This window comes from Ascidiella aspersa, chromosome 3 (genome assembly GCF_963924565.1).
Source record: "Ascidiella aspersa chromosome 3, kaAscAspe10.2, whole genome shotgun sequence".
Classification (NCBI taxonomy): domain Eukaryota; kingdom Metazoa; phylum Chordata; class Ascidiacea; order Phlebobranchia; family Ascidiidae; genus Ascidiella; species Ascidiella aspersa.
The window spans coordinates 14,134,915-14,279,093 of NC_139449.1; the positions used below are offsets into that span (position 1 = coordinate 14,134,915).

The 144,179-nt window shown below is 34.7% G+C and overlaps 4 protein-coding genes across 8 annotated transcripts; 1 reads left to right on the forward strand and 3 right to left on the reverse strand.

Moving 5' to 3' along the window:
• Positions 1-4,559: 4,559 nt before the first annotated feature.
• LOC146160331 (prostaglandin G/H synthase 2-like) lies at positions 4,560-19,696 on the reverse strand. Of its 4 annotated transcripts, none has more exons than XM_083386086.1 (13): positions 19,572-19,696; positions 12,754-12,866; positions 11,967-12,083; positions 11,393-11,536; positions 11,127-11,270; positions 10,304-10,482; positions 10,009-10,247; positions 9,830-9,921; positions 8,397-8,683; positions 8,191-8,332; positions 6,288-6,437; positions 5,125-5,222; positions 4,560-4,916 (listed from the first exon to the last, which is right to left on the reverse strand). In XM_083386086.1, exons 1-13 carry the CDS (start codon positions 19,607-19,609, stop codon positions 4,683-4,685), a joined length of 1,977 nt encoding a protein of 658 aa, XP_083242212.1. In that variant the 5' UTR covers positions 19,610-19,696; the 3' UTR covers positions 4,560-4,682. The 4 variants fall into 4 exon arrangements, with proteins under 4 accessions (XP_083242212.1, XP_083242213.1, XP_083242216.1 ...); XM_083386087.1 differs by having other exon boundaries at positions 12,754-12,882; positions 19,572-19,673; XM_083386090.1 differs by lacking the exon at positions 19,572-19,696 and adding an exon at positions 19,118-19,286.
• Positions 19,697-30,546: 10,850 nt separating this feature from the next.
• LOC146160332 (periodic tryptophan protein 1 homolog) lies at positions 30,547-75,943 on the forward strand. Of its 2 annotated transcripts, none has more exons than XM_083383789.1 (14): positions 30,547-30,723; positions 35,617-35,668; positions 42,140-42,212; positions 45,571-45,662; positions 46,674-46,776; positions 50,778-50,900; positions 61,534-61,634; positions 65,875-65,957; positions 67,005-67,101; positions 67,870-67,931; positions 71,608-71,725; positions 71,946-72,152; positions 75,164-75,275; positions 75,666-75,943. In XM_083383789.1, exons 1-14 carry the CDS (start codon positions 30,587-30,589, stop codon positions 75,860-75,862), a joined length of 1,557 nt encoding a protein of 518 aa, XP_083239915.1. In that variant the 5' UTR covers positions 30,547-30,586; the 3' UTR covers positions 75,863-75,943. The 2 variants fall into 2 exon arrangements, with proteins under 2 accessions (XP_083239915.1, XP_083239916.1); XM_083383790.1 differs by having other exon boundaries at positions 75,164-75,269.
• A 5,691-nt stretch (positions 75,944-81,634) lies between these two features.
• LOC146160333 (uncharacterized protein C16C10.8-like) lies at positions 81,635-92,599 on the reverse strand. The gene is made up of 7 exons (XM_083384759.1): positions 92,460-92,599; positions 87,675-87,792; positions 87,503-87,610; positions 84,354-84,456; positions 83,503-83,622; positions 83,110-83,231; positions 81,635-83,045 (listed from the first exon to the last, which is right to left on the reverse strand). The coding sequence occupies exons 1-7, from the start codon at positions 92,579-92,581 to the stop codon at positions 82,914-82,916; spliced, it is 825 nt and encodes a 274-aa protein (XP_083240885.1). The 5' UTR covers positions 92,582-92,599; the 3' UTR covers positions 81,635-82,913.
• Positions 92,600-99,542: 6,943 nt separating this feature from the next.
• LOC146160334 (uncharacterized) lies at positions 99,543-125,937 on the reverse strand. The gene is given in 22 exon segments (XM_083384098.1): positions 99,543-99,798; positions 101,691-101,886; positions 104,224-104,342; positions 106,526-106,626; positions 109,023-109,101; positions 109,188-109,331; positions 109,647-109,759; positions 110,619-110,747; positions 110,935-111,103; positions 113,784-113,864; positions 114,397-114,575; positions 114,671-114,755; positions 115,515-115,639; positions 115,772-115,913; positions 116,006-116,130; positions 117,881-117,976; positions 121,039-121,097; positions 121,429-121,502; positions 121,967-122,088; positions 123,883-123,986; positions 124,121-124,256; positions 125,724-125,937. Coding segments are annotated over 22 exon segments (2,712 nt in total). The 5' UTR covers positions 125,872-125,937; the 3' UTR covers positions 99,543-99,612.
• Positions 125,938-144,179: the final 18,242 nt, after the last annotated feature.

Below are 144,179 nucleotides of genomic sequence, written 5' to 3' on the forward strand. Positions count from 1 at the left end.
ATAAGCTGCATAAACCGATGAATGTTGGCCTAAAAATGACCTTTTGAATAACACGGTAACGTAACTTAATTATGCGTTTTACGGTGAAATGTTTCTTTTGCAACTTAACGCCCTTAAAGGAAATTGCGAACCGTTGCACCTGGCAATAAACACTATAGTTGTTCGCCCAACAGCATTAGGCCTAATGATTAGGCGAAGGGTATCGCCAAGTAATAATTGGCCGCTCGAAAAAAACGCCCAGGGGGGGCGATGGCCACAATTTTTTCCCCCAGGGGGGCCGAGGGCCACGATTGAGAAACCCTGGTTTAAAAGAATATTTTAAAGTAAGCTAAAATGAAGGTTCAGAAACACACGTATTTACGACTTTTAACGATGACGTCATAAAAACGAAAAATGTGTAATAAAGTGTTTTCTTGGTATTTTTTTTATATAATTGAGCTATTTTAGGGTTGCCATATTTTGAAACACGAAATACCTTCAAATTTACCGTGGTTGCATTGGCAAAGTCATTCTGGCTGATCCGATTTCAACAAAACGGCCAGACATACCTTTTTTTCTTTACACATGTTTAACTATGTTTATCAATCATGGATATTTTACCTGTATTTAATTCGTGAATTTACATTTTCTATAAGAAATAAATTTAAGATCATCAAACTCAGCTGGAATCTTTAAAAGAAATAATGTTTATTATAGCAATTAGGCTAAGAAACAGCAGCTTGGCCAGATAAAAAAAAATTGTGTGTAGCCAAATAATTAAGCCTACACTTTAAATAACTTAAAATAAGTGTGTTTTCACAATAGGTTTAGCGGTAGGCAAATTATTTTTACCTGTAGCTCTATATTTTATGAATAATAATATACAGTCTTAATTGCTTGTTTAGGGTTTGCCATAATTTTTACCTTGCAGTACAAAAATAAACAAAATGATTAATCAGCCATAAACTTGGTAGTATGTAACGTAACAATGAACAGTATTTTCCCTCGCGACTCTCCTCTGTGAATATTTGAGCTATTTATTAAACCAGTGGTTCTTGAACATTTTTTAGCCGCGCCCCCTACGAAAAGCAATTCGTCTTTTTTCAATAAATATTGCTAAGACAACATGAAAATAGTGAAGTGTATTGTTGGCCGAAAAAAATTAAGTTTTATTTGGTTGAATAGGCTAAACTGTAATTCAGGAGGCTTTTCGCATTTGGTAGGCCTACACAAGAAATTGCACCTGCTCGACACGAGCTGATTTTGACAAACGTGTTGCGAGGGCATTGACTCCAAAGTTGTAAGGCTGTGATGTCGAGCGCAAAAATTAAACATTGCGTTATCGTGTTTCAAAAGATGGGACGACACACAAGACAACGGCAATATTGCAAAAAGATTATTCGTGCAATAAAGTTCGGACCAGTTGCTGGCCTGTTATCATAAATATAAAATATTTATAAAAAATATTTGGAAAGGGGGATACCTTTTATCGTTTAGCTATAATTTAGCAACTGTAATTTGAATAGGGCCGTTATACCTTTGATGACATGTGTATTACTAATAGACAGAAAATATACAATGGCACTCTAAGAGATTTTGTGCTAAAAAAAATTGACTGAAAGTAGGAAATAGAAGATTCGCGCGAAGCGTGAAAATTTTTTGCAGTTCGAATGTTAAAGTTGACAAAAAACAGAGTCTGTACAGCTGTAGGAGTGGTGCCCAACCCAAACGTAACCAAAAAGACACTTCCAAAGATTTAAATATTGATCTAGGGCTCAGTTGACTTGCTCTAATTATGACTTGACTAGGACTTGACTTGCGCAACTGATGACCTGGACTGGGACTTTACTATTTATTTATTTAAAAAGACTTGACTTGAACTTATTTTTTGGGGGCAAATGACTTGACTTGGACTTAAGTCATTTCAAAATGACTTGTTTATAACACTGCAACACGGTGATTTTCTCTTTTTTATCCATAAACAACGAACTGAGCCCTTATTTGTCGCGCGCCAAATTGAATCACAATTAAAAAATGTGATTGTTAAATCAAGGCATATATTATAGGTATTGGTTAAATCATAATTAGGCTAATTACTAGGGCCCGCAAAAGTCAATAAAGTTACATTTTTTTAAGGCCCTCCTCTGTCCACGAATCAAAGAATAAAGTTGTTTTCAGCACCTAGGGGACTGTTTCTAAGAAGTTTATAGGTTAAAAAAAAAGTTAAAATTTGTCAAATTATGGCTTTTGACAAAGTTTTTGTGTTTCTTGAGAGTAATTTTTGTAAAAATCTTCGTGGAAGCATTGTAAATCAGGAACTGCGACACAAATAAACCATATTTTAACCCATAAAAGCAAGAAAAATGTCACAATGCCCAATTGGATCAGTAGTAACTTTTTATGCAAATTGTCCAGTGTTTTATTTATTGTTACGTATTTAAATAATTTTTATAAAACACTTCATCTTCATAAATGTGGTCTTTTGGAAGATCAACAGTTTGGATTTTAGGAATAGCTAGCCTGCTGACATTCTGTAATACAAAAATGCTTAAGCAAGCTAAATCTATCGCCAAAAAAACTTTTTATAATCCATAAAACACCTTGACTTTTCGACAAAATATTACGTTTGGATCTAAAATCGACAAAATATTATGTTTGGCTAACTGGCATCAATTCAAGGAAGAACTGTGGCCTCTACAAACAAGCAATTTCGTTAGGTTAAAATAAAGTTAAAATGTGATAAAAATAATTTAGGTTAAAATAAAAATGGCCCTACTAATTACTAAAAATTTCTGTGAAATTATGAATTTGTTGTGCAAGAGTTGCTTAACAACAAATGATTTAACGTCATTCTTAAACAAATCTATACCCTTCCCCAAACAAAAATAGCTCCGTCCCGGGTCATTGCACAAACCATTTTACCTGCATACTATACAACAACACCGCCGGACCGCTGATTGTTCAATAAACCTAACAATTCGTTGATAGATGCCCTTATAACGAAGGAGCATGCGAATATTGTTAGTGTGCTCAATGTTTCACGTGACATCACTCACGCCCCTTCTTGAAACCCAAGCTTTAAAAAAAATTAAAAAATAAGTTTAGAACAGAGCCGAACACAACAGTGGAATGTTTGATAATAATTCGGGATCATAAAACCGAAATGCATTTTTTATGACATAAATTTTTAACACAATTGCAGTTTTTACACGATTTCTGTGCAGATACATGCAGCTGTGGGGTCAATAATGGCCCTCACAAATTGACAAAACCATGTTGATCAATGCAAATAAGCGAATAGTTCGTGATTCTTTAATTGTGCGCTATAAGGCATCACGCATCATATTTTTAAAAATTAGACATTTTGTCAATTTAACCCAAGTATTCGAATATTTTTTCGAGCGACCACTCTGTTGCCATATTCTTGAACATATTTAACTCAATTTCAGTTACATATACAAGCCTATATTGAGAATATTTGTTTCATGATGTTACGCATTGTGTTGTCATCTTTAAAATTTTCACGCCTCGCCCAAATACAAAAAACATTAATCTGCCGCGGGCCTAAGCCAACGCAGCCTTAAAATATTCTTGCGCACCACAAAAATATTTGCGCAGTAGAAAGTTTTCGTAGAGGGACTGCTGGGCGTCTAGTATTATTCTATCTAGCGCTTGCAAATCTTATGCTGGCTTTTATCAGCATATGTATGAATTACCGGACGTTGGCAATAAGTATAGCTGGTATAACGTGATGCTTCGTTTACATGGTTGAAGTTGACAAACAATAAAGTTTCATCATGGTGCTTAGATTTATTTATATGGCCGAACTCTCGTTCGAAACGTAAAAATGTATACATATTTGCTGGTATAATGTTTGACCACGGCATGGTAATACTAGAGCAGTGCTCTGCAACCGTTGTGCCACGACGTTCCCGAATAATTACTTGCGTTTTCAAGTGTAGGCTACTTTTTATTAATCAGTCAAATTAACGCGAAAAATTTATTACCGCATTAAGGCAGGTATTTTAACGATTAAAACTCCTGATACCTTCTATCGCCGGAAATTAAATATCAAAATATTTTTTTAACTGACTCCACTACCAGGAGTATAAGTATACCGGTACAACACTTATTTTCAAACATTACACCAAAGTGGAAAAAGAGATTAACCATACGTTTGGAATCCAATTGTAAATATAATATTGACAGCTGTTTCAAGAACTAAATTACGCAAAAAAAGCACCAATGTTAGGTTTCATTTTTCGAATCCTAAGCTATTGTAAGAGGGTACAATTTTCAGGACTTTACCAGTCTTTAGACATTTTGGGAAGTCTGCAAAACCGCCAAATCGAAAGATAAAGAATGTAATACGTAAAATTTTGGGCACGTTTCATCGCATTGCTCGATATGTAGCTGGTAATAACTTCCCTATATCTTTGCCAAATCCTTGTAAACTCGACAATTTGCTTTTTATAAACTTTCAATAATTTGCAAATGTTATAAACAAACGATTTATCACTCCAAAGTTCCGGACGAGGACCGCGGTCCGCCATTTGAGCAGCCGTTTTTAGCCTCAAAAATGTCATTCTAAATTTCACGTAATATTGTATTTATTTACATAAAGTTATATGCAATTTGAATATATTTGAAAACGTAAGTTTATTTTTCATATTGGAGAATTACGTTTTTTTAAGGTATACAGTTCATAATTCGTTTTTCGATCCTGTCGATAATATAGAGGCTTCTTGACGAGAACCGAAAATCTTGTGATGCTGGTCGAGAATGTTGTCATTAACCGTAATTCCAGCCTCAATCTTCATCATGATCTGCGATGTATTGTCAAAGGAAAGACCCGCCTGGCTTCCTAAATAGCTGATCTCTTGTGGAACCACAAAAGACGAGAGCGGACATCCAACAAGATTGCGACATATCAGGTTCTTTGACATATAGGAATACAGTATAATATATAACAAACAAAATGATAAAATCACATCAACGTAGAATATTTAAATATGTTTCTTGATTATAAAACAACTTTTCTGTTCTTAGTGGCGACAGGAAAAGGTAACGTTGTATTAACCCAGGTGATCTTATAAATAGCGCTAACGATAAATATCTTCGGTTTTATCTCACTAGTTTACCTACATTCAAAGTAGTAGTTTTGACGATGTTGAAACCTTTCTGTCCTCCAAACGTACTTGGTTTCCACCAGTCAGGTGAACCGATTGGGTTAGCCAAAAGACCTAAGTATTGTATTTTCAATTGTAAATAAGTTTTGGGGTGCACCTAAACTAGAAGTTAATAGAGGGCATGTTTTGGGTGCCAAATAGAGGTTAGAGGGCGTGGTTTGGGTGAGTTAATCAAGAGAGCGCAGAATGTTTTGCTCGAGTAAGTGCCTAGGGCTAGATTGTAAAATAGACGTCATTTATAGAATTTTTTAAGACGTGATCAATTCATTTTACCATTTTTCCCAATAAACTTTTTTTGTTACACCCAGTATATTCTCTAATAGGAGACCAATCGCGAGTGTTTAAGTTTAGATGAATTTTCATTTCTTATACCGAATATGGATAAAAGCATTATGACGTCTTTGATATTACATTTATTCGGAAAATTGCTAATTTCTGGCGTTAACTGGGGTGCACTGATAGACTAGAAAGGTTTAAAAATCAGGCACTCTTCGTCGAAAGATTTAATTATAATATTGTCAAGCTTTTACAAAGCGGTGTTTCATTAGATCAAAAGATATACTTTCATATAAAAAAGCAAAATAAAAATTCAGGAAAAAGCAATTAGATTTTATCTGTTACAGCAGAAGTGTTTAACATTCAAACATACAACTCTCCGTGCCACTAGCGCTAGCGTGTCGAAAATTTAAGGGTCAGTTTTAACGGTTGTAAAATGTCAGTATTAAAGTATATACATTCTTAACCTTAGTCAACATATAAGTTATTGCTACGAATTATGTATCCTAAAAATTATTTTTTGATATAGGTTGTGATCACAAGGTACAAACACGCCATAAAACAGAAAAAAGTACATTTTAATAAAAAAAACTAATTTTATACATTAACCCAGGATAAATGTATGGAAATTTTTAACTAAGTTAATTTTGGTTTATAGGTGTCACAAATTTACTTATTGCACAAATTTGGTGCCGTAATAAAGACGTAATTTAAAATGTTTATTAGAGGGAAGGACTTGTCAAATCGGCCTCCTGCCGACTCCTTTTTTTTCTGGAGATTTTTTATCGTTTATGTTTGACTTTCTGCAATAAAGTTTCAGGCTTTTACTTCGGAAAGCATTACCTTTCAAAGAGTAGGGGGCTCCGATCTCTGTTAGAGTTTGTCCAAATAACTGTCGGAATCTCTTCTTCTCTATAAAGAGGCCGATGTATAACTCCACCGCTTCGATATCACCGTATAGTTTTCTCAGCTTAGCAGACTTTACTGTTTCACCTTTTATTAAATAAACTTTTTTGACAAACATATAACGTATAGTACTGACGTGCCTAAATAAGACTACACAGAAACCACACCAAAAAAGTTTCTGGAAAGCGCAAAACATCAAAAATTGCGCTATTAAATTTTTTGAAACCACTTTATCCTTATATTTAGATACAGTGACCTAAGGCTGACAAAATAATTGCTGGACATAGGCTACTGTAAAATGTTGTCAGGGGGATTGCACGAGCCAAGTTATAAGCATGCGCCAGTCTGCATTTAATGGTACTTTTTGCCAAGATCTCGAGTGTGCAGCGTACAATTTTCAGCTGTGCACATGTACCTTGGAAGTTTTATTCACATTAAATTAGGGAATTCTACCACCGGTTAACCCTTTTCGCATTTAGGAGTGCGATTTACTAATTCTGCAAAACGTGGGTGCAAACAAATTGCTTAAAACAATGCAGAATGCAGAATGTGTAGCCTGGTTAAGCCCAGTGGTGAAAGTAAGCCGAACGGTGTTCCGGTAAAATAACTGCTTCTGAAACGGCGTTACTGTAAATTCATTTTTGCATGTACGCTGTACCAGTATGAAATGTTATTTTTTTACCAGGACATCCCTTCATCTCCTTGAATGCATTTAGGTCCTCCTAATTTTGGTGTACTATATACACATAACTATAAACCACAAGTGTATGCAATTTGGCAAAATGTTCACATTTGTAGACTGGTGGGTAAAAAAAAAATTGGTTACCCGAACATGCTTCGGTCATGTATTTAGAAAGGTAATGGTGATGTTTTACGACTGGTTCCCTTTAGCAAATGTTTAATTTAACACAATTGTTACAAGGGTGGTAGCTCGTTCTGTTCTACTGTTAATTTTGTTATTGTAGTATTTTCTTGTCAATCTGAGTTTAACATTGAACACGGCAACCCTCCAGACAACCTCTTGCAACCCCACGATTCGAAACCACTGGTATTGCCTGTGCTAAAAAGTGCCAATCTTAGCACTGGAGTTTTTTGTCTTTTTGTCATTGTAATGAAAATAAGTTGTGATTTTAACTAATTTGAATGCGAGTTAATTAAACGTAATTCTAGTTCGTATAACTTAATTAAACTGGGCACTGTTTTAGAGCTCGATGAGCACTGCTTTTGAGCAAACTTGGACAACTAGATTTATTATAGCTTTTTAAAATTAGAACAGAATTATAATTAGATCATTTCAGTTTTCCTAATTAGATTAGAATTTGATCATTTTATTTTTTTCAAATCAGATTAGAAATATAATTATCGAATTCTTAAAAAAACGAATTTCAAGTTTAATATATAAGATAGAATTACATTTGATTATTCACAATCGATTTATTTAAATCGCAAATTATTGTAATAAGAATGTAAATATTAATACATGTGTGCTAAATTTTATGCTATTTAGCGTGGATTATGCTTTTCAAACTGTAAAAATCACCCACAAGTCTTTTGATCAAAGAGTTTTAATCGAACATTTTTGTTATGATTTGAGACTAAAAATGACGTTGGACTAAGTAGCTACTATGTTTGGTAAAATCCGAATTAAATTAGAACTTGAATTAGTCGCCTTTTGCTTTAATTCATTAAATAAGAAAACTAAAAATATCTAGTAATCCAAGTCTGTTTTACAGCAACATTGCTAAAGTACCCACATAAAATTATTAACATTATGATTGTTTAGCTTTTTTCCAAAAATGAAAGAAAAAACAGTATATACCGAGAACTATACATTTGATACCTGTAAATTCTTCAAATGTCGTATATGGTTTCAAACCTAGTTTTCTACGATAATTATTGAATGACTGCAATCTTAATCGTCGACCATCTTCAATTGCATGTTCAGACACCTTTAAGGTTCCATGACCCTGACCAGATAAGACCTATAAAGATCACGGATTATTATTTATCGTTACTGTATTAATAAAAAAAAAAGTGAGTACCCACCTTAGCTGCAAACTGCTCTGAAGCGCTTTGCATAACTTGGGAAAGACCATCTTCCACATATGGCTTCGGGTTAAATATTAAATTTCGCAGCTTGTATGCTTTTGAGCCAATTTCTATAAAGTCCGGAACTAAAGGATGCCAATGGTAGAGCATATCAAACTCCGTATGGATTTCGTTCATATAGCTGATGTGTGCGTCAAATAGAAGTTCAGGATCGTAAAGTAGTTTGAATTGGAAACCACTCAAATGTTGCACATAATCCTCGATTACCACCTTAATAGTTTCACCTGTTGAAAATGATATGTTACGTAATGCTTAAATGAATTTGGCGGGAGCTACTCAATTTATAGCATCAAGGGCATGTGCTTTTACAAAAAAAATGTAGGTCGCAAAATTCACGTTTAAGGGCCTCAGTTGCAATGCCAAATAAAATGGGAATTTAGTAACATTGACCAGCCAGTTTCAAGGTCGACAGTAGATAAGGGAATGGTATATTTCGTAAAATATCAATGCTATTTATTTAGATTTTGATAGGCAAATTTATCGGTTTATACCAGTTTTTGTTAACCTTTTTGCGGCGAACCAAATACTAATAGCGTAAGTAAACAGTGAAGCTTTTGGCGAAGCAAATTCTTTGGTTTAATAGTTTGTTATGCTTTATGCCAGGGGTGGGCAACCCTTTTCTAGTCGCGGGCCGAGACCAACCTCAGAAAGGTCTCTGCGGGCCGTAATAAATTCTAACTGGCAATTATGCATTAAGATGCAATGACTTGACGAAACTTCCATTGTTAATAGTTCAAATCGAGGATAGACATTACGCATTTAGCCTGAACAGCTTTTGCATTTTCCTGGTTAAAAGTAGCCAACAAATATTAGAAATTGCCTTTTACCCATTTTATAAAGCAGTTTGCAGGCCGGATGATATTCATTGGCGGGCCAGATTTGGCCCGCGGGCCGTAGCCTACGTTGCCAATTCTGCTTTATGCCATGCCAATGTGACAAAAAGGGCGGCTTTCCCGAGATCAGACAAGCTGGATCTTTTTAAGTAGTTTCCTAATGTCAGAATCATTTCAGAAACCTTTTTTCAAGATTGGCTTTTTTTAGCTTCAAAATAAGTTTAGCAAAAGGCTAGATTATATGCATTTCAACACGTATATGTGCGCTTTATTGACTTGTAGCCTACTGCACTTTATATGCTATTTAGTATAAACTTGTTTGTACTAACAGGATATAGCAGGCAATGGGGCCTAAGTGTCTAATTCTAATTGGTAAAGCGCAAGCCCACGTATTGCCAAAGTAATGAGTTCAAACCTCCCGGGATTGCAAGTTTTGCTAGTCTGGCCTTGTTCGGCATCATTGCTTAACTAATTCACCTCTTTAAGGCTTTCGATTCACAAAACTAAAGGTATTCGTTTCATTTCGTTCAACCTTACCAATAAGTATGAGACGAGAAGTTTGAAACAATCTTTCGTCGTCCCAAGTTGGATTTTCTCTTTTTAAAACATCACAAACACGATTGTGCTCACTGTCAAAACTCAATTTGTTAGTTTGTTAAAAATAAACAACATGAAGTCAGTTTTTAAGTGGTATTAAAATACAAAAAACAGCATACCGTAACCAAATCGTCGAAAAAACAAGCAGAGGCGGCCACATTGTAAAGCTGGGATGACCAATGGCAAAACGATACTTGGCATTAACTTTTTCGATTCCCGTCATTTTAACTTTAGCCTCAGATACCAGGGGTGGATACATTTCGCCGTTAATTACACTATATTTCATTTTACCATCGGTATGAGATCTTAGCTCACTCTGCCGTTCCAAAGACTGCCCATAAACTTGAGACATATCAACCTAATAACGTTTTTATTTATTACTTATAATTTTATTTTCAAACAACAAACACATACAGCATGTTCTCCCCATTGGTAGGGCATTCCGTATTTCCAATCCGTTTTGAAAAACTGGTGTGTAAAATGTTGGGCGAAATATGGAAAAACGACGCTTGTTCTTTCGGGACAGGGCTCAAAGTTTTTTCGAAGAAAAAACATTTCGGTGAGTAATTTAGCATCTGGCAGAACCTTGGGCCCTGCAAGTGCAAAACCATCCATGTGTGAATTAGCATCTTGTGCATGTAACCACAATTTCTGGACGGTACGTGGTACATCTTTTTTGTTGTTTTAGCTTTTACTTTACTTATAATGGTATTTTAGAGGCATAGCAGCAGCTTTAAGTATAATATTTTATGAATCCTAAAAATATTAGTATTCGGAAATTTTGTTACAAAAAGTCAAAAAAGTTTTTTTTTGAAAAGTACAAACAATATATTAGGAGAAAAATAAATCATCTAGGGCAGTGGTTATTGGCCTTTTTTCCTTGCCGCAGTCCTTTCAAATCATTAAGCAGTTCTCGCACCACTTCTAGAATTGCTTAAATAACAAAACCATTGTAATTTTATTTTTATACAAGTAACTGATAACAGAATACCAAAATGTGAGTCAGTTTTAAAAAAACAAAGAAATAAATTACAGTAATACATTTCCTGTGTCTGATTCATCATCCTCACACCCCTTGGAACAGTTCTCGCAGCCCTTGGGGGTTGCGAGCACCCCTGGGGAATCCCTGATCTAGGGCAAAGCATGCTTGATGACCGTCCGCTTATTTAGCAAATTCAGAATGTCGTTACCCAGTGTGTTTAAAATACTTTTAAACTCAAACTATTTTCATATTTACCAACAGTGCCCATTGGTTTAGGGCATTTTTCTGGTATAGGTGGAAGAGTCCGAACATACATAGACTTGTTGGCATATCCTGTCCATGTGGGGTACGAATTGAAGCCACGGTATGGGGACGGGTCAGGAACAACACCAATCCTTTCTTGAGAAACAGCAAAATTATACCAAATTAAAGTTAACAATAGATACCACACAAGCAGGAATATTTTATTCTATTTGTCAAGCGCTTTTGAACAATATTAAAACCTTAAGGTTAATAATTACCTTTTAAAACAGTTTTCATAATGAACTTTCGTAAGAACGGTACGTTGTTGACAGCTGTCCAAAACCACCGAAAGTGTGTTACAATGTAGTGTATTGTAGGCTTGGATGGTTTTATCATCTTCTTGAAATATGTTAACAAGTATGCTGCAGAAAGTAATCAATCAAATCAATCAATCAATCAATCAATCAATCAATCAATCAATCAATCAATCAATCAATCAATCAATCAATCAATCAATCAATCAATCAATCAATCAATCAATCAATCAATCAATCAATCAATCAATCAATCAATCAATCAATCAATCAATCAATCAATCAATCAATCAATCAATCAATCAATCAATCAATCAATCAATCAATCAATCAATCAATCAATCAATCAATCAATCAATCAATCAATCAATCAATCAATCAATCAATCAATCAATCAATCAATCAATCAATCAATCAATCAATCAATCAATCAATCAATCAATCAATCAATCAATCAATCAATCAATCAATCAATCAATCAATCAATCAATCAATCAATCAATCAAATTAACTAAAACAAATGCCTCCGGGTAATTACGCGTTTCGCAGTTTCTGCCGTAATATCCAGTGTTTGTACAATCACACCAGTATTCAGAATTTTGTTTCCATAGGCAAATTCCAACATTTTGACACGGAAAAGAACAGCAAGGATCAACTAAAACAGAAAATCATATCTTTGTTAATTTCCGGCCTTCTATGTTATTTGCTACAATGTTTTGTTGTGGCACCAGCATAATAATAGCGGAAAAAAGTACATAACTTCTTTTGTATCTGGTAAAGTTATGTAAAAGTTAATAAAAAATTTGGCAAAATTGTATTTTGCATTTGTTGATAAACACAGTTCACAGCGCAGCACATCAAGTATCGCATTCGAATTCTTGCTAAGGTGTAACAAGTTTGACTGCAATCGCAGTGAAAGATAAAGCGAAAAAACGAGCGAGTTTAGGATGTGGTTTCCAAACACTTTTAGTGTGACCCAAATTTGTGTTTGTTAACAACTCACGAGACAAAACACAGCCAACTTGTATGTAATTAGCTAGTTTGAAATTTAGCCAATTCTGAGCAAACAGTTTAAAATGGTTATGCCGTATGACTCCACTTCCTTTTTTTCAGAGATGACGTTGCAATGTTAACTCATGCGCAAAATGTGCATACAATGTAATCTGGTCAAGAGAAAAAATTGCGCTTAAATAAAGCAAAGTGCAGACTGGACTAATCAGACTGTCCGAAAAGCAAAACAAACTCGACATGTTTAACACTTTACCAATCGAACACGCTAATGACATACACAATTTAAAAACATTCTTTCAATTAAATGAACTTACATTCTTCTAACTTGCCCAAAGAGAATGATGTCATCAGGATTAGGAAATATGCCAGCCACAACATAATCTTTACACCGAAGCTACTGTCTGAACGTACGTCGTACAGCTTCACACTAACAACAGCAGAGTCTATTAACAGCAGAAAAAAGCAACATGAAATATACATAAAACGGATGCAATAACAGTTTTAAAACATATCAATAAACAATATTTAGTTCGACAAACATTTTTTGAGATCTGGGGACCGTTAATTTTCTTTTTATAAGCGAACAAAATGTAGCAAAATCTTAATAAAAATGTCGTTTAATTAAAAAAATTAGATAAATTTGGTTTAGGGTTGGACTAATGTGGCCTGCGGGAAATCGTTTGGTAGCGCTGTTCAGTCGTTAATATTCCTTTAAATTGTGACGGCGTAGAACAGGGGTTCCCAACCTGTGTTACGCGTTCCACTAGTGGTACGCGAAGGTTTTACAGGTGGTTCGCGGGTGGCTTCCGTTTTCTTTAACAAAAACATGGATTCACAACTTTTATATTTTGAATCTTTCACAAAAAAAAACCCTGAAAGCCTATATTCATTGTTACGTTACTATCCAGTATCCACGTTGTTTCGTACCATTACGATCTTCAAAATACAGGTCATTTCAATTGTCAACAAGGAGCACAGTTGCTTTGAAAAGCCATACAACGCTGTGGACAGTGGGCGGTAATTATGTCAAATGATTGCTCTTTATAGATATCATCTAGCTTAATCTACAAATAGCATTGGATAATGCTAGCTCTACTCCAATATTTATTTTTTTTATAATGATTTTATCAGTTTTACGTTGCTTTAGTTATTAAATCTGCTTCTATGCTGCCCTATGCATAACATCAAAACTACACATATTTAGAAAAGTAACTTAGGAAAAGTGATTCATAATTTTGCAATTTGCGAACTTTTAAGCTACTTTTTACGACCAATTGGGGCTGTGTTTAGTCAGAACAGTATATAATTGAAGAAGATCTGAATTGTGCACCATGCCACCCTCTCTCCAAACTGTGTTTTCCCAATTTTAACAACAAAACTACGAAAAAGACTTGTGCTTCGCGCAAACTACGAAATACTATTTTTGCTCATCACTAATTGGGAACTCAGATTTTTCTGCGCTACTTTGTAATGTTATTTGCAGTAAATAGTCTTTGCATTGTGTGATATGCGCAAGGCACAGGTCAATTTCCGGTGGCGAGAAAGAAAAAATATTAAGAACAACTGTTAGGCTGAATCCACACCGGTTAGACAAAAACGCTTTAAAGCAGACTGATCGCGACAAATGAGATGGAACGCTATTTCTTTTGTTGTCGCGTCTCCACCGACCAGACTTGACGCAAATCTTACGCACAGCAGACAGACACGACTAAACGCGTTTTTAGCGAGATAGGGCGTGCACTACTTTTTTACCGTGTCTGAAGATGCTTTTTGATAGAAACCATTAGTTTTTTACGGGTTTTGTAGGTTTTATATTAGGAATGTTATTTTAAAAGGTTAAGCCGGTTATTTTTTTTAATTCCAATAAAACTATATTCCTGGAAAGGTCGAAAAGCCTTTTAATTCGTATCTTTCTTTTCCATGTATGATTTTACCAGCTTGACTAGTTCAAAAAACAATTTGAAGACACCCTTGCATACTTTTGAAACTTATCTTTATGTTTTAATAAAGTGTGAAAAAGTACATGGAAAGAAAACTCTCTATACCTTTTTTTAACAAACAAACCCACTATTTGTGTTGTCGCATAAACTGCTGGTTACGTTTCCAAATACACATTTCTTCCAAAATTTACACGTTATTTGCCTCCGCAATGATCACAACTGAATTATATAGCCTAGCTTTGACCAGTTCAAGTTTCGCGCGCTTTGTCGGTGGGGATTGGACACAGTCGCTTTCAGGCACGACGCGACAAGTCAACAGACAGACATGTTTCGTCGCGTCGTGTCTGAGGTCCGGTGGAGATCCAGCCTTAGAAAAGAAGTGGTACGCGTGACAGTACGAGCGCCCAAGTGTTATGAGATTGTAAAATGGTTGGGAACCCCTAGCGTATAAGTAGAAATGGATAACAACCTCGGCAACTTTTCCTATTAAATTATAACGACATTAAAATCGGAGTTTGACCATACTACAGAAGAATGATTTAGCAATGTTAGTATTAAAGTCAGACACAGAATAAATGGTATACACACACATATATATATATATATATATATATCATTAAAAATTGGAAAGTTTGACCACAGGATGACGCATGGCGGTCTCGATATGTTCGCCCGGTCGGTCGCTGCTATAGCAACGTCGTCGTCGCCTAACAAAAGCGACCCCCATTCTTTATGTGCGCGGGGCCAACATATCGGTATCGTAAAAATCCGTAACCGCACAAAACTTTATTTCAAGCGCAATTACCTGCGTGGACATAAAACAAATCAAATTAAGTATATTGGCCTAAAAAAATAAATTTTAATGTTTTCAACTTAAATGTTTGACGTGCTTAGCCGTTGGGTTCTTCCAGCTGTTTTAATAGTAACCTTTTAAACACGATGCAAATTTTTCGTACGTAGCACGCCATTTGATACCGGGGATTATGTGTTGGCTTGAATATCATACAAGTCAAATAAATACTGCTACAACACGGGTCGTATTACTAAACATACTTTGATTAAACATCAGGAAACCTACACGAATATCGTACAACAAACCTTCCCAACAATATTGTGATATTGACTGCGGCCAAAGCCTAATGGCTTCTTACAATATGTTTAATCACGCAATAATAAGTTCGCAAAATATTGCGTATATTGCATCAGTTTAACAGTAAGCATTTTTTTATATTCTTTATGGGGATTTTTTTCACGTTTGGCGCAGTTTAGCACCGGGATTACGAAAAAGTCTCAACAATCTACAACCTAAAGTTTAACGTCTGAGAGTTATTCTCAATTGACAAATGTCACGGGTTTGTGTTACTTAAAAGATGTATGACATGCTCAGCCAATTGTTGTGTGCTATAGTCGAATATTTAGTAGTGCCATTTTAAAAACATCACACAGCATTGCACTTTTGTTGCATGTTATGTCCAAGGGGCGAGCGTGCGAGCGTGCGACTTTTCGCAAAACCTCTTGAAGGGTAAAACGTTTCCAAACATTTATAGGGCAATGACCTGCATAACCGTAACAGTTAAGTCAAGTACATTTCCTTGGTAAAATAAAATTTCATGTGGCACAGTTTATACTTTTATGTTTAACAGATTTTAGCATTTTTTAACCACGTAGTCTAGGTTCGCAAAATAGTCCGTTTATTTAAGCATTTTCCTTAACATTTACACAGACAACGTACAGTAACCCTAACCGAGTATAAACTACGCAACATTTGGATAAGTTGTTTTTTAGCGAACTCGTGTGCAAACATGGAGCTCAAAAACAAACAAACATTTTTTGGTTAAATGGAATTTCTTTTGCGATTTTAAACAACAAGTGACATATTCGGCGCATTAAATGATTTGTGTATTGCTAAAAAAAAAACAGCATTTATATTTCAGTTTAGGCTAATGGAAATTGTTCACGAGTCACACAGCGCAACATGCCATAGTTACCATAGTAATTTTGTGCTGATTAGATTTGGGTAACACAGACACAGAAAACAATAATACCAGATTCAAGTTTGCGCGAAGAGCGATTTTTTTACACTCGTAATTAAAACAGACAAAATAAATAGTTTATTTAGGTGAAGAAGGCCTGGTACCTCCGTTCTTCTGTCTAATTATTCGGCCAAGTCACCAGCATTCTCCATTACTGCTAAAAACCTATAAGTAGGGATATTTTTTTTTACCTAAAAAATAAAAAATTTTGAACGACAATTTAAAAAAATTGATTATAGTTTTTTTTTTTTTTAATTTTGTAAACGATGTATGTGCATTTTTAATCGATTTTGACTTGAAAAAATTTTGACAAATTTGACCCAACGTGTAAATTTTGACAAGATTTTGACTTTTTTTGACAAGTCAAAAAATAATCGCCCTACCTTTAAGATGATTTTCTTGTATCATAGGAGTCTAATACGTGGTTGTAAAAGTCGACTGGGTTATACGCAGTTAATAATCCAATTTTTTTCATAATCTTGAAATTAAATAGTTAAAAGAAATGATTAGGCCAGGGTTATGAAAAATGCCGGCGCTATACCGTGTATGATTTGTTAAATTCGGTGCGCTTACTATAATCCTGTTTAAGCACAAAGCGGAACAAGCAAGTATGCCTTTGCTGCCTGCGAAACTCCTTATTTTGTTGATCATTTGCTAGGCTTTTTAATTCCTATAGTGCAAAAATAAGCATATTGTGAAGATAACGTTAAGGCGAGATTACAGCAAATCGAATGCAGAGATATTGGTATAAAATGAATATCAGTTTTTTCTCGTTAAATCAGATTGAGAATATTATAGGCCTACCTTAAAAACGATAGGAGTAAAGCGTCATTCATTGTCTGACCGATTTAAGACCGCGTGTTCTAACGCAGGTAGACAGTGCAAAAATCAAAACGCACCTTATATCTTTACCAAGTTTTTGTTATATGATAACCTAATGCGTTTGTTATCGGATCAAATGTACCGCACATCTATCGCAAAAATGCAGCAATTTCCGCTCTATGCCTGAGTGAGTTATTACTATGAAAAAGTTTGTTCGTGTCTGTCAATGACCTATTTTCTTTTCTGAAAACAAACGAGACACTTTTATTTACAGTTTATACAGATTCTGAAATAATATCATACAAATCTCACCTATGTTGGTTCGGTTATCCTATAGTTTAGTACAGTGGTTCCCAACCTTTTTGTTGTCGCGACCCCTTTTCCAGTTTTCGAAACTTACGCGACCCCTCAATTTTGAATTAATGATACATTGACCGAACTATTAGAGTCACATTTAAATTGGTAAATCGATCACATTTCTTGACCGATTGTTGTAAATTTGGTTAAACTCATAGTTGCCATTCTAGATTATTTTAATCTAGATTTAGATGTCTTGGTTTGAATCTAGATGTAAGATTATACAATCTAGATGTTAGATGTTTTTTTAGATTATTATAAAAAAATATTGTATAAACTAAATTAGTGACAGATTCGCTATTGACGATAAATATTTCAGTAATTTCAAAAGTTTTTTTTGGCAAATTGAAAAAAAAATGATGAGATATAAAATCGAAATTTCAGTAACTCGTCATGTTCAGTAAAATGTTTTATAAAGCAGAAATCTAAAGCATCAAGCAAGTCCCTTTATGCAACTTTATACGGCATTAAGCCAACGCCTCAGGCGTTGATTAGGCTTTTATGTTGATTTTTTGACCAAAAGTATTGAATATTTTCAAAAATCATCTTTAGATTAGTTTTTTAGATTTCTCCATAAAAATCTAGATGTTTTTAGATTAGTTTTTTGGTAAATCTAGATGATTACTGTGAGAAAAAAATGGCAACTATGGTTAAACTATACGAATTAACGAAAAAAGTATATGTACTAGCTTATAAAGTTACGGTTTAAGCCTGCAATCGCCGCATTAAGATTTGTTTCGATAACACTATTTGACTAAACTTAAGTTTAATCGTTAATGTGATGTAATAATCATTATTGTGATGTAATAAATATGGTTCTTGTCACAACGGTTAATAGATTTTTGCTTGTGATTTCTGTCTTTAATGAGTCTGAACTTAATTGTGTGCCTTTGATTGATACCATGAACTCAATAGCAAGCCTACATTGTTAAAATAAAATTCTATCTCGCAACTTTCTTTCTGGCAGCTCACTGTTTGAACATTTACTATCATTACAAGTTATTTTTTTAAGCAAATTAATTCGCATTCTAGCAATAGTGATTTTTATTTCTGATTGTCGTCTTCGCGACACCCAGAGAAAAGGCAAACGACCCCAAGGTTAAAAACCACTGGTTTAGTAGAACAAGGACCCAAGCAACTAAAAGAGCACTGATATTTAAGCTAGTATTAGAAACAGAAAACATACCGGTACATGTTTTGTTTTTAATTTCAGACATTTATTTCTACGACTGAAAAGCCTCACATCAATAAACTTTCTTTATATATAAAACAATTAACAGTTTATGTAAGAGCAAATTAAATAAAACTATTTTAAATAAATATCGTGTTCCAGAAACGTCAACAAGACCGAACTACGATATTATTTTTTAAACTAATATTTTATCATTAGATAACTGTCCCTAAAAACAATCCTGTAAAAAACAGTAAACGTTGCAATGTCCAGGTTCCTAGTAGACCTCTACTGTTTTTATCAAACATGAAAGTTCCAAAGGTATATTAGGTTACCCTAACGTGATACCAATCACCTGTTGTTAAACGTTTCACTAGTTTTTTGTAGCTGCTTTCGTTCAATCAGGACAGCTGAAATGCATTTGTCGTTGAGATTGCTTACTTAACAAATTACTTTGTTTAACATAAATGTGATGAAGTGACAAAACAATCGCCTCACAAAAAAGTTTTACGTTTAAATATTCATTTATGCAACAGTGAAGCCATAAAAGTGTTTCAACTCCTTGTACATCAATGAACCATGTCAGGCAATACAAAAACAAATACGATTTAAGTGTACTCTATTACCTTTTTACCTTGTGCCTACTTCAAGAGTAAACGCACAATTAATATTTCAGAAAAAACAAATAGCGTGTAACAGATCAGTTTTACGAAAATAATTAAAGCATTTTGTACATTTATGCAATCCAATATCTCATGGCAGGATATAAATATTTTCGTATCAAAAGACAATGCTAATATAATATGTACCTTTCACACAACTTGTTTCTTGCTGCAGGCACGTACATTTTCTCTACTCCACTCGATTACTAAACTGAGAGAAAATCCATTTGCGGACTAAATGGACCGAAAAGAACGTTTAAAAAAGAATCGTCTCACGTCACGTTAGTTTACCTGTCTGTCATTATATGGGCGTGGGGGTGCTTTAAGTCAAAAGTAGCACCCAATGGTTGCACTTAAGGATGGCCGCTTGTTGGGCCACGAACTGCACCGGTCTTAAAAAAATGCATTTCGTAATAAAATATTATTGTTATTGCGTTAAGGTAACCGAAGATCGAAAACCTGTGGCTCCGGAACCGCATGCGACTCTTTCATATCTCTGCTCAAAACTGCAGTAACTCAAATTCAATTAATGTTAACTGCTATTTTTTTTTAAATATTACTCTGGCTAACAGAGTTTTTTGTGCATAAACGTATAAAACTATTTTAAGGTAAGGGTGACGAGGTGATTTCAGATCTGTTGTTAGGTTTTCTCTATAAAATAATTTTTTTGTGCTATCCGTATACGCCATATTTGCAAAATGGTACCCAAGCTGACTTTGCTGGACTTCCAATATGAAGGAGTACGTCACCCCAAATATCGATTATGCATCTTTATTTTTTCACCCGGGCAGCGCTGGGTAGCACAACTAGAAGTAAATGTTTATTTATGGTTTGCAGGTTCTGTCTTATACATATATACAGTACTTGTTGCAATAAAAAATGACTATTTGTACCCCCATCGAACAGAAGGTAGTAAGAATAACCCTTAAACATTTTGCTGTATTTTGGCTTTTCACTCTAGCATAGTTGTTCTGAAACTTTTCGAAATAAATTGGCAGTCCCGTGACAACTTTTGCAATGTTTCGCGTTCCATTTTAAAATCAAGGACACACAACAGAACAATAGAGTTATTTTAAGGCAATTGTTTTCCCAAAAAATCAATACAGCAAGGTTTTTAATTAAATTCCTCAAATTGCCAACAGTCACAACGGTTTTTTTGGGAAAACGATCGAATTTTTTAAATTCCTGCAAAGAAGGAAATCACCGAGAAATAGTTTTTTTTTCTAAAACGAAATGTGACGGTTCGTCACTTTTCCCATTCAAAGCCATCTCACGTAAGAGTGCAACGAAACTAGTGTGATAAGTTTTTACCCACATTACTTGGTTTTAGTGCAGATATGTGTTCATATCTACACACGGAGCACAATCACACTGAGGCCAGAAATATCACAGTAAAACCAAATTGCAAATATATTTTCTTTTTCTTTTTATAGGCATTCTGAAACGATATTTTTATACAGTTACTATAGCAGTAATGTAAATTCAAAATGTAGCAAGTTTAATTACTGGTACAACTAAAAAATAAGTGTAGCATACAACAAAACTAGCACTTTGTTTCATTTATAGTTCTCATTCCCCCCCCCCCAATAAAGCCTAATAAATACGAACTTATCAGCGACTGAAAGAACAATAGACGTCCGTGAGCCATGGCGCAACTGTTTTCTGTTTTTTTTTTTATATATTCGACACTTGCTTTTGAGCCTGTGGCTGTATGGGATAGCCTATCTATTTCAGCTATCTCTTTGTTATATTTTTTGTATGGCAACTCTACCTACACAAATCATCAGGTATAGCATTTTTGTGATACTTTAAGTGTGGCGTCACAGAAATACGTCATACCGTGACATCACCAAACATGAAACTTCAAACAGAGCTTTTGTTGCCAAACAAATTCTCGGGCGAAAGCGCAATTAAAAATGGAACCAAATATAATCCGGTTGTTTACGACAAATTAAGAAGTCAGATAATTCGCGCGAGAATATTTGCCTTAATTATTTGTTTGGAAAAACAGCTTGTATGTCAGTTATCTTGACTAAATCTACAATGCAAAAATATTAAACGTTTGCTGAATAAAAAGTGAGACGTTGTGGTGATTAATCAGGACGTCAGGACAAAGCCCTAAAAATCAGGACTGTTCCGCTTCGGCACGTATGGTAAGCCAACGTAAGGTGCACATTCGTTGAAGTAGGAGCGTGTTTTTCATTTTATTGTTAGCATCAATAAGAGCATAGCTCTAAATTTCCTAGATGACCGCTACGTTTGCCTTCAAATTTGATGCAGTTTGCAAAACATTTCAAAAATAATTGTTTAGCAATGTACAACAATTGAAATATTTGGCGCCCAACACAACAACGGAAGTTTATTTCGTTTATACTTCGCGATATCTGTACCCTCACCATAAACCTTTGTTTACCATTGGGTTTTAAAATCCTTCCCCTAAAATACCCACTCTGTCATTGGGAGTAGTAATTTTTTCTTGCAAGTCTTTATTTAAGTTTAAATGATTCTCTCTAAAGCGTTGTGCATTTTGACCCACCAGATAAACACCAGAGGGGTAAGGTTCAAAATTGTTTTGCTTCAACCTGTGTCTGACATTGTAGCGCGTCGTTTATTTATTGTATTTGCGACACGCGACTTGCGTCTCGTTGTGCCTCGTTGTGTTGAATCAGGGTTGCCAGTTAGGATTTTTTAAAGCCAAATTTGAGAATTTAGGCTTTTTTTGAACCTCTTAGGATTTTATTTTTTCCAAAAAAAATCCAAATGAAATTTGGCTTTTTTAGGCTTTTTTCGTTTCATTCCAAAATGTCATGAGTGTAATGTTAAGAAGAGATCAAACTAACACAAAAAGAGAAAAATTGCTAAGAAAAATTTGCGAAAACAAAAAAAAATTGCCAAGAAAAATTCCAAAAAGAAAAAAAAATTCAAGAAAATTTGCCACAAAAAGAGAAATTCAATGTACCAGCATAACCATTTATTGCATTTTTTATTTGTTTAAGGATAAACATAGGCTTGTTAGAGTTTGTAGTAAATTTGGCTTTTTTTGGCCTTTTTTAGAGTAAGTTTGGCTTTTTTTATTTTTTTCATCTGGCAACCGTGTGTTGAATGTAAGGTCATTAGATTAAACTATACGCGCTGCTGAGGTTGTGATTTGTGCGCGCGAGGTTGTGATTTGTGCGCGCCTACAAATGGTAACTGCCGACTTGAACTAATCTTTTTATGACGGATTCTTATACAACGTTTAGCAATGGAAGAAGATAGCAAAACAGCAGTTGCAATAAAAATACCACCGTTTTAGCCACAAGATCCAGAGCTTTGGTTTAGACATGTCGAGGCGCAATTTAGCGTAAAAGGTGTCACGCAATCGCCTATAAAGTATAACTACTTGGTTGCTGCTATCTCACCCGACATCGCAACGGTTGTGAGCGACATTATAAAGCACCCATGTGATGAACCGTATGAAAGACTAAAAGAAGCACTCATCAGAAAAATTGGCATATCGCAGCACCAAAGACTTCAAAAGTTTTTGCGACATGAGGATCTCGGTGACCGCAAGCCGTCACAAATGTTACGTGACATGAAACATCTACTCGGTGACGTTAGGTATTTCTGCAAAAGTTTCCCGTTAATTTAAAATCTGTTCTGTCCACCCTGGATTTAGATTTAGAAGAGCTTGCTGAAAAAGCAGATAACATCATTAATTAATTAGATCCTCAACCAACGTTGGCAGTGGTATATCAAATGCAACACGACATTGCAGCCTTTAAAAGGAGTTCAACTTTCAATCGCCAGCAACCTTTTCTCGTCACATGGAGTTCTCTTGAAGTCCGAAAAATGGAGACCATGTGGTGAATATCGTAGACTAAACCAAGGTACTGTACCTGACCGCTATCCTATTTCTTTAATTCAGGATTCATCTGCCAATTTAAATGGAGCTAATATTTTTAACAAAATTGGTCTAACTAGAGCTTACCATCAAATTCTAGTTGCGGAAAAGGATATCCTCAAAACGGCAATAATCACACCGTTTGGTTTATTTAAATACACGCGAATGCCGCTTGGCCTTTGCAATGCTGCCCAAACTTTTTAACGATTTATGGAAGAGGTTTGTAGGCGATTTACTTTTACATTTGTTCTTGACGATATTTTAATTTTCATCACTTCCACAGCTGCCCACCGCAGACAGTTGCATCAACTTTACAGCGGTTACAAACGTATGATATCGTAGTAAATCTAGATAAATGTGAGTTTGGTCGTTCTTCTATAGATTTTTAGGCCATCACATTTCTACAATGGTATCTCGCCATTGTCAAGTGGGGTTAACGCCGTGGAAAAATTTCATCAGCCCTAATCTAAGAAAAACCTAAGAATATTTAGGACTCTTAAATTTTTATCACCACTTTTCCCAGAAGCTACTAAAATTTTACATCCATTGCATATAGCGCTAAAAGGGCCAGACAACAATTTTCAATGGACTGAAGATTGTTCAGTAGCGTTTTTAGCATGAAAACAAGCCCTTGCCAAAGCTGTAATGCTTGTACACCCTGAAGCAGATGCTTCTACAAGAATTACTACCGATACCTCCAGCATTGCAGTCGGAGCTTCTCTGGAGCAGGAGCAAAATGGCGAATGGAAGCCAATAGGTTTATTTTCAAAAACTTATGGCGGCGGAGTCACGGACAGTGCATTTCATTCCGCTTTACTTGCTATTTATTTATCAATCCGTCATTTTCGTTATATTTTCGAAGGAGGGAAATTCTTTATTTTGACAGATAATACGGCACTAACTTGTGTTTTTCAAAGATATTCAAACGCACTAATATCACCACGCACCCCATCTAAAATTCACCAGCATACTACTTCTACAGTACTTTTAGTTAGTTTCCGTTGCCAACTAGACGTTTTGCAGATATTCACGTGGTTTCACATGAACAATTATCATACCAGGGAAATATAGAAATAATAGAGTATTGAAGTAAAGAAGTAAAACAAACGCGGCAATATAAAAGAAAAAGGTTGACAGCGAAGAACTCTAAAAAGACGAGAAAAACTGAGAAAATTGGTGTGTGGTCTGGCGGATTTGTTTTTTTATAGAGTGTTACTTAAAATGATCTATTGCACTAACACTGTCTAAATACAATTTTGAAAAGTTTTGCGTTTTCCAGACTATGTGTAACACAATGTAGGCCTACATTAAAACAGGTAAGTAGCGGTAAGAACAGTTTTTTAAAAAAGAAGACCAATACAAATCGAAAGTCCAGCAGACAGTTTAATCAGGGCCGGATAAACATATTTGCAGATGAAGCAGCTGCTACGGGCCCCGCGCTTCACGAGGCCCCGCGCTTGGTGAACAAAACATTTTTTTGGGCAAAACAAAACATAGTTGGTAAGTTTTGGCTTGCAAACTGGAATGGCATAGGAGAATAATATAGTGATAAGATTAAATTACTAGTCCCAACGTCTTGTCCTTCCTAATAATTATTCTAAACTTTAAAAACAGTATTTTCAGCTGTAGGCAACTTCCTTGATCAAGTGCTGTCACAAACATAATAATGTGCCCACTACTTTGGAAATATTTCGGCGCTTTTCAGCCTGTATACCCAGAAGTGTTAACTATTAGTTTCGCTTTCAGCTTGGTTTCCCAGTCGCTCAAAATTTTTGGCGGAATGCGAAGCGAAAAACATCTTGCAGAGGTTTAACAACTGGTGCATGTGAACGACCTGTTTGTTTAAATCTGTTAAAAGTGGACTACATATAACTAATATCTATTGTTGGTATAGCAGTGTTGTAATGACTTAAGTCAATGAGTTGACTTAACTGCACTTAAGTCACTGTTTTTAAATGACTTGACTTGACTTGACTTGACTTAAGTCTTTTGGGCAAAATTACTTGACTTGACTTAAGTCTTTTTGGCAAATGACTTGACTTGACTTAAGTCATTTGGACAAATGACTTGGGTTAAAATAACTTGTTTTAATTGAGCAATTATTTATAAAATTGCGTTATTTATCCCGATCGTTGCACATAAAACAATTTGCTTGAAATGTGTTGCTTTTATGTTGGTTTTTACTTAAGTTGCTCATAATAATCGAAGGAGTTTGCCGGTTTTCATAATTTAAAGTTTTATTTTTTTGACAATGGTTGGACTTGAAGTTGACTTGCTCTAATTATGACTTGACTGGGACTTGACTTGGGCAACCGATGACTTGTACTGGGACTTGACTTGTTATTTATTCAAAAAGACTTGACTTGGACTTAAGTTATTTTGCGAATGACTTGACTGAGACTTAAGTCATTTCAAAACGACTTGTTTACAACACTGTGGTATAGCTCACAACTTGAATTACTAAACGCGAACTAAAATAATTACAACATCACGCCACTTTTGATGCAGTGTGACGTAATGCGAACGGTAAGAACTTTTGGTAAAATACGTCATTAGTAAACCGTTTTTAACCTAAAAATGTCAAGTTTTGTCCTAAAAAACATTTTTTTCTGACCAAATTTTTTACGTATTAGAAATACATTGATTTAAACAACATTTTGTTGTAAGAAGAACCACATTAGTGTCTCTCCGTCGTCAACGACTTATTTTCAATGTTTTACTGACGACCGGTGGAACACAAATCAGGTATTTTTCAGGTCTGGACGGATGGACGAGTACACGGATGAAGTGTCAATCAAGCGTTATTAGGCGAGCGACTAACGTGTAACGCCAGGTACAGAGTTCGCAATTCCCTTAACTGCGTTAAGTTGATTCTCTTTGTAAAAACGTGCTGCCCTTGAACAAAATGCGCTACAGGTTACCTAACTTTAGGCCAATATTCATGTTATGCACATGTATCGTATTAGTCAAGTAGGCTATTGGTTGTGGCAATAGTAACGTTGTATTGTTTGCAATATATTATTCAACTGCATAACAGATCACATGACACACCACATTGTTTTAAAAAAACAGGACCGAATTGTTGAAGAGTTTATTGTGTAGCGTTGCATTGTACTCACTATATTGGCGGAGTATTAAGTTTTGGCAACAACCTGGTCATGTACACAACTGCTTCAAATGACAGTTGTTAAGAATGTTAAATATTTGGAAGATTTTTTTATTACAATGTAGCCTACACATGTTAGCAAATTGTTTTGCGATTTATTGCTGTGACTGTGGGCCTTGTAAGGGTGTAAGTAAGGTGTATATTAAGATTAAACTCTCACTCAAACAAAATCGAGGTTAGATAACCTGAAGCGTCTGGGGTCATTTAAGATGTTTTATTGAGTATTTAAGACGTTTATTTGAGTTGTGTTCTTTTCACGTTTATTTGAGTTGTGTTCTTTTCAAAATGGATAGTCAAAAATGTTGCTACTTTTTCACGCCTTTACCAAACACTCGCTGTCACTCTGAGAACAAAGCATTTGGCTGTTTCACACATGAATAATGTTATATCGTGACACATATTTCCGTTATAGATAGAAGTATTTCACCTGTGTGAAAGCGTTGCTGTAACAGTTCCCGCTAGCCAGAAAGGCTGCGGGTTCTGAATCATTTCCGCTTTTCCGTATCGCCCCTTTTGTTGTTCATGCAAAATTCTCACTTATATAAGCAGCGCGTTATATCAATATAAACCAGTCTTGTCTAGTCAATACGCTGAGCGGGTGTGGCCGGCTTGCTGCCAGGCCAGCTCAACACCAACCAACAAAAACTGTGTGGATTTGCAATCAGACTACAGCAATATTTATTGAAGGAGTGAGGTTAATTCATCAGGCAAAGACACTAATGAGACTTGTAATTAACAAGCTTGCTTCAAATTTAATAAAAATATAGGTAGGCCTACTAGGATTCAATTTTCTGGATTCGTAATTCTAGATTCGAAATCTAAAGTTCTAGAATCCCCTGGGATTCTACTTTGAACATCCCTAGCTTGTTATTTGTCAAATACATCCTTGCTAAATATCGCAAATACATCCTTGCTAAATATCCTGCGTTTACGGTGGACCCTTGTACAAACAAGAGACAAAACACAGAGTTTTGCGTTTGATTTTAGTTTCGATAATGCGTGGCTGACCAATGATCAATTTAATAAAATAGGGTTCGCCAGTGCATGCTATATATTAGAATAATTGTCAGACAAATACGAAAATTGTATAAAATTTGGTATTATTTTGCCTTCAGCTATATTGCATACCTGTACAATCAACGACTAAGCTTAAGCTTACAGACGCAAAAAATATATTTGTTTTTGTTGTCATTCTTGCCTCGTTTGAACTAAAATATATACCTTGCATTAAGGGTAGTGCCCCTTCTACTAATATCGGTGATCGTAGTTGGAGGATCGCGAGTGATCATACTTTATGAAACAGAAAATATCCGATACCGTGGATTAAGATGATCTGGGATCGAATGATCGACCGTTTTATATAACTTTTTGCAATTCAACATTCAATCAAATATCTGCGATCACGCTTAATTTAAAGAGTTTTAATTCTTTGCTTGATTCCACCATAGAGCACTACATAGAGCACTATGATCCCACCCGTTATCCGACTTTATCAATACCACCCATGCTGTACAAGTGTACAGTTTTCAAAATATCATAACAGGGGAACTCCCGAAAATTCATCATTTTACTGCAAATTGTGAGCTTAAAAAGCGAAACTAAATACACAGTTTTTTTCTTATTAACTTGATTATTTTCATTCTCAAAGGATAGAAATATATAAATAATAACTTGACAAAAATAACGAATTTAATGAAATTGTCCTCAGTTGAAAATTTTAGGAAGAGACTATTTGCCCGGCAACTCGTTACCAAACTTCGAAGTAGCCTATTTTCTATTTCAAAATATACTAGCTCTGTGTTAAGTTTTCACCATTCTTGGCGCTGGTGTAAAATCCTACCACAATGAACATAATTGGGTTAGGGTGCGGGTTAGTTTGGGTAGGTTTAGCAAATATTATTTGGGTTGGGTAGGTTTAGCAATATTATTAGATAAAAATACTTGACCCATCCTCATACAAACACTAACCGACAACCTAACCCAAATTTATATAGGTTAAATTGGCCAAACTTTCAATTTATAATGTTACATGACACCTTGGCACAGATTCGTATTTAGCTTAAAATAACAGCATTTATGTTTCAGAGGACGTTCTCGCCGAACCCTTGAAAGAGATGTGTCGAACCCCAAGGGTTCCACACCAAAGGGAAGTTGGCAGCTCGAAATTCTTTGCGTAATAAATCAATATCTTGTTTACTTCCGGAGATATTACGCAAAGAATTTCGAGCTGCCAACTTCCCTTTGGTGGGTTCCACTGACCTAGACAGACTACTCTTAGACACTAATACAGTCGTTCAACAATTTGCGGGGGATAAGGCCTTACTTTCCAACCTGGACTAGCCATGCAACAGTAATATTTCCGGATTCAAAAATAAATCATGGAATCAGAGCAAAAAGTCAACTTATTAAATTGTCCCAAAATGGTAACCCACATTTACAATTTATACAGCCTGATTTGTACACTTTTTATTTTTGCAATAATCTTTAGTGCACCCAGTCACACTTTTGGCCAGAAACCTGCAAGATTCCTATGAGATAACCCAGAGCAATGGATGATAAGTAGGGCGATTATTTTTTGACCTAAAATAATAAATTTTGACCTAAAATTAAAATATTGACAAATTTCGACCTGTTAGGAATATATTGATTTAAACAACATATTATTGTATGAAACGTTAGTAGCGTCGTTTACCACTCGTTTTTGATGTTTTACTGACGACTGGTCAAACACAAATCAGTTTTATTCAAGTTTATTTTTTGTCATAATAAAAAGACAACAACTATAAAAATGCCAAAGAAAAACAAGACCCTGGTTATTTTAGAAAAATGTTGTGTAAACAGTTCAAATAAAAGGTAAAAATAATTGAAGAAAATGAAAAAGATCAGCATATGATCGAAATAGGAAATTGGATAATTGCAAAGTAGAAGGGAAAAAAAACAGAGCAAATACTGTTTAATACTAATTATCATACATCTATATTTGCAGCCTCTCACCATTTCGCTCGGATCATAAGCATTTTTTTCTTTTTAAGCAGGGCTGGGGAGCCACCGTAAAATAGCATTAGCTCCGGCTCCAGCTCCGGAGCCATCAGACAATTATTAAATGGCTCCGGCTCCAGCTCCGGAGTCGTAAAACTCAATCATTTGGCTCCGGCTCCAGCTCCGGAGCCATCAAACACACACCCAATGACTCCGGCTCCAGCTCCGGTGCCACCAGTCACTTATTCAATGGCAAGTTTTAAAAATTGCTTTTGGCTAAATAACGTTGGAGATGGAACAAAATATAATTTCTTAGCTTTAGCACCACAAATTGTAAAATGGCTTTAGCTCCACAAAAATAATAAAAATGGCTCCGGCTCCGGCTCCAGCTCCACAAAAATAATAAAAATGGCTCCGGCTCCGGCTCCAGCTCCACAAAAAAAAATAACAATGGCTCCGGCTCCGGCTCTGGCTCCAGAGAAAATGCTTAGCTCCGGGCTCCGGGCTCCAGCTCCGGCTCCGGCTCCCCAGCCCTGTTTTTAAGTGCCCCTTAAGGCCTCTAAACTTTATCCAAATGTAATTTTGACTCCAAAAATAGACTCCTTGACCCCAAAAATGGTAGAAAACATACTTTTACTTCCATTTTTACTTGAATTACAGTGTTTAAATGTACATTTAAATTTTTGGGGTGTCCGAAAACCCTCTCTAGTGGCCAAATTTCTAAGTGCCATAACTTCCTAACGGATTGGAATTTTTTCGAAATTTTTTTGGGAAACTTATTTTTTTGAGCTATATTTTGCACAACATAAATATCACGAAAATCTAAGACGGGTGGTTACAAAATTTTCATTTTTGTGATGATTTGATATGGAATACCCCAGATACACAATTTTATGATCTAACATGTAAATTTTAACAAGATTTTTCTGACATTTAAAAAAATAATTGCCCTTAATGATAACTAATGATGCACATCAGGGCGAGACCTTCTTCTTTAAAAACACAATTTAAAAAGTTAGACTAGCCTTGTTACTCCTTTTTGTATGGATTTTATTATTTTAAAATGCCAAACTGACAACCCTGATTACAGTGTTGCTTGTCTGTGACCTTAACTTGGTTAAAAATTGAGACTGTATGGAGATATGCAATAAAGAAAGTGCTGGTGAAAGCAGTCAGATAATATGTTTAACCTGGGTTAAACGCGAAGCTGCCAAGGCTGTCCCTGACAAAGTACAATTGACGAATGACGAATTAACAGAAGCACTTAACAAGTAAGTATTTTTAAGTTTTAGTTAGATATTTGTTTCCAGATTGAAATGTTGAAATGTTTCTAATAAAAGATGCTAAACAAGTTTTCTCCAACTGCTAAAAAAAATTCCCAAGAAAAAGATTTTATCGGTTCTAATTACCCAATACAAAGATAATAATGAATAGAAATCCAATTTTGATTTAAATCTTATGATTCAATATTGTACTATGATCATCCCTCCCTACTCATGACTTCAGCTATACTGGGATTGTGGCTCGAACAACACAAAGTCTCAGAGAGAAGCAGGTCAGGAATAGGGATGTTAAAAGTAGAATCCCAAGGTATTCTAGAATAATAGGTTTCGAATCTAGAATAATGAATCAAGTTTATCATATCCAATATTATTTTTATCATTTACCTTTATTTTTTTTGGTGGAATATTCTAGAGATCGACCGTTATCTCTTTTTTGACCGATACCAGATTTTTTACAATTTTGTCAACCGATTACCGATATCAATTTTTTTATAAACCTGGGACATGTTTGAAACTTGAATTAATTGAAAATAAAATCCAAATAACGTTTTAGTTTATAATATATATCGGCAAAAGTATCGGCTTACATTTACCGATACCGACATATCGGTAGAAGCCAAATATCGGCCGATATTATCGGCAAACCGATATATCGGTCTATCTCTAGAATATTCATAAAATATATAGCCTTTAGTGACAAAACGACATTTAATTGTAAAACTTTTTCTAACATATCTATACAGTAGTTAAAGTAGAAAATTATTTACATTCCAAACAACTACCATTTAAAGCGGTTGTAAAATATTTGTGCGCAACTAAAACAACATGCACCCGATCTGTTAGAAATTAGTGCATTTCTAAGCAAAAAGGTCTACGACAATTAGTGCATCCAAAGGATGAAAAAGTCTGACTTTTAGACTTTGAGGTCTTGGACAATGCACTAATTTGACTTAACAATGTGCTTCAAAAGATTAAGTTTAATAATACTTGACCTAACTAAACCCAAACACTAACCAGCACCCTAACCCAAATAATGTGTATTGAATTAATAATTACATAAACACTTAAGGTTCCAATACCTTAATTTGTGACATAACAATCCTATGGTACCATAGACGAGAAACCATCTTATGCCCACTGGAGTTTGGGCTTTTTCACCAGCATTCAAATAATTATTACATTAACGCACATTATTTGGGTTAGGGTTCGGGTTAGCGTTTGGGTTAGGGTGGGTCAAGTGTTTTTAATAGGGTTGGGCATTTGACCAGTCAAATAAAATCCAGTCAATTGACCGGTTAAATACTCGTCAAATAGGTCAAATATTGGTCAAATACTATAAACACTATCATAATGCAATTGAAGTTAAAAATATACCTTGATTTTAACTTGAAATAAATATATATGAACGTTTTGGCTCAGATACAATGGTTTGTAAAACAAAAACAATTTATTTTTGACTATCAATAAGAATTTTTACAAAACCATGCCCTTCTTATAGCAATACTGTAGCAGTTACTGTAGCAATTTTTACCACTACTACAACCACCAAGTTTATTAACGAAAGTTAACAACAAGTAAATGCATCAGGTAAAAAAGTATTTTACTCCTCGTCACAACTGTTGTCACTATCTGATTTTTCTAAATCATCACCAGGATTCACTAAAGACAAGGGATTTGGTTCTTCTAAATTTCTAAGTAGCCTAAGATTGTGGTATACCCCAACTAGTGTTTTCTTTTATGACAAACGCGATTCATCATATACGTGCATTTATTCTAAAGTTCTAAACAAAGTAAATCTACTTTACTTTTACAAACACTTTGTTATTACCACAAAACATGTGTTTGCATCAGGTAAACCCTACAATTTGATATTTGAATTCTTTAAAAAAGTTACAATCAAGATTATTAACAACTCAAATCACAAAACAACTCTTAAAAAATTTACACTATTTGAATCGAATATTAGTATTTGACCGGTTAAATGAACTTCGGTCAATTGACCGTATTTGATCGGTCAATTGACAGGCTTGCCAACCCTAGTTTTTAATGCCATCTCACACTTTTTGTAATCTTTTGTGAATGTTCAACGAATAGAGTCCGCAGCCCTGCTGTCAGTAATGCGTTACTATTACTTAAAAATTACTCTGCAAACATTTCGCTTACGAAAATTGCAAACCGCTACATTTGCATTGCATGTTAGTCGCTTGCCCAATAACACTTGACACATATTTATTAGGTGAAGATTATTGGCAAGTAACTGGTCGTTTACAACACTTACACTGCACTATTTGGCTAGATTTGAAACAAGCACTATATATGTGTCGCCAAAGGTCTTATCCGAACTTGCCACAGTCTTGCGTATGTACAATTAGGCGTAACCTTATGCCGCAAAACATTAAATTATATTAGTTCCAATTATCCAATATAAATGGTGGCAAAATTGGATACTAAACTAGTTTGGAACCTAAGGATCCAATATTCTAGTTTGAACATCCCTAGTAAAGAAACAACCATAGCACCATTGCCTGCTGCATTCTATTTAGACACACTTCTTCACATTGAAGGAGATCCACATTATGGTATTAAGTGACTGAAACTTACATACACAAGTGTGTGCAATTGCGCAGTACTTCAACATAAATCCTTAAATGATTAACTAATTTTGGTTAGCCCTGAAGACTTCCTTTTGTACCATTTCGTCAGATTTGCCCTTTTCCTCTTTGGCAAGTTTTTTTCAACATCTTCATTTTACATGAGTTGCATGATGTTGTAGTTCAGCTGAAGAAATTTTTTTGTTTCCATTATGGTTCCGAATCCCGTTAGTTGTTGGTATCGATTAGGGTTGTTCAAAGTAGAATATCGAATCCTAGGATTCAGTGGCGAATGACTTTTATATGTCTGTTTTGTTTACATTTTAATGCTGTCTTTTGAACAGCGCTGCTTTACCGTTGCGCCATGGAGGGCTGCCAGTGCGTCGCAGACAAATGGAAAACGTATTCAAAAATATTGGACATATTTTTTTATTTTTTAGTTTTGGCCATGTGATAAAACTTGCAATAAATTTAAAAGAAATGCCGTTATACCAAAAAAAAATTGCGCTCGCTTCCCTCGCCAGGTGTGCCCTATCTTAAAAAGGTTAACAACACTGATTTCAGAACTATTTAAGTGGTGTTTTTATCTAGTCTAATAACACCCAGGAAAACAATCTTCGTTTAGTATTGCAGGTGGCGAGAGACGTGCTTGTAATTTAGCGTAGTCCCGTACATGGATCTACCAAAATCAATCACACATATTTCACGGTCTTGTTTTCGATTTACTCCTGAAGTTAACGAGTGCACACTAAGCGGCATTATTTATGACGTTATCACAATCGCTATTTTATGACGTCATTAACGTCAGAAAAAAAGCGGGGAATTCCCCAAGTTGAAAATTCGGGACCCCCCCTTTTTAAATTATTGGATACGCCCTGCTTTGATTCGAATCCAAATGGGATTTGAATCCAATTCTGACGTTTATTTCGAATTTGTAACGATATAATTTAATGTTTTACCGCTGTTTTGTTTTTTTAAATGTTTCTACACATACTTAATCACATCTAATTTTGAAATGCAGAATATGTAGAAACATTATGCACTACAGTTGGCAGGAAATTATTTTGTTGTGCCATTCTTAAAAAGTTACAGAAGTTGGAAGCATGTTGTTTCAGTCGCCATTTTTGTTAAAAATTATGACAATCGCATGGGTACAACAAGGATGTACTAGGCCGTTCTGTTCCATCTAAGCCTTAAACTATATTTTTGACTATTTTAATTACGTAAACGCAAAAAAAACATTTCACGCTTCGCTCAAACTTTGCCCTTGTTTTGCTATGATTCTGTTTCTGTTTAAAGGAAATCTATTCAGCCCATAGCCACTAATCATACTTTGGCATGTTGCACTTGACTGTGTTCCTCTAACCTCGGTAAACAATTTCTATTAAATTTGATTATAAATATCACTATTTCAAGCAACATATATTAAAAATTTCTCGCAAAAAAAGAATTTCTTTAGCGTTTTTTAATCTGGTTTTGTGCTGCATGTTTGCACACAAATTCTCCCCAAAACAGCTTTTCTATGTAACAGTGTTAGAGTAAAAAAGCAGACATGTGCACCCTCAGGCCCAACTTTGTACTTTAGCATAAATTATGTCCCTTATGTACACATTTGTTTAAGCAACAAAAAATTGTTAACTAATTTACTTCTTAACAGCCTCGTTTATCACCTGAACATGGCAAAGTTGATACATTCTTTAGTCAAACACATCATTTAACTTTAGAGGCGCGACCAAAAAAACAAAGAATTTAGGGCAAAAATGCTTACCAGAATGCTAAAAAAATAAACGCAGACTCCAGTTTAAGAACCACTGCTTTAGTTGTATAACATCTTTGTCCACTTTTCATAGAAAAACTATACTTTTTATAAATATACTTTTTTATAAAAAAATAATTTAGGTTATTTATGCGACAATCTACATCAGAACCCTCAAAATAGGGAAGACTAGGAGTTTAGGGGTTTTAAGTTACATTAAACAGGAAAATATATTAAGTTTTCTTGGTAACTTTGGAGTGTCTGTGAAGCTCTTTTTTTATTTTTTGCTACACATAATAAGAAAGCAGGCAGAAACCTTCAATTTTTTCAAAAAATATTCAAATCTGAACATCCCTACTAGCTACTCTTGCTTAAAAATCCCTAATTAATTGACTGATTCAGTTAGTCTATTGAAAGCTTGCACCATGAATAAATACTATTGGTATAATCAATTAGTTTAGTTTGCTGTTGAGAATATTTAGTACAGAAATGCAGTAATCAAATGTAAATTTTATCATATTTTGTCATTTATAGAAAAAAGGAACATACTTCATTTGATTCAACTGATTACAAAAATGGACTTACAGTAAGTCGCGACAAGTATTTGTAGTTGTTAACCTTGTTTTTTTGTACCCTATGTACCCCGGTCAAATAAGTAAAAAACTCAAATACAATGAAATATGATTTTTATTTTTGTTGATCTAAAAATACAGACTTTCCTGCCTAATAGCTTGATTACTTAGTCAAGCTTTTTATGAGTTCACTAAGATTCATGATTTAAATATTAGCAATTTATCAAGAAAACACATTAGCCTGATATTTAACTGTTATGTGTTTAAAATCTTTAGACCTGCTATTGCAGTGGTTCCCAACAAGGGATCAAGTGGACCTAAATGTTTAAGTGTGTGGGATAACTTGTAGGTACTAAAATGAAATAGAGCTGTCATATGTAACTATTATTTGGTTAGAAGTTGTGTTTTTTTACATTTTGATGTTGTTTGTGACTGACGTTTACCAAAAGTCAGAGATTGAGATTACATATTAAACCATAGTATTTATTATATCACAATTGATCCTGTTTTAAAGGAAATCACTAGCAGCAAATCATACATTGACAAGAGTTATTGTCACAAGACATTAGCCTTTAGCAAACTAACCCTGCTGAAGTACTAAACAATTTTTGAATTAAGCCTGTGGTGAGGTTCAAACTCACAGCCTCAGCAATACCAGTACTTTGCCTATCCAATTGAGCTGCACAGGCACAGTAGTAGCTGGTTTAGAAACAACCATAGCCTGCTGCACTGTTTGTACCTACAATGTCAGGGGATTGGGGCGCTCTATTTTTGAGTGATTTTTTGATTTTCACATGGTGGTATCTAAATATCTATGATACCTATAAAATAAACTTAGGAAATATTAACGTTTATCCACTGTCCCGACACCTGACTATTCAGGGGTTTGAGAGATCATAAAATCTTTTGTAAATGGTATTTTAACTTTTTCAAATATAAACTTGTTTATTTAGCATTTTGATTTAATGTTGTTTTAAAATGTCCTGTTTCTGGGAAACTCATTTTTAGGACTCTTGCTGAATATATATTGTTTGTTTATGACAAAAAAAGAGTCTGGCTTTCCATAAAATCAGTACCATTAATCTAACGCATTCAAGGCAATTCTTAATCTCCAAATTGATCCTGGACGGCAATCGCAACAGTGGCATATCCAAGGGTTGTTTTGGGGGTTCACCCCCTCCCTTTTTTAAGTGATAGTATCATTTTTAGTCATTTTTGTCAGGTTTTAACTCACCGTCCAAAGCGGCAATGTTTTTAATGTAATTGGGTCAAAAATTCAAAACTAAAATCAAACGCAAAACTCAGTTTTTTGTTTCTTGCTTGTACAGGGTCCCCTGTAAACGCAGGATATTTTTCTCTTTCTTTATTCATTTAGGTTTGGCTGATTAGCAAGGGTGTATTTGACAAATGACAACTAGGGATGTTCAAAGTAGAATCCCAGGGGATTCTAGAACTTTAAGTTTCGAATCTAGAATAATGAATCCAGAATATTGAATCCTAGTGTATTTTTATTAAATTATTTAACTTCGATTTTGTTTGGGTGAGAATCTCAATATACCTTACACTCTTACAGGGCCCACAGTCACAGCGATAAATCGCAAAGTAATTTGCTAACATGTGTATATTGTAATAAAAAAATTTTCCAAAATTTTCAACATTCTTAACAACTGTCATTTGAAGCAGTTGTGAAACTTTAATACATGTCATGGTTTTTAAACCAAAACTTAAAATTTGGCCAATATAGTGAGTACAATGCAACACTACATAATGAACTCTTTAGAAATTTGGTCCTGCTTTTTAAAACATTGTTATGTGTCAGTTCTACTTTTTTGACTAATGTGATCTATTATGCAGTTTAATAATATATTGCAAAGAATACAACGTTACTACCGTTCAATACTTGACAATTAACCAGTACTTGACAATTACGCTATGCATACCTTAAATATTGGCCCAAAGTTGACCTTGCAACCTGTAGCATGTTTTTACGAGGGAATGACAATTAAGGGAATTGCGAGCTATGCACCTGGCGTTACATGTTTCCCTAATAATGCTTGATTGACACTTGATTGACAATAGGCGAAGGTTATCAGCAGTGCCGGTGAATTCAAAATATTTCGCCGTTATATAAATGAGCCCTACGAAAAAAATTTTTTTTGTCCGGTTTTGATTTTCTCAACCGATTCTAACTAATTTTGGGTTGGTGAATCCGAATATCAACTCTTTGCTCTATCATGTCAGGTTTTTTAGTAATGAACACTTTTAATTTTACAATCCTAAATTATGGTTTGACTACTTTAATAGGTTTGCGTATGTGTTAAAGCTCTCTAAATGCTTGTCATATTCGTTTTGAAAAAGAAATACAACGAAATTTAGCCAGATTAGAGCACTCCTACCATAAATTCCGAATCAGTTAGTGTTTTACTAGCATCATGTTACACGGTTTCTTGCATTCAAATTGAAGATGCTGGATTGAAGAAAACAGGGGCGCAGCTACCATTCAAAATACCCATGATACCTTGCGACCCATTGCTCATAGTGACCAAGTTCTTTTTCCTGTTTTTATTCATCTTCCACAAATTGATGAAAGAAATTTCACAACAACCTTATCAAATTTATCACAAGACGAACACAAAATGTAGACTTTCAAGCTTAAGGCATTAATTTGGACCCTTTGTTGTTTAATCAGCTTGAGTTAAATGAACTGTTGAGAGATCTGGATTTCTCTGAACAGTCTGCAGAATTGTTGCCTTAGAGATTACCAGAAAAACGTCTTTTGTATTCAGATAGGGCTACCAGCGTAACATTTTACAGGAAGAAAGAATAAATGTTTTTTTTTTAATTTTATTTCACAAGATGTTTTAATATATTGCAATGATACAATTCTGAGGAATGGATGTTTTTATTGACAGCTCACATTGCAGTTTTAAGTGTGTGTTACTTCACAACCAATTGGGCTCCATTCCTATTGCGCACTCAGTTACTCTAAAATGAAAAAAGTTGAAAACGTTAAGCTTGCTTTAAACAAATAAAAATATGAGCAATATGATTGACAAATCTGTATCGACATGAAAATGGCGACATTTTTAATTTGGCAGTATTCTGCATACATAAAGTATTTCTGTTTTTCTGCTATTGGGATTTTATTTTGCTATTAGGATCCAAACAGCAACATTGGACTTAAAATTTGTGTTCCTCTTGAAAGAGATAGTTTTACATCATCCATGAACAATAATGACAGCAGAAAAGAGCATTCTTCCGCAAATTGTCATATCAAACTTGGGCTCATGAAGCAATATGTTAAAGCTCTCAACTTTCATGGAGAATGCTGCAAATGTATATGCTCAAAACTTCCTGGGTTAACTCAAGAAAAACTAAAAGCAAATATTCATGGAATATTCCATGGGCCTCAAATTCGACAATTACTAATTGGCGTAAAATTAGTGCCATCTATGTCTTCCAAGGAAGCTAGAGCTTCAAAAGTTTTATTGAAGTTATACACAGATTTCTTGAAAACAAGAAAACAGACAATTACAAAGATCTGTTGCAAGATTTTCTCCAACTTTTAAGCTATGGGTTACTTTATTTCCCAAAAACTTTGACAGCATCAGTGAGGAGCAGGAGGAACGTTGTCACCAGGACATTAAAATAAATGGAAGAGCGGTGCCAAGGACGATACGACTGTCACATGATGGCAGAATATTGCTGGACAGTTTTAGATCAAAAAGTTAAATTTTTCTTTTAAGAAGGTGCAACATATCTTGAAATCCTGACGTGTTAGACAAAAAATAATTACAGATTTGAAATCAGCACCCCCAAGTTACTATAAATCAGTTTTCAAAGTCAAAACCGGAAATTTTGTGTTGACTAGTGCTTCGTTTTGAGGAAATATTTGCCATAGGTACCATCTAAACCCAGGGTCTCAAGCACGCGGCCCGCGAGAACATTTTGTGCGGCCCGTGTAAATATTTTGGATTTCCAAGTATTTAACAATATTTAAGTGCCACATATCTTTTTTTATCAGATTTGAAAGTTAAAATTCACTCTAAAGTTGCTTCAAAAAACTGAAACTATACTCACCAAACTTCACTGTCATATCACTTTCAAACGCTACCATTTATGCGGTAAAAGATCTACTATTACGTCACATTGCCTATTCAACTCTGTACAGTTGTTCATTGTCGCGTTGTAGGCTTTGATTGTTCTGGCCTAGTATTAAAATAAATTTCTATAGCTTAAAAAGCTAAATTACACTTGTCTTTTGCTTCAAAAATGAGAAAAATCACAGACGAAGGAAAAGTTTTTCAAGATAAGTGGGAGCAGTTATATTTTTTCACCGCGGTAAGAGGTACTAGTAATTGCCTTATTTGCCGGCAGAAGATCGTTGTTATGAAGAAGTATAACAAGGGTTTGCACTTCGAAACAATGCACCTCGATAAATAATATGCTTACCAGGGAGAAGTAAAAAAATAAAAAGTTAAACCAGCATTTTGCAAAAAAAGAAGTTTCTTTGCCAATATTAGGCAGTCCACATCTGCAGGCAACTCTAAGATTTGTTTCTGCTGACAATTTGAAGCCCAATATTGAGATCCTTGTCCTTGATAAACGCTGCCAGTAAAGTAGCCAGAACAACTAACTATAGCCTAAAATCAGCCTACACGTGTTTATATTTTATTGTGTTCTTATTTATTGTAAATTGCGGCCTTTGGGCATTTTACACGTCCTCATTTGGCCCTCAAAGCAATTTGAGTTTGAGACCCTTGATCTAAACCATATTACTACAAACCAGGGCTGTTGAGTCGGAATCATGACTCGTGGAGTCGGTTTATTTTGCTGGAGTCGGATCGGGACTCGAGTAAGACCCGTAAAACTCATGTATTGTTAGTGAATTAATTACACGACACCCCTATAAGTGGATTGCTGAACATCCACATTATTTTATTTACGTAAATTGGTGGAATACAGGATGTAGGGTCAGGGCTGGACTCGGGACTCGACAAATCGCACATTTGACCGGAGTTAGACTTGGGATTATTTTTTTGGCCGGAGTCGGACTCAGGTTATTTTTAACCGACTCCGCAGCCCTGCTACAAACAATAAAAGTTTTGCCTTACACCATAAACTAGATTGATAATTACTTTTATTTTGTTTTCCTAAAGAATTTTATTATACTTTTTATTGTGATTATGGATGATGCTGTGTGAATCTAAGTTTTACATGCAAATTTTGATTTTTTTATGTAAACTGTTTGAAAACTAACAAAATGGTCAGTTGAAATTTATGGTTCTTTGAGACTTTTTAGCATTGGACTGTGTCTCATGACAAGATAATGGCTACCGACCCTGGTTTAGACTTTCCTGCTAAAGAGAGTACAATTCTGTCACCCAATCCGTCAGAAATTAGTGCAGTCCTAAGCAAAAAGGTGTACAACAATTAAAGCATCCAAAAGAAAAAGTCTTAATTTTAGAGTTAGAGGTCTTGGATTTTTAGAGTTTGAGGTCTTTAATAGTACTTGACCCACCTGAACCCAAACACTAACCAGCACCATAACTCAAATATTGTGCGTTGATTGAATATTTACATAAACGCTTTAGGTCCCAATAGATCAATGTGTGACATAACAATCCTATATACCCCGACGATAAATCTCATACCCACCGTAGTTTGGGCTTATTCCCCCACCGCCTAAAAATTTGGTTAGGGCGAGGGTTAGCGTTTGGGTTCGGGTTCGGGTGGGTCAAGTATGATAAATTCTATCTCACAGTTGTTTTATATATTTTTTTAATTTGAGTCATTTTTTTATTTATCTATGTCAGAAGTTTACCTAAAGGTCCAATTAGTGCATTGTCATGATCTCAAGGTCTAAAAGTCAGTCTTTTCTGCCCCTCGATGCCCTAACTGTCGTAGACTTTTTGCTTAGAACTGCACTAATTTCTAATGGATCGGGAGATTCTATGCAGTAGAAATTCTATGCCAAATTTATTTGAAGCCATGAAAATATTTGTGGTTACGTTGTTAATGTTGATTATCTTTACATAGTCTTGTTAATCCTGATGATCGCACATGAATTTTATACAAAGATACACACCAGAATCTTCTCAGCTCACGTTTTAATGACTTATGTGAAAAGCTAAAAAGACTGATTACCATTCTTGGTTGGACGCCTACTATTTTAGAATAACTAGGTTTTCTATTTTAACCAATACCTACTGACTTGGAACTTTTTTCAATTTGCAAAAGTCACCGATCCAAATTGCATAAAAGTATGCAGTCAAACATAAAATGAATGCTTTCCATCTACGAAAACAGAAATTATTATGGTTTTTACTTATTGTTTTGTTGTGTAATATGCATTAAAATTTTTGGTTTGTAGAAAGTTTGTAAAGGAACAATTATGTACCAAAAGGAGACATATTGACATACTTACATGATTGTAACAACAACTTTATTCAAATAAATCAACTTTATTCAATTTCTTTCAACAGGTCAAAAAAAAACATGAAGACAATTTAGATGATTTAGAAGAATTTGATATGGACAATTATGACAATGAAGAAGGTAGTATCATTTTACAGCGTAGGGATTATGCACTTACTATGCTTTAAGGCATTTACTTTTTACTAAGCTATAGGGTGAGTACTACAGAAAAAAGCTTTTTAATTAACTTCTAAACCAGACCCTGGGCAGAATACCAGGTCTGGCCCACTGAGTAGTTTTATCCGGCCCGCGGCTTAATTCCTTTGGAAGTTTTAGGCAAGGCCGTATTTTTAGTTTGCGGCTACCAAATCGCTGTGTTTAAGGAATACAATATAAGTCGGCATTATCATGCGAAGCATCCAGAGGAATACAAAAACTTGAATGATGGTCAAATAGCTCAGACATTGCAAGCTTTGTTAGCTAAGCTTGAAAAGCAACAATGCTTTTTTACCAATCTTTATGCATCCTGGGATGCAGCACCCGAAACTAGCTTTGTGATACTTGCAGGGGGTGAGTTTATCAAAGAATGCCTTGTGGAATCAGCAGCATTAATATGCCCTGAAAAACAGCAATATTTGAAGAAGTTCCTTTGTTGAGGCGAACGGTTACTAGAAGGACAGAGGAAATTGCTGAGAACCTGATGCTAATACAGCAACATAAAGTGGAGAGTATTGACTGTTTCTAAATAGCTTTGGATGAGAGCTGTGATGTCTGCGACACTACACAACTAATTATATTTGTCTGTGGTATAACCGACTTCAAGATTACAGAAGAGTTGACAGCAGTATGGTCGATGAAAGGAACAAAGACAGGTGCTGATCTGAGGAGGTTAATGCGTGCCTGGACACACTGGGGTTAAAATAGGACAGACTGATTTGTGTCACAACAGTCGGTTGTCCAAATCTTACAGAAAAAAATTTGGGGCTTTTAAAAACGGATACAAAATAGAGTAAATGAAATTCACACAGATCACAAAGTAGCATTTCTACATTGTATTATACAACAACACATGTTATGCAAGTCAGTGCTAAAAATTAACCATGTTATTACTGTTGTTACAAAACTTGTAAACTTCATCAGGGCATGTGCATTAAATCACAGGCAGTTTGTGGGAATTTTAGAGGAGCAAGACATTAAGCATGTTTGCATTGGTTACCACACAGCTATCAGATGGCTTAGTCTGGGTAAAAGGGGTTTAGGACTTAAAGACGCCAATTCTAGAGTTCTGCAATAACGAAAGCAAACACATCCCAAAGCTGTGATAGCACTAAACACTAATCTGCCAGGCAAGAGCCTTTTTGTTCACGAAATGTTTGCCCTGGTAAAGACTTTCATGAGAAAAATGCAGTTTCTTTCAAATCAACTGGAAGGCAACTTTCTCACTGTTATACCAACACTGAAAGAAGTCTCACCATCATCTGATGATCTCTGCAGGTACTCATCCTTGTTGAAAGTGTTACATTTTCAAGGCGGTTTGAGATTTCAGAATAATTGAAGATGAAATGCATATGGTTTACTCTCCCTTTACCTGCAGCTTTATTAACACACCCAGGGATGTTCAGTTGGAACTTATTGACCTACAATCTTATATGTAGGCGCCGAACTGTGAAAATTCCAAGGCGTTCTTTTTAACCAGAACAAAAAGCTCTTGGAAAACCTTTTTTGCGCTTAGGCATATTATTATCAATGAAACAACGCGTTGCGTCTGCTGTAATTTCGCCAGAACAAATTGTCTAAACGAAATCGGTTCTGTCATTTCAGTTCTTTGGTTTATACATTTGGAGACACAGGATACTTTCGCAGATTTTACATCCACACTCCGTGAATCAGGAAAGTATCGCACAGTGTTAATGAACCTAAACTGTGTAACTGAGGGCGTATTTTGCTTTATCTTTATAGTTTTCTCGCATGTAACTTGGTTAAATTCTGAGACGTTATGATACCCTTCAAGAATTCCAAGGCATCAAAAAACGCTGTGCACACCCACGTTCGGCGCCTATGAGCTGATAACATACTAGCAGATCGATTTAAGTCAGAATCACTTCTAGATTTATACTCTTTTCTAAAGCTGGGGAACTTTCTGAACATGAGTACACATGTTAAAAAATCTTGTATCTTTTTGGCTCTAACTACATATGTGAAGAAATTTTTTCAGTAATGAAATTTACACAATCGAGGTACAGATCCCCTCTTACTGATAACTAGGGCGATTATTTTTTTACCTTAAAAATAAGAAATTTTGACCTAAAAATTTAAAATTTTGACAAATTTTGACCAAAAAATTTTTTTTTTTGACAAAATTTTGACCTGTTAGAATTACATTGATTTAAACAACATATTGTTATTTGAAGTACTGCATTAGTGTCTTGGCATCGTCAACCACACTTTTTTTTTATATATTACTGACTACAAGTCGAACACAATAATCAGTATTTTTTTTCAGGTTAATGCAAAATTCATGAAAATATTTTGTCATTTCAAAAAATGACAAACAACTATGAAAATGCGAAATTATAAAAATGTGGTGTAAACGTTTGGAAAGCAACCTAAAAATCATTGCAGAAAATTAACGAAGTCCAAGTTATCGAAATAGGAAATGCGATAATTGCAAATCACAAGTGAAAAAATACAGCAAATACTGTTCAATACATTTGTCCAAATCAAATAGGCCGGTGGGTAATTCTGCTCGCGTATACCGTAAGGACAAATTAAAAAAATAAACGACAATTTAAAAAAGATGACTATATATTTTTTCAATTTCGTAAACGATTTATGTGCATTTTATTGGATTCTGACTTAAAATAATTTTGACAAATTTTGACCTAACTTGTAAGTTTTGACAAAATTTTGATTTTTTGTGACAAGTCAAAAAATAATCGCCCTAATGATAACAATTTGTCAGCTGGCTTCGCATCTCCACCCCTGACTTTAAACCTGACATTGATGAACTCGTGATAGCCCATCAGAGACTAGATTTTTCTCACTGAGTGTACATAATTTAAGTGACTGCTTTTTTGGTGTTCAGTGACATTTCATTATAACGTATCTTGCATGTTTACTCTTTGGAATGCAAAACGTTAATGTAGTGCAAATCAAATAAATTACAAATTATTAAAAGGTCTTTGCCTTCACCATTATTTAGGAAAATTGCTTCAATAAGTTACATCTATTTGATAAAAAACACTTTTTTCAGCATACACAACCAATGCTATTTATGTCTTTATTTTTAATAAAAATTATAGCTTCTATAAAGTTTAGTTTAATCTAGCTTTTTGATCCGGCCCGCCAAGACATTTTCTGTTTTTCATGCGGCCTGCAATAAAAAATAATTGCCCACCCCTGTGCTAAACGAATACTAGCCCAAACTCTTTTAATAAAGCGCTAGCCATTTGTTATGCCTATAATAGTATTAGTGGTCAAATTTTGTTAATTGTTTTAGATACCAAAATTGATTCTTCTTTGTCAAATCTGTTTGTGTTCGCAAACAATCAAGATGATCCATACATAACTCACAAAGAAGAAACATTGCAGGTTATTTTTGTTTTTGTCATATATATCTGTTTAAAGTGGAATATTCAATCTTGTATATTAGAAATATGTTTTTAAATCACAACCTGTTGTTTATCCAGTAAAATTTAGAACCAACTAACACGATAATTGAACCAGGTAATTGGAAACAATAACTTTTTTTTTGAACTATCTTTGTATGTATACAACTGGCATTGTATGTATACAACTGGCGTTGGATAAATTTGTATCACGGCTTTACCTTGAAGGTTATAATTAAAATTAGGAATCAAAATGTTATAATTAATAAATAAAATCAAAAACCCTATTCCTTTAGACAAAAAAATTTTCCACCCCTGTTCAGTGTTCCTTTTTAACCATGTGCGCAGGTGCCCAAAATTTTGCGCAAGAGCTGCAAAATAAAATTTGCGCAAGACCTGAAGGTCCTGCAGAAGACCTTTTTTGGTCTTAATTTTATTTCAGTCTGCTACTGTCAATATTTGCTGTAGTTCACCTGAAGAAATGCAACAGATCACCTAATTATTACTTTATTACCATTAAACGAAGTCTTTCTTTTGACATCATGAGAAATATGGCAATTAACCTTACTTGTAAATTCCATAAAAGTTGTTGTCTTACGCCAAAAGTACAATAATTTTGTATAGATCTGTTTTTATTAATCCATGATTAGAAATACATTTTGGGTTTTTGATTTGTCCGCTGCACGGATGTTTTCATTGCAAAAAAGAGAAGGAGCAGGTGCACGGTAAGTGCGCTTCCTCAAGCTAGATGTGTAGCAATAATCTTAAATGAAAAGAAAGTTTTTTTTTCTAACAGAAAAGTGACTCCCTTAATAGTATGGCATTTCATAAGACGTGGCTTCCCCTGGTAATTTGCTTGGCTGGCCATTTTTTTGCTCCCTTGAAAAAAAGTACCCAAATTTTCAAAACCTAATATGCATTTACATTTTATGATTGTAACACTGCTTTCCACAGACTTATATATTTATATGGAAACAAATTCTTACATTTACAGTCCGATGATGAACAAGAAAAGTCGGATATTGTGTTAACCAAGGATGACAATCTACTTGTTTGTGGGCGATGTGAAAGAGACAGCAGTTCTCTGGAAATTCATGGTACTACAATTATTGTTGATGATTTTTTTAACCCAAGCCCTATCGAACACATTTGAAATTTCGATCTAAGATATTGCATTGCTCTTATCTTGTTATTTATTTTTTTTGCATTCTTGAAATAAGTTAACCTACATTCTATATAACTATAAACTGTGCATAAAACAGCTTTGTGTTGCTTGCGAACAAAATGTTGTTTATCTCCGCCAGGTTTGTTTGACATATGTTAAATAAAGAAATATTAAAGTAGACCCAACAATATATCAGGTGCCAAACACATCGATGAAGCACAATTTTATTGCAACTAGAATAATTTTTTTCTTTTTAGCATTTTGGTTTAGGCTTATTTTTTAGTTAGGCTTAAAATTTTCAGTGAACTTTTTTCAGAAATTTTTTTAAGGTGAAGTGCTCCCATTTTTAAAGCAAAATCTGTTAAATTTTCTTTGTTGACAAGCTTCCAAAAATCTTCTTTCTCTTATTTTTTTTGGATAGGAGAAAAATATTTGACTGAAAGTTTTTAAGTTTGTAATTTTTTTAGGAGTGGTTGGTAAACTGTGTACCATGGGCCAATTGTGGCCCTTTCATTAATTGTCAGTGGCCAGCAGGCTATTTACTAGTATTTCAGTTTTATCATGTATTGTGGGTTGTCGTATAGCCATATAACAATTTTACTTCATTTTAGGAGTTGGTGTGTATTATTGGGGCTCATTGTTACATCACAGTTTCAATGTTAATATCAATATCAGCATTTTTCCAATTTAAGTTTAAATTTGGTGAATGTCATGGCGTTGCCTTCAACAGAGGAATTTGCAAATATGTTTTTTATTTTTTTTCTATTTTAGTATTATTGTTTTATTAGTTTTAGCCCGAAATTTGCCTTTTGGTATTTTTATAATCTAAGTAAAGGACTGCAACTCTGTTCTGCTTCCACACAAACTTAGATAAGGCTAACATAACACCAGGATGGTCAGTTTGGTTGGCCTTCTTACTAAACCTGTTTTAGCTTTCCAAAAATAGTGTAGTGACTTAGAATATTTGTTTTGGCCTAAGAGTACTACAGCACTTGAGTTACTAAAAAGAGCATCCAAAGGCAGAAAAGTCTTACTTTTAGACCTTGGGGTCCTGGCAATGCACTAATTTTGGCCTTTAGGTAAACTCGCGACGTAGATAAATTAAAAATATTTGCTGAAAATTCACAAAAGATAACAAGACATGTGAGATAGAAATAATAACACTTTACCCAACCGAACCCAAATGCTAACCCGAATCCTAACCCAAATAGTGTGCATTAATTTAATAAACTCGGGTGGGCATAAGATAGTATTGAGGTATTGGAACGTAAAGGCTTTATAACACAGGCCAACAAAAAAATTTTTTTTTCAAAAGGCATGATATATTAGATCGATTTAGGGATATATCAGGGGCCCTGAGTCCGAAAATGCCATTACTTTTGCTGAGTTGGCTCTAGTTTTTGAGATATGTCTTTTTCCTATATACCATGAAAAATGTATGCTAGTGAACAACGAGTTAACAAAAGCTAAAGCCATGTGAAGCAGCTATTTAATTTTGCCTTAATGTTAAGATGTCTGGTACAAATGTCTCGCTTGGGAGGTAAAACAGGCCTTAGATTACTCTCTCTCTCCCATAAAGCAGTAACATACATAAGCCTAAGAATCGCCATGATGATTGATATTTTTGCATGAATGACATGTCAGGTTGGAACCGAAACAAGAAGAAGTCATGCCACTACCCCAACATTGACTCTGCTTTACGGCTAGTTGTACACTGCCTTGAAATTCCTGTTCCTGTTTTTATGTCCCTGCCAGATTTGATTTCGGATAAAGCTTTGATGTTGGATGTAGTGGAAGACGAAGATGGCAATATTAGCAACTGCAGTGGCACCGACTTTTCAACAACTTCATAAATGCAAAGTAAACCGAAGCCTTTTACTCAAGATTAGCTAAACGACCTAGTTCGTGATTTAGGTTTATCTAAAGAAGTGTCTGAAGTCCTGTCTTCTCGCCTTCGTAACATTCTTGATTCGGCAACAAACATGACGTTTTACCGGGTCAGAGGAGAAATGTTAATGCAGTTTTTATCCTAAGAAGATTTTTTCTGTATTGTAGTAACATCGAAGGACTTTCGTTTATCTATGGGTCTACTTGAATTTAAACCAAAAGAATGAAGGTGATTCATTGACAGCTCCAAAAAAGTTTGAAATGTGTGCTACTTCACAACGGAAATAAGTTTGCCTGTGTTCCAATTGGCCACTTAATCGTTTTAAAGGAGCACTATCAATCTATCAAAGTGTAAAGATGCTCCTGAAGAATTTCTTATAGTGAGCATAACTGGAAGATATGCGTAGATTTAAAAATGGTCAACTTTCGCTTAGGACATCAAGGCGGCTACACCAAGTATCCCTGCTTTATTTGTTACTGGGATAGTTGGGTCACTGTTCAACACTGGATTAAAAAGGAATGGCCTATATATGTGAATAGCTTGTGCATGGAGATATGTTCATTTCAACTGTTTTTTTTTCACAAATTGTCGTCTTTCTTGTGTAGGCTTAGGCATACTGGTGGTATAGGAAGATTAGTCTCACAAATTGCAATATGTTAGGAGAGAGTCTGATGAAAATACGAATAAATGGAGCCGTTTTTGTGTTCAATATGTGGAAAAGAATAGATATATGTAGCACTTCTTCATCTAGGTAACCAAATTGTGTATTTATCTTTCGCTCATTCTTGTGCCCCCCCCCTCCCCTATTTAAAGATATGAAAATACCTAAATTTGATCATATCTTAAAAGCTAGAGCCAATTGGCGAGCTCAGCGCCCCTGATATACTCAAAAATCGGTCTTACCTTCCATGCCAAAATGTTTTTGTTTGCCAGTGTAATTATTAAATTACCAGAGATTATTTGGGTTAGGGTGCTGGTTACTCTTTGGGTTTGGGTGGGTCAAGTATTGTTAAACTTAATCTTCTGATGCACTGGTCGCTGTGTGAGAACCTTGTATAAAAAATGAGGGCAATTTTTTTTTGACAGAAACTTTCAGATTGTATGATTTATAGTTTGTAACAAGTTATTTTGTTAAGGTCCACGCCTTTTAAATTATACATATCTTGTATTGGTAAACCTTATTAAATGAAGTGTCATTACAATAACCATTTCATGATTTTTCTTACTCAGTGAATATAAAAATATCCTGGTTTCACTTTCAGGGGCTATTTAAGGGTGGTCCAAGGTTAAAATCATGGCGGGCTGCAATATTTCTTGCCTATTTTTATAAGGGCCACATACAATATTCTACATGCTTGCCAGGGTCGGATTGACGATTTTTGTTTGGTCGGTGCATGAACTGTTTATAAACAACATTATAAGACATAATAAGCTCCAGAAACCTGCTGCTAATGTCAAACTTTGTGCAAATAAATTGGATTGTATATGAGAAAATAGTGCACTCAAAAAAACTTTTAATTTAAAAGGAGACGTCATATTGTTTCGCTAAAAAAATTAAACTAGACCAATTTGGCTGAAATTGCATATTGGAAAGGGTTAGAGTGTTGATATATAGTCACAAAGAAAACTTGTAGAAAGTACTTAGAACTAAGAAATGTAGTGGTAAACATAGTCAATTAAATAGGATCGTACTTTTTATGTCATATTCAATTTTAAAAGACAGAAAAAAATTGGACAATGCAGGAAAAATGCAAATATACATATAAGTTCGCAAAACAGCCTTTTAGGAAAGTTCCATATAGGATGCAATGTGCCTGCCCTTAAACCGGTCTCACACATACCAAAATTAGGCGTTCTTCCTCTTGAATCTGAACTTTGTTGGTGAAAGAAAACTGGTTTATTTTATAGTGTAACCGTAAAATGTAATCAAACAATTTGGACACGTTTGCTGTTCATTGGTCACTTATATTTCTATGACAAAATATAAATGTGTACTGCAGTTTTTTTGATTGATCCACTTTTATTGTACCTATTTTTTGTTTCAGTATATAATGACAAAACAAAAGATTTTTATGTTCATCATGACATCCCTTTGTCAAATACTCCTTTGTGCATGCAATGGATGGACTTTGATACTGGGAATGAATCAATAAAACACTGTGACAAGGGTGAGTTTTAATAATTTAATATGTATAGACAAACTATCCACCATTGCCTAGGTTAAGTAGTTTTTACCAGTTTAATAAGAGGACTAGTGGCGTTGTCCCGGTAAGTTAATCAAACAAGCTCGACAATTTGCGAAAAATCTACCTGAATTTTTTGTGTTTAATCAAGAATCCACACACTTTTCATCACTATTGTATATAACAGGGATGGCGAACCACTATCCCACGGGTGACGAAGTGACCCAACGCAAATTTTTAATTACCCACTTGTTCTCTAGATTAGAAATATAAAAATGTTAACCATTATTTTCAGGAATAGATAAATGTAAAATAAAAATTATTCGTTAGATAGCACTAAACTCTTTAAATCAGGGCTACTCAATCTGTGGGTCGTGCAAAAGTGTTTTAGGGGTGACGAGTAGGCCTACAATAACTGCACTTCAACAAATGAGTGCAGAAAAACAAACAAATAAAAGTGTTTTGTTTTTCTCTGTAAAACGAAAAGGGTGGCAAGCCTTTAAGGGAAAATAGAAGCTTCCAGACTAAAAATTATGAAACCCCGGGTAAACCATGCTGAAAAGCTTTTTACTGAACTCCTGTAATCCTATAAAAAATGCTGCAGCATTTTATAACTATATTTAGGTTCCTAATATTCGTGAGAATCCCAATTTAATAAACCTTCAAAAACCTTGAATTACCAACCCAGACAATAACACTTAAAACGACGCAGCAGCAAAGTTTCGCATAAAATAAAATCTATGACCCAATTGTGCATTTTGCAAAGATCAAGGTCGCGTTTGTGACCGCGCAATGAAAAGGTTCGCCATTCCTGGTATATAACATTGTAACATGTCCGTGTAAATTTGTTAGACTTGTGTTATAGTCAAAGATTAAAGTAAATACATGACAATTAACATGTAATCAAAAACTATGTCTGAATATCATAACTAGGGATGTTCAAAGTAGAATATCGGTTCCCCCACTTTGGATTCAAATCCAATTTTGCTTTTTGTATTGGGTAATTGGAAGCGATATAAATTTCATTCAAAAGTGCGATTTTTAGAAGGCCGTGTTATACGTATTTGGACTGACACGTGATTGTAATTTGGCCTCATGGTAGTCGTAAAATACGCTGACTTTTGCATGTTAACGTTTCACTTCACATTGGTGTTGCATAAATTTAATTCCTAAGTGCGCTTTACAGATGGCTGTGTGTGACGTATTTGGACTGACCGCGGTTGGACTTGTGGTAGTAGTAAAACACGCTGACTTTGTTTGTATGTTAACGTTTTGCGTTGGTGCTAAGGCATGTTTCACCATCTGTTGTCATTGCGCTTGAAAAGCACAGACATAGTTTGTTATGTGGCCCGAAAAAAAAAAATTTTTTTGGACACATGTTGTTTTTGTCCGAATTATTATGTGGCCCGAAAAAAAAATTTTTTTTTGGACGCATTTTGTTTTTGTCTGAATTATGTGGCCCGAAAAAAAAAATTTTTTTTTGGACACATGTTGTTTTTGTCCGAATTATTTTTTTTTTTTTTTTTTTTTTTTTTTTTTTTTCAGTCAATTTTTATGGCTCACTTTTGACAAGGAAAAAAACATAGTATTTTCACAACTGTTAAATACCCTCCCAAAGTTGTTTCTAATATAAAAAAAAATTGCCTAGGTTCTAAGGGGTGGTTTTTAGGGGGGTAAAACTGTCATTTTTTGTTAATTTTGGTTTTTGGCACTTTTCAGATATGAAAAAATGTAAAAAAAATCTGATATATTTATGGATGATGGATACATGACATATACAATGCTAAGTAACAAAATTTTAAACCTTACCCCTGAACTGTTTATCCGGGGGGTCGAAATGCACAACACTTTAGGAAATTTCAATGATATATTTACACTAGAAGGAAATGACATAAAACTCTGAAAATTTCACAAATGTTAGAGAATAATTTAAAGCTGATGTTAAAATAAACATTTTACCTCTGGAAAATAGGGGAGTATTTTAGGGGGGCAAAATTAAAATTCGGCCATTTTTGTGTTTAGAGGTGTCTAAAAAACTAAAGAAAACATTGTTAAATAGTTTTCAATTATAAAGACAAATTATAGGTTGCTTCACAGCAAAATTTTGACCTTCAACTCAAAATAATTACCCATGGGGGAAAATAATTAACCAAAAATATAGAAATTAAAGTGATTTTTTGATGGAAAAAAAATTGCAAACAAAGTGGTGTACACTGCCTGGCAGATTTTTATTTAGACTTGCGGCGTTAAATATGTTGTTTTGTAAGAGCAATAAGTTAATTCACTAAGACGAGACACTTTGCACAATGGATGTTGCACGCGCTGGACAAAAAAAGCACAGCAGGGAGCAAGCCGCTTCGCGGCCAGAATAAGGCAAGCGATATGAACAAATTCTGTATTGAAGGTTTTCTGCCGCTAGATTAGTAGATAGCTGTAAAGAACTAAATCGAACACATTACACTATTGATTTTTGTCCCCAATTTAAGGCGTATAGGGGTGCAAGAAAAAATTGTCAAATATTTTTCAATTATAAAGACAAGTTATAGGTTTGCTTCGCAGCCAAATTTATATTAAGACCACTGGCAATCAATCTTGTAAAAGTGCACCATGTCCAACCTATAACACGCAACTTCGGGCCACATCCGCTTTTGCCTGCTAAAGCACCGAAACTGGAAGCACAACATTGGGAGTATATGGACACTGACAAATAAGACTCGTTGAAAGAATATAGAATAACCAAGGAATAACACCCTGGTAAAGTATAGTGGAACTGCGCTATACCCCCCCTGGTATAATATAGTAGAATCGCGCTATAACCCCCTAGCAAAATATACAAAAACCGCACACCCTGTCTAGTTATTATTTTTTTTTTCAGTCAATTTTTTTGTGGCTCACTTTTGACAAGGAAAAAAACGTAGGTGTAACAAGAAAATTTCACAACTGTTAAATACCCTCCCAAAGTTGCTTCTAATATAAAAAAAAAAATTCCAGGTTCTAAGGGGTGGTTTTTAGGGGGGCAAAACTGTCATTTTTTGTTAATTTTGGTTTTAAGCAGTTTTCAGAGATAAAAAAATGTAAAATAATCTGATATATTTATGGATGATGGATAAACGACATATGCTAAGTAACAAAATTTTAAACCTTACCCCTGAACTGTTCATCCGGGGGGTCAAAATGCAAAACACTTTAGGAAATTTCAATGATATATTTACACTAGAAGGAAATGACATAAACATCTGAAAATTTCACAAATGTTAGAAAACCATTTAAAGCTGATGTTAAAATAAACATTTTACCTCTTCAAAAAGGGGAGTATTTTAGGGGGGTAAAATTAAAATTCGGCCGTTTTTGTGTTTGGAGTTATCTTAAAAACTAAAGAAAACATTGTTAAATAGTTTTCAATTATAAAGACAAATTATAGGTTGCTTCACAGCAAAATTTTGACCTTCAACTCAAAATAATTAACCCATGGGGGAAAATAATTAACCAAAAATATAGAAATTAAAGTGATTTTCTGATAAAATAAAAATTGCAGACAGATTCGTGTACACTGCCTGACAGATTTTTCATTTAAACTTGCGGCGGTAAAATATGTTGTTTTGTAAGAGCAATAAGTTAATTCACTAAAAGAAGCCTCTTTCTAAAAGGCAAGTCGCACGCGCTTAGTTTCACTGAGACGAGACACTTTGCACAATAAATGTTGCACGCGCTGGCCAAAAAAAGCACAGTAGGGAGCCGGCCGCTTCGCAGCCAGAATAAAGCAAGTGATATGAACAAATTGTGTATTCAAGATTTTCTGCCGCTAGATTGGAGTAGATAGCTGTAAAGAACTAAATCGAATACATCACACTATTGACTTTTGTCCCCAATTAAAGGCGTATAGGGGTGCAAGACAAAAATGTCAAATATTGTTTAATTATAAAGACAAGTTATAGGTTTGCTTCGCAGCAAAATTTATATTAAGACCACTGGCAATCAATCTTGTAAAAGTGCACCATGTCCAACCTATAACACGCAACTTCGGGCCACATCCGCTTTTGCCTGCTAAAGCACCGAAACTGGAAGCACAACATTGGGAGTATATGGACACTGACAAATAAGACCCGTTGAAAGAATATAGAATAACCAATGTATAACACCCTGGTAAAAGTATAGTGGAACTGCGCTATACCCCCCTGGTATAATATAGTAGAACCGCGCTATACACCCCTAGCAAAATATACAAAAACCGCACACCCTGTCTAGTTTTGTTTTGACTAAGTAGAAAGAAATGCCAAGGTCTTTAGGTGTTTGGGAACATTTTACTGCGCCAGACCAACAAAATGATGTCACATTTTGTTAATGATGTCACAAATTGTAGTGTTTAGCTTGCCTATTGCAATAGCACTGGTAGTTTATTGAAGCAATTGAAAAAAACATCCGCTGTTAATTTTGTTAAAGTGTAAGAAAATTATTGTTCTGACTTCAGGTCAGAAGAATCAAATCAAAACAAGCAGACAAACCAGGTTGACCCCATATGATCGCCCCAAAGTCACCCCTAACCAAAACTAATAACAAATGTTATTGTTGGAGATTTACGACCAATATACCTTGTAGCAGGGGAGCATTTTAAAATTTTGATAAAAGAGATGGCTCCTGGTTAAGAGTTGCCCAGTAGAGCCACTTTTACCAGAAAGATAACTGATATGTTTTTTTTCTTGTTTTTTTCAATAATATTCAATTATTTTAAATTAAATCTTGTCCTTTAAATTGTTGTGTTGTCATACAGATATTTAATATTCTGGATTCGTTATTCTAGATTCGAAGCGTACTATTCTAGAATACCTTGGGATTCTACTTTGAACATCCCTAATCATAACATCTTTGTCGAGGGCTAAATAATGCGAAAATATTGTTTAAAATGGCAATAACATTAGGTAATTAGAATATTCGAAACTAAATACTCCTTGATAATAAATTGCAAAGCCAAAAAGATCGACTAGATCGACATCATCTTGATAATTCAGTTAACTTAAATTAACATTAACTGAAGATGATACAAGGATGATCGCAATGTCTTAATTATCAAGATGATGTCGATCTACTCAACCTTTTTGGCTTTGCAATTTATTATCAAGCTACATTACAGATCCGTGCATAGTGTACCTAAATACTACTTTGGCACAATGTCCGCTAACCAATATCTATGGGGTTGAACAGAAGTGGGCAGTATAGAACTATTAAAAAACATATACACAAACTTCGGAGAATAATTGTTGTAGGCTGAAGTAAGACATAGTAAGAATACCGAAGCCCATAGAGGAGGAGGTAGATTGACAATTGTTTCGAATATCTCTTTATTCATTTTCAACATAGTGAGAAGGCTGTGATTCTAAGTATACATATAATGCTGAGGCAGACTGCAAAAAAGAAGGTGTAGCATCACAAGCAATAATTAATGTATAATCACATGTAATGGAATATTTATTGTACATGGACAACTTTTACCGTTCTACTGCCCTTGTCACGAAAAATCTAAACCTTTGGGTTTTTCCGTTTTCGCCTGAAAAATGAGCCACGGCATGGTTCACATAATGGATGTTTTGTTTTCGACATATATTTCCGCCATGACTCAACTGATATCCTTACCGTGTGGTGAGAATATCCTTGCCGTGTGGTGAGACAAACCTTTTAACGACATCGCTTACCAAAGCTTCCGGTTTCACCTGTGAACCAACCACCACAAACAGTTCACATGATAGATGTGCTGTTTTTGACATATACTGTAAACAAACGATATGAGTAATCGCCAGGTCAAACGTCCGCACCTTTTGAGAAGTAGGTCGCTGTATAATATTATATTTCTGTGTCGCCTTTTTTTTCATGCAAATTCTCAACTTGTATAAGTGATAGCGTTATATGAATATAGCCAGTCATGTCTAGCCAATAAAACAGAACGATTGTTGCTTGCCGGCTTGCATGCTGGCTTGCTTTACACCAGCCAACAAAAACTGTGCGGACTTGTAATCAGACTCTGCAATTTCCATTGGAGAAGTAGGTGATTCATCGAGACAAGACATTATTGAGAACTCATAATTCAACCCACTTCTACAAAGGAAACAAGGAGAAATACACCATCTAAACCCAGATCTACAACTACTTATGGATAATTACTATCCTTCATATTCCACACAGACAGGGCCAGGTATTTACACCTAAATCCAGGTCACATAAAAGATTTCAAAAACCCCAAGATCCTTGCGGCAAGTGGATGTTTGCGATGACTATTAAGAAAGAAAACTATTGAAATAACACATCACAATCCCAATATCAATGAAGACCGAGCCTCAATGTCACTATTTATTTTTAATATCTGTGTCGATGATCGAAACGTCTTAATTATCAAGATGATGTCGATCTACTCAACCTTTTTGGCTTTGCAATTTATTATCAAGCTACATTAAAGATCCGTGCATAGTGTACCTAAATACTACTTGGCAGGTGATGTTGAAGACCAAGCCTCAATGTCACTATTTATTTTTAATATCTGTGTCTTATAAGCATTATCTGTCATAGGCGACCTACATTCTTATCGCCGTACACTAACTACCCCCATTTAGACCTTGCTTCCTTCTTTTATGCAGTCTGTCTTAGCAGTATATATATACTTAAAATATGTGCCTTCTCAATTCTCACTATGATGAAAAATGAATAAAAATATATTTGAAATGTTCAAAATGCTACCTCCTTCTGTATTGGCTTTGATATTTTTACTGTGGCTATACACAAAGTTAAATGGTTGTATATCTTGTGTTATTATAACAGTTAGCTCTACTTTATCTTTTTGTATAGTGATTTTAATCATTCTAAGCTGTCCGCTTGTTGCTTAGTCTGTTTCCTATTCTTTGTCTGAAAAAAACGTCATGTGTAGTTAAGTAAATAAAAAAAGTGTTTATGACAGTGCTTTCCCTTTTCTCTGTGGTATACTTTTAACAACTTATCAATAACTTTAAACTTATAAATCAGGGTGGAGGACATGGAAAAAGTTTTAAACATGGCATGACAATTTTGCCCCATATCATAGTGCCATAGAACAAGTTAACTTAAAAACTTTCTATTCTCTCTTAAACTTGTTCAAAAATGTGCTACAGTAATTCAGTTAAAATTCCGAAAGCAAAAATATTGTAATAAGAATATCAAAGCCCATACAGAAGTAGGTATCATTTTGAACGTTTCGAATAAATCTTTATTCATTTTCAACATAGAGAGAAGTTACTGATGGTAAGTGTATATATAGTGCTAAGACAGACATCAGAAAGAAGGAAACGTGGATAGATACATAATCTAAACCGGGTGTGCGGCGATTAGAAGGTAGGTCGCCGATAGCAGATAAGGCCATCCACGTGATCAGATGTTGAAAAGATAGAGTGGTATAGAAGCTTGGTCTGCGTTAATTTCCGGGTTGTGCCGTGTTATTTCTACGGTTTCCTTAATCAAAAGACGACGCCAACACCGACTTGTCACAAGAATCTTGGGGTTTTTAAAATCGATTTTGTGACCAGGATTTTGATGCAAATGTCTTGCCACGTCTGTGTCCTGCGTGGACTGTGATGAAGGGTCGTGGTTGTCCATACGCACTTGTAGGTTACGCTTGGTTTGTCCAATATAAGTAGATCCGCACGAACATTGCACTTTGTATATAACTCCTGAACGACGTAACACATGCTGGTGGTCCTTGTGTATAAAAAACGAACTGATAGGTGTGGTTTCGTGGCTGAAAATAAATTTGACTTTATTTTCGGTGTTGCGCGCTACGAGGGTAGTAAGTTCTTTGCATATATTCATTGATGTTTTTCCAATAAACGGGAGCTTCATTGTGATGGTATACAACGTTTTGTTTTCTTCATGTTCAACCGTTTTGTTTTGCACGTCCTTGTGTTTTTGGTCAAGAAACCTGTAAATGGCAGTATCAATAAACTGCTTGGGGTAACCATTCATCATCAACATTTTAGAAATGTTGCGGAATTTGTGGTGCATTCCCATGTAAGTGTTACAAATACTGTAAGCCCGGTGTAATAGGCTATTTATCAGGTTGCGCTTGTATTTAAATGGAACAAAACTTGACCATCTTGTTAGGAGGCCTGTATGGGTAGGCTTGCAATATACGTGAGTGCTGTGTCCATTAGGCATTTTCTTAACCAGTACATCCAGAAAGGGCAGATTATTTTCCTTTTCCCATTCACAGGTAAACTGGATATTTGAATGGATGCCATTTAGAGTGCAGAGAAAAGCCTTAATTTCATCACTGTTGTAGAATACGGCAAAAATGTCATCTACATGGCGGCATAAAAGATGGGGTTGTGCTGGGTTTTCCGCGGTTTGATCAATTAACCAGTTCATGAAAACATCAGCAAGCAGAGGGGCGATCGGGGAACCCATTGCGACGCTGTCGATCTGTGTGTAAAATTTTTGCCTGAATTGAAATGTGATGTCATTGCAGGTCCAATTTAACATTTTCTTGAACTCAGATTTCTTAAGTCCATGAAACAGCTTAACACCTTCCTTGTATATGTTGTTGAGAATAAGGTTGGTGGTAAATTCAACTGGAATGTTAGTGAACAGGGCTTTGATATTCTTATTACGTCTTACTACAACCTCCAACCATTATGCTCCAAAAATATTGTGTTTATTAGATTTTAATTGTCAAATTGTTTATTTGAATCATGACATATTGATCATATAAGGAGATATCAGCAAACAACTTTTGAGTTATTCACCACACAGTTCTATGGATCCACAAAAATATTCTATGAGTTTGCTCTAAGCTTTTCTCTCATCGTATAAGTTTGCTCATTTAATGCAGTTTTTCTTTTAAAGATGTAGCATTGTTCTTTAAGATAAAACACTCAAATTCAGGTGAAAAGCACCGTAAAATTGCATTAACTAGATTAGGTGAAGATGATTTGCAGTTGTTCATCGCGTCTATTATTACATGTAGTGTGATAAGTTTTATTATATTTGTAAAAATTTAGGCAATCAACTTTATGTTGATATTTAAAAGTAATAAAACGTATCCTCAAAGTATTAAAGATGTTTTTTGGTCAATCTCTTGCAACACCTTGGAGGTTGCGACCCCCCAGTTGAGATCCACAGTGCAAGCCAAATATGAGTGTCATGAACAGTTTTTTTAAGGTGTTTTTGGGGACCGAAACGGTCCCCCAAATTTCTCCAGCGGCTTCCCTAAATTTGGACTTGCAACTACAGTAGAAAAGTAATGGTTGTTTCTCGCTATGTCTTGTCGATAATACGAATATAGCCTAAGATCAATAGTTCACGTCTGAAAAAAAGAATAAGTGGAGGTACAGCTAACAGCTGAATCAAAGAGTTATTCACAAAAGAAGTGCACCTTCGATACTCGTCAATGTTTATTTCTGATTTATGGCGCATAATGATCAGTTTTTACATGTGGAAACATAACAAGCAGAAGCCAACAAGCACACTTTGTGTGATTGTGCAGCAAACTTGTTTGGCGGTCGTGTTGGGCAGGCTGTTTGGTCGCTGTCACAATCATTTAAGCTGTACCTTGTCGAATAATTCATTTTATGTTGCGTTGATTGTATGTAGTTTAAATGCCTAGGTTTGTACCGCATCTTTAGAGATTAATGTTTGTCCTAAAGTACAAAGCTTGAAAGTACTAAATGACTATCAAACATTGAAAGATAGAATGACAATGCCAGAATTTGAGTTCTGCCAAGATCCCGGTGATGTCTGCAGCAAAATTGCTCGAGACAACATATTCCAGCATATGTTTCCAGAGCTGCATCAACTTTGCTGCATTGCATTGTCAATTCCTCTAGCAACCGCCTGGCCAGAGCGAGGATTTTCGACTCTATGTCGTGTTAAAACCAAGCAATGAAATAGGCTACTAGATATCACCCTGAATGCTCTAATCAACCTTTCGATGAACAGTCCGGACCAGCTCACTGACGAGGATGCACAAAAGATAGCTGAGAAGTGGCAAAACACAAAGGACCGACGAACAGTGACAGTGCGAGCATTGAAGGCGTTGGAATCTGCAAACAACGAAGAAATGAAAGCTGGCGGATGGGAACGGGATTGCGAATCTGTTTTGTTGCATGAGATAGAACCTGAAAAATTTGTTCTGTGATTGTGCACTGCCAGTAGCCTAATAAATAATTCGTTTAAGCAAATATGGCTATTTTTTGGTATTTAAATGAAACACTTGCGGTCTCTTAAAACTACTTAGCGGTTACCCAAACCAAACCTTAAAAAAAACCTGGTCATGAACATCCTGTGACCCAATTCTCAAACACTGAAAAAAGTATTTTTTGTTATACTCTAGCGTTTTTCAGATGTGTATGAAATAGATTAGACACAGACAACAAATTGGAGTACCGGTACATAATACTATGAAACAACGGTTTATGAAAAACGAATCCTGATTCAGTCTGATGAAACTGAAATTTCTCCCTTTATTATATCTTGAATATGTGGCTACATTTTGTTCATGTGATTAGTGTAACTAATGCATTTTTAGTTTGAACTACATAGTTTATGCTACTGTTTTCATTGGAAACTCCTATTTAGAAAAATGTCAACAAATGACCCATTTTTTTAGGAAATTTTGTTGCTGTTGGAAATATGAATTCTTTGATTGAAATTTGGGACCTGGATGTTCTTAACACTATCGAACCAGCTTTTGTTCTTGGCATTTCGGTGGTAACTACAAAACTTTAGATAAATATATTTTCTTATAAAAAAAATTTTATTAAAATAATCAAAAAAAAAAAAGTTTTTTTTTTTTTTTTTTTTTCAAAATTTATTTAAATAATCTTATAGTAAAAAGAGTAACAAAAAAATGTTGTATTTCCTATTGCTTTTTACCACTTGTGTAGGTGCTTCAAAACATGCAAATGTTGAAATTCAATTTAGACATTTGATTCCATTCAAAAACAAAGAAGTCTTTAAAATATTTAACATTGTTTAAAACTTGCTGCTGAAATATTTGTTACTTAGAAACTTTACTGAAAAAATAAGGTAATTTTTAGTTTATGTACAATGAAAGAAAAAACTATGTTGTCTCTAGGGATGTTCAAGTAGAATACCAAGGCATTCTAAAATAATAGGTTTGAGATCTAGAATAGCAAATCGAGAATTTTTAATTTTGAATCCTTGTATATTCTCAATTAACTATTTAACTTTTATTTTTGGTTGTGGATTAGTCATATTACACCCTTGAATGACCAAACAGCAATTATTGTCAAATCTATGAGATTTTCAATGTTCAAAATGCTACCTACTTCCGTATGTACTTTGATATACTTACTATGTCTAGCTACAACCTCCCAAACAATATGCTCCAAAATTGAAAAATTATTTGCGAACATATCTATATTATTATTTAAAAATTAAATTACAAATGATAAGAATCCTAAACAATTGCCATTTGAAGCAATACTTTAAATTGTGCATAAACACAAAAACCTTGCATAGGTACCCCCCCCCAAAAAAAAAATATATGATAGCAACATCAGGTTGTTGCTCAAACTTATTCTCATAACATGTGAAATTTTACCTTTTATTATTGTTTTTACTAACATTTACAAAAGTACTTGGGTACACTATGCACGGATCTGTAATGTAGCTTAATAAATTTCAAAGCCAAAAAGGTCGAGTAGATCGACATCATCTTGATTAAGACGTTTCGATACGAACTTGTATCATCTTTAGTTAGTGTGACTGAAAAGCATTTTGACCAATGGTTTGACCAATGTAGGAAGCACCACATGAACACGTTAATTTATACACGACACTAGATCGCTGCAAATGTTCCTGTCGATCCTTTATTCGAAACGATTTCGTCATTTTGGTTGTGTCGTGGATCAATCGCAATCCAACTTTGCCACCAGTAGCGCGAAGTACAAACCTGTGAATTTCACGGCGTATATGGTGTGAAACTGGGCCTATGTATGGTAGTCGCATCAATATATAAATTCCAAGCATTCGCTTGATCTTGCTTATGTCCACATGGATAACCTTGTAAGAGTTGGCGATCTTGTGAGCCCTCTGCAACAGGGAAAAAACAAATTACGTTTATACAGTCGAGGTGTAAAGCTACACCATTTAGTGTAGAGACCTGTGTGAGTATGTTTCCTGAATGTCGATGTTCGGGTTACTCCGGTTGTATTTAAGGTTTGATTTTTGAGGGGCTTCAGACGTATTTAGATTGCGGCTACTCGAGTCGCTATCTATTCAAGACTGCAGCCCTGAACTGAACGTTGACACCTTATCTACACCGCTCTACCTATTCAACACCTAAAGGCTCCAACTGTAAAAACTCTGATGATAACAATTGCGTTCTACCTTTTATAAGTGAAGCTTTGATTTGCTTTTCAGTCACACTAACTGAAGATTATACAAGTTCGTATCGAAACATCTTAATCAAGATGCTGTCGATCTACTTGACCTTTTTGGCTTTGAAATTTATTATTAATTTACAAAGTATATATTTAATGGTGAAAATAACGGCCCAAATAGATGTTAAAAGCGACATGCTTTATTTTCAAACGTTTTGTTTACAAAATAAAGCATGTCGCTTTTAACGTCTATTTGGGCCGTTATTTTCACCATTAAACTTATGAACAGATCCGTATATAGTGTTCCAAAGTATATATTGTTTTATTGTTTTACTTAAAATTATCAACCTTCCACATTAAAACATGCATTTGAATTAAATTTAGTGGTCAAAATTACTCTAGATATGTGGCAGATTAGGATTTATATACCCCTTAATTTAAAATTATTCACTCTATTATTACATTAAACAAAAATATTTGTGATATAAATACAGGTTTGTTTCAAAAACGGTAAACCTAAAAAAATACAAATTAAATAAAAAAATCCAAAGTATAATTATTCTAGTTAAAATATTCTATTTTGATTAATGAGAAGAACCTAGCCACAATCCTTTCTTATTTTCTCTATATCTATCAACTATCTCTTGGATTTGAAGCACAAGCCGCTTTACTGGCGACCCAGCTCTTTAAAAAAGTCAATTTAGGCACTGTGGGTTAAATAGAAGCTGAAAATGCCTTTTCCACTAGGCTTCCCACAATCCGGGCAACGCATTCAGGATTTTGACTACAACAGGTTAAAAATCAGTACAATGCAATCAAGTAACGCTTCTTTGGGCATCTCCACTTAAAAAACATCGCTAGTTGTTATTAGACAAACTGTTTCACGCGACATTAATTGCTCTAAATTGATTCAAATTCTGAAATCCTTGTTGCCTTTTTATGTCATCCGTTTCTTTTTGGGTGAAACTAGCTTGATTCTTAGCATAACTATAATCCCCCATAACATCACCTTCCACAACTGATGGAGAGCCACAAGAATTGTAAAGATGAACTGCACCTAACCAAGCTAATTCAATAAAGCATTTTGAATAAAGTTTTTACTCAAATCAGAATAATGGTAGCCTCTGTTTAAAAACACACACTATATGCTGTGGGTTATGTTCTCATAGAAACTATTACTGCAACACTAAACTGTAATATGCTTTAAATCACCATCTTGGTCTGCAAAGGGTTGCCAAAACAAATAAGCCAATGTCCATTTAATAAGGAGAATACAAAACGATTAATTAAAAAAACATCTAAATGTAAATGCCTGGCCACGTCGGTTTAAAATGTGACAAAGGGTTTTGTTTATTTATACTTAATTGTACAATATGTATTAAAACAAAAGGTCAATCTGATGACAATTTCCATGTCACTTAATTTTTACAAAATACGCATTTACATATAAATTCTGGTCACATAATAGACTTCAAAACTCTAAGACTCGTGCAACAAGTGTATGTTGGCATTGACTATTATTAAAAGAAACTAAAATATCCTGTCACAATTGCGAAATCAACGCAGACCAGTACCACTTTTTAATATCTGAATCACAGAGATTTATTATCGGCAACCTACATTATTAGCACTGTGCACTAACTACCCCGATTTAGATAGTGTGCTTTCTCTGTGTTTTCCTTTTCTTTTTTGCTGTCTGCCTCAGCAATATATATATACTTAGAATCAGTGCCTTCTCGCTATGTTAAAAATGAATCAAAAGATATTTAAAACAGTCAAATTGATACCTACTTCTGTATGGGCTTTGATATTCTTGCTATGTTATTCCATAAGAAATTTGTTTCTGCATAGTAATTGTTCCATTCCTGTAATTACAATTGCTATTGTTATGAGCATGTCTCAATGATTTGTATCTCTGTAAATGTTAGGATACCTTACATTTGTTGATTTACTATCAGCAGCAGCACCATTAACAATCTATCAGGACCTTTATATTCTGAAAATACTACACAGAGTGACGTTGTATTATAATATATCACCTCTCCCAGAATAAAAGATTTTGTAAAAATTGAGTGACATGGAAATTGTCATCAGATTGACCTTTTGTTTTAATAAACAGACAGAACACATAGGTCTAACCCAGTGGTTGTCAAACTTTTCTAAAATTTTTGCCTGGTGGACCCGTTTCAATTATTTTGATGTTTCGCGGCCCCATAAAAATGCAAATGCAAGGGTTAGTTTACCTAGGTTTCTTGTAGTACACTAATTCAGTGACGATTCTTTCTAGTGTAACAACTTTCTAACTACCTGATAGCAGATAGTACAGCTTCGCTCAGGTAGTACAGCATAACAGATGCTTTATGATGTCAAAAGAGACATTGTTAAACATGCTATATGATCAAATAATAAAGCATAACTAAAGACAATAATGATGACAGATAATGTTTAAAACATAGACTAATGTTTAAAAACATTCGCTAAAGCCTAATGTTGAAAAATATTAATTCTTCTTCCGGACCCTTAGAAAATGCTGTGTGGACCCCAGTTTTGAGAATCGGTCTTTGTCAGACATTTAAGCTATTACATTTTTTTTAAACTTTCAGGATAAACAAAAAGATGTAAGAAGCTTAAGTGGGCATTGTCACACAGATGCAGTTATGGATTTAGCTTGGAATTCACTTTCAAGGTAAGCTTGCCTAAACATTAGCACAAAGTGAACATTCCTCCTTTTCCTCTTACTGTTATACAGAAAACATCATATCTATGCCACCCATTATTTTAATTTGAAACTTGGAAAAAACACGCGTGATGCTCAATTCAATTTCCATCAACTGTACCATATTGTTCTGACTAAATATACCTAAAACCTGTCATAAAAATTAGCAAATATAGTCCAAAACTTATTAGGAGCCAAAAAGCTTGCAAATTGCAAAACCATGAATCATTTCTCCAGTTACTTAACTACACATGTGGAATTTTGATTCAAAGCATAGGAAAGTATAAAAGCAAAACTAACACCAAACAGAACATGGAAACTATAAAATCGCTATAACAAAGTTAATAGATAAATAATATTTAGATTAGAGCTCGCGCCCTCTTATGAATTGATATAGGTTTTGTGTGATACATGTTGGGACGCATGATAATGAATAGATATTTTTATTTTCTGGTTTACTTGGACATCACATCATGTTTAGCTCTGAAATTGAAAAGTGCTAAAATCTTGCTTCAATATTTGCAAAAATATTATCTAGAAAACTTATCAATCCAAGGTGCTTGATAAGCAACTGAAGGTTTTGGTAGTTTATAGCAGGGCTGCGGAGTCCGTTAAAAGTAACCAGAGTCGGACTCAGAACAAAAAATAAACCCGAGTCCGACTCCTGAGTCTCAAGTCTGACTCTGGTCAATGTGGGATTTCGTCGAGTCCAAACTCTGACCCTGACTCTACAACCTGTATTCCACTAATTTACAATAACATGGATATTCAGGAATCCACTTATAGGAGTGTAGTATGTTTCATTCACTCAAAATACATGGTTGGGAAATATTCCACCATATGCTATTCCACCTTTACAATTTCCAGTGGGGGCCATATCAGTTTTAAAATTTGGCACTGTGTATGTCGGACTTCGGAAGTTTTTCGTGGTCTTACTCGAAAAAAAATGTGCTGAGTTGTGTATTACCTCAGCCTTAAATAGCGGAAGGATGGTTCCACTACAACTAATCATTTCAGACACATCTTGGCAAGTTCATCTGCTGACTGTACAGTGGCGCTTTGGGACTTACGTCAGGGTTGTCAAAGTAACACTTTTCTAAGTCATAGAGAAAAGGTGAGTGACTGTGACATTCCGTAAATTAATTATTATACAAATACTTTTTTATTCTCACAAACATTTAGTGAATTTTTAGCACCCTAAATATAACACTATTGTAAAACCGCTCGGTCAACTTGAGTTCAATACTCAGCGAGGTTACGCACAGACTAATTGTTAAGTAATACTAGCGCATTACTGGCAACAATAGTTTTATATTTTTTGCAGCATATTATTTGACAGACTTAATAACAGATCATGTTTGTAGTAAACCAAAACTAAAACACAACAATACCATGTATATATTATTATGACCGTTTATACAAATTAATAAAATGGGAAATAATAATTAATTACAAATATATACCAGGATTCGATTTTCTGGATTCGTTATTTTAGATTCGAAACCTATTATTCTGGAATACCTTGGGATTCTACTTTGAACATCCCTAGTTATAATATATATCAGGGCTGCGGAGTCTGTGAAAAACATAAAAAAATAACATTGAAGTTTTTAAAATATGCAAAATTCATAGTTTAGCAACAAAGTCTGTTTCCTATGCACAACATAGGTCTCCATTAACTGTACCAGATTGTTCTAAACAAACATACGCTAAATAGGGCGTGAAAAGTAGGAAGACATTATTAGTAGCTGAAATACCAAAACACTGTTTTAAATTTTGCATGTTAACAATATTTAAAAGCACAAATGCTTTTTTTATAATGTTTCAAATCTGAACCAATTTTGTTATTTTTACATTATTGAAAATGTTACATTTTGACTAGGTACAAGCAATTGATTGGCGGCCAAATGATCCAAACTACCTCCTGAGTGGCGCATGTGATGGGTAAGGTGTGTTGTAAAGTATTTTAATGTGCCTTTACTTTTGGTCAGGACAGCCTGTCTGTAAAAGATTGTCATATACAATGCACAACACAATTTTTTTAATTTGTATATTACAATGTGCTAAATTGAGTATTAGAAAAAATTTATGTGATCCTTAATCCAAGCGATGTACAACTAACTATACAATTTAAAAATGTCTGCAACTTAAATGTTTTTTTTATGTTCAATTTGAAAAAAATGTTGAAAACACATTGCGACACAAACATCATTAAAATATAAGATTCAATAGATATTCAATCAAGTAACTTGAGTAATTACAGTAGTATGGTGACTACGTCTGCCGCAGTTGCGAGTTTTTACCAAACAGGGTTAATTATTTTTCACCCACACACTTGCTGATACAAGTGCTATAAAACATCAACAGATTGGCATGTAAGCAACGTATTTGTTTGTTCAATTAACTTATTTTGTAATATTTCTCAGATGAGAAAATATTAAAATATGTTTTCCCATTTTCCGGGGAAAATAGCCTAACAAAAAGTTACTTGGTTTGGTATATTCAGGTTAAGGGGACCGATTAAAGTGTATTAAAAGTTACTTGCACTGTTACAGGTAGTTGTTTTTATATGGTAAGCTTATCTGGTGGCAAGATGGACTTTAATTAACTGTCAATTTTTACCCCATCTTATTTTGTGGATTTAATTAGCATAGTAGAATATGACTTACTTACTGCAGTGTATCTCAAGAGGCACACTCCTATGCGAAGAGAGATCATTAAGTGTGCCAAGGATTTAATCATAATTCGAAAATAACTAACTTGTATTCTAATAGGCCAGCAAAGTAAGCGAGACACCACGTTTTTCCTTTGTAGGTGTAAAATTTTAATTATATTGGTTTGTTATACTATAATGTATTTTAAAATAACATGTCTGTCTTTTTATTATGTTGATTTATTGAATTAGTTCGATGATTCTCAAACTGTGTTTCGTGGAACTTTTTCATATTTGGGAAAATTACATTTGTATTACAAATATATGCATGTAGACAACCATGCAATACTTCAATGTACACTATCCATCAGTGTTGTAATGACTCAAGTCATTGACTTGACTTAAGTACACTTATGTCTCTGTTTTCAAATGACTTGACTTGACTTAAGTCTTTTGGACAAATTACTTGGCTTGGACTTAAGTCATTTTAGGATTAAATTAGGTGTTTTTCATTAAAATTTATATAAAGTTTTGCACATTAAACACTTTTAGTTCTGTATATTGCGTTAGTTTTTATAGTTAAATTGTTGCTTATAATCAATTTACCAATTTTAATAGTTTAACAGTTAACAGTTTACTTTTATGTCAATGACATGACTTGAAATTGACATGCCCTCATGACTTGACTTGGGAAAATGATGACTTGGACTGGGACTTATTATTTTTGCAAAAGACGTGACTTGGACTTAAAACTCATTTCAAAATGACTTGTTTACAACACTGCTGTATCCATTAAAATGATTAGATTAGTGCTCTTCAACCGGGTATACAACTAACATAAGGTATATGAAGGGCATTCAAATATGGTCAGTATTAGTATATTTCACAACTGTAAAGAAGGTCTGGTCATAGTGCCATGTCCCCCTAACCCAAATGGGCTATGCCTACTGTGGCACACTATAATGATAGTTTTTAAACTTACAAAATGTATTTTCTTTGTGCCTCGTGCGAGTGTTTCACGTCTTATAAATATCAACATAAAACAGTGAGACTTTTGAAGGTCTAATTTAAATAGCCGTTTTAACGTATTAGACTAAACCAGGGGTCGGCAACCTTTCGTATGCAGTATGCCAATTTATGAATAATGTCAAAGTATAAACAACTTGCGTGCCAAACATTTTTCTATGTTTGGTTTTGCACTAGCAACCAGGGCTGCGAAGTCGGTTAAAACAACCCAAGTCCGACTCCATCTAAATGTGCGATTTCGTGGAGTCCCAAGTCTGATTCTGACACTACATCCTGTATTTCAGCAACTTACGTAACTAAAATAAGATGGATATTCAGCAATCCACAAATAGGGCTCATGGAAAATATCCCACGATAAGCTATCCCACTTTAACAATTTACAGTTTGCTGCCTTGTTACTTTCGAAATTTGCATGCGCACACGTCGGACTCGGGTGGTTTTACTTAGTCTTACTTGAGTCCGACTCCGTAGCCCTGCTGTTATCTGCTAATTTACGAATGATCTGACATATAATTTGCGTTTCTTGGGAGACCCCATTAAACCAAATTTTTAAGTAAAATTCTGGGCGCTGATGGTCCAGAATCCTACCACATTGTGTCCGAGGGTTATATTGCTAACAATATTTGGGTTATGGTGAGAGTTAGCGTTTGGGTTTGGGTGAGTCCAGTATTATTATTATTATTATTATATTTATTCTTTCATATTTACGCCTTCCTTACAATTTTACCTTTGATACCTCGTTTCGTTGGTAATGCCCAAACCTTCTGAGATATTTTGGAATATATTTCGATTTTTAGTCAATACCTAGAAGTGTTAACTAGCAGTCACTCTTTTAGCTTTTTGCGCTTTTCACGCCACTTTTTAGGCATTGTGACGTAATGCGAACGGTTAGTCGTAAACAACAAGTTTAACGCCCACAAAAAATAATGTTAAATACAACAGTTAAGACACTAATTTGTCACACGAACACTGCAACTCGAAATTAGTGATGTAATAATAATGTTAATGATGTAGTAGTGATGTAATGGTTGCACTTTGTTCGTCTGCGTTAAATCATTTGGCGTGCCCTGAAAAATCATCTCGCGTGCCAGGGGTTGCCGACCCCTGGACTAAACAATGAATAAAATCATGACAGGGGGATGCAGTGCTTTTGTTTGAGGAAGTTAATTTTTGTTAGGAATGACGTCACAAAGTTATTTTCTAACGCGACGTAAAACAATTAATCTACAAAACACTTATTTTTAGCAAACTGGTACACAAACGTAACCTAAACCCGATCTAATCCCGCAAAGCGAAAAAAATGCGTTAATTTAGTATTTTAAAGTATTTTAAATTGGCTAAACTTTTAACGGCATGTGCCGTATTAATTAAGCAGATTAATGAAAATTGCATATTATTCGAAATAACTGGATTGCTAACTAGTTTAATTTGGCCTAATATAATTTTGAAAACGGCCAAAAATATTGGTATAAGTTAACGCGAAACACGAACATATTTTGAATTTTCATTGAAAATATGGCAAAACATGTAGTTTGGCCGAGCTATGGCCTGATGCCCCCCTCCAGCTCCAACTTGAAATTTCGCTTCTGATTCAGTGAACATGGCATTCATAGTGTTTACTTTAATAGAGCGGAATCGCAAAATTTCCAACAAACCTATGCTTGCACAAACATAACTGTTTACTTAATAAGTCACCGGCTTTCGGTGCGCGCAAGATGAACGTGTTGCAGATTGTCATGTTGACAGGTCGTTGTTCTAAACCAGGGCATCTCAACTGTAAATCAATCAACCCCTAAGGGTCCATAGTGATATTTTAAAGGGGTTGACAGACATATATTTTATAAAAAGTTGATTTTGGTGCATAGTTGCGATAAGAAGTCAAATTGTTACGTTAACGTAGTCCAAAACAGCAGTGTCATTTTAATTTTAACTTATTTGCAGTCGTATAATTATGTTTGACACGCGCTCAAGTGTACCCTCTTGCGACAATCTGAAATGGAAAATAAAGGGAGAAGTTGAACGTGTTGCGTGGAACACACTTGATAACAACTATTTTACAGTAAGTTGTTTACATTCTCATAAAATAGTGCAAACGCCAACTTTTGTGCGTTTCCTTGCTATACACATTTGTTTATTCAATTGTTGTTTTAATACTACTAACGTTACTCTTTTTTTAATAACTTATTAGTTTATGTAGTTTTCTGTAGTAGAATAATGATAAAGTTACCTTAAAAAAATAGTTTGTCAGTTTGACGGTTAAGCAAAACAATTAAACACAGGTTAGCACAGAAGCTGGTTCAATATTCTACTACGATATTCGTCAGTCTCGAAAGTCACTATACCATTGGAAGTCCCACGATCAAGCAGTTCCTTCCCTCCTCTTCACTTCCAATATTTTGTACAGTGCCTCGAGTGACGGTCTTTTAAAGGCGTGGGACATTGGACGAGAAAGTTCAGATCTGATTTTGGAAAAAGAATTAAAAATGGTATTAGCCATAGTTGACGCCTTTTTAAACTTCAGCGATAACCTATTCAAGGGCCTTCACATAGAATAATCCTTCCGACGCTAATAATTCATAAAGTTCATGTTATAAAAAGAACTGATATCACCGGCCACTAGCACTGTTCCCGCTAAGCGCATTTTTTTAATAAGTGCCGAAAAAAAATTAAAAAAAATAATATGTTTTTTCAAAAGTTAAACGTCAATCATTTCATGTAGCCCAAAACTTTATTAGTGAATACTATCATGCGCGTGGCATTTAACCCTCAAAACGAGCTTAAAGACACTACATTTAACCCTCAAAACGAGCTTAAAAGACACTAAGATTGTTGGTTAATTATGTAGGATTTTTTTAGCAAGGAAATAATCGAATATTTTACAAATATATTGTGAAATGACACAACTCAAACTCAATTCATCTGCAAATTAGCCTAAATCGAAGTCCAGTCGTTTTGAACAAACAGGGGAAGTCAAGTATACATTAAACCAAAATTTGATTTAAACTAAACCACGAATGTGGATATTTCATTTTTAATATTTCGTATCGATCTTACGCAATTAAAGCTCTTGGACCCTGGTTGGGATCCACTGGACTAGAGTATGATAGGATATACATTTCATGGATTGCATGTTATATCAAGACAACAAACCTCTTTTTTACTAAGTCCTATTTTAGCGTAATAAATTTTGACCGCTTTTGTGGTCTTGGATTAAATTACCACTTTTGTAAAATATTACTGATCACCTGGTAATTGAATAGGTCATTACTTAGCACCAGTTACTAGACCAACTCAAATACAAACGAATTTGTTTGCAATGTTTTTGCTTTGTGGCTACAGAAATTTTAGGCGCTACGGGCGTCAACAATTTGTAATTCAATAGAAAGAAAGAGAGGGTCATTGTAGATACAAGCAAAAAAAAATATTTTATGTTGAAAGTTTGCCATTTACAAAATTATAACGAAATAGCGCACAAAACAAAATACAAATACCATTTCTCTAAAAACGCACTTTTTATCCGCTAGGCCGCATAGCTCTCTTTTACAGAGCTGGGGTATTCCATGTCAATCAAGCCCTTGTAACCACCCGTCTCAGATTTTTATGATATTTACATTGTACAAAATATGGACCAAAAAAATGGGTTTGCAAAAAAAAATTGCAAAAATTCCAATCCGTTAAGAAATTACGGCATTTTGAAATTTGACCACTAGAGGGGGTTTTCGGACACCCGAAAAACACAAATGTACATTTAAACGCTATAATTTAAGTAAAAATGGAAGCTAAAGTATGTTTGCTACCTTTTTTTGGGTCAAGGAATCCATTTTTGAAGTCAAAAATGCATTAAGGTAAGGTTTAGAGGCCTTAAGGGGCACTTCAAAAGAAAAAAATGTCAATGTTCCGAGCGAAATGGTGAAAGACTGCAAATATTTAGAAACACAATTTTTAATTCGTTGATACTTTATAGCAAGATCTGTCAAATAAGCCTAAAATGAATCTTTAGACTTGTTAGAAAAAAGTTTTATACCCAAAATGAAACACATACTATTTTGGTTACAATTCCCCTAATAAATGTCTTGTCTGCGCTTTTACTTATAAAAGCCTTTACCTTCTTTGTATATTTTGTATTTTTTTTTAGAAAAAATTAACACAATATGGCTCTCTAGGAGACATTAAGATGACTTCAATTTGTTTAAGCAACATAATTCTGCTGGAAACTATTATTTTGGCCCACTTTGTTATAGCTAGGATTGGCAAGCCTGTCAATTGACCGTTCAAATACGGTCAAGGACCATATTTTATTTAACCGGTCAAATCATTTCGCAAGCAAATGTTGTAAATTTGATAGGCGGTTGTTTTATGATTTAAGTTTTTAATAATCTTAAAGTGTAACTTTTTTTAAGAATTAAAATATGAAATGGTAGTGTTTACAACATATGTGCTGTGGTAATAGATAAGTGTTTGTAATAGCAAAAGTAGATATATTTTGTTTAGTTTAGAATAAATTGATTTCATCTTTTTTAAGTCTCCCAGTCTGTTTTTCTACTTTATGAGTTGCACCACACAGTGTAAACTCACTGGCTTTCTTTTACTGTGACACCACAATGGTATATGCTGAATTCTGTTTGTCATGAAAGCAATGGAAGGAAAGTAATAGAATAATTGGTTTTGCAGTTCAGATTTGATTTAAACTCAGCTTTGCAGTGCAGTTGTCAGTAGCTTAGGGTGCAGGCCAATACAAAAACTACAAAAACTTTTTGAACCTTCGCCAACATAAGAAGGACTTTGGTTATGCTGCCTGTTGGTCATTTTTCGTTTTAGGAACACATTCATATCACAACTTTCAACCTGTATCCAGTTGGTCAATTGGATACAAACGGACAAGTAAGGATTCAACATTTGAAGCTGTACATCATTTCAAGCAGCCAGAAACAGACACTATAAAATTGAAGATTATGTCTTACATAGCATGTAAATATGACAATATGTGGTGGATTGGTGTTGTTAAGGACAAAGATGACAAAGACAAAAAAGCATTTGTTTCTTTCCTGCACCCAAGTGAATCAAAAAACTTGAAGTGGCCAGAAAAGACTTATGTTTGTTGGGTTTCATACCAAAATATTATACAAACGGTTGCAACCCTATCTACCATTAATGGAAGGATATACAACATTACAGAAAAGGAGTTTAATGACATAAATGCCAAAGCAGATAACTAATCTCTTGACCATTTTAATATTGCTTTTATCAAATTCTCTTCATTTCTAGTTCTTGGAAATAAATCTATTCAAATATATATTTGAAATTATTTACAAATTTCTGAATATCAGATTAAGTGTTAGTGCTTAAAATGTTCTGCTTTTGCGTAAAAAAACGATAAAAAACTTGTATTTTGATCGTTTGAAAGAATGTTTGGAAAAACTATTAACCTATAATTCACTTTCAATACCCGAGATCCAATTGTTCTGTGTTTTGTGCGCTATTTTGTTATTTGTTTTAGGGTATGATACACTGCTGTCATGTTAACCCCGACGTGCCAGGCTTGTTCGCGATTGGTGGAGAACGAGGAGGTATTCGACTCTGGAATTCCAAAACTTATTTTGAAGGTGAAAGTAAGTATTAAATAAAATCATTACTAGGTAAGTATCATGTTAAGGACCAAGCCGAATTCCGATTAACCCAGCCTTTAGTCAATTGGAGTAACGACTAAATTAGTAATTTATTTCACGTTTTAAGGTATACTCTTATGTTTATAGATCCTATATCAACACCGTCTTTTTGATATATTTAACTACAAATATCTCTTAGACGAGAATAATGACTTTAAATTCTAAAACGAACATTATAAGGTTCATATATAGGTCCATTGAGGTCTTTTAATCGACCTGTAGCTGACAAATGGTAGGTACTAAATCCTATATATCATATGTCGCCTGGTTAGTGGTTAGTTTACCTATGAAATTGCTTTATTGTATTTCCAATATTGTCTTCTTGTTGCCCAGCTTCTAACTATGCCAACGAAAACAATTTGAAGGAAAATATCAATAAGCGAAAACAAACCAGCAGCGAGTTTTCACATTTTGTGAACACAAAGATTCCGAAAACGAAGCGGTCTACCAAAAACAAATTAGGAAAAGTAAAGAAAGAAAGACATCGAAACAGACCTGATCGTGTAAAACTATTGGAACAATTGAAATAACACTTTTGTGTTTTATTTAGTGTTTCGTTCGAACATAAAACCCTTTTAAAATAAAATATGTTTTACAAATATAAGCAAAAGGTTTTACCGGTTCTTCAATCCTGAAAATTTTTAACTATTTTACTAAAAATAAGTCGAGGCCGTTGTCATAAAATATTTTGTGACTATTCTTGATTATAACGTTCTAACGAAGTCACTGCATGGATATGCGTTTCACATTGTAAGACAATAAATCAGGAGTTTTTTTCCAGAAAGTTGAAGGGGTCTTATAGGTGCTAAGACCATACCTGCAAGCCGACAAACCAAAATAGTTAAACATAATTTTTTTTAGGATTTGTAACTCTGCTATGAAGCATAAAACATATTATCTATGTATTATCTAAATAAGGTGTACTAATACTAATCAACCCACAAAAATCCGCACTTAGGCCTTATTCATTAAACGAAAACCGTACAAACAGGAGTATGATTTTAAAGTGGTGTGCAGACCAGGAAAAAATAATATTTCCGATGCAATGTCAAGGCTTAAAATTCAGCATGCTGTATTGACAACAGTGTTTCTGAAGACTTTATTGGTCAAGTTGTGTAATACGGTACACCTGTTCCTATGTCATAATAAGAAGTGTCCGAAAAAGATGGACTAAGAATGGTTAGACATTGTGTGAAAACAGGTGCTGTTTGGTTAAAATGTGCGAATCCAAGTTACCTACCTGTGAAAAATTAACTTAGTATAAACGAGTTCTACCTCCAAGTCAACCATAGCAGAATTGTGCAGCTGATATATTGGAATCGATACCAAGTGGAGACAACATAATTGCTTGTGGTGGATTATTATAGCAGGTTCTATAAGTAGTAACTAGGAGGTCAATAACAAATTCCTGTGCAACACAAGACAGTGTTTGCGCGATTCTGTATGCCTTACTTACTTCGGACTGATAATGGCCCACAGTTCATTTCGACAGAATTTCAAGAGTTTCTGAAAAAATGTTGTTAAACATGTTTATTGTTTATACAACTCCACTTTGGCCTCAGGCTTATGGAGAAGTGGGGGGGCAAAACAGAACTCTAATGAAGGCAATCCGTGTGGCTCATATGGAACACAAAGGTTGGAAGGCGGAGATTAACAATATTTTAATGGCGTACAGATCAACACCACAATTGACAACTGGAGCTTCTCCATATTACTTAATATTTGGTCGTGAAATGCGAACAAAGCTTCCGGAGCTTTGTTAAGAACCAAAGGTGACGGAAGAAGAGTTTCATGAGAGGGACTGGAGCATTAAGCTGAACGGAAAACTATACACTGACGAGAAAAGAAGAGCAATTGAAAGTCGTTAAGTCACAATTCAGAATAACAGGCAGTGAAAATGAAAAGAAATTCATCATTCCTGCAAAAGTATGTCAATGACGAAAGTAAATCAGAAGAGGTTCCGCATATACCACCATTGGTCGATGTGAAGCCTCATCCCACATTCTGATAGTCCAGATGAAACGCGAAGACGCTCTGCGCGACAAAATGTAACGCCAATGCGGTTTCGTGATTTTGTGTGACATTGTCATAGACATGTGTTTTACTTTCTTGTTGCGATGTTTAAAGTAAAATGGGAGGGTGGTAGTGTTTTATAATGTGCCAGTTACCATCTCGTGTCGTCTGTTACATACAGGGTTGCCAGTTTGGATTTTTTAAAGCCAAATTTAGTCTTTTTTAACCTCTCTGGATTTTGTTTATACAAAAAAAAAATCCAAATGAAATTTAGTAGAGGTGTGACTTTTTTGTTTTCCAAGTGCCTAACGTATTCGGTAATGTAGTAAATCGCTGACCAACTTGGTAGGTATTTGATGGCCTCACAACACTAACTAACATTTATGGCCCAAATGTTGACTGTCCAACATTCTTTAACAGCGTATTTTCCAACCTAATGACATCAATGGAGCCCTGACCTAATAATAGGTGGCGATTTTAACGTTATGTCAAATAAAAAATTAGAATGAAGTACAGGGCCACAGCACGCAAACCGCCACTCACGCTCTTCTACAGGAGTCGGCATACGGCCCGCGGGCGGCCCGCCAATGTGATTCATCCGGCCCGCCGCCTAAACTAGACACGAGTCTATATGCCTACTTTTTGACTGTTTTACCTAAGTTCGAAAAATTTTCGTGCTTCAAAAAAAAAATCGCACTCGCTTCGCTTGCCACGTACGCCCGGACACCCGGACACAAAAAGGTTAACAACACTGAACTATTAACTATTAAGGTTATCTCGTTTCTTCAAAGTACTTTTTTTACACTTTTCATTACGACGTGTGAAATCATTTTTTGTACCAAACAAACGCCTTTTTCGCGTTTGAGCCAACACTTTACTGCTTACTTAAGTGTAATTAAACACTTGGATTTTTAAGTGCAAAAAAAGACGAGGCCCACCTTAAAAGTTGTTCTAACATTTTAATAACGCATGTTTTAGTTACCATTTAGCGCGGCCCGCAGAGACCTTTCTAAATTTACTTTTGGCCCGCGACTAGAAAAAGGTTGCCGACTCCTGCTCTACAAACTATAAGAGCACATATGAACACGCTAAGCTTGTATGACGCGTTTCGTGTCTTGCATCAAACAACCCGAAAATATTCCAGGGTTCAAACGAAAACCAAGGTAGCAACTCGTATAGATGTTTTCAGGTAATCATTTATGTGTGATATGTTGACCATCGACATTGTCCAGGGAATCATGTCAGACCACAAAATCGTGACAATCTCTATTTATTGAGCTCAAAGTCTGCACGGAAGTCTCCGCCGCTGTTTTGGCACCGTATTTTAGTTCCTGTTTGGGGTTAGAAAATGGGTTATTTAGTGCTGAAATTATTGGGGAAGTTCCTACTTATAGGGGTGGTGTTTGGGGTTAGTTAAAGTGTTGTTTAGGCATGATTCTCAATTTTTAGGTCGTATTCCGACGGATTTAGACGGTACTAATACCATTAGCCTAGGTATTAGTCGTTATTTGGCCTTATTCCGAGTTGTGTTTTATTCTGACGTTGGCGTTGTTCTTATGTCGGTCTTATGGCCGAAGTCCGTACTCAGCTGAAAGATTCCCACTCAAATAAGGTGACTTGTAGTCTGAAAATAGTTTATTAAAGTAGGCTTAAACATAGCCTCCAAGAAAACGAAATAGGCCTAGCACTATGCTTAGCATTGTATCAATATAGAATTGAACACGTAATAAACAGCCCGTATAAGGCGTACATAAACTATACCTTATTTCTCATAGGCTCTCGAACTCGTTAGTATTAAAACAAATAGCAATATACAGGAGCTTGATAAAAGTCCGTTTTGCCTAAACCAGGGGTCGGCAACCTACGGCCCGCGGGCCGGACGGATGTAATTCATCCGGCCGCCGCCTCTGACGCCACTGTTCAACAAACGAATACTGACGCGGATAATTTTCGATTTCGAAAAAAGTAAGAGGTCCGTTTTGAATTGCTGTCCGCCACTTCATTCTCATCAGTGAAATGAATCTCGTTTTCCCGTTTCTTTATTAAACTAGTGACCTAATTGTGACCGGAACCTTTTTACATAGGCTTTACCTAGTAGCTACTCTGTACCGTTATGCCCGAACCACGCCAAGCCCAATCAAAAACTACTTTTTTGCCATCTCTTACTATTGGATATACAGTAAATGCAAAAAAATTTCGCGCTTTGCAGAGCAACTTCATACCTAATTAATAAATTATTTTATGTGCCTGTTGCGTGTTTAGCGCACAAGTTCGCCTAAGATCAGCAGGTGTTTCACAGATTTGTTAAGTTTTTTTTCACGTTATGCTCAGTGACGTCCTAGGTAAAATTATATGGGCTGAAAATTCATTTTCGTTAGAAATCTTGTTTTTCCGCTAAATTTTTTGGTTTGCTTTGGTATGTGTTTTAAAACGATTTTTGTCTTGAGCTATATAGGAAAAGACAACAAGAATGAAATAACAAACACAACGAAACATGCACAAAATGCAGAAATTATATTTATTCATGGCAGAATATCAATTTGGAAATTTCTTAGCACAATCAATGGTCAAATTAAACCAGGGAGTCGAACCGGAACCGAACCGGTTTTGGGTCAATTTTTTTCGAAGCGTAACCGAACCTGAACCGGTTTTTATGAGATTTTAAGGAGCCGAACCGGAACTGAACCGAATAATTTGAAAAAACCTTAACCGAACCGAAACCTGTAAACAAAAGCGGTTCGCTCCAGCATGACGTCACAACTTCTATTTTACAGAGTCAAGTTACGCCATGTTCGAAATTTTATGAAAAAAATATGAATATTGAATAAAAAAATCGTTTATTTTTATTTTTTAGATATTTCAATATTGAGTTGCTGTTTTTTTAATAAGTCACGGAACTTAGATTAAATGACTTACAATGCATAAAATTTTTAGGATACAACATGATACAGTACAGGAGAGCGCAGTAAATAATTCAATTTCAATGGAAAATAATGGACAAACCTAGAAGACGGCTTAAATGCTCAACTGCATGGTCACCATTGATGATTTTTTAACCTTTACGTGGTCTTGAGTCAAATTATTTTTGTAACGATGTGTTCCTATCGGAACTCCATAGGCTTTGGCTGCTTCCCGAAAACTCTTTTTTTTTAATAAAATATCACTGAGATCCCTATTAAGGTTTGACCTCAGTCAAGAAACAAATCAAGGGACCGATGGAACAACTGTTCCAAAGGTCCTCTCGTCGCCATTTCTAATCACTCATGCTCAGAATTAGGCTGAACCAAACGAATCAAACTAACTTTCAACATGTACCTGAATAACACCTCTCTACACATAAAAACATTCACTGCTTTACAATTACCTAAAGACTATCTAAATACCTTACGAGCTAAAAAGTACATTTTTCATCCCCCCAAAAAATTGTAATAAATTAACCACTTCCAAAAGCATGCTACAGAACTTTTAGGACAGAGATATGTACACAAAATCTCACTTCCACAACCAAAATTTTATTTAGTTTCGCCAACAAGTGGCGCAATATTGAGGTGTTTCATTGGTCCCCATGTTCCATGGATCCCGCACTTCCCCTAATAAAGTTTTACCCATTGTAGAACGCAGGAGCATTGCGAGAAGCTTCATTTATATCGAAAGTTTCCTTAAAAGTAAAGCTTTCAGGCGCCAAGTGTGAGTTTGTCACAGTCTTTGTGAAATAGGTTTTTGTTTGTTTTGAGGGGGCAAAATTAAACAATAACTTAATTTGCATAGTCTTTACCGAACTAATATATCAAGCAAATGTCTTTCTTGGCAAATTAAGCATTCCGTTTTGTACCTGCCCAGCGACACGTCCAAACCACCCACGAAACCTAACCCCTAAAAATATTCCTCCTGGCAAATATACAACCACCGCAAACCCGTCTTGTTTGCAAAATATGTTTTGTCTTAAAGTTGGAATTAAAATAGGCTGAAAACTTGACCAAAAAAATCATGCCTTGCTTTTTAACTCGGCTGTGCTTCGTCTACGACTTATCTCAATCGAATTTGTTAATGCGACATAACAAACAAATTAATGTATCTACTATGATGCTGGTTAACATATTGCCTAACGTTAAGCGAAAGAAACCCACAGATACCAAACACTACATAATTTACATTTAAGCACCACCAACTTGCACTGTTTGTGCGGTGTTTCTATTATTCTAAAATCATTGCCTGTAGGAAGAATATTTCTACTTTAAAAGTAATAGGAAAACTACATTAAATAAAACTTGTTTGAAAAGGAGGGCGAGTTTAGGTAAACTTTGTGAAGGACGCGACCTTAAAACAACATAAAAGAAACCCTGTTCTAAAAGTTGGTGTACAAATGAAAAACGTACTCCGTTATAGCTAAGAAGGTTTTGCAGTGAATGTCAATAGTTTAAACTATTGAAAATAAATGTTGCAGTAGAAAACGGTATTTGACAGCCAACCTGCGCACAATATAAGATTATCGTTGAGTAAACCTTGCAAACTGCCTTCGGGTTGGATGCAGCAACCTCAGTATTAAGCATCAACCAATGTTTATTTCTGCCCATTTTGCACAATATGAAACTGCTTGCATTTTTGAGTTTAGTGTCAAAAAACATGCTTGACCAAAACAATTCAGACGCAGAATAGTGTTTATAACTACGCTGACCATTAATTATAAACTATTGTGCTTCGCTTTGAAACAAAGGTGTTGAAATTTTTTAGTCCTATAAATCTAAACAAATCTCTATAAAAATAAGTATGTGTAACGGAATCTTTAAACACTATGTGTTTTACTTTATAAATCGATACAAATTAAAAAAAAAAAAATTACAGGTTGTTACTATAAACCAGTGGTTACCACTTATGGCAGGGGTTCTTAACCAGGGATACGTGTACCCCTTTGGGGTGGGTATGAAGCACCATAGCAGGGGGGTATGACATGCAGTGTGAAATTATGCGCTATTTAGGCATATTGTTGAAGAATGCGTAATTTACGAAGAGCAAAAACAAAAAAGCCATTCGTATATTGACTGATTCTTTGTGTATTGTAAATATTGTTGAACTTACAAGACTGTTTTGTTTTAATACTAATGGTCGAGGGTTCCAAGAGTTGGGAATCTTTAACAAATTTAAGTTTTGATCTATTATTAAACTTTTGATACAACTCCATGTGTAACATTAGAGTACCATAAATCAAATTCTATTTTCCAACATGTGTGTAGTATTATAAATCAAAAACAGCTCCTCTGGTAAAAAAAACAGCTCCTCAGTGTTTTTGATTTATATTACCATGCCTGGTAGCAACAGTTTATATATGTGTGTAGTATATTGTGTTGTTCCAATTCCGTTTGTAGGCAATACAGTTTCAAAACGCACTTCATATTTCTTACAATTTCATTTGTTTCTTTCTGAGGTGATAGACTATTTCTAAACAAAGGTAATGTTTCAATATCGAGAAAGAATGGTTTTACGGCAAACCATTCTACGAAAACTCTAGTAGGGATGCCGCCATCAATATACTTTTTCTTCGATGTTGAGGTAAGAATCAAAGTTGGACTGCTATAAACGAACGCGATCTTTAGCAACAGTAAACTTAGTACTTTTATTTATTTTCTTCATAAATACGGCTTTGAAATCATTTTGACCTTCAACTTTTTTGTCTCCACTGAAAGCTTCATATTCAGCATACATCTTTAAAACATTCAAATGTATAAACTGTGTTTTCAAAGACGTTTCTTTTTCTCCAATTAGTTACCTTTTTGCACAACTTTTTTATTGACATTTCATGGTTTGACGATTGTTTTAAACAAACTTTAATAGTTTTGTTCCATGGAAATTTTTTTGCATCTGTAAATTGTTGGTCTGAATCACTGCTGCCTGAATGATATTGAGAAAATAAAGTTTAAATATCTGCACTTTTAATATTAAGGTAGAGCAGACTTATTTAATGATAAAGATAACTAGATAATCAACATAAATACAGAAAATATGATAAGAGGTTATATTGTATGCATAAATTCTTAAATCTGAAATATGAAATCTGTGTTAATTAATAAAGAAAATGCCTTTAAATATAATAACAAGTTAACCAATAAAAAACCTGAAGTTTACTTTTTATTTAATTTAAACTTTTGATTTTATTTCAAACCTGCAAAAGTTGATAGACAGATGTTTTTAGGTTGATTTTCATTAGCTTCAAGTAACTTTCGTTTACTACCTTGTTTGGTTAAGTTTTTTTCCGCAGACTGTGGTGCACTGGATAGTTTTTCTGTCAAAATTAAAATATAATTTTAAAATAACTATTACACAAACGTAAGGAGGTATAATTCTATGAAGTCTTTTTTATTGTTTGAAAATAACACAATGACCAAATACCTGCTAATAACTTAATCTGCTTTGGATCTTTGCGATTTTTTTATTATTAAAAATATATATATTAAGTGCATAGATGTATGTGGAGAACACCAAACATAAAGAAACAGTTTTACATGCAGTTTTCCAAAGGTACAACTGAAGTAACTGAATTCCAGTTTAAATTGTTAAATCTGTACATATAGTTAAAATTAAAGTTGTTTCTCACAGTCAAAGATAGCTGGTTGTATCACTTTGGGGGACTTGCATAAAAATACTTCACCTCTATTAAAAATCTGCTTTTAGTTCCCTTCTTGAAACTTTAAAAAATTTTAATACTGGGATCTCGCTCAGGCTCAGAGGGGAAAATGTCAGAAAAACTGTAGATCCCCATCAATATGAAGTTGTTTGTACTAACATAATTCAAGTTAAGGTGCTATGGTTATTAGTTAAGGTGTGTTATTGGTCTGGACATGCACCCCTCTGAACCTGTGTACCTCAGTTGGTGGTTCGACAGTACCGCTATGGACAAAATAAATAATTTGCAGGCGACCAATAATGTTGTAAATGTTAGTAAAGATAAAGGCATGCTTTTAGTATAAATCAAAAATTGCATATTTAATTGCAAGCATATTAGAAAAAAAATACCTTGTATGCTCTTGACTGGCAAATCATTCACTTTTTGAAATGTTTCCCATACTTCTTCAATTAAATTAGTGTCTTTAATTTTTAAAGAATTTTTAAGAAAATTCTGAAATAAAGAAAAATTATAGTTAAAGCAGATAATAAATTTCAACTATGTAAAAAAATGTTTGTTTCATTACACTGGAGTTTAGTATTTTTTTATACTGTTTTTTAACTGACTGTCATTTTTTCTCCATTTATTTATGAATACAAAACTTGGCCATTACTGTGTAATGAATTTCCCTTTCACTTTGATAATACTATAGCGTTTGGTGGCTTACACACTAGATGTTAAATTATTTATATAGTCCTGGGACAAAAGTATATTATGTTTAATGTGATGTTCTACATTACTACAGAATTTTTTTTTGGTAAAATATTTATTTAAACAGTTTACTTTTTTTTATCTAGAGCAATAATTCAGAGTATTTTTTAATTGGTGTTAAACCTAGCATGCAGAAAATTGCTGCAGACATTAGTTAGCCATATGTGCTTTTTAGGGGGAACCAGGCCATCATCATCCACCTAAACCAGAGGTTCTCATCTGTGAAGGGATTCCAATTTTTTTAAGTTTTAATAGGGACAATCTGGTATTTGTGTGAGGAATCTGAATTGTGTGAATTGACATGTCAGTTTTTGTATTGATAGTGCAAAAAAACAGGGTAAATCAATGGTAAAACCTCACAAGGATGCTCCAATCCTGAAAATTTAAAAGTTGATTACTAAAAAGTTGGTACTAATAATAGCTCCTAAAAACCTGGTTGAAGTATGCATACTACGCATGTTACGCTGTCAGCCTCATAACCTCGACAGACAATATCTACTAAACTGGACCATAAATAGTGTTATTTCAAGCAATAGGAGAATTGAGAATTTTTGTTCTGTGCATAATGCATTACCTTTGTTTTGTGAATTAATTTTTTTGGCCATTTTAACCAAATACATTCCATTTTTTGTGCTTTGAATATTTCAACTGGTCTTGAGCTGCATGTTTGCATATGAGTCACGACAATAAGGTTATTATCAATGTAACAGTGTGAACAGACAAGTGCACCTGCAGGTTGTAGTGTCACACTCCTCTCAGTCTTATGTATTTGTTAATGTAACATAAAATTATAATGTACCTTCAGCGCTGCTCTCGGATCACCACTTTTTTTATAAATTGCCTTGTTTATCGCCTAAGCATGGCAAAGTTTAAACCTTTTTTCAAATGAGGGCAGTACCGCCCCCCTTATGGGCTTTAAGGAGTTACAGGCCTGGGCGATGTGGGTCTTGTTCTTGTTATAATTTTTCAATTTAAAAAATTTCAAATAACAAAAAAATCCATTAACATTTAGTTAAATTTATACAACCAAGGTTTACTTAAACTGTAATAGTATTAGTCTTTAGTTGCCTTCAATTATTGCCTTGTTTCATTAGTGATATTTATTAAACCCATATCATTGGTAGGGCGATTTTATTTGACTTGTCAAAAAGGTTTCAAGTCAAAATCAATTAAAAATGGTATAGTCAGCTTTTTGCAATTGATGTTCAGTAAGTTTTTAATTATAAATATGACTAGCATGGAACACGAGGGTTAAGGAAGCCAAGACACTAATGCAGTAGTTCAAAAAAACATATGTTGTTTAAAAAAGTATTTCTAATAGGTCAAAATTTCTTATTTTATAGGTCAAAAAATAATCGCCTTTTTTATCATCAACACTTAACTACAAGCCACGCTCCTTTAAAAAATCTATATGCCAGGTTAGACTAAATAGGAATAAACTTTGGTCTTGTGCTAATCTTGTTTGGCTTTTTGGTAGCATAAGTTTGAGTTCGCTTACATTTTTAAATGTGTTTCATCATGTTTTTATGCCACTGATACTCTCATTATACTTTTTAAATTTGTAAGTATATATATGATTTTAATCTGTATTTAATTTAGAAGTTTTATTTTTTTTATTCCCATGTATCTCACAATGTCAAACGAAAGACAAGCAAAAAAGTTCTTTCATAAAGTCAATTTGGGCACTTGACACACTGATTTTCGCCTCATGCACAAAATGCAAAACTTTGGGCACCTGCACATGTGCTAAAAAATTAGAGGGAACACAGCAATTGAAGCTGAAAATGTTTTAAATAAACATCTTATAGCAGTGGCTCTCAACCTTTTTAGCTCACTGACCGGTAAAATTTCAAAACAAAATTTGGGGACCGGTGGACCTTCAAAAATCAAAATCAGCCCAAAATGTTATTACTACAAAAGTAAGCCAAAAATGGAAATTTAATCAGCAAATTTCTGCTGTCTTTTTGATATCGTACATGGTATATGTGGTTCTATTGAAGTTTTACATACAACTGCTCTTAAATTTTAAGACTTAAACAAGTTTTAGCCTACTATACTTTTAAACAGTTTGGCAAATCACTTGCAGCATTGTGACGTACGATAAGTCCAAAGTAGACCATTAACCCTATGTTACGCCGCAATGCTGCCAATTACGGAACTGGCGTAGTTCTAAATTTGTTGGACAAGCCTTCAACATCTTGCATTTTACATTTGAGATATAAAAAATAATATTTGGTGGACCGGCAGAAAAGTATGCAGACCGGCGATTGAGAACCACTGTCTTATAGTAGCAAAACAAAAGTTTATAATCTTGTAGCCCATAAAAAACTAATCCAATTTTTTTTGTGGCCCCCAAATGGTAAAAATCTTTCACCACCTCAACAGAAACATTGACTGTCTAGACACAAGATTTTTTTAATTGTGATCAACTCAAAACGGAATGTTTTTTACCTAGCTATAAAGCTCTTTCATTACAGTGCACAATTTACATACGTGGACAAAAATTTACCTTATACAATGTTAAATAATTTTTAAACAGTTACAATTTTGGTTGTATATATGCAACAAATTCAGAAACCAATTTATTTCACAATAAACTTTGAAATATGTTGGAAATCAATTCCTATGTGATTCCCAATTTTACCAAAAACCTAAAAAAAAATCAATAAAAAAAATGTTTTACTCTTTAAAATTGTCATTAATTTAGGAAATATACATTACAATTATATTAGGTTCAAATTGTTTTACTTTTATTAGGGGTGTTAAAAGCATAGCTCAAATTACCTACCAGAAACTTGCCTCTCTTTCTCGGAATATTTTCATAATCTTTAAGTTTCTGAATTAGATCTTTAACCCTATGATTGTTGGGATCACAGAATTCAGAAGCTTGTTCAATCTAAACAAGTTAAATAAGTTTTTTAGGAAATAAAGTTCAAGTTAGATTAGTCTAAATGGTTTACCTTTTTTATCCAAATGTTTTGTTTCAATTCTCCCTTATTAGGTTTAAACTGTGAACCAGCAGCAGAGTATTTTTCCATTTCAGAAATACAACTTGTATGAAATTGATACGTTTCGCCCCTTGAAAACATAAGCATTGTTAAACAACGCAGTGTTATTTTCAGAATAAAAGTATAAGTAATGTAGTAATCATACACACTGATAATATCTGATCAATACCAAGTGTTAGTATCAGCACTGTCCAATACTAGGGTGGTATTGGTGTCGATGGCCTCTCTGTTAGCCCCTGTTCACATGTTGCTCCAACCAAACATATCAACACCAAGCCTGCACAACTTAAAATATAGCAAACAAAATACTAAAGTGGAATGTATTTTTAGGAATGACGTTACGTCATAACATGACGCCATACAAAGAGAATTCTTAAGGACATCATTCGGTTTAAAAAATTCGCAAAACTTTCGATTATAAAGGTGGTGTGTTTGGCACCTTTGTTTTGCATATAGCCCAAAATACTAGATTTAAAGACTGTTTAACACTGATTGCATGGACCAAGGCATGGTAAAAATTTACTGAGTAAATGTTGTTTAATTAAATTATATTTGCTTTTTAAACAGGTTAGCTGGCCCAAATTTAATGGCCGTACACACTATGTAAAATTTCTATTTATCAAATATTTTTAGACCATTCCCCAAATAGCACACCGTGTTTGAATTTATCTAAGCCACAATAAAGGCGGGAAATTTTTGGCCCATATTTGTTTTTGCTTGCAGAAACAAGTCAAGGAAGTAACGCTATTTATAACGGCCCACTAACACAAAACAAATACCTGAAAATATACTTCCTGACTATATAAATTCAACAGCTGCACCCTTGTCTAGTTTTGTCTATTTTGCTTGTTTAAGCATAGCAATGACGAATTTTGTATAGATACTTTTCCTCCAAAATATTAACATCCAAAATAATATTAACTTTTTTGAAAACTATATTAAAGCTAGCGCAATGTACACCCCTAGTAGCACAATTGTGGTTCACTAACAGTATGCGCGACTTTCCAGAATTACATGGGGAGAGGTACCATCTGCGAAAGTGTTCGTTCGCAGCTATTAATAAACCGAAGCGCTGAAAGAACGAAATATCAGGTAGCACTAATGCTTAAGCTGATGACAATTTGTGTATAGAGAAAAATCTTCTGCAATAAAATATCTGAAAAGCCAATTATTGAGGTTGAAATAGACAAGTGTTAACGGTTAACCTATTTCCTAAATTTTAATCACAATTCCTAATGTTAATATGCTAAAACGTTTGGTCTCTTTAATCGATAAGTAAATGTTTCATTCCGAACATAAGCTTTTCAACGCCAAATACATATAAAACTAGATGGGGGTGCGGTTGTTGTATATTTTGTCAAGGAGTATATTTTCATTTTTGGTCAATTTTTTTTCATGTTTTTTTCATATTTTTTTCACATTTTTTCACATTTTTGAAGCGAAAGGGGTTCAAATAATGGCATAGTATTTAGGGAATGTTCAAAACATATATTTGATAAAAATAATTTACGTAGATAATTAATGCTTACGGCCATGTTATTACATTTCGGCCACCTAACATGTTTAAAAAGCAAATATTATCATTCTCTTAAAATGGTTTAACGTCTATGGTTTGCTATACTTTTACCAACTTTTACTCGGTAAATTTTTACCATTGCTTGGTCCGAGCAATCACTGTTGAAACAGACTTTAAATCTGTAGTTTCGAGAAATATGCAAAACACGTTTATGTGCCTAATAAGCCACCTGTTAAATTGAAAGTTTTGCTAGTTGTTTAGGCCTGATGTTGGTATGTTGGTTGGAGCAACATGCACAACAGGTGCTAACAGAGAGGCGTACACTGCCTCAAGATTTCGCATTTAAATTTGCGGCGGTAAATACACCCTTCGTTTTGCAACAAAACAAGCAAATATGAACGCATCCTGTCCTGACGTTTTTCAACTGCTCGATGGGAGTCGATAACTACAGAGAGCTAAAATGATGATGTCACAATATTTTACGTTTTTTGCCCCCCAATTTAAGGGCCCAGCCTTCTTATGTCTAAGATGCGAAAGGGGTAGTTGCCAGGATTTATTTTATTATATATTAGTTTGGTAACGACTATGCAAAATTAATTTTAGAATCGTTTTGCAATCAAAATATTTTATTCATTGATTTATTTTTATTTTTGGCCCTTTAAAACAAAAATCCCATTCCCAGAGACAGTGACAAACTGGCACTTGACGCCTGAAAGCTTTACCTTCAAGAAAATTTTCAGGCTTTTTTGACTTATCAGCCAATCTGGCGACATAAGTTCACGAACGTCTTATTTAAATGAAGCTTCTAGCAATGCTTCTCTGCTTTATACTATGGGTGAAACTTTATTACATGCTGGCCTTGCCTGTTTATGTATTACCACGATAATAAACTCAAATACGGTGAGGTATTTGGGGAATGATTGAAAAATATATTTGATAAATAGAATTTACATAGATAATGCGCACGCCCATGTTATTAAATTTTGGTGAGGTAACATGTTGAAAAAGCAGATATAATAATTCTCTTAAAATAATTTAACGCCTATTGTTTGCTATGCTTTTGCCAATTTGACTTGATAATGTTTTACCATGGTTTGGCACAATTACTGTTCAAATAGACTTTAAATCTGTTGTTCGAGCAATATGCAAAACTCTTTTATGAGCCTAATACGCCACCTTTTAAATTTAAACCAAATAAACGTAGTGTTGTTAATATTTAGTTTTGTATGACACCATGTTATGACAAAGCTTTGTAACGTCGTCCCCAATAATGCATTCAACTTTATGTTTTGCTTGCTGTGGTCCTTATACAATTTTAGTTTGTTTAGGCCTGGTATTGATATGTTTGATTGGAGTAACATGCGCAACAGGTAAAAATAGAGAGGTGTATACTGGCACCAGATTTCACATTTGAATTTGCAGCACTAAAATATGTTGTTTTGTAAGAGTAGTAAGTTATTTTACTAAGAAAAGCCCCTTTCTAAAAGGCAAATCACACACGCCCAGTTTTACTAACGCATTCACTTCGCACAATGAACGTTGCACGCACGGGACAATGAAGCGCAGCAGGATGCCAGCAGCCACTTTGTCGCTTCGCGAGCTGAACCAAGCAAGCGATATGAACAAATTCTGTATTGAGTTTTTCTGCCGCTAGATAGGAGTAGATAGCTACAAAAAGCTAAAACGATGACGTCACAATATTTTAGGGTTTTTGCCCCCCAGTCAAATGCCCCTAGGGGTGAAGACTCATAAAGTCTACATTGCACCTACATACCACTTTTTGTCATGCCTGAAAATTTGAAAGTTCTACGATGTATACTTTTTCTATAAAGCTCCGGACAAAAATTGGTCTGAAACATGGGATAGCAAACCAAAAAAGAATGCGAGGAAAAACAAGATATGTCCCGAAAATAAATTTTCGGCCCATATAAATTTGCCCTCCCTTCGCTCGCCCCTTCTGCATGTATGCTATGGCGGATAATAAGTTACGAGAGATTGTTAAAAGTAGATTGGCACTAATCTTTGTCCTTCATCATTTCAATGCAGGACAGATCACGCTTTAATTTTAATTAGATACAATTAATTCTGACCAAATTACATCAGACATAATGCTTGTTTTAACATAATATACGGAATTGCAAAATCGGTTTGCGAGACCTGCTGAAGAAAAGAAGGTGAAAAAAAGAAGCAGGAAAAAATCAGCTGGAACAAAATACACGGTGTAATATTAAAAAAATCGATTAAAATGTCTATATTTTTATATCTTCAAAAATATATTTTTTTAGATTTGCAGGTAAACGTTTCAGAAATCAGAATATACAATCACGTTTTAGAGTGATTTTAGCAAAAAAGCAATAACATACATGAAAAAATGAAGTAGTTTAACACAGTACAAAAACGGGGATTAAATCATAAAAATTAATTATAGAAAAATTTATTTCTATTGCCTTCTATTTTCATTAAACATTTCGCTAAGTCAAGCCCCTTAGTACACTTTAAGTAGTTTTTTATGTAAATATCACAGTAAACAAAATTCAGTCCGTTTTATAAAACATTGTTTACTTAACTGCAAACATAATTAATTATGCATTCAAAGAGTGTTTTTAATTAATTATACATTCAAAAAAGGGGGTGCAAAGAATACAAAGTTACCACCGTCAGTAATGCGTAACCAATAATGCTGTGTGTAATCTCACTAAATATTGACTAAAAGTTGACCTTGAGTAACCCCACAGCTCATGACAGGCCTTTATCTAATATTGACACTTGTGTTGTGGTTGTATAATTAGACGCAAGCATTCATTGTAAAACAAAAAAATTATATATATATCCATTTACCTAATATAAAAGGGACAATTTGGATATGAGTCCAATTTTGATTGGATTCAAATCTAAGGATTTTATATTCAACTTTGAACATCTCTAGCTAATGCCTAAAAGGTTGCTTTTCAGATTATTTTAGTAAAACATATAGTTTAACTTAAATATTTTGTAATTTTTGTGTGATGAACAAAAAGCTGACATAACAAAACTCGCTGAGAAAAGTAAATTATGTCAGTTAAGTTTCTTTCTTGGGAGTGGTGCTTACACTTGGGGCTTGCCAAACACTTTGGTGGGGGTGTGACAAAAAGGCATTGCGAAAGTTGTCATTTACGAAAATGTCAACTTTATTGAACAAATGTTTCTATTAATAGGAAAAATATATAAATAAACATGTATACCAAAAGTCTTTAGAGCAATCGATGCATGTCAGATAATTACAAGTTCGACACACACTAGTATGCTTTTCAACTTTGTTCTTCTTTAAAGATTCTCCACAACCATTGCAGGTAAAAAAAACCATGATATTAGACCAGTAAAATATTACTATCTGAAATACAATAGCATTGATTTTAGAACCTGTGATAAGATTTTATCTATGGCAAATAAGTTTTGGTATTTCGGTTCAAAACAACCTGAAAACAATTATAAAAGTAAAACCCATCTCCACTCAAATGTGCCGATTTTGTTGAATCCAGCTCAGATTCTACAGTTGTGGAACTTGTGGTCGGGAAACATTTCTGTTGCGGCCTTAATTACTCTTTTTTTGTTGACCACTGCTCTACAGCCTGCATTACACCTATTTACAAAACTAAATATGGTGGATATCCAGCAATCCACTTCTAGGGGGGGGGGGGGGGGTAATACTAATTTACGGAATGATGAATGGTCGGAACGCTCACTAATTTAAGTGTTACTCCGTTAAAACAATTATTAAACCAATGCACACTATTTGGGTTAGGGTGGGGTGGGGGTTAGTGTTTGGGTGTAGGTGGGTCCAGTGTTATTATATTTAATAATACTGTGAGCGTTCCGACCATTCATCATTCGGTAAATTAGTGTTACCCCCCTAGGGGTGACATTCATTCATCCACCCACACGGGCCACACGGGCCACACATCACATGCTTGGCAAAATTCTACCACATGTTATTCCATCTTTACTTACGTTTCCGGCCACATCAGTTTTGAAACGTGCATCAAAAATCAATTCAAAAATAGGCAAAATTTGACAAAAATAAATTCTAAAAAAATCTTTCCAGAATGACAATGGCCTGCTAGGATAAAGAAACGAATACTAACTTCATTGCACGTGTCTGAACCCCATAATATTCTTTTTTAGGAAAATACCCTATTTTTTCCTACAAAGTTCACTTTTGGTATTTCCTACCCCCTACTTTAGGCGAAAATATCCTCTCACAGGGTAATATCCCTACCAGTGGCAGCCTCACTCTTCAAGCGTGCGCCTTTTGTGCACCGAACCGTGCAGATATCCCAAGTGCACATTGCACGTTTTGGTGTTGAGTCCTGTCATAGAATACTAATTACATAGAAGGCTCACTGCCTGTTTTGCATACCGTTCCGCATGAATGACACTTACCTCGGTCGTGAATGTAAACAACCTTTGGCATCAAAATTTGGTAGATGTTAAAACACCATAAATATATTCCAAGTCAAAAAAACATAAAAATCTTATATCGCGAATAAAAATCTTCATATTATTTTCTCAAATTATAATGAACAAGACGAAATACCCGGCGTTGCCCAGGTTAAATAGAATATTCACCATCATAATGTACGAAGTCTACCTGAATTTCATCTGGTTAAACAAAATCAAACAATCCATCATACTGTGGCTCTTTATTACTATTGCACATTACGATGTAATATGTTCCCTCATGTTATAGCCCATAACTATTGAAGCTAAGTTAGGTCATCAGCATACAAGCAGCATAAATAATGCAAACATATTTTTTTAAATGTCATAACAAATTTGCTTATGCCTAAACGTTTCTACACCCGATCCGTCAGAAATCAGTGCATATCTAAGCAAAAAGGTCTATGACAATCAGCGCATCCTAAGGCAGAAAAGTCTAGACTTTTAGACTTTGAGGTCTTGGACAATGCACTAATTTGCATTAACAAATGTGCATAAGAAGATTAAGTTTAACAATACTTGACCCAACCAAACCCAAACGCTAACCAGCGCCCTAACCCAAATAATGTGCGATAATTTAATAATTATAACGCTTCAGGCCCCAATACCTCAATTTGTTACGTAATAATCTTAAATACAATGGACGAGAAACCATCCGAGTTTAGGCTTTTTTCCCCAGCATTTAAAGAATTATTAAAATAACGCACATTATTTGGGTTAGGATTCGGGTTAGCGTTAGGGTTTAGGTGGGTCAAGTGTTATTAATCCTATCTCATACTTTTTGTTATCTTTTCTGAACTTTTAATGAATATTTTTAATTTATCTACGCCGGGAGTTTACCTAAAGGTCCAAATCAGTACATTGCCAGGACCTCAAGGTCTAAAAGTCTAGACTTTTCTGCCATTGGATGCCCTGATTGTCGTAGACCTTTTTGCTTAGAAATGCACTGATTTCTAACGGATCGGGTGGATTCTACTGCGTGTCACTAAATAAAAATATCAAATCATGTCATATCGTGGGTCTAAAATCGGTTAACGTATGCTTCCCCACAATCAAAGTAACACCCCACAGCCTGTGTGAAAGCGGAATGGCGTGTTTAATTCTTTGACTTATCTGTGTGGCTCTACAGATCTAATTCTTTGTCTCCGTAATTTCCTAGTACTTTTTTCATTTGGTTAAAACAATCTAAATATAAAAAAATAACGTATAACCCAAAAAGCAGTTTTGTGTCTGAAATAGTCACTAAAGGAAAGTCGCGAACGCGCTGTGAGCATTTAATTACTAATTCACGTGCTACCAGCATTGTATAAGCTTGCTAAAGCCGCATGATATAGCCGATGATTTAAAAAAACATGGGGTATTTAACATCAAACCAAATTGCAACGTTGTGTGCTTTTTATAATGGAGCTACTAAACACACAACCTTGGCTAGAGACGGGAAAATCAATAAGTATAAGGTTACGAACTCGTTACAATAATAATTTATTATATACATAAAAACAAAACAAATAACGATAAAAGCAATTGGCTAGAAAATAAATTAAATAAGCAGTGAAAACAAAAATTAAACTCCAATAATTTTTTAAACTGAACCATAAAAACACTGGGCAGAAATTAAGTTCGCTCCAGATTTGGTGTGGTCAATATCCAGGGTTTTCGTTTTGCGTTTGAATTTCAAACAATCTATCTGTATATCGGCTTGGTAGTCGAGATGTTGTTGTTACCACAATACTCATCATTTTTGACAGATGCTGAATGAGTAAAGCATTTTATTATGGCTATATAAAAAAAATTATACAAATTTAGTTTATCTATTTTTTAGTGATTTAAATCAAGTGTACATGCAAAAAAACTTTTTGTTTTTTCAGATAACCATAAATTCAAATTAGTTAAAGTTTCAGGAAGTGTGTATGGTATGTGCAATTGTTTTTTTTTTTTTTTTTTTTTGAAATAATAAACAAAAAATAATTACTTTTATTGAATGCAATGTAAATACCCCTTTAGAAAAACTTTACAAAAGTGTAACCAAACGAGTAAATTGGGATGAATCACTATCTCCATATATTGTTAGTGTATACGACTCCTGGAAAATATCCCCCTCAGAAAAGATGCTGACGATTTCTGAACAAAAATCAAGAATAACTTGTTTTGAAACAGAAAGATTTCCACAACACAAAGTACTTTTAATTATTTTTGCAATTATCTTTAGTTTCTTTTGTTGCTAAAATATTGTTTAGAAACTTTAATTCCTATAGATAACATGTGAATTTGACAGAACATCTAACAAAAAAGATTGGATTTTAGTTAAATATTCTAGGAAATGTAGTTCAAATGTATAGTTGAACCCCAGCAAAAATACAAAAATTGTTAATAACTTAGCTTAGACAAATTAAAAAGCATTGTTATGATGTTAGATCTCAAGCTTAGATAGAAAACACTTTTAGCAGCATAGAAATAAATTTACCAGTTGCCAAAGGGGCATGGAAATGATAACCTTTTTTTTAGGGAAATGTTTTTTATAGCAAAACAAACTAGATGTTAGAAGCTCAAGGCAGGTACTAATCAATCAATCAATTGTGAAATGTAAGTCAAGAAGTGGTACCTTATTTGGCAGGACTCTTATTTTATATTATTTGTTGATTTTTAATATTTGTGTAAAATAGTCTCCATGGGTCATAGTTTGATTGAGCTTGTACTTTGTATCTTTGATTTTGACAAATATACTGTACAGTTTTGTTATGTATTTCACATTTAAGCACATTTTCAATTTCAAAATATCCTAGATTAAACTGTTTACTTTTTAAAGGGCATTGTTATACAGTGTTATTTTTTTTTTGCGCGCGATGGCAGGTCCACACCTTATTTTTTTAAAGATGTTTGTGTGAATATCTGAATAAGTACCATGCAAACTTAAACTTCAAAAACGGTCAAATTTTGGTATAAAACAAAAGGTGTGCAAAAAACAATCGCACACCTCTCGACTTGGCATTGCAAACCCCAGATCTTGACATAATGTGTCATGATGTACAGGTTGACTAAACTTGACATTAAACGAATTTGTGTTACACTGGTTGCCAGAAAAAGAGCAAAAATATTTAATAACATAGACTAGAAAGTAATTTTGTATTCTTTATGTCATAACGGCGCTGGTCTGCAATCCTACAACAGCGTTCAAACAATTATTAAATAAATGCACAATAGGTGTGGGTTAGCGTGTGGGTTAGCGTCTGGGTTTGGGTGGGTAAGCAATATTACTTTAATAAAACTTAACCCAAAATAATGTTTGTTGTGGTGCGATTCTAGACCAGCGCCGAACACGTTTTTAAACTCCTAAGTTAAAGTTACACAAACATCGCCATTCGCGTTATGGCTTTAGCGAAAAAATTGCGGAAATCGGATCTTAACTGTGCGAAGAGATGTTAATTGTTTAGATATTTTATTTTCTTACCTACGCAATATGATCACGCTTTTGGTGGTCATGAAAGACATCAAATAAACTGATCTAAACAGCCATTCCCAAGATATTTTCCGTGTTTACATTTGGCTTCTGCTTTTTCAGGTTGGCGGTTGGACTTGGAAGTTACAACACGAAATAATTTGAGAAAATAGTAATAAGATTTCTATTTTTATTGGCGATTTAAGATTTTTATGTTTTTATGACTTGGAATATATTTATGGTGTTTTAACATCTACCTCAAAATTTGTTGTATTGTGTATTCGGTTTTCATCACTGACGTTCAGAATTAATTTTATCTACTAATTAAGATCAAATTAGGCTTTTACCATCGTAAAGGCCTCTCCATACAACTAACGATCGTATAAAATGCATACGCTATCGCCGCGGTAACGAATCTAGGAACACACAATAAGACCTAAAAAGCAACAATACCTAAAGAAGAAAAATCTATAGAATTAAGACCAACGACATAATACAGACAAATACGCAGTAATATCCAGTACAGCATAATATCAAAACCGTCTGAATCAGACCTAAATCTGTCGGAATTAGGCCCAAATTCATCGGAATAACGCCTTAATTCATCGCAAGAAGGCCTAAATAACGCCATAACCTGAGGGTAGAGTATATGGGACGATCGGTTTTGTTCTGACGTTGGTGATGTTTTTGTCTCGGTCTTATGACTGGAGTCCAACGAATCTAATTTTGGTTTTGCGCAGTTATTTTGCTACAATTTAAAAATAAATTAAGCTAGACGGGGTTGCGATTGTTGTATATTTTGTCAGGGGGTATTTTTCAGGGCCTTATTTTCATGGGTGGTTCAATAATTGGGTCAATATATATAGATTATTTACCAGGTTAGTTTTTGTAATATTATAAATTACGCTCTGGTTTATTCGTTTTAAGATTTATATTAAGTTGTACTTTCTTGACTTGTTTCTGCAAACAAAAACAGATATGGGCCGAAATATTTATTGCCTTCACCCATGACTTTACAGATGCAAAGAAACTTTTGATGGACATATACACATACCAAAACTTTTCCTTGATTTGTTTCTGCAAGCACAAACAGATATGGGCCGAAAATTTTCTGCCTTTACTGCTGACGTAGATGCAAATTTTTACCACCAAAAACGCTTGTTGTTTTAAACTCCTCCCCCTCCACCCGGGAGTAAATATTTCATTAAAAAAACAATATTTAATTTTTTTTCCAACTATAGTTTGTTGTGGCCATATGAGTTACACAGCACGTTCACAACATCCATAATGCCGATTTTTATTTTTTTATTGATTTTAGCAGAGTTGTGAGAACTCAACTCAATGACTTGACTAAGTACACTAAGTTACTGTTTTCAAATGCTTTGACTTGACTGGGATTTAGTCTTTTGTACAAATTACTTCCACCCGATCCGTTAGAAATCAGTGCATTTCTAAGCAAAAAGGTCTACGACAATCAGGGCATCCAATGACAGAAAAGTCTAGACTTTTAGACCTTGAGGTCCTGGCAATGCACTGATTTGGACCTTTAGGTAAACTCCCGGCGTAGATAAATTAAAAATATTCATTAAAAGTTCAGAAAAGATAACAAAAAGTATGAGATAGGATTAATAACACTTGACCCACCTAAACCCTAACGCTAACCCGAATTATAACCCAAATAATGTGCGTTATTTTAATAATTCTTTCAATGCTGGGGAAAAAGGCCCAAACTCGGATGGTCATAAGATGGTTTCTCGTCCATTGTATTTAAGATTATTACGTCACAAATTGAGGTACTGGGACCTGAAGCGTTATAAGTATTAAATTATCGCACATTATTTGGGTTAGGGCGCTAGTTAGCGTTTGGGTTTGGTTGGGTCAAGTATTGTTAAACTTAATCTTCTTATGCACATTTGTTAATGCAAATCAGTGCATTGTCCAAGACCTCAAAGTCTAAAAGTCGGACTTTTTGATCCTTTGAATGCACTAATTGTCGTAGACCTTTTTGCTTAGAACTGCACTGATTTCTGACGGATGGCATGTTACTTCATCAGTCTTTCTGACAAATGACGTAGGTTAGAATGATGTGTTATTATTAAGCATATTTGTTTTAATAAAATTGGGTTATTTACTTCATTTTTCTACATAAAGCAAGTCGCTTGCTACATGTTGCGTTTTTAGTATTTTTTGTTCGAATTATTGCTCGCAATCGAGCGAGTTTACCAATTTTGTTAGCTAAATGTTTACTTGTTCTAACAAGACTTGACTTGGAATTGACTAGCTATAATTATGACTTGACTTGTTTTACACCACGGTTAATTAGTGTAGTAAAAGAAAAAACATTTTTTTAAAACCAATTTGTCTTTCAAGTACATTTTAAATACACCAACGGAGCTGAAAGAACATAAATAAGTCACAGTGATGACACAATTTAAAATACACAAAAAGATATAAAATGTAGATTATGAATAAACGTCGGATGATTGAATATTAGCGGTTGGTGCTGGGGTGTGTGGGGTTCTGCGAGAGCCAGCAGTGGTTGCACGAGAGCCGCGAGAGTGAGCTGAAGCAATACGGTCGAACCAGTCAGATGCAGTAGGTTGTTCAAAGTTTCTACTCAGTTCAAACAAATTAACAACCGACATTTTCTGTGATTAATATGTTAAGGTCATTTTTTTAATTATCAAAGTGGAATATGGATTAAAATTGATATTAAAAAAAAAGGATTAATCCGAATAGAACAGACTTTCAGTAAGGGATTATAGGTGTGGGGCTCACGCGCAATTTAAGGTGACTGGACGATTTGATCATTCAAAATAAAATAAAAAAGTATCCCATTGTTTAAATTTTAATGTAACATAGACTTTCCAATTTATACTATTGATGGGACTATTATAATGTGGTCCTGAAGTTGCGTTCATCTCGCATTTTGCTAATCAACCTTATGTGGAACGAAATTCATTATACCAGGGGTGGGCAATTATTTTTAACCGCGGGCCACATAAGAAACTTAAAATGTTGTCGCGGGCCTTTTTTTTTTAGGTGTACCGGTATTTCTCTTAAATTGCCTGCATTTTTTTATTATATAGGTTTTATATAGTTGCATATCTTTAAAGGGACTCCAGCCTTTAAGACTAAAAACCTTATTTTGTCCATTTAAGTTTTGTTCCGATTAATTTTGGACTTATTTCGTGTTTAGGTCTTATTTAGACTATTTCAGATCTTATTCTGTCGTGTTTATTACTGCGAGTATGGCGTTATTATGTCGGTGGACTTAGTACTATGGTATTATAGATTATCTAATTTAGGTATTGTTGCTTTGTAGGTCGTATTACGTTTTCTACTTAAAAGGCTTGTGGAATCAATGAGCTAAGCTTAATAGGAAAGTAAAAAATATATGTTTTATATAATAGTATAAGAGGACCTACATTATTTTTTCCTCGGCGCACCGGTTGAGAAACGCTGGGCTATTTGTTTTAAAACGAAAATTTTAATTTAGACATAGAGGGGAACGTTAAGCATTGAGCACAGATAAAAATATACATTGCTTGATACATACTTTGGTAGGTATAAATCGGGAGAAATACACAACATGGCATTAACTAAATTAGGCTGACAAACGTGAATCTGTGTTTCAGAGTTTAGAAAAAGGCATGTATTTCGTCCATATTTTAAAGTCGGAATACATTCGAAAGCAGCGCAATATATCTATATATATTAGGGCTAAGTTTGTTAAACTTTTGTTGGAGAGAGTGCCACAGTGCAGAGGACGCTTCTAATCTGTAAATATGGCCAAATAATTTGTGGAAGATACGAAATAGACAGAAAAGATTCGCGCGAAGCGCCAAAAAAAATCATTTTAGTCTTTAAAACTTGCTTAAAATAGAGTTTGGATCCGTCCCTAGAAATAGTGTTAACGATACAACCAAACGTAGAAATTCCCCCTTGTTTTCGCTCGGCTTATGTATTTTAAGAAAACTACGCCGCGGGCCGGATTAAATTGCTTGGCGGGCCGGATCCGGCCCGCGGGCCGTATATTGCCCAGATCTGCATTAGACACTGCGTTCATGCAGTTTGACAGGCGAAACTGGTGAGCGTTACCAGCTGGACCTAATATAAAACGCGCTTTGTTAAGGCCTCGATCAAATATATATTTAACAACTCGCCCATTAATTCCATCCTCTAAAAATAAAAACAGCATTATTTCGCAATACGTTTTTTGAAAGATACATTACTCTGCCCTAAGGAACAAAAACAACTTTGTTGGTATAGACCTTTTCTACTTTTATTACTCATGATTTCGTTATTTTAACATCATCATCAGTATTTAAAAAAAATAACATCATCATCAGTATTTTAAACTAAAATCACTATTTTTTTCCCATACCAATGCCCTAAAAGCAGACTATTTTACCCAGCAATAAGAATCAACTACAAAACGCATTAGGTCGTTTCTTAAAATAAAAATGCCATTGCTACCACATGTTTGTTAAACTGTAGAAAAATCAGTAAATATATTAATCAAACTAAGTAAGGATACAGCTTTTTCCGGTAAAGGTGGAAGTTGGAAGATAGATGGTGGTTGAGTAAGTCGCAGGTCACTTGAAGTACCAGTTGGGTGAAAATACATGTTTGCTCGTGGGTTATAGACATTGCCCATCTTTGAAGGCATGAATATGGCTGGCAGACTGACGTCTTGCAGAGGGCCACGTACACTTTTGTCACTGCGCTGCAACCTAATAAAAATTATAGTTAATCATTATACCTGCCAGGGATGGATCCAAGTATGACAGGGGGGTATTTTTGGCCTATATGTTAACTACACAAATGCAAAATGTTTTGCGCGCTTAGAGCGGATCAAAATCATGTTAATAGGATGTCTTAACCCAGTGGTTCTCCTTTTTTCTCATATTCCTCTCCTATAACATCAAGCACTGTCAAATCCTCCCGTAAAAATCAGAGAGTATTTAACCATTTAGCTCTGTTGACAGAAAAACAAAACAAAGCCAACCAGAGAACAAACAATATGTAAAACTGCAATAAACACATCTGCGCCATAAACCAAAACAGAAGAAAGCGAAGAAAATGTTGTTATTATAGTCTATTTTTTAGGTTTTGAAAGACATTTATTTTCTATTTTTTATCTTATAGTTATGCGGCATACAGTATTTCTGAAATGTTGCAAGTCCCCAAGCAGTTCTCCGTAATCTTTTTTACTTGCAAACTAACAAGTTTAAAATTAGGCGTCACACTTAGGCTACCAAAACACAGTCAAAATTCTGAGGGAATAATTGGCATTTTGTGACTGTATAATTAGTCTTGAAAGCTGTTTGTAAAAATAAATTCAGCAAACAACGCCAGGCTACACTTTTTTTTCAGCACCAACGCCAGGCTACACTTTTCGAATACTAATAAAGCTCTTTTCCTCTAATCAGCTATTGAAAGGGGGTACAATTTTCAGGACTTTAACCGGCTTTCAAAATTTTTTTTTTTTTAAGGTTGCGGAGTACTGCTCTAGTGTTCTTCTTTGGTATAGAGGTGCATCACATTGCATGTTAAATAATTTGAAAGTGGTAATCGCCTGAAAGTTGGACAATTCTACAAAATACCTGATTCGGTTTAAGTTTTTTGTATACCATAAGTGACTATAAGACAGCAATTTTGAAAAGCACAACAATAAAATAATTCAATAAACTTACGGCACAACTAACAAGGTTTTATGATACACATGTAGCAGAGCAATGGTCTCTAGACTAGATAAATGGTTGTTTCTAGACTAGATAAACTGTGAGGAAGCAGCAGACGATTATGGGCCTAACAGACAATTTACCAGTCATTGAAGGTATATATATACCAGTCATTGAAGGTATATATATACCAGTCATTGAAGGTATATAATATTTTTATTGCGTTAATTACCATATTTTTCATCCAAATTTCTCCCTAATTTCTCCCTGGAACAATTTTCCTTCCTAAAGGAGCCAAGTGGCGCCCTTTAAGAACCACTGTTCCCATTTTAATTAAATCGTTTTAGCCCAAAGGCGTTATGCGTCCCATCGCCCCTTCGAAAATAATAGTTTTGGCGAACTTAAAGAATATAAAGTTGATATTTCGCTTTGCGCGAATCGATAACATTTTTGTAATGTAGCTTTTCTATTGCAAGTAACTCCTCTCTAACCTAAAACTTTAACAAAATAAACGAAATGTGTGGTGTTCATCAGGTTACTTTTTATGACGTCACGTTTAGATGTTACTTTGTGACTTTACAATGTGACGTCATCTCTAAAAATAATTTCATGCTTCCCCAAACAAAAATACTAGAACCGCGCATGATACTTGTCATAAACATTTTATTGACTTGATGTTGTCAAATTGTGCTATATTTTGACTATTAAGCGGCGCCTCTAGACTGAAAAGGTTTTTCTTAAGGTGGGCAAAACATACTATAAAATTGAGAAAGATTTGCACAAAGCGTGAAAACGTTTACCTTTAGGTAAGTAGTGTTTAAACTTTAGCTTGTGGCACAGTAAAAAAAAACAATTTTGGTGAAATTTTGCATTAAACAACGATTTTATAACTTGAGAATCGCCCTTAATAGATGGCAAGACATTAGATATATATATACGAATAATATAAGTTTTGCAATGGATAGTGCGTATTCAAGTCTCACATGTGAACTGCATGCCTATTTGTAAAACAAATAAGTTATTTTTCAAAATAACGAAAGGTTTCGCGGCACACAAATCATTGAGATCATTGTTTTTGGTAGTTAAAGTGCTGCACCTTCAAGGATTCAACCCTGGTTTAGGCATCGTTTAATTTTTGACGGTACAATTAGTTTTGATTATGTTCGCTTTTAAAATACGTTGAAGTTACGCTAAAGTGCATTAAAGGTAAAAACTGTGTACCCCACAGGGGTTAAATATTTCACATGCAAAGCTCTATTAATTTGACTGCAACGGGTATAGGGTACAATAACATTCGCAAATAAATAATATAGGTATTCTTTTTGACATTTAATGAGCTATTTCGCTGTTTAATTTAAAGAGATTAATAATATACAAAGAACTCACTTGTACTGCGATGAAAGTTTTTTTTCTATGTTGGCGGAAATGTTATTTCGAATCCTGATTTCAAGTTGTTGACGTTTCAGACTCATCTCTTCATGTATCATTTTCATTCGATGCCAAACCTAAAGCAAAATAAAAGCGTTAACAGCAGTGGTCCTTTGAAGTATTTTGTGGAGCATACTGAAACAGTACAAAAAGGCCTTACTTTGCAAAAAAATAAACTTTTAAGTGTGCTGGAAGTGAAATTGGAACACACAAAGAGGTACTTTATCTCAGAGAAAAGTGTTAATTTTTGCGAATTTTGTTATCAGTGCTTTTGGGGAAAACTATAAGTGTTTAAATATGAACAGAGTTTAGTGGAACAAATTTGAACTCTAACTCGAATCAAAATTGCCCAGTAGGTAGGGTCAAAATGGACGAAGTGTATTTAAAAACAAAATAGAACTGTCTCCAAAAAGATACAAGATTTGACGAAATACAATATGAATAAAACATTTTAACAAGATATGTTATGTTAATTTTTAGTAATAGCTCGATATATTTTTTTTTAAATGTTGAAGTTGGTAGAATATAGTAAAACGCACTAGGTCCCCAAGACACATTCTTAACACACCTGCTTTGGCTACCAAAGTCTAGAAACAGAAATAACATATTTATAATACTCCTATCATACCTAGTATCGTTTTCATAGGCAAATATAGGCCAATCTTGGAAAAAATTATAAACAAATGTTTCTCAACTGATTTGTGTAGAACAAGTCACTATGAGAAAAATGATGTATTGTATTTATTTTCCTCAAATTATTTTTACATCTAGAGATTTGGCCTTTTTCGCAAGTTCACTACTCTTGTGCTCAATGAAGCGCAACTCAAAAGTTAGATGTAATGCCAGTTTCTTGTGTTTTCTCTGTGATATGAATTCCAGTACGGGTAAAAAAGTTGTAAACAACCACCAATGACCAAGGTGTGTGCGTTTGGCGTTACAGTGCAATATTTTGTTTATTCATTGTACTAGTTGTTTAACCTTGATGTAATAAATCTAATAAATCTGGACGTCACAAGTATGCGCGACGGAGTCATTCGGACAACGAGCGTTTGTCAGCAATGGCGTTAGCTGCAACGACGAGTAGATAGCTGAATACCACGAATATTTTTGTTCATGGTGCTACAACATTGGTTAGGAATGATTTAAATAAACCGTCTTTTGTAACACTGCGGTTCCAAGTCTAGAATTTTACAATTATCCCAATCAATTCCGTGTCGAAGTTCAACCGCATGCTCTGCCAGAGATGACCGGGATGCCATTTCGTGGCGGACATCACGCATATATTCAGGTTTCCTCGTATTAAAGAAACGTTTAGTTTCTCCTATGTAGGTTGCTTAACAACCTCCACAGGAAATTTCATAAACAGTCTCTATCTCTTGGCGTTTTTCCGCTTCAACTGGGTCTTTAGGTGATGGTTAAAGGTTTCCAATTTTCCTGAGCGGTTTAAATGCTGTTGAAATATCGTGGCTTGTCAAAATACGTTTTAGTTTTTCGCATGAATATAATAAATAATAGCCAGACCCTTCGGTTCTGGTTTAACTGCTATATGGTTAGTTTTGTTTTGTGGCTAACCAGTCAGGGTTTCCTTTTTTTCATGGCCTTTTTCACATGTTTAATTTCGTCAGCTTTGTCCGTATTGCTAGTGCAAAGTTTTGCAGCACGGTGTAGTAGGGTGTTCACAACCGAGCGTTTGTGCTGAAAAGGGTGGTCTGATCTGAACTTTGTTTACACCAGAAGAGCGATTTCTATCTATTGATATGTTGCCTGGTGGAAGTAATTCTTTTTTCAAATGTTCATTTTCTTCATAAAAATTATAAAGGTAAAATACAACTTGTGACGTCATGCCGGAGTGAATCGCTTATTTTTCAGGTTCGCATTCGCTTAATGTGCAAAATCTTCAAAATGTTAGGTTTAGTTCCGGTTCGGCTCCTTAAAATCTTACAAAAACGGTTTACGGTTCCGGAAAAGGCCTAAAACCGGTTCATAAGGTTTCGGTTGGGGTTTGGTTCGACTTCCTGCTTTGTAGCCCATAAATAATATAAATGACATCATTTAGACTTGTTAGAAAATAACCGAAATATTTGTTGGAAGTTCTTGGCACCTTTGATGAATCAACATAAAACATTTTTACGAGTATCTTGCCTTTCGATTCCAATTATACATAATGTTGGGTTCATGGCTTACAAAACACTAACCTGTTACCCTTAATTAGCCCCAGACACCAATGACGTTAAAACCAATGTATTACAATTGTACTAACGTTTTCAGGGAGTCGAGCTCCCCACACCGGAAGGTTTGGAATCTTCGGAGGTCGCCATCTTGCCGACAACATGGGTTGATCTCCTTTTTCACCGAGGCTATCTAAAAATAAAACATTCACTGAATGGGACTCCATCAAAATATATATTTAAGGTAATAAAATTAAAAAAAAACAATATTTTTTCCGCATGAATATCCTTAATTGATCGACTGATTCGGTTAGTCTGTGATATGAAAGTAAGATATGTAAGCCGTTATCGTTGATCAATTAACGACTGAAGGGCCAGATCACAGTTGTTGTACAAGTATGTATAATATATGCATCTTTCATTGACTGACTCGAATCTTTATATCCCCTTCAATATGACGTTGTTTGTACTAATTTAATGCAAGTAATGTAGTTATGGTTGTTTTTTGACCTGCCCACCTCTCAGCCTATGTAGCTCTGTTGGTAGAGCGACAGTCGTGAGTTCGAACTTCGTCGCAGGGTATAGTTGTTTTTCTAGCCTGGCTTGCATGAATATCCCTAATTGGTTGACTGGTTCGGTTAGTCTGCTGAAGACTTACGGGGTAATAAAACCAAATTGGTAACTAAACTAAGCATAGGCTAGTAACCCTGGTGAAAATGGCCTAATCCTTATACACAAAACTTAGCGACCAAGTTAGGATAGGCGATTCGTAATAAGTTTGACCATGATCAACTTGGGTCACCGCTTGTAATAGACTCGAACTTACTGAGATTTTATTGTTTTTACTATGAAAATATGAATTATACACATAATCTAACTTCAGTACCTATATGATATTAATATGTACATACGATTTTATATCAGTTGAAATTTATATACAAATTAATATTATTCCATTAGTAACTTAACCTTCATAAGTAATACATATTACACTTATAAATAATAATAATAATAATAATAATAATAAAATTTTGAAATTCCAAAGGGGGTAAATGCCCCGTGGTGGCGCCCATGTTAACAGCCCAACGTTTATTTTCTCAAGAGGCACATCTCAGTATTCAGAAACCACCCGATCCGTCAGAAATTATTGACACGACCTCAAGGTCAACAGTCAAACTTTTCTGCCCTTAGATGCCCTAATTGTCGTAGAACTTTTTGCTTAGAATGCACTAATTTCTAACGGATCGGATGGTTTTATCTCAGACACAAAGGAGTAGAAAAACCGGCCAAAGCTGTATGCATTCTTACAGTACGTTTAACCATGCATATTTAGGCAGAGTTCCAAAATATCACGCTTATTGCAGCGGTTTTAACAGTAAAAAAATTTCACTTTCAAACGGGTTAAGGATATTTCTTACGTTGGACGCCGTTTGGTACCGGGATTACGTGTTTGTTTTATTTATTTATTTTTTTTATAATTTCTGTAACCACGTGGACATTATCCTTCAGGTGATTTGTCGATCATTTTAGAAACAACATACAATATTGCAATTTGGTTACATGTTAAATCCACAATCATTTTTCTAAATTATCGGTTTTAACACGCGACTTCAGCAAACTTACACAGGGATGTAATTACACATCTTACTCGTCTTAGTTTAAAAGACAACAACTTATTAGACCGCGCGCCTACATGATTGTTATGACATAAATTCATGCTGCTCATTTAGTCGATCAATTTCAAACACATAACAAAACTTTGCTTTAGTTTATCTATTAATTTTGCATTGTAAAACACTGAGCTTAAAATTTTAACTACTTAAACTTGAGAAAAACAGTGTCAAAAAGCCCTTCATTTACAAATAATAGCCTTGATCACGTAGATAATTACGATAATTTGTTTGAAAAAGTTTTACGCTGTTACGTCAAGAGGTTTTTCACAAACTAAGAAATGTAGTTCACAAAGTCCGAAGAAGTTAATTTTATTTTTTACAGTCAGGCAGATAAATTGACACGGGCCGTATCCCTATAAGGATTTACTTTTAAGCATTTGTGAACTTATTTCCGACACCACCAGCAAACCGTCAAGGGACGACCAGCACGTTTCCTGTTTTACAATGTGAGCTACATGTTCTCCAATCACCGCGAAACAAAAAAAAACGATTATTCAACATGAAATTTCTACTTACCGAACGCGTAATGGCCATGTAGAACAACGTTTAGGCATAAGTAAAAATGTTATGCTATTTTAAATATTTTTGCATTATTTAGCCGTCCGACGAAAATGTTACGCGAACCGTAACATTATTTTTTAGTTACAGGTTTAAAATTGACAAATTCATTTTTTATAATAATTTGCTATAACAAAAGGCTAGCATGTTTATACCACCAAAATGGTATATGTTCAGGTACACACAACTTTTCACTATCGCAGCTTGAACCTCACCACACTATAACTCAGATTTGTAAATTCTAAGCAACCGGTTGCATGTACTGCGCGATTTAAAAAAAGTAACATCCACAAAAGCCTATAGCAGTAACTACAAAATTTACTTATAGACTGCACACTCGGTGCCCTCTTTTTGTTACCTGTTATATTTGAAGGTTGGTAAACGGTGGTAGCTTCAGCAAACTTCACTTCCTGAGAGGGCTGTTTTGTTGAGATGCCCTTTTTAGAAAAAAAAATATATTAAATAATGATAACACGTAAAAACAGAATTTTACTTTTAGTTAAAGAATCAATTTTTACTGTACCGGGTCAATGGTTCTAGTTGCTTGTAATTTGCCTACTTCAATCAACAGTTGTTGTAACTTGGCTTCATATTCATCCTGGATATTTTTAACCTCGATATCGTGTTGTTCTCTGATCACTTCTAGTTCTTCTGCTGCTATATAGCCCTGGAGCATAAAAGGGAATTCAAATTGCTGACAGCAATCGGAAGTGAATTTGTTAGGTGTTATAAACAACATGATATCAATTGCTGAGTAAACCTTGCTCGCAACCAATATATTTATTTATACTAAACATAAAAACGTAGCTGTCAACAACTGGCAAATATTCTACCGGAGAAATTATAATTACAATGCAATGTGGATGTTATTTCTGCATATTTAAATCAAGAGTGCCAAAAATTACAGCAGGCCAACAAGCCAGTTCTATAGACATTTCCATATTACACAAACAGTTTAAAACAAGTACTTGTGTACATTCACCGATTTGTGTGACGAAGAAGATACAAAAGACATGGCTGATGTTGAATGGTCCTGATATTCACGAGCAAACAAATTTATAAGCTCATCTTTGCTCACTTGATCTATATCTATGCCTGTCAAGCAACATACAAATTATACAAACAAAATAATTATATTGAATGACTAACGTTATACGAGCAAATAGAATCGACAACTGAAAAATCAGAGCATAAAACAAACTCATTGACCTGTGCCTTCTGTAATAGATAAAATTTGCAAACACAAACACCCGACTTGGACTGTCCTAAGATAGTTAAATTTAAGTAGAAATATAAAGTCGCTTTTTATTTTTCTTTCAATATAAATTTAACCTCGCAACCAGCGAAAATATGATTTTTTGTAGGGGTCTTTTCCACAGTAACCATGTTTTATGTGTAAACAAAAATCTTAATTGGAAGAGTAATCCAAACAATAATAATTATATTAATAAAAATAACTCATCTTGGAAAAAGTGCACAATGCAAGCAAACCTTCTGTTTTAAAGTATGAAACATAACAGCACACAAATGTCATGCTAGAGCACAATACCAGACATCAGACCATATTATATAGAGCCTTTAAAAAGTTTTAAAGACGCATTTTTGCACCAGTACACATACAAAAAGTTTTACAGTTTGGCTTGGTTGGGTATCTCAACATTTTCTAGATGTTGACATTACCCACATTCCATACTTAATCACAGAGGTTAGGATATAAATGAAGAAAAACAGACTGTGAAACTGGATAGTAATGAAATCAGTGCCAACTACAATTTGTTGTGTTAAAGAAATAATTAGCTGCTGATGCATTACCTCACGCATTGGGCTACTATAGTAGCTTTATACCTCACCCATGCCATGAACATAGGCCATAACAGGGAACATCCTCACTAAGAAATATTGACTCAATGTTTCTTTTTATAAAAGAATATTTAGTATTTTATATAAAACATGCCTGTTACATCTAGAATAAGTTCCTTAAATCCCAATGTGTTCACCATTGCATTAAGAATATGTGGCTCTTCACGCTTTATCAAGTGAAACTGAACTGGTAGTTCCCCAATCTTCCCAGGACTGTGTCCACCTGTTAGAAAAAAGAAAAATTTTGACTTTTTTTCTCTAATAACCATACTGCATAAATTATTTGTATTAGTTTACCTAAAACGATTTGTCATCAATAACGTTAATACAAGGTTGTCACATCACATTTTTTGTCTCAAAATATTGTAATAGACCCTTAATTAAACAAAGAACATTTAAAAACAACCTACCTATGCCCAATTTTATCCCTTTGACATCAAGCATCAATAATTCCTGATTTGCCAAATCTTGCTCAAACCTTGATGACTTTTCTAATAACTCTTGTTCTTGGGATGCATCGATTTTTTCGCTTTCACTTATATCCGATTGTTTCAAGCCAATCCATTGTAAGGCAATATTCTGGCAAGTTTTAAACATGTTATTGTTATATAGTTCATTTACATCATCAAAAATAACAAATTTCTCCTCCAAAATACTAAAATAAAAAACTAAAGGTAATGTTCTATTTCTAACATTTTAATATTAGTCATTAACAGTGGTTCTTAACCTTTTGTGTGTTGCGACCACCTTTCCAGTTCTCAATAACCTACGCAACACCCTGATTTTAATCATATACAATTTGTCATGCTCACATTTCCAGCAGATTGCTTTAAAATACGGAGGATTTACACCAAAATCATTCACAAGTAATCAAAGTTACGCTTTAAGGTATATTTATATCAAAAAACAGTTGTTCGTAACCTGTGTGTTATTAGGCCCAAAGAGGTAATATGACATTAGTTTGCGGGGTAATTTAGATAATCTTGTTTGGTTACATTCCAATACAATACAGTATGTTCAACCCTATAGATTAGAACACAGCAGGATAAAGTTTTGTGTGTGTTATGCCTTTTGTGACATTATAGTATGATGAAGATTTTAAACAAGCCATTAGCATTAAAAACTGGAATAAATCATATTATTTTACCTTGGCTTCGCTTTATTTAGGTTTTATTTGAAGACCAAACGTGCTGACAATCTTTTATGGTAAAGGTTTGGAAATGTCATCTAGTTGGTTGTCAATCATGCTTGATAAGCTACTTACAGCAGTGATTCTGAAACTGCAGACCGTGGCACACTAGCATGCCTTGAGAGATTCTCAAGTATGTCAGGTAACTACAAAGCAATACTTTTTGATGTTTGTACTGTGCCTCAAGTTAAAATGTCTTAATACCACTAGCTTAAAGTAAGAAAGTATAGGACCTCAAGACTAAAAATCTTTGAAAAGTTGTGTCATAGCTTACAAAGCCCGTCAAAAGTTGTACCAAACTAATTACTAAAAACGGTCTTTGTTACTCACCCGTTTCAAGCCCAGGGACTGAAGTGTTTTACACCAGGGTTGATACAAATTACATGTGGGGGCACTAGATTGAATGGCGCCGCTGGGGCACTGCTGTTTTGCACCGGACTGTTTGGAAGTTAGTGGTGGGGTTTGGGGTTAAGTAAAAGGATGTATAGGTCTTATTCTAACGGGTTTAGATCTTACACTGATTTAAACGCTGCCTTGATGCTTTATGGCCCGGTTTAATGCATACCAATTTTTACCATGTTTAATACTCTAGTCTTGTTCAATTCATTTTTTGCAATTTGCATAAAAAGAATCAGAGATTTACACAATAATTGGCCATCAGTATTGGGCATTAAGATATTTATTGCAGATTAAAAAGTTGAAATCCCGTTGATCATAATAAAAAATTATCTACATAGAGCAGGGGCGGGCAACGTATGGCCCGCGGGTCGGGCCCGCGACGAAATTTTGAGCGGCCCGCAAACAGTTTCTGGTGTTACATGATAATGTGTTCCGCGGTCACATTCTGCCACAATCACCCACTACTTGCTTACTACGTCAATTTATTAATATTGTTAGTTATTCTTTGGCTCTTTGTTTTCTTTGTGTTTTTAGATTCTTGTTTTGGGTTGAAATTATATTCAGAATTTACAAAGATATTTTCCCATGGATTTGCCCAGAAACGTAAGTTTGAGGAGGAATGTCGCGAATTTAACAAGGATTGAATGCCCAAGTACTTTTTCACTCAAATCGGCAAGAATCAGTATTTTCATTAGAATAACAAAATCCGAATGGTGAAAAACAAATGATTCCAGTTGCACATCAATGATAATGAAGAATGTTTGGATGTTAAGAGATAAATATAATTCGCTAATAAAAGCATCATCAGTAGGGCGGTTATTTTTTTACCAAAAAAAAGAAATTTTGACCTAAAAATATATTTTTTTGACAAAATTTTGACCTATTATAAATATATTGATTATTTTAAACAACAGCATTAGTGTCTTGGCGTCGTCAAAAACACGTTTTTGATGTTTTACTGACTGTCGGTCGAACACAAATCAGCTATTTTTTCGGGTTTATGCAAAATTATTGAAATCCTTAGTTGGTATTTTTGTCATTTCAAAAAGTGAAATAACTATAAATTGCCGAAGAAAACAAATACGCTGGTTATTTTAGAAAATGTTGCCAAGAGAAAACAGACAGCAAATACTGTTCAATACATTTGTCCAAATCAGAAATAAACAACTGTATAATGCAAAAACGAAGCTGAGCCTAATGCGATAAACTTGGACAGGGTGGATAATTCTGGAAGCTTGCGTATACACAGTTAAAATGTCGTTGAATATAACTAAAAAAAAAATTTTTTAGTAACATTTTAACCTTACGTCAATTATAAAAAAGCTGATAATAGTTTTTTTAATTTTGTAAACGATTTATGTGCATTTTTAATTGTTTTTGACTTGAAATAATTTTGACAAATTTTTACCTAACGTGTAATTATTTATCTCATAACATCTAAACAAACCGATTTTCGGTTTATAAAGTTGTACTTAGTTTATTCTTTAAGTCGTCAAAAAAAGTGTTGCCGTGTTTAACGAGTACAACGTTAGTCGCTATTATGCGACAAAACAAGCTTTGGTAGAACTTAATCCGGCCCAAGTACTTCATTTGGCCATATCTGGCCCGCCGACCGCCCCTGACATAGAGCATGAAAAGTTTTGTTCTTGCATAAAATGAATCTAGTTTTACCTTATTTTGCACATCATCCCAAGGTATAGTGAGCATTGCAACCATCTTTTTCTGTTCTCCTTGCAACAGAGCAATACTTATCTGAAACATCAAGGGAATGGTCGATGTAATGTGGAAATGACTTTCAAGATTTGCCATAAGTAAACTATTGCTTACATCTGTATGGCATTTTAAAAAAGGAGTCCACAAGGCGTCAGCTTGAGGTCAAATAGAAAATTTGAATTATAAATACTTTAAAAGTGTGATAAATTTAAAAGTTGCAAATCTTCGTATTTATAAAGTTTTTTGTATGATTGGTTCCTTTGGCAGATTTTCATTGTCATTGCTTGCTTGATTCACCCCTGTCTGGAGCAAGTATTTAATAAGAATAAAGGAGTAAACAGACAGGGGCATGACAATGCCAAATATTGCTAAATATAATATTTCAAAAAAATATAACATGGCAACCGTTACATGTTTGTGCACCGTTAATACAAATACTGACCATAAATAGATAAATCTTACAATTACTTACAAAAATATTCCGAATTACTTCCATAAAACTGAATATTTATCTATCAAAATAACCTTAAATTATAATAGGCAGATCATATTTTTGTGGTAGATAACTTACAGGTTCTGTACAATTTTCAGGTACATTGAATATAACTTGCTCATATATTTCTCTGTTCACTTGGGGGAGACCAGTGACGCCTGTGGCCAATGTTGATTCATCATTGTTGGATTTATTTTTTTTGAGTATTCCCCCGGACTTGGATATAGATAAGTTCTTTTTAGATGGGTTAGATATGTCTGCAGAAAAGTGGTATTTAAAACGTTAAATCAAAATATTATTTTTACAATGGATATAGGTTTATCTTATAATAAAATTTAGAATTCATTATTACCAGACGGTGGGCTAAGTGGGTTGGAAGCAAATCCTATTGACTTTCTCCGCCCAGATTTCTTTTTTACCTTTATCTTAGCTTCTTCCTTAATAAAAATTCACAAATAAGTGCAATGGTATGTTAGTTTTTGTTTTGCATATCTTATATGCATACTCTAGGCCAGGGATGGCGAACCTTTTCATTGCGCGGGTCACAATCACGCATTTAATCCTAACAGACTGCACAAGTTGGTCATATATTTATTTAATTATAGGCTATGCTAATTTTATGCAAAACTTTCCTGCTGATGTGTCTGGGTTGCTAAAAATTAATTCCAGCTTTTTGAAGATTTACAAATTCGGATTTCCACGAATGTTAAGAGCCTAAATTGTTAAAAAGCGCTGCAGTGTTTTTCATGGGATAACAGGAGTACAACAGAAAGTTTTTCAGCATGTTTTACCAGGATTTTCAGAATTTTTAGTCTGCGAGCTTTTAATTTCCTTGCTTTTAGTTGTCTGCTTTTCATTTGCGCATTGGTTGAAGTGTAGGCCGACTCGTCACCCCAGAAACACTTTTGCATGACCCACAGATTGGGCAGCCCTGATTTAAACGATAGAGTGCTGCTATCTAACGAAGATTTGTTTTTTTTTAGTTTAACTTTTTCTGAAAATGATTGATCACATTTTGGTATTTCTAGAGGGACAAGTTGGTCAGTAAAAATGTGTGCTGCTCTAGGTCATAAAACATTGACAGCATTAGTTACTGCATTTTAACTAATGTAAATAGTAATGAGATTAAAATATGTATGTACCTTTATCTTGACAGACATAACATCTATGTAAAACCATATATATCATGTAATTACCATTTCAGAATTATCTTGGGATTTTTGTTCTTCACCTGCATTTGCTAGTTCAAGCGACAAACCAGCAGTGTTTATATTACTTCCCGCAAAACTCACACTATAAGCAACTTCTGAACCATCATCATCTAAAAAAAGTTTATTTATACGCTCTTAATTAATGAACAACGCATTCCACTAGGACCAAATCTATTGTATGTAGAATGTGGGATTGTCTGTTAAAATCAATGTCATTCATTTTCACACGGGCCCAAGAATACCTTTTAAGAAAAGAGGTCTAAAGAGTCGAATAGCAAGTTGTGTGTGGTATTTAGGCTCATGTGTCCAAACCGCTTGCTCCTTAACCTCAGGTCGAATCTCAACTCCAACTTCATGGCTTTCTACACGACGAAAACTTGCAACCTGCAAAAAAAATATAGCAATCAACATTATTGAAAATAGCAATCCACATTATACCACAAGCACATGAGTGGTATATAACCTCTCTAAAATACATTAATTTTATTTTAACAGACCTTAGTATCTGGCAATACATCTTCCACGTTAGCAGTGCTATCAGATATCTCGGAGGGAACTCCATCTCCTTCACTACCAATATCTGAACCAGCCTGAGGAGTTCCTGTTTAATAATGATATTAGGGTTATATTAATTTTCCTTTCAATAATTGTTATCAGAAAAGTGATGATATGGCTTTCAGGCACAAAGGGATTTTAACCAATTTTTTCACATTATTTGTAGGGATACAAATATTTTTTGTAATTGTAATTGCAACTTTTTGAGTTAATATAATTATACCTAAATAAATCTAATATTTTTTTACTTGTTGCAAGATAAGCTAATTTTGATTAGTTATAAATTATATAAATTCTACAAATATAGGTTTGATGTTGGTGTTATTGTTTGAAAATCAGAATTGGGGCGGCTATGAGGCAAATCCTTTAAAATTGTTTGCAGTGACCCTTTGTAAATGACAAAAAATCACTGTGGCTCTTTGCAAAATGAAGTTCCTGTCAATATAATCTAGTTAAAGTAATTTATTTTGTGCTTTGACTGAATCGTTTATATGTTGTATTCTATTATGGTGATTGTATGTTTTATCATGAGTAGCACCTCTTAAACTTTTTAACAAGATAAATGCACTGTCAGCTTTATTGGGCTTTACACAACCTTTCAATGTATTTTCTTGCTAGCCACCCACTGTTTAGGTCTATTGCCATTCTAACTTAATTTTGCTAAATTAAATACACAAATATTAAGCAAATATTCTTGCCGTCGTCTGTTACAACTCTTTAAATAAAAGTTTTGCTAAATTAAATAAACAAACACTTTTTATTTTTATTTTGGACATATTTTTTTGGCCATAACCTCTAATGTTAAACACAATATCAGTTGCATATTTATGATCAACCAGCCCAAAGGTTTTAAATTCAATCAGTACTTTAAGGTAACTTGTTTCATGACAAAAAATTATGACATACAACAATAATCATTACAATGTGACAATTAATAATTTTTTTAATGTGTCTATTTTTAAATAGAGGATGCAGTTACACTTTACCACATATATAAATGTATTTTACCATATATATAAAACATAAGTACAACAAAGCGATTTGGTACTATTGAGGGTTGGCCTTGAATTAAAATTTGCAGTCAGGTGACTACCTACCAATCAGCACTCGCCCGTACAAAATAACACTTGCCAAAATGCTGGCACGCCTCTGGTATATTTGTGTCTTCAAAATTGTTTTTTTTTGATAATTTAACTTGCCTTACTATTTTCGGTGCGCTTCACAGTTCTTAAATGGCCAATCAGCGTGTTTATTTACACACATGGATGGACAAATGGAATGTAACTATGTGCAATTTAAATAAATTGATGATAATTAAATTAAGCTGTTGAGTAATCCTTGTGTCCAACTTATAGATTTATAGTCATTACGACTGTTCTCAACAAAGTAATAAATATTTATTTTTTCTGTGACAGTTTAAATCATAGAACATACAAATCAGATGCTAATAACTATTTCCTAACCTGCAAGACCATTTGGATGTTCATCGAAAAATACTAACTGCGTAGAACTTTTTAACACAAGAAAGCGTTTTGGCAATTTCTTATTGGAGTTGCGCAAGAGTGTATCGTAAGCCATTGAAAGAAATAATTGGCCTTCAGTCTTAGTTAAACATAATTTGTTACAAAACAAAAATTTGGACCTTCAGTAGGTCTGGAAACAACAACTAATTTTTGTCCAAGGTCACTTGGACGAGTGGGTGTCAAACAGCACTCGCTAGAGTGAATTGCACTCGCATTGGCAGGCGCGCGCGTGCAAAATCCCAACCCTGCTATCTTCATATAATTAACATTTACCATCATCATCAACTGGAGGAGAAGCAGCAATCACTGATAGCATAAACCTTTGCTTGTCTGAAACTCCATCATCAGGGTACAAATTATCATCACCAACTATGCAATAAAAAAACATACGATTTATGCAACATTGATATTGCTTTGTGCAACAGTCATAGTGAATTATTCAACAGTAAGTATGAACATCTAACCACATTGTTGTTTCAGTCCATATAAAGAGGCTTATTTGACAGGATTAGGATGAATGTCATGGACAGAAAGCTTTAGATGTCCAGAACATGTTTGTTGTTTTAGAAGTGATATTAATACCACTATTGACAGCAAATTTGTCCTGATAGTGTAAATATTAGAGCAGTGGTTAACCTTTTTTTTACAGCGCCCCATTTGGTAATTGCCCTGTGCCTTGCCCCCATAAATATTAAATAATTATCGCAAAAATATTTGTGTTCATATCGCAAAAAAAAATGTGTTTATTTTGTTTGAATTGGGTTTTAACATGACACATTGGGCAAACACAAATTGTATGTGCTTAATATATTGGTTGTCAGAATAGATTTTGACAAACCTGTTGTGAAGACATTGACTACAGTTGAAAAGTAGCATGGAAACAACTTAAAACTGTCGCCAAAAGCGCAAAAATTAAACATTATCTTAATAATATTAAAAATTCTCGTAAAACAGATTTCCACGGCGCTAACCAATTGTGAGATACGAATGACAGGTTCGTGCAAAGCGCAAACATATTTCGCAGATTTCTTGTTTAAAACAAGTTTAGTTGTTAAAACTGGGAAAACCACAGTTTGTGAGGGTGGCATGGTTCTGAACCCCTGTGTAGAACTTAAATCTACATTGACCATACCATTAGTCAAATACAGTTAAAATTTTGTCAAAGTTAACACGCTAGGGCAAAATTATTTCAAATCAAAATTGATTAAAAGTGCACATCATCTTTTTTCCTTTTTTTCTTGCAATGCTATGTCGTGGGCATGTGAACAAGGATGGACATCGCTTTTTCACTGAGATGTCGGTATTTAAGAATGTTGACAAGCGATACCCAAAATTCCACCCAATCTGTTAGAAATTAGTGCAGTTCTAAGCAAAAAGGTCTCCAACAATTAGGGCATCCCAGGGCAGAAAAGTCTGACTTTTATACCTTGAGGTCATTGCAATGCACTAATTGGACCTTTAGGTAAACTCCCGGCATAGATAAATTGAAAATATTCGCTGAACGTTCACAAATTTAAAAAGAAATGTGAGCTAGAATTAATAGTACTTGACCTACCTGAACCCAAATGCTAACCCGAATCCTAACCCAAATAATGTGCGTTAATTTAATAACTATTTAAATGCTGGGGAAAAAGCCCAAACTCTGGTGGGCATAAGATAATTTTTCGTCCGGGTTATTTAGGAGGGAACACACAAAAAACCTAAAAAGCAATAATACCACAGTATTAGAACCAACAACATAATACAGCCAAATACGCCGTAATATTCGCGACAGAGTAAGAACTTAGTCTTCTGAATAAGACATAAACCTGTCGGAATATGTCCTACATTCATCAAAATAAGCCCTAAAAGGCCAAAATAACATCTAAAACTGTGAGGAGAGGGTATGCGACGTTGGGGTTAAAATTATAAGCGGAGTTAGTAATGTACTGGTGGGGTTAGGTAAAATGTTGTATAGGCCTGGTTCTGGCCATTTAGGTGTTATTCCGACGGGTTTAGGTCTTACTCCGTTTTTTTTTTTTTGTATTATGACTTTTAGATATTAGTGCTGTCCATGTAGGATTGTTATGTCACACCTTGAGGTATTGGGACCTAAAGCGTTTATGTAATTATTAAATATTTAAGTTAGGGCGCTGGTTAGCCTTTTGTTAAGTATTATTAAACTTTATATTCTTTTGCAGATTTATTCTTCTTTTGCAGATTCAGATCGGATGAAAATTCAGTATAGTTTTTAAACTGTTTAAACTCTGACTTTTAAACCAATTATGATCGTAGCTCAATAAGTAAAGTAGCCCAAGTTACACTTCCAAATGCGGCCAGCGGGACCAAAATATGTGGCCCGCGGTGTGCTTTGGTTTTTGACCAGCACTACAAACATGCAGTTGTAGGCTTTTGAAATTGCTTCAGGGCATCGCTGCAACCATATTTTGCTCTAACTAGTGTGTCACAAACTTTTAACTGGAGTTAGTATTTTGTGCTGGCAAACCTTAAATGTGTACAGTAAAAACTGCAGATCGCATTAGGCTACGAACTGTGGTTTTGTATTATATAGTTGTTTATCTCTGATTTGGACAACTGTTTTGCTTGTCTTTTTGTGCTTGTGATTTGCAATTGTCCCATTTCCTATTTCGATAACTAGGTCTATTTTAATTTTCTGCAATTATTTTATGTTGTATTTCAACTGTTTACACAACTTTTTTTTAAAAATAACTTGGCATTTTTACAGTTGTTTGTCCTTTTCAAATGACAAAAATATCAACTAGGCATTTTTGGCATAAACCCCAAAAAATAACTCATTTGTGTCGACCGGTAGTATTTAAAACATCAAAAACGTGTGGTTCACCACGCCAAAACACTAATGCAGTATGTCAAAAACAATATGTTGTGTAAATCAAAGTATTTCTTAAAGGTCAAAATTTGTCAAAAAAAATATATTTTAAGGTCAAAAAATAGTCGTCCTACATATCATACTGTTCTGACTAAACATAGTCCATATAGGCCATTACAGGCTAAGTAGTAAGTTCCAAAAAAAGTAGCAAATTGTCCAAGAACCGAGAAACTTTTGAAAGATATTAGCCCAAAAATGAATCATTTTTTCAGTGACCTATCGAGACATGTGTCATTTTAATGCAAAGCATAGAACAACATTAAAGCAGAACTAACAACAAACAAACACAATATAAAACCAATAAAATCACTATACAAGTTAAATATTGAAGTAGAGCTAGGGCCCCCCAAAAATTGCTTGGCATCCCGTAGGGACGCCCCAAATTAAGCAACAATACAGCATACACATTAAAGCCATGGCCCTGTTATGTAGCAGATAAGCCTATCTGGATACAATTCAAATATAAAAGTGTTTTTGGATTGAATCGGATAATATGTAAAAACAATATTACACTATAAACATGTGTTGATATTTATCAGACTACCTTGTCCATCTTCTTCTTCGTCATCACTTAATTCCACTTCCATCTCACTTATGTTGACTCTGTTAAACACCAGTAGTACGTTTCAAAACCACCAATAAGTTACTAAAACACTCGGATAGTTGTAGCTTGTTAGCTCAATTGCAAAAAATAAGCCAATTTAATATTGTGATAAACAAATTAATTTTTTCTGGTTTTAAAATTTCAAAAACAAACACCTTTTTTAACTTCATACTTATTTTGGTCCTAAAAGGCTTGGAAATTATAGGGTGAGTAGCCCCTGGTAATATAAAAACATATATTCATTTGGGTAATGGATAGGTGCCAGTGTCATCTTACTAACAATATATTATCAGTCATCCCTGATTGTATTACATTTCAAAACATCCTTACCCCATTTTAATCTTTTTTTTAAAGGCTTCAATCATAAATTTCCATCTACGGCCATATGAGTTTGCACTGGTAACCTTAAAAAGCATTTTTAAAACGTTATAACGATTTAAATTCTATACTATTTAAACAAAACAATATTATAATTGTTTATATAGATTAGGGATCTGGATCTAAATAAACATTTAGGCTCAATAGATCCCATTTAACGATGAGCCTTGTTGGAAATTATTTAAATAAAATATTATTTGTAAATTGATATATTTTACTGAAGAACCTGAACTTTATAATATTTTCCAATATCAAACTTATGATGTAAGCTCCAGCAGTATGACAAAAAACATTTCAGTAGACATTTAGCTTACAAAACAAGAAACCCTGTTGCTTTTTTGAAAATTACCAATGAATATTGTAACATAATTATAATAATTTGTTAACCAATCGCTATGCACCAAGGAAAATTATGTGAATAGGCAATGTCCTAACTAGCAGAATACAAAGCATAACAAGTTAAACTATTTAGCACCAGACTTATACTTACCTTAGCAAAAGCCTTTTCCCAATTCATAATTCTTTTTTCAGTATCCAGTCGTTTAGTGTGTGCATCAATCAACTGAAGCCTTCTAATAGCAATGTTTAGCTGACGCTGTTTACTTTCATAATCTGAAAGGTAGTATATCATATTATGTTTGAATACCAAATATAAATATTACGTTTTTATTAAATAGAAGAAAATTGAAAAAAAGTGTTTTTAAGTTTGATTTTAGCCCACCGCTAGATAAAGGTTGCCAAACCATGATTTTTAATTGATTTTTTGAAATATAATGGCCAACTGTTACTTTAAAAGTGAATAAAAATTGTATTTATGATGAGTCAATTACTTTCACAAACCACCCTGAAAAATAACCCCGCTGCCAAAATATACAACAACTGAAACCCAGTTTAGTTTATTGTTGTTTTAGGGGGTGCTGAGCACCCGAAGCACCTCAAACTCAGCGTACTTAAATCTACAAATAAATTTTGCCTAATTTGTAAGAAGGTCCGGTCAACCAAGTCGGCCGGTTGGTTACTCTCATAGCAAGAGAGGGGCACATCAAGGTTTGCGAGTGTAAAGTGCAAATTGAAAGGCCTCTCAATACTTCAAATAGAAAGAATATTATTTTTTACAGACGTTGAAAAAATGACTCGCTTTCTATTTGTAGTATTGCAAGACTTCTAGCTGAGACATGATTATAATCTGATCCTTCAGAAATTAGTGCATTTCTAAGCAAAAAGGTCTACAAATTAGGGCATCCAAGGGCCAAAAAGTCTGACTTTTAAACCTTGAGGTTGTGGCAATGCACTAATTGGACTTTTAGGTAAACTCCCGGCATAGATAAAATGAAAATATTCTGCTGGAAAAGGCCCAAACTCGAGTGGGCATAAGATAATTTCTGGTCCATGGGCATATAGGATTATTATGTCACATATTGCTGTATTAGGGCTTTAAGCATTTATAATTGCTAAATCAACACACAATATTTTGGTTAGGTTGCTGGTTAGCATTTGGGTTGGGGCGGGTCAAATATTATTAAATTTAATCTTCTTATGCAGATTTGTTAAGTCAAATTAGTGCATTGCCTAAGACCTCAAGGTCTATAAGTCTTTTCCGAACCTTTAGATGCCCTAATTGTTGTAGACCTTTTTGCTTAGAACTGCACTAATTTCTCATGGATCAGATGCGATTAGAGTGACTTCCTCTGGTATGTTGTTTAGCAGGCTTAGAGTGTAGCGCATGATAGCCTTCCAACGGTCATGCAATTTTCACATTTAAACAGTAACATTTTCTATTGCAGTGGAGGTTGTTATAAGACGCGAGTCAAGCAAATTTAATCTGAAAGGGCCAAAGCCTAATTATTTCTTACAGTGTTTGTACTTTTCTAGGAACTAACAAGTGTTTTTTTTAAGTAACTGGTAATAAAGTGAATAATGTTTTATTTTGTATCGTATATAATACAACAATATAATCAGTTAATCACTATCAGGACGCAGAAATTAAAATTCAAGTCTTGACTTACTGTTTTTTAAATACCAGTTGTCATCCTTGACCCTTTTTTAGGATCGCCAGAACCAGAACCTAATGGTCTGTTTTATTTCAACTAAACTAAGTCAACTAAAAAATATACACAAGTTGAAGAGAGTTGACTTTGTAACAAACTGGTAAATAGCGTATTTAACCAGCTCAAAACCGGGTATTTCATCTCTTGATAACATATAACTAACAGCAAAAGTAGCAAATTTGTTCTTAAAAAGTGTATCAAACTGTGTTCCTTCATATGAGTCTGGAAACACGATAAATATAAAAGCTTGCGCAAATTTTTTTATAAAAGTTTAGCTTGATATGTTTTTTTTTCAAATAGCACACATATCAGACATTTACTACTGTGCTTAGTTATACCAAATACATTATTTACATACCATTGTGCAGTTTTTTTAAAGCCTCACTTCTTTGCTCCCATGGTATTGAATATATGTTTACAAGTCTTGTAAGCTCTTGTATTGGTGTATGCAAATCTGTGATGCTGAAATAAATTATGAAAATAACGCAATTTTATCATACATCAAGAATAGCCTAATTAAGTAGGTTTAAAGGAATATGATACCAGCTACAGCAAAGTAGTTTTATATAAACTGTTTAAAACATATGAGATACAACCTTCGAAACATCTTTCCCATGCTTAAAGTAATTGCAACAAGTAAACTTGGGGGTAAATCATGCTGGAGTAATTCATCCTTTAACTCCAATAGTTCATTGAATGAGGCATCAACCAAAGACAAGCAGCTCATCACTCCTGTAGTATCAATCATGTATTGTATGAGTAATTAACCCAGTAAACCTTGCTTGAAAAAGAGTCTTTCAAGGATAGAGCAATGGATACCAGGGGTTATTAAAAAAAAAAAAATAGAACAGCACTTTGTAATTTAAAGGGAGGGAATTTAGGTACAACCAATAAAAACTGTTTTGGGATGCATAAATAATATAGAATAAAATGTAAAATATGTATGCTATGACCATATTTACCTATAAGTGTCTCATAATAGACCAGTGGTTCTCAAACTTTGTTTAAAAATATTACGCAACGGTCCCCTAGCAGTTTTTTAAATTGCTAATTGTCAACTAAAAAATATACACAAATAAACACAAAATAACATGTTGATTTTAATTGTATCAATAGGCCTGTTGATACTGTATTTAGTATTGTAATGCTAACAAAATTACTTTATTTGAGTGAAGTAATCAAGAACAGTTTTAAATCCCTGGCCATACAGCCTACAGCGACAGCGCAGCAAGCTGTAAGAACGTAATTCTCATTACCACAATGCAACAATATGACGTCACAATGCACAATTCAACTCAAAGCATGCAATTATGTGAATGAACAACTTATAGTAGCTTGTGATAACAAGTGCAAACAAGTTGAATTACGTTAGCGTAATGTCACTTTGAGTGTATGGGTCTAGCCTGAGTTTGGCTTTCCCTTTTTGTCCCACAATTAGGCCTATGTATGGTATATTTATTATTATTGTTTTTGTTATGCTTGGTTTGGATTAAGTAAGTTGCCTCAAAATATTATTGCCCAAAAATTTTCTTCTTTAGAAGAACCGTGTTGATTTTTTTGTTGTGTGCTTGGCGGTCCCAGAAAATTGTCTCGCTGACCCAAAAAGGAGCGCGGTTCCCAGTTTGAAAACCACTGTTATAGACAGTCAATAGACCTTTTTCAGGATTTCACTTTTATGTAGTCCATTAAGTATCTTTTAAACAAACAAGATTTAAATCAGGTTTAAGCATCCCAAAAAATACAATGTTTTTTAAACCCCTGAATCTTTCACACATATTTCTGTTACTTCATTGTCTTTTTTAAATACAAAGCTTGAAAACTTATTTCTGAGAGTTTATACTTAAATGCTGATTTCATGATTTTATTTCAGCTTTTATTGTATCATGTTTTACTAGAAAAATTAAGAGAACAATACCTAAATATCTTATGTTTAATTACACTCACAGAAATAAAAGTCCAAATGTACTCGTTTGTTTTACATACCAGAAAGGTTGTTTGGCTATTATGGTCACTTTGAAGTAAAAACATATTTATGGTTAAATGACAATGTTGATATTATGATTCTACATTCAAATGGATATTTTAACTAGTTTTTGAGGAATTACAACGCTCCAAATACGGTTTGAAACAACCATTGGGCCATATCCAATCAGTTCAACCTATGCATAAATAAAATGGAAAAAGGGAATATTTGCATACCATCACAAAGACAATCAAATTTGTTCTGTTCTTGTAGCTCTTTCTCAAGTTGTGCAGCTCTCATTCGGGCTTCTTCTGCTTCTAATAAAGCATCTTCTTCCTCATCTTCTGTATTGTCCATCTTAATCATTGCTTTTTTGGGTTTCATTTCTAGGTAACTACAAAACTTTAATGAAAATTAGATATTTTAAAAATTCAGCAATGATTAACTTAATGTACTGAAAAGTTTAAAAAGATTCCTGACATTAAAAGCGTACAAATGGCATACTAACTAGCCTTTGTGAAACCCCCCCAAAAATTCATAGATCATTGCTGCTTGTGGCACTATAATGTTTACCTAAGTTGCACTAAATTATAGCAATAGATTTGCTTGAAATTGATAAAAAAAAAAAAAAAAAAAAAAAAAAAAGTTATTTAATTATGGTACTGCAAATCAGTTCGCAATACTGAAAACCTTTTAAAAGTGAAACTTAATTTACAGTGTTTCAAAAGGTACCAGCTAGCCATCACCTAAAATCTAAAATAAAATATAGAAAAGCATCAATATAGAAAAAAAAAAATAAAGTGGTTAAAATTCATTACACTGGCCAACACACATTTTGGTGCCAAAAAGGTTAAAGGTTTCAAAGTATTTTAGAGCCGCTGAACCAAAAAATGACCATGTGTTTTTACCAATGTTTTTTTGTTGGTCAGAGTTATAACTCTTAAACAAAATATCCACTAATATTATGCTAGTTACACAATAAAGGGCATCACTTGAAAAATTAAAGTTGTAAAATTAAAATTTAATTCTTGATACAAAAGTCATTTCCAAAAATAAACTTGTTTTATTTTTAATCAAAGTTCTTAAAATAAAGATGAAATTTTGTAAGTATTTTTTTAGTTAACTGTTTTAAAATTCATTTAATAGGCAAGGCTGACAAACAGCACCTTTCTATTCAGTTTACCTGTTAGTTAAATTATTAATCACAAAAACTTCAAGTTTAGTCTCATAAGCCCTAATCGTTGGTTTGATAATGGAAACAATCTTGAGCAAATGTTGGCCAGTGGTGATATAAGGGACGACAGCCAGAAGACCAAATTTATAACAACATCAACCTCAGAAAAAAATAGGACTACGGTACCTAATAGTTAAAACAAAATAAGTTCCTAAGGCCTATACAACATTTTATCAAACATCAAACCCCATCCCTAACTTGATCATTTACTTTCCTGATTATTTAAACCCTAATCTAACTTCTAACCGTCGGCACCCAATAATGACCATCATCACCAAACAGGGGCAAATTATCCGGCCCCAAAAGAGGAGCCGTTAAACTATGGCGCCCACACATTGATAGCACAACAGCCAATGCCTCCCCAATGTGTACAGTTAAAGGCGTTTTTTTTGTCTAGGGAGGATTTACTTGATAAATTTCGACTTGGACAGCCTCAACAGGTTTACTCTTTTTCAGACAATTTTATTTCTTATCCTGTCGTGGATACTGCTGCGTAATTGACTTTATTATGTTGTTGGTCCTAATAATATGATATCCTAGATTATTATACGTTAGACCAGCGGTTACCAAACTGGGGTCCGTGTAGCTGTTTCAGAGGGTCCGCAATAAGAATTGAATTAGTCTTTAAGTTTTTCAACATTAGTCTTCAGCGAATGTTTTTAAACATTAGTATTAGTCTATGTTTTGAACATTGTATTTCACAAATCTTAGTCTTTAACGCGTGTTGAATTGTCTCTCGTGACAACATAAAGCATCCATTATGCTGTACTATCTGCTATCAGCGAATCGTTTGCATTAGTTAGTAAGTTGTGACTGCACTAGTGTACTACAAGAAACATGCTTAACTGACCCTTGATTTTTATAGGGCCGCGAATTATTAATATAATCGCAAAGGGTCCACCAGGCAATTTTTTTAGAATATTTTGGGAACCGCTGCGTTAGACATTTGTGTTGCTTTGTAAGTCATATGGTGTGTTCCCGATATAAGGCAGAAACAATAACCACCGCGCAAGAGTTGACACATAATCACCATGACAATTAAGCAACCGAGCGTAACACGAAATCGTTCTGGCGAGAAATTCGTGGATTTTTTTAACGCACATGTTGTTTGTCACTTGCTGGAGTTGGTCGATTGCATAAATGCATAATTATTTATATGTATCAACTAGAAATGTAATGCAATGTTTTTTTTTTAATATGCGCCGAAGATGTAAACAAATTATACTCGAGAAGATATTAATATTATGATGTATAGCCGAAGCAAAGAGATTATATCAGGGAGTCGAACCGCTTGACTTTTCCGGTTCAGCTTCGGTTCGTGTTCAAGGATTTTTTCGGAATCTGGTTCAGTTCCGGTTTCGGTTCGGAGGAATTTAAAAGTCCATCGTTATTTCAAAACCGGTTCCGTTTCGGATAGAATATAAGTTGCGTTAAATTTCAAAACGTGGGTCGATAAATGTAGAGAATAATCTTTGAATTGTAAGTCATTTAATCTAAGTCAGTGCTTTTCAATCGGGTGTATCGGGGGTGTACCGGTACCATAATTTTTTAAAGGTGTAGCACTTCAATGGGGTGTACAGTTGTGTACCAGATAACGCATGACAATAGGTCGATGACTGGCTATCTAGCTATAGGGTGGTCCAAACCTAGGCCCACGGGCCACATGTGGCCCGCGACCTCATTTTTCGTGGCCCGCGAAGCACTGTTAATTGTAATGCAGACCGTTGAGTGTTTAAAGAAACATAAGTGATCAACAAGCAGTAAGCATACTGCAATTGTTTGGTTATGATTAGGCTACATTTCCTTTTATGCCATTGAATAAACCAGTTTCCTATAGCTCACCAAACTTACAACCAGGGTGTGGCAAGAACGTCTAATTTTTGGTTTGTGTTAGACCGGTTTGAAAGTCGCAGTACGTCCTATATGGAACTTTCTAAAATGGCTGTTTTGCGAAGTTATATTTGCGTTTTGTTTTCGGTCTTTTAATATGAACATATCATAAAAAAGTACGACCCTATATAAATTAGTATTTTTGCCACTTTAAAGTAAAGGAACAATAAAATATATTCCGCTGCTGGAAAGTATTGCTTTAGAGCAGGGGGGGCAACGTGCGGCCAGTTTCCATTTTTTGTGCGGCCCTTCACTTCTTGCAGCTATTATTCCCCAAATAAGGCTAGTTGAGTGTGCACTGTATATTTCTACAGGTATGACATGACCACCGTGCTATCTGACTCCACTAAATCGAAACTGAACAAACTGTCATCATTCCAAAGTGCATACTGTCAGGTCGCTTATACATTTATTGTACATTCACATAATTTAGCATAGCTCGCTTTCAATAAAAGAGCTTACAGCGCAGTAAAAACACGTGTTGCCAGTAAGGCGTGCATTGTTGACTGTAGTGTTTAATCCAAAAGCAGCGTGACACTATATAGCACAAGAGCGACTGCGATGGAAATTAGCTGAGTCGAATGTCGGCTAGATTTGCCAGAACGGCCACGAAAGGAAATGAGTATCTAGGTGAAATATTTAACACTTTACCAGGCGAACACGCTATAATTACAAGCACAAACAGACATGCGTCGTTTCTCTACAGCACCATGTTGGAACTTTTGCTCTTTTAGATTCCTGTTTGAAGTGCGACGTAAACCCATAGGCCACACCGCTAGTAGCGGTCCTCTACACCAGTGCTTCTTAAACTTTTTTTAGTTTTGTTCACCCCTAGCATCTATCTCCAGATTTCATTCACCCTTGTCTCATGATATGATAAAACTATCTCGTCTATATATAACAGAACAAAATGACTTAGATTGTTTCGATTTTTGTTAGGATCAACTTAAGCTGAGTTTTACCATTGCAAATCTACGATTTTTCCAGAAAATATTAAGCAACAAAAGCACCAAACAAAGTCACCGAATTTTTGTACTTATACTAGGGCTACCATATTTTTAGCACCCAAAAAGAGGACATTTTTTTGCCTGCAAGTAAAACGAAAATAGAATTAATTAAATATGTTTGAGAAATAACGTGCCATATCCACACATTTTTTTCGCAGCGGCCCCTTTGGTAATTTTCCTATGCTTTGCACACCCCCTCCGAAAAATATTTCGGCATTTTCAATGAAATATCACTGAGACAACTTGAAAATAGTGAAATCTGTTGTAGGTCGCGCGTAGCGCGAACAAAAATTGGATTTAAGGTTGAATTGTCGCTAAACTGTTAAATCAGGAGACTTTTCGTAAAACATTTCGCCCCCTGTTGCTATCCTGTTATCCAATTATATAAAATATGGATAAAAAATAGTTCAAACGGTGGATGATGACTTTTATCGTTTATCTATAAGTTAGAAAAATTTTAATTAAATAGTGCCGTCGATGATATGAAAACATGCAATGGCACTCAAAGAGACTTTGTGCTCAACAAAGAAAACAAAATTAGATAACAGAAGATTCGCAATTTTTTGAGGGCTGTTGTAATGTTAAAGTTGGCAAAAACAGAGTTTGTACAGCGCTGTAGGAGTGGTGTACAACCAAAACGAAACTATTAAAATCATAGCAAAATAATTAAATATTAACTTAGCGCTCGCCCCCCCTACGAATTGCTTGGAGCCCCCCTAGCCTAAACGTCTTGTTAAAAGTATAAGTGTATATTTCTACAGGTAAGACATGACCACCGTGCTATCTGACTCCACTAAATCGAAACTAAAACAAGCTGCCATTGTAATTTAAGGAGAATACTGTCAGGTCGCTTATAGATTTATTGTACATTCACATAATTCAGCATAGTTCGCTTTCAATGAAATAGCTTACAGCGCAGTAAAAACACGTGTTGCCAGTATAACCCATTGAACACGTCTTGGCTAGAAAACGTTTTATTTTGGTGTACATCTGGAAAACTCGTCTTCGACTTAAATTTGACGACTTTGAAACGTCTTGAGACGTTTTTTGAAATACAAGAAAATTATGAATATTATGTGGTCTTAAGAAGACCTCTACAAGTTGTATAATAATCGGTTTGTAAAAAACGCTTTTTTAAAAACCGTTAAAAAACGTACATGCTAAACCTTAATAAATGTGTTTTTATAATTCGTCAAAAAAAGGTTTAATAATCGTTAAAAAACAACCTTTTTAAAACCTTTTGTTAAAAACCATTCCAAAACGTATTTTCTTAGCGGAAATTAAAAGGTTTTTACTTACTGTTTGAAAGACGTTAATCAAACGTTGCGAACACAAATCTTTAAAACGTTTTACTTAAAACAACTGAAATATAAAATGTATATTTTCAAACCAAAACATTTTAAAACGTTTTACGTACAACGACGACAACAGGTTATTTTAGAAATTACGGGAAGAGAGCATTTTTTGGTATCCGTGATGCATTTTTAACATTTTCGGCAAGATATTATATTGTCTTCCACGTTCTTTGCAAAGGAAACCGTCTCAGTTCAAGGTTTGTAGAAGACAGCGGCAAGCCCGTGAAATATTATCAACACACAAAAAATAGAGGTGGTTTTTCAACTCTATTGTCCTGTCCTACAACTTACTGCTAAAACTTTGTTTGTTTTTCTCGTGGCATTTTCGGCAAACGAAAGATTAAAATTTTATGCGGGCGCACATGCAATTTCGTTACTTTGAAACGTATTTCGATGACAGGAAATGAACAGGATTTCACTGTAAACTTTTTACGTCGACCAATGAAGCGATTTTCATAAACCTAAATAGAAATGTTCAAAATGGATAGCTAATCAAAGAACAATAATTCTTGTGTGTAAACATTAGTGCAATAACATATTTAACAATGGTTTATTTCGTACCCGACTAAAAATTAAAAAATGTGTCTCCTTTAAGATCCTAAAAATATGAAGATTGGTCACGCAACATTTGATTTGTTGACGTAATTTTCGAATTTCTAGAACGGTGAAAAAGTGAGTGGCGGGAAAAGGGAAAAGCTTTGTTCAAAACAGGACTTTTAACGACAACAAATTTAAGGTATAAGTCCGTTTATATCGTCTTAGTTTTAACTATTTTTTTTAATCTGATGGATTACGCTTTGCTGCTGTTGATGTCATCTTCGATTTAGCAATCAAGTAGATGCTGCCTGAGAAACAATTGTTGGTAAGCTACAAGAGTCGGCGCTGGTCTAGAATCCTACCACTTTTTTTTTTATTTTTTTTATTTATTTTTTTTTTTTTTAGCGTCAGAAGGTACAGTAGCAAAATTTAGTTTTTCAAATGTAAATTCCAAAGGTAACAATAAAGCTGGTTAGGCTGGCCATATTTTTCCCAAAGGTGAAAGCATTTTCCCAATAAATTTGTACAGGGGGGTCTTATCTTGCAAGTGGCGACACCTGGCGTATTTTATTGAAGGTTCCCGAAAATTTAGAATTGTGTAGTTGCCCTTGTGCTGGGTCTACCCCAATGATAAACACACCGTCAGAAAGAGCCAACCCTCTTCTGCACAGCGAGAGCAAAAATAAACCCCTATATGCATGGTGCGACGCCTAGCGGAACTCTTAGCGTACCCTATATTATAAATCTCTTGCCACTAGGTGGCAGCACAGAAACTCTGGTCGAGTCTTGGGGTAGCCTTATTGTAATCTTAAAACGTAACTATAAGTGCTTAGTGCGTTAGCCTTTCTTTACAGAGTCGATTCTTTGGGTGTAATTTTGATGAAATATCTACGGCCGCCTAGCATACGAAATTGCATTGACGTGCGCAAGTCTAGAATCCTACCACAATATTTCGGCTTTTTGCCCGAATTTAGAATTGTGTAGCTGCCCTTGTGCTGGGTCTACCCTAATGATAAACACACCGTCAGAAAGAGCCAACCCTCTTCTGTACAACGAGAGCAAAAATAAACCCCTATATGCATGGTGCGACGCCTAGCGGAACTCTTAGCGTACCCCATATTATAAATCTCTTGCCACTAGGTGGCAGCACAGAAACTCTGGTCGAGTCTTGGAGTAGCCTTATTCTATTCTTAAAACGTAACTATAAGTGCTTAGTGCATTAGCCTTTCTTTACAGAGTCGAGTCTTTGGGGGTAATTTTGATGAAATAGCTACGGCCGCCTAGCATACGAAATTGCATTGACGTGCGCAAGTCTAGAATCCTACCACAATATTTCGGCTTTTTGCCCAAACAACAAAACGCTCTTTCTTTAAAACTACCAATTTTCTGGACTTCAAACCGCGCGTGTGGTTTCAGCAGACCGTAGCACACTTCGATCTGAAACGAATAACTGCTGATGACACAAAATATTACTACGTTGTGTCCGCGTTTTTGGTTTCAGGCACACTTTGTTGGAAATTTATTTTAGCAAATGGCTCCCGCCCCCTCTTTGGCGTTGATTTTCTCAGAGCTCACTCACGTTGGGGAAACTGCGGCGCCGACGCCTTAAATGCTATGTCGTTCACTAGCATCGCCTTGCATACAGCGTCACAAGCGCCTCAAGGATTGTACACAGTAGCAAAGTTGAAAAGTCGCTACAATGACATAATCATGGAGTTTCCTCAGAATTTCTGTAGGCTACAAGCTTTTTGCAAACCTTGACGAAACATGGTGTGGACTTCATATTCTTACCGCAGTTCATTCGATTCACGCAAGAGCACGAAGACTGCCACCAGAAAAATTGCAACTTGCAAAAGCTGAATTCAGCAAAATGTTGGAAATGTATTTTATTCGGCGTTCCGCAAGCTGTTGGTTATTAATCACCCTTGCCCTTGTGGCGATTATCGTCGACTTAATGCAGTCACAGAACCAGTTCTCTACGCAATTCCTCATATACAGGATTTTTCTGCGCTCCTGTCTGGCGCAAATGTATTTTCAAAACTTGATCTAGTACGCTGGTATCTCCAGGTTGAAGTGGCACAGTGGCACAGAAAGATATTCCCAAGACCGCAAACATAAGCCCATTTGGCTAATTTGAATTCATACGAATGCCTTTCGGGATCAAGAACGCAGCGCAGGCATTTCTGCGTCTTATGGATACGGTTTGCCAAGACATTTGTCTTCGTCTACATTGATGATACACTTGTGGCCAGCTCATCTGTCCAAGAGCACAGGCAGAATTTGCGACAACTGTTTCGCCGTTTAGTTCAACATGGGTTAGGTATTGACGCAAACAATGGCATATTCGATGTCGCAGAAAGTGACTTTTGAAGGCATCATATCAACAAGAATGGAGCAGCACCACTTCTTCAAAAGGTATAAATCATCAGATAAAGTCCTGTACCATCCACCATCAAACGGATGGAGTGGATGCTTCGGATAAAGCTATTGGCGGCGTTTTGGAACAGTAAATTGATGGTGTTTGGAAACCGTTAGCATTTTCAGTCGTTATTTGCGGCCACCAGAAACGAGGTACAGCATGTTCGACAGGGAACTATACTTGCCCTTAACCAGGCGGTGCTACTTGCCCCTTAACCAGGCTATACTTGCCCTTAACCAGGCGGCGTAGGTTTACCGCATTTACCGGCCACAAACCTTTAACCTTCGCGTTTGCAAAAGCATCTTATCCATGGTTTGCGCGGCAACAGCGACATATTTCTGAAATTGCTGAGTTTACTACGGATGTACAGCATATTTGTAAAAACAACTGTGCGTCCGATTCACTTTCTCGCTTGTCATCCATAAATCTTCGTCAAAATGATGTACTTAACATCGATTACGCATCTTTAGGTGCGGCACAACAATGTGCGGAAGTTGAAGCTTACACAACAGCTATCTATGGACTATATATCGAACAGATTCCGCTTGGCTCGTCAAGAGTTGTTTTATTATGTGATACGTCCACCGGATATCATCGTCCCATTATACTACAACCTTGTCAGCGCAAACTTTTTGACGTCAAACATGGCTTATCGCACTCGTCTATTCGGACCACTAGAAAAATCATATCCTCAAAATATGTTCGGCACGGCCTCCACAAAGAAGTCGGTTGGTGGGCTAAGCAATGCAGCTCCGCTGGTAAGGTACGCAGATCCAGGTAAGCCTTTCGATCATGTGAACATATATATTGTTGGTTCCCTGCCTTCATGTCAAGTTTACAGCTTTCTATTAACAATGGTGGATAGATTTAAACGTTCGCCGGAAGTTGTTCTGATGCCAGACGCAACGACCGTTACTTGTACACGTGTATTATTAGCAACTGGGTAAGCCGCTTCGGTGTCCCCGCGGACATTACATCAGATCGTGGCACCACCAGTTCTGTTCACAACTATAGTCAAGTATAATTAACACGCTCGGTGTGAAAATTTATCGCATCACTTCTTATCATCCCTAGTCAAATGGACTCGTCGAGAGATTCCAACGCCATCTAAAGTCTGCGTTGATGGCTCGCCTTAACGGACCGAAAAAAAAAACAGGTTTCCGAAAGGAATTCCAACGCCAAATAGGGGATTTTATGGAAACGATCGACCATTTACGACAAGAGGTAGCCGACCTTCGCTCCGGCTATTACCAGCCACTGGACCAGGACGCTAGCAGGTTTGACCTCGGTGATTTACCTAAACAGTCTATCGTACAAATCGCATCTGGTCAAAGGCCTCATTCCTTCGTTAATATTATGATAGAAAACCTTTCAGTGCGCGCCCTTGTTGATACGGGCTTAGCAGTTACCATCATACGAGAAAGGTATGGAACTGTTTGAAGGCTAAAGTTAAACGTAACCTGTCGTAGTGTCCCGAAATCCTGTCATTTGCCCATGCCACAATAGGTCACAAACTAAACACACCCATGTTATTGTAATGACCGCGGAAGCGTGGACTTTTCTTGTTCTACCCAACAGAGCGTCAGCTTCGTATGCCCAACTGACGAAAACCACAAGAATGTTACAGACGAAATTGAAATTGGTGGCGCACTGTAAATTGGAGTCCGATTTTGAGGTGGAAATTCCAAACCTAAAGGGTGGAAATTTGTAGAAGCGTGGTTATTTTCACCTTTTAAGTGACGTTGAAAAAACAGGACAACCTTAGGGATGGAATTTAACATGCTTCGTGTTTTGTTCAAGCCCATCAAGCTGTGTAGGTGATGGTTATTTCCATTATGCTCCAAATTTAGAACACGAAGGATGGAAATTAACATGTTTTAATTTTTTTTTAAGAATAGTATATTAGGCTATGTATAACATAAATTGTTGTTTTCCATTTTCTAGAGTAATCCGATTTAGGCTACTGTACCTATTTAAAAAAGTTAAAGAAGCATATTATTTAGATATGCTAAGAATATAGTGTGAAATAATTAAATATTTTCCATTAGTGAAGGTTTCGTTGCCTCAACATCTAACAAATCGCATAAAAAAGTACTTTTCGTACCCATCGCTATTCACGCGGTTTCCTGCGAAAGGCAAATGTGGCTCCCCGCTGCTTCAACTTTGCGACGACCATTCCTCGCGACCAGTCTACGCAATTTATTATAGTGCGTTTTTTTTCCTTTTCGAACGGCGCGCAAAATTTTAAACTCCAGACGCCCGATTGGCCGATATGCGAATGACATCACAATCAAGTTTGAAGGTTTAGTATTAGGACAATTGTAATAAGTTTAAAGTACGTTAGGGCAGATCAGTGCTGGAATTTCTCTTCAGGGGTTGTTTTATTTTGTTTGCCTGAAGCCCTAAAGATTAGGCTTGTTATCAAATATACATTTAGGATAGTAGGCTAAGCTGTATTTGTAGTTATGTTTATAGGCTTATACAAGAATGAAAAATTAAATTTACTGAATAAAATGACTGGTAGCGCGCACTAAATTTGTATCTAACGTAGGAATAGCTCTATTACATCTGCGGGCAAGTTGCATTCTGTGGCAGGTGCACACCCGAGACTTTTTTAAGGAATTAAAGGGCACAAATATTTATATCATGTAAGCATAAAATCGTGACGGCACACCTGGAAATCTTAAAACAACACTGAAGATATCGGCGAAAAGTGCCATTGAATGCAAACTAGCCGTGGGATTTAAAGCATGGTTGCTAAAGATGTTTCTGACTAAAACGGATGCTCATCAAAATTTCCAGGTAAATTGGTAATTAAGTTAGTTAAATAGCATGCTATATAAAGTGCATGATTTTTGTTTAATATTTAATATGTTGGGCTCCGATGTTTTGCTTCATACTTACAACAAAACTTATTCTTACCTTTAGGCTGTTTGTTAATAAGAATGTTTTACCTCACTATTTCAAGAAACGTGGATATTTAAGTTTTTTTAAGCAACTTTTAGGTGCATATTTTACCTTATTAGAATTTGGCGCTGGTCTATAGAATCCTAACTTTTTTACAGTAATAAAACAAGTTGTCAAAACTGAAATTCCAAGTAAGAAATATAGATAGAGAATATTAATACTTGACCCACCCTAATCCAAACTCTCCCCCTAGCCAAATAATGTTAGCAATATAAACCCCAGTACGAAAATGTGGTAGTATTCTAGACCAGTGCCTAAAATTTTTGCAGCTAAAGTTTACCCATTTAGTTATTTTAGAAAGAAATAAAAAAAATGGCCAGTCTGCATTCCATGGCAGGTGAACAACACCCATGACTTTTTAAAGCAATTATCCGCTTGGTTGAATAATAATAAGTGTCTTGTTTGGCATTTTGTTTCACTTCTATTAAATATTAGGATATCTGGATGTTAAGTTGAATGTCTTTTAAATATTAAAAATTTAGCTTTTATTAGATCAGTGGATTCCAACCTGTCCTGTGGTTGTTGGTATCCACTGATCTAATAAAACCTTAAAGCGGATGGTGCTTTATTGCGTAGCTGCGACATGGTTAAGTTAAGGTAAAGAGGTAGCAAAAGCACAAACACGCGTTTATATATGTACAATTGCGAAATAGGAAAAAAAGGCGATCTGCACGCTTCGATGAACGTGGATGCACATCGGTAGGTTCGCTACAGAACCCCCCTCCAGAAGCGGGCACGTGTGAAGTTGCGTAGGTTGCAGGGAAGTTCGTCGGGTTGCTTCGTAAGTCACTTTTGAGAACATTGGCCATGGTCAAGCGACTATATACCCCCAAAGAATCGACTCTGTAAAGAAAGGCTAATGCACTAAGCACTTATAGTTACGTTTTAAGAATAGAATAAGGCTACCTCAAGACTCGATCGAAGTTTCTGTGCTGCCACCTAGTGGCAAGTATTTTATAATATAGGGTACGCTAAGAGTTCCGCTAGGCGTCGCACAATGCATATAGGGGTTTATTTTTGCTCTCAAAATGTTGTGTTCAGTGACTTTTTGCAGCTAAACACATTATTTCACAGCGATTTTACATGGCTTCTATTTACCCCAAACTAAATCATTATGGCTTAGTAAAGAGTACCTAACCCACCTAAAACTACTTGCATTCCACATCCAAAACTGCCGAGCTGAAGAATTAAACTAGATTTTAACGCTAACGCCGCACTCCATGTCAATATTTATAACAAGCACTAAATTTGTTTTGTCACTAACATGAACCTTATTGGAAACTGGCCACTCACATAAAATTTAGATTTGCCTGATATAACCAGCAAATTTAGTTGGTATCCGATATTCTACATTAAATACCTTTAGTAGTAACTCCATTTTAATTAACAATTAAAAACAAAATAAATTTAGAAGCATAATGGTTGGAGGTTGTAGTAGGACATACTTTAGAACAGTGGTTTTCAACCAGGGTTCCGCAATTTCTAAATTGTTTAGCTAATTGAGGTATGTTTATTACAGAGGTTCCTCGAGCCAGTGGAATTATTGCACTGGGGTTCCTCGAGCCAGTGAAATGTTTCCATAGGGTTCCACTCCAGCAAAAAGGTTGAAAAGCACTGCTTTAGAATATCAAAGCCTATACAGAAATAGTCATGTTAAAAATCAATAAAGGGCTATTCACAACGTTCAAAATAATACCTACATCTGTATGGGCTTTGATATTTTTTTTACCATGTAAATAAAAAAATTAATTAGCTCACAACACAAAGTCAAATTGCAAAAATTAGAGCAGATTGCTTCATACAAAATAGATGTGGAAGCCATGATAGTTGTCTATATCAAACCTAAAATATTTAGCTTAATTAGTTGTTTTTTTATCCTGGATTCCAATTTTTATTGACTTGACCCATTGAGCTCATATTTCCTTCATTTGATATGAAGTGTGTTTTTGAGTATTTTCTGAATAGTTTGTTTGCTTGAAACTAATGATCAGTTGTAGTTAGTTCGTACAATTGTATTTTGTTGTCAACTGTTTTTTGTCACAATAGGTGGCAAATAACAGTATCACCATTCTTTATGTTGTAGTAGATTTACATGCAGTTCATTTGTAACATGTGAAGTGGACTGGAGTGACCATGTTGTTGCTTGAATATAGTTTTGTTGTAATTGGTCGTTAATTACTTCAAAAATCCTAGTTACAGATGTTACTGATATACAAGTGCAGGCTTTCAGATTCTTTCTAAATTTATTGTCATGTTTAGGCAATAAACAAAACAATAAACTAGGAAAAAATGAACTAATAGTTGCGTTGATGGCCCAAAATAACGCTTTTCTTACTTTGACGCTGTTACATCAATCAGCTGTTTTTGGCGAACTTGTGTGCGGTGAAAAGCGCAAAAAAAATCTTTAAATAATTTGGGAGAAATTTTCAACTTCTATTGCTAGAAATAACGATATTGATGTATCACACAGTGCAACATGCCATAGTATGCATGGTGCTTTGTGCTGAATAAATTTGCTTTACACAGAGACACAAACATAACAAAACTAGGCCAAAGCTTCTGCATGGAGCAATCATTTTTTGAGTTAACATACCATAATTAAAAGAGCCAAAAATATAGTTTAGGTTTAGGCTATAGGTGGAGATGGATAGCCTGGTACATACTCAATATGCCCATGCGAGTAGCATCATGTCTATTTATATTGTGACGGCTTTTTAATTCAATATAGGAGTACTGTTCAAAACCAAGTAAAACTGCAAACACACAACAATTCTATGATTGAAATTGAGTATTTTAAAAAAAGTTTTATTTTTTTATTTCTTTAGATAAAAATTTTTGGTATCGATTCATTTGTTTTTTTGGCTGATTCTTCAGCCGACATAGTCGCCAAGTCGCCATAAATGTTCATGGGTCTTTAGTTGCTTGCGGTCAGAGGTTTAGTGATTTGTGGACTGTGTACAATTTGGGCTTCTTCAAGGCAATCAGAGAATTCTGAATTTAGTAATACACTTATATTATAAAGCTAGGTCAAAATGGGTGTCATTAACACATTTAAATGTATTGGATCTGGTATGTTATAAGATCTGCTGGCTTGTAATATATACAGTGATTGTGTGTGTTGTTTTATTTAAACTTTCAAGTTTGTATGAAAATAGAATGACTTTACTGGTGAACCTTCTTGGATGTATATTTATGGAATTTGTGACTGTTTTTTTTGAATTTGTATTGACATAATGCTAGCTGTTTTTCAAAAGTGGGTAATTATGGTATATATATCCTAGTTTAGTTATGCAGGTATTTCCTTTTTCAAGTTTTGCATTAGTGAAACTATTGAGGTATTGATTTTATTGTCTTCCGTGATTAAGTTGTAAATGCGTATGATAATACATTTGTTGATCCTGTTTTTTATTTGAGTTTTTTTGATATATGACATTCTGTTGTTCCTGGTTTGATGTGGTTTAAAGGTACAGTGAAATGAACAATTTTTGGAATTTGATCAAATTGTGTGGTTTTGTTAAGCATCATGCAAAGTAAAAGCCGGTGCTAATTGATTGTGAGATTTATTTGAGTCCATAAAGGCATAAGATGAGCAAATTTAAATGCACCTTGCCTAAGCGCACCGCACGCCATCCCAAGTTTATGTCTCTTTTAAAGCAGCCCAGTAAAAATAACAGTGAGTGTTTAAAATAAACAAGTTGTTTATAATCAGGATGTGAATGAAATATGACATACAATCATTCTTTTTCTGTTATTTTCAGTATATATTCACCTTGTAACTAAATATCTGAGTTTGCCTTATTTAAAATAGTAAAATTTCGATTTAAAATTTGTGTTAATATTCCACCCTTGAAGCACACCAATTAACAAATCATCGGTGGTACACCTAACCAAATGTTCTAAAAACAATAATTCATCGGAATTCTTTTACAGGACTTTTGTACATTTTTGGCTGTGTATACAGGGCAGTCGGAAGTAACTCCTGTGGTTTTTGAATATTGAATTACGAAAAGTATGGATCAATGATTTTGTTGCAACAATTAGTTTTGTTAAATAATATTTGTCATAGATAGGAGTTATTAATTTAGTTCAGAACGTTTTTATATTTATGATCTTTGTGTAGGACTTCTTCATTTTTTAGAGAAATGTTTATTTATAAAAAATTATTCCTAATTTGAGCTGTACACAGGTTTTTTAAGATTCGGTGAAAAAAAAAAGTCCCACATAACACCTGATCCGTTAGAAATTAGTGCATTTCTAAGGAAAAAGGTCTACGACAATTAGTGCATCCAAAGGATCAAAAAGCCCGACTTTTAGACTTTGAGGTCTCGGACAATGCACTAATTTGACTTATCAATGTGCTTCAAAAGATTAAGTTTAATAATACTAACCAGCACCCTAACCCAAATAATGTGCATTGAATTAATAATTACATAAACGCTTTAGGCTCCAAAACCTAAATTTGTGACGTTACAATCCTATGGTATCATAGACAAGAAACTATATTTTTATTACATTAACGCACATTATTTGGGTTAGGGTGGGTCAAGTTTTATTAATGCCATCTCACACTTTTTGTTATCTTTTGTGAATGTTCAACGAATATTTTCAATTTATCTACGCCGGGAGTTTACCTAAAGGTTCAAATTAGTGCATTGCCAGGACCTCAAGGTCTAAAAGTCTAGACTTTTCTGCCATTGGATGCCCTAATTGTCGTGGACTTTTTTGCTTAGAAATGCACTAATTTCTAACGGATCGGGTGCACATAACCTGCCTATGACAACCATTATTCCCTGATGTAGTTAAAATAAGTAGGCTATATTTTTTGTTTAGTGAATTCTTAATTTTGTATCCTATTAGTATTTTATATTCAATAAAAGGAATGTGGTTTTATAAGATGTTTATTTTTTTATATCTTTACAGTTTCTACAAACTCTTCGTCAACTGCATGCTGAAATATTGATCACGTCATTGTGTTGCCCTTTATAAAGAGCACATGCTTAATATTACCACTGTGAACATTGATATGTAAATAAAACTGTAGCTTGATCTTATCATATTTTGTTTTGTAGTTTGCAAGTTTAATATGTTGTGGTGAAAGCAAGGAATACGCTGATATTGTTAGTTAAATTTAAAAAGACGTCTATGGTCGAAAAGACCTAGACGAGTAGTGGATGTGTTTAGGACGAATTAAAGATGGCCTAAAGACGTCTTAAAGCCCCCGAAAGAGATCATATCTGAAATCGTTTTTCAAACGATTTTTATGATCGTGTTTTACCGTTACGATTTCACATAGACATAAACAAGGCCATAACGAAAACGACTTTTAGACGATTAAAAGGTGCCATAAAGACGTTTTTGTAATCGATTTAAATGCGAATTTTTAGTACGTCTACTAGTCGGGTTTTAGCGCACGTTTATTACCGTTACGATTTTAGACATTCTGAAGACCTAAATAAGACCAAGACGAGTGCGAGATTAAAACGATTTGAAGATAACCTAAAAACGTTTTGTGTTCAATGGGAAGGAGCGCATCGTTGACTGTTTTGCAGTAGAAAGGACACGACTAACGTTGCATTCAAAGCGAATGCGTTGAGGATTAAAACTGGCCAGTTAACTAGCAGGATGCAGCGCACAGGAAATACGCCAGAAAGACTTTAGCAGACTTTAGCACACGCACAACAAATACAGACGCTGATTCGCTACATAAGCAACTAACTCGAAATGCGAAAAAGAGGACATTTGAACATTTTTGAGCGACCTCGGGGGACCATTCAGTTTTCTTGAGAAAAGAAGACATATGGTAGGCCTAACTTATACGCTCAGTGCAAACCAACTTAACTATCATACAATAAGCCAAAAAAAAAACCAAAACAAAAGTTTAGTAGTCGATTTACTTCAGAAATTTATTTATTAGTGACTATAGGATGCTCCTGAACGTTCGTTCACCCTTATTCACCCTTTTTAGTTGGTTCACCCCTGCAAAAATTTTATTCACCCTGGGGTGAACCATTCACAAGTTTAAGAAACACTGCTCTACACTAATGCTGTTGAACTCGAATGGGAAGCATCTATTACAAAACAATCTTCATTCATAAAGTTTTACTTTGTGTCACGTGGTTATGATAAAGAATTGTTTTGCAACAATTACACTTGTCTGGTACTGTTAAGGTGTAACAGGTTTTTCCCACGTATATTGACGGAGATGTTATGTTTATCGGCTGGTTTTGAATTAAGGCTGTTAAATTGTACCGAGCCGATCCGTACGAGAAATATCATTGAATCGAAACGGCCTGGAGAATTGTGTCGTCGCCACGCCTGCCTGATGTGTGTATTATTCAAACCAAAGAGTTTTTATTCTGTAGGGGGTGGGTCGGATTAATGAGTCTTCTTTTATATAATTGCCAAGATGAATCGACCACACTCCTTCAAGATTTGAGATGGCCTGTCTTCGTGAGGCCAGATAGGTCCAACTCTTTCCTTTAGTTCAGATACATGAACAGTCAATTTCGCTGTCTTCAGTCACAAAAGCACTCGAGTTTGCTGTCTGAGTAAAAGCTGTAAAAGCCTCATTTTATATTGATTGAACACGCTATTTATAGACGAGAATCAGTTAAGAAATTTCTGCGAATAAAGAAAGATTTACGTCATTAATTCTTATAATACTTAACAAAATACCACGTGACATAAAGGGCGTGTCTCAAGTTTTCACACTTATTTCTGACGCGAAACATACAAATTTTACGTCAAAATGCGATTGCCAAACAGCTTCTGACTTCAGTTAAATGTCAACAGTTTGAAAATCACACGACCGAGGAAACCGACTAATGTTCAGACCGCGGTGTTTTAAAACATATACAAAAAAACGGATGTAAATACCTTGACGCATAAAAATTGGTGTCAGCAATTTGAATTTTTGCAAATTCGCTGCAAGGATATCGCAAACATTAGAATGTGGTTGCAAGAAATCTACGTAACGGAATTTTACCTAAAACTTTCCGTTTATCGTTTGCACATTGGCTGCAAGGAGTAACGCAAACATTGAAAGGGTTGCAAAGAATTTAGGCCATAGATTTTTACTGACAATTTTCCGTTACGACACATCGATTAAAACAAAAATTCTCTGTGTAAACACAATATGACGAAGTGGCTGCTATAAATATTCCCACGCTAGATTTTGGACCAGCTTGCATATCAAAAGCTGGTTATTTGTTTGTGAAATGTGTGTGGACACGTGGACGCGAAAATTGTTCGATCACATAACGCATTTGCGCAATTGTTTAAGT

Excerpts from the sequence above, each read along its gene's own strand:
- LOC146160331 (XM_083386086.1), bottom strand. The coding sequence starts at position 19,609 with ATGTACGTGCCTGCAGCAAGAAACAAGTTGTGTGAAAG. Across the intron at positions 9,922-10,008 it reads TTTTCGACGATTTGGTTACG|TGAGCACAATCGTGTTTGTG; the intron begins GTATGCTGTTTT and ends GAGTTTTGACAG. Across the intron at positions 5,223-6,287 it reads AGCCCCCTACTCTTTGAAAG|GTCTTTTGGCTAACCCAATC; the intron begins GTAATGCTTTCC and ends TACAATACTTAG.
- LOC146160332 (XM_083383789.1), top strand. The coding sequence starts at position 30,587 with ATGGAGATATGCAATAAAGAAAGTGCTGGTGAAAGCAGTCAGATAATA. Across the intron at positions 42,213-45,570 it reads CAATTATGACAATGAAGAAG|ATACCAAAATTGATTCTTCT; the intron begins GTAGTATCATTT and ends TAATTGTTTTAG. Across the intron at positions 75,276-75,665 it reads AACTTATTTTGAAGGTGAAA|CTTCTAACTATGCCAACGAA; the intron begins GTAAGTATTAAA and ends CTTGTTGCCCAG.
- LOC146160333 (XM_083384759.1), bottom strand. The coding sequence starts at position 92,581 with ATGGTTTTTTTTACCTGCAATGGTTGTGGAGAATCTTTAAAGAAGAAC. Across the intron at positions 87,611-87,674 it reads AAAACATTTGGATAAAAAAG|ATTGAACAAGCTTCTGAATT; the intron begins GTAAACCATTTA and ends TAACTTGTTTAG. Across the intron at positions 84,457-87,502 it reads GAAAGAGAGGCAAGTTTCTG|AATTTTCTTAAAAATTCTTT; the intron begins GTAGGTAATTTG and ends TCTTTATTTCAG.